The sequence below is a fragment of the Dermacentor silvarum genome, chromosome 8 (genome assembly GCF_013339745.2).
Source record: "Dermacentor silvarum isolate Dsil-2018 chromosome 8, BIME_Dsil_1.4, whole genome shotgun sequence".
Classification (NCBI taxonomy): Eukaryota; Metazoa; Arthropoda; class Arachnida; order Ixodida; family Ixodidae; genus Dermacentor; species Dermacentor silvarum.
This window is the reverse complement of record NC_051161.1, coordinates 128,997,417-129,141,595: the sequence shown is the minus strand read 5'-3', so window position 1 is coordinate 129,141,595 and position 144,179 is coordinate 128,997,417. Positions and strand designations below refer to the sequence as shown.

General features: G+C 46.7%; 4 protein-coding genes across 4 annotated transcripts; 2 read left to right on the top strand and 2 right to left on the bottom strand.

Moving 5' to 3' along the window:
* Positions 1-27,206: 27,206 nt before the first annotated feature.
* Positions 27,207-40,841, bottom strand: LOC125947366 (uncharacterized). Its single transcript, XM_049671935.1, has 5 exons — positions 40,730-40,841; positions 35,517-35,668; positions 32,537-32,604; positions 29,469-29,552; positions 27,207-27,409 (listed from the first exon to the last, which is right to left on the bottom strand). Exons 1-5 carry the CDS (start codon positions 40,823-40,825, stop codon positions 27,276-27,278), a joined length of 534 nt encoding a protein of 177 aa, XP_049527892.1. The 5' UTR covers positions 40,826-40,841; the 3' UTR covers positions 27,207-27,275.
* Positions 40,842-55,196: 14,355 nt separating this feature from the next.
* LOC125947365 (uncharacterized) lies at positions 55,197-79,804 on the bottom strand. The gene is made up of 6 exons (XM_049671934.1): positions 79,539-79,804; positions 72,748-72,899; positions 62,129-62,196; positions 59,492-59,575; positions 57,436-57,588; positions 55,197-55,299 (listed from the first exon to the last, which is right to left on the bottom strand). Exons 1-5 carry the CDS (start codon positions 79,632-79,634, stop codon positions 57,449-57,451), a joined length of 540 nt encoding a protein of 179 aa, XP_049527891.1. The 5' UTR covers positions 79,635-79,804; the 3' UTR covers positions 55,197-55,299; positions 57,436-57,448.
* An 18,703-nt stretch (positions 79,805-98,507) lies between these two features.
* LOC125947521 (uncharacterized) lies at positions 98,508-103,803 on the top strand. Its single transcript, XM_049672413.1, has 4 exons — positions 98,508-98,655; positions 100,080-100,147; positions 101,484-101,564; positions 103,644-103,803. The coding sequence occupies exons 1-4, from the start codon at positions 98,570-98,572 to the stop codon at positions 103,778-103,780; spliced, it is 372 nt and encodes a 123-aa protein (XP_049528370.1). The 5' UTR covers positions 98,508-98,569; the 3' UTR covers positions 103,781-103,803.
* Positions 103,804-119,918: 16,115 nt separating this feature from the next.
* On the top strand, positions 119,919-135,516 carry LOC119462415 (uncharacterized). Its single transcript, XM_037723763.2, has 5 exons — positions 119,919-120,100; positions 126,313-126,464; positions 127,848-127,915; positions 133,587-133,667; positions 135,377-135,516. The coding sequence occupies exons 1-5, from the start codon at positions 119,981-119,983 to the stop codon at positions 135,511-135,513; spliced, it is 558 nt and encodes a 185-aa protein (XP_037579691.2). The 5' UTR covers positions 119,919-119,980; the 3' UTR covers positions 135,514-135,516.
* The last annotated feature ends 8,663 nt before the right edge of the window (positions 135,517-144,179 follow it).

Genomic DNA, 144,179 nt, shown 5'->3' with positions numbered 1-144,179 from the left:
TACGATATGACTGCGCTTTCAGCATGTTCATTTGTCTTGGAACCGTCAGTGTAGAATTCCGTGTAGTCACTGTATTTTTCTTGTAATTCTGAGAAATCTTCCATTATGTGTTCAAGCGGTGTATCTTTTTTCTTGTGACATGTTAGAGTAAAATCGCAAAAATGTGCGGAATTATACCATGGGGGGAGTCTGTTCGGTCTTTCGGCGACTTTGAGAGCCTCGCTCGGAACTTTGTAGCTTTGGCACATATCTTCGAATCGAAGCATAAGTGGTCTCACGCTATGTGGTTAGCATAGTGTGTTCGGCGTGTGGTGTAAGCAGCAAGAGTGTGGCATATATATGATTAGGTAGAGCTGTGATTCTACGCACGTATGAAATTGTAAGCAAGGCTCTTAGGTGCTCCAAACAGGGTTCGTTACTGTCGGCATATAGGCTTTCTACTGGTGAGGTCCTGTACGCACCAGTTGCTAAGCGTAGTCCGTGGTTGTGCGTGGGGTCAAGACGTTTGATGTACGACTGCCTTGCTGACCCATAAACTATGCACCGTAGTCAAGAATGCTCCGCACGACAGAGCGGTAAATACGTAACAGGCATAATCGGTTGGCGCCCCAATGCTTACGCGATAGGACCTTCAGGATGTTAAGTGCTTTGTTTGCCTTAGTTTTTACGCTGTTAATGTGGGCGATGAAGTTTAGTTTACTATCAAAAATGATTCCTAAGAACTTTTGTTCGTGTTTAACTGGTAACGGGTTTTGATTTAATTTGAGAGCTGGGTCAGGGTGTAACCCCCTTTCTTGTGAAAATACCACTGCCACAGTTTTTTGCGTAGAAAACCGAAATACATTTTTATCGGCCCATTGCGTCAACTTGTTAATTGTTATCTGGATTCTTGACTACGCTTGCATTGTTTACGGGTCAGCAAGGCAGTCGTACATGAAACGTTCTGGAAGAAGAGCCGAGCGGAGTAGACGTGCTTCGGATGGGCTCTGTCGACTTTCCTTATTCGTGTAAGAAATTCACATCGGAGGACCGAAGTGTTTGTCGGAAGGCCTTCGTGAAGTCATCCGGAACCCCCATGAGAAGTCTGGAGACCGTGAGTGCATATTATTTTGCGCTTTTGGACTTTGAAGTTCTCCAGGGCAGCGCTGCTGTGTTAAGCCTGACGCCACCGTACGTGGCAGCGCGGAGGTAGGCGAGGCGTTCCGCCGCCTTTGCCGCCGCACGCTCGCTTGCTACGGTTTCTCGACGCTCACTATGGCGCACATCGCTGGATCCCAGCCGGTCGCTTCTACATCTACCGGAGGGAGTGGAGGTGGTGCTGTTATTACAGCCCCACCCGCCCCCGGTGCTATTGTCCAAGCTACCACCGGGCCTTCGTCGCAAGAAACCACAGCCATGGACTTCCAAGACATCTCGGAAGATCGCCATGACGACTCTGCCATTATGGACGAGGGCCTTTTGCAAGGGACGCCATCGGAATGTCCTTATTCCAATTGGTCTTTACACCTCAAGCGAAGAACGAAGAAGAAGCTCGCCAGAGGCGAGCAAGTACGCGTGGCAGGCAGGTTGATCTCTCCGGTATCACCCTCCTCAACCACCGCGTTATCTTCAACATCCTACGCAGCTGCAAGCGCTGGGGCATCAAAGAAGCCTTCATTTTAAGAAAAGGCTACGACTCCCCCCCCCCCCCTACCACGCAGCGACTTCAAAATCATCATCCGGCCCAAGAAAGGCCTTCAGGTGAAGAGCTTCACGAACCACCAAATCTCGAAAGCCGTCTCGGCTGCCTGCGGAGGAAAAGTTGACGATTCGCATTTCCTCGTGCGCTTGAGACCCGGTTCCAACATAATCATTGTTAGTACCCTAGATCAGGAGGTCGCGGATATTGCGCGCAAGATCACGCGGATTGTGTTGGGCGGCAACCTTTACGAAGTCAACTCTTACGTTGCGGCACCGGACGGAGTGGCCCGGGGCGTCATTCATGGAATCGACCCGGATACCCCGCCCGAGGAGCTTATGACCCACCTAAGGGTGAGAATTCAAGGCGTGGAAATCGTGCAAGCCCGCATGCTAGGAAAGACCACGACGGCCGTGATCACGTTCAACTCCCACGTAGTTCCACGACACGTCTACTACTACGGAGGGGAGACCGAGTGCCACCCCTACAAACCCACAAATAAATCTGCTACGTGTGCCAGCGCATGGGACACCGATCGGACGTTTGTCTTACCCCGAACATGAAGATATGTCTCGCTTGCGGGACGCACGACCCCACGGACGACCACGAGTGCTCGCTCAAGTGCGCCGTCTGCGGCGAAGCCCACACCACGGGGTCTTGCGAGTGGGAGCAAAGGCTCAAAAACAACAGCACTACCACCAAAAAGCATTCTCCGCCCGGAAGGTGGACGGATGGCGACGACACTGATGGGGGAAGGCCAAGGTGAAGCCGCCTGCGGTGGTTCAGCTCGGAGTCCTCGGCGAGCCGTTCGAGGTCCCGGGCCCAGTCTAGGTCAAGGTCCCGGTCAAGGTCCCGATCACAGTCCCAGTCCAGGTCCAGGTCGCGATTCCGCTCGGAGTGGCCAAAGCCAGGAGAAAAGCAAGGGCAGCGGCCGCCTTCTACCTCGTCATGCACATCTAAGCAGAAAAACCATTCGGGCAAGAAGAAGCAAGCCAACAGCAAGGTGAGCCGGAATCAGTCTAGTACCTCCTCCGCTCAAAATATCAGTGACAATAGTAAATTCTCCCCAGAATGTACGCGCATCAGGGAAGAAAATAAAAAAACTCAAAGCTCAGGTTAACGACCTAAATCAACGCATGCAACGCTTAGAAGCGATGCTAAGCAAAACAAACAACAACACACAGGCAGGGCCTGCAAAGCGGAACGATAGGCTATCAGCCCGCCATCTCCAGTCCTCCGCACTCAAGAACCACCACGTCCTCTTCGCTCCCCGGTGCTGTCTCGGCAGCAGCAGGCCAGTCAAGTGTAGTCACCCTCGAAAGCATTTCTGCTACGATGCAACAGATGCTTTACCAGATGGGCGAATTAAACAATAAGGTCAAGGAGAACACACTAAACAGTGAAGACCTTGAAAGAAGAATACGCAAGGTTGAGTTTGGCTCGTGCAAGCGGGTTGACGACGAGAACAACAACACACGCATCAAGGCGTACAGGCGCATAAACAATACGGGTGACGTCAGCGACACCGACAACTGCGACGGCGGCGGCATGAACGTCAGCAATGGCTAACACCACACGCAGCGCCCACGAACACCTCGAGATCTGGCAGTGGAATTGTTGCTCTTTCAACAAGAAGGCAAGTTCGCTCCAGCTCTTCATCAAATCACCCATACACCCCGCCCCCCCCCCCGTACGTCATCTGCCTTCAAGAGGTCGGGAACCAGCCCATCAAGCTACGGAGTTACTACGTAATTAAACACGTGGGATCACCAAAGGTTGCGGTTTTAGTTCACAAAACGGTGACGGCCACGGGACAAGATTATCAACATGACATTCATCACGTGCTAGTGGAAGTGCTCCCGCAGAAGAGGGGTAGACGTAGCACTTTCATTTTGAATTTGTACAGTCCGCCGAGGGCTCAAAAGGACGACTTCCGCAACATCATTCACGACAGCGCGAGAGCCGCTGGCTGCAACCAGCTGGCAGTGGTGGGAGATATGAACGCTAGACACACGGCTTGGGGCTACCAACAAGACACGCAGAAGGGGAGGTCGCTCAACGATGCGGTTGACCAAACGGGCCTCGAATTGATAACCAACCTCCTCCAACCAACCCGAGTAGGCAACAGTGTTAGCGGGACACGTTTCCGGACCTGTCATTTGTCAAAAACGTAAGGGAATACTCATGGACGCACCTGGGCGAAACACTGGGCAGCGATCACTACATCCTCAGCATCTCGGCGTCCACCCCGAAACTCAAGAGAACAACTGGAGAAATTAGGCTCACGGACTGGGAGGCGTACAGGCAGTACTCCCCACCTGAAAGCGGTATAACGGACATAGCGGAATGGATGCAGCACCTCCGAGACGCCCACATCCAAACCACCAAAACCATCCAGCGCACGGTCGAGACACCCGAAGTCGACCGCCGGCTCTTACACCTGTGGGAAGCCCGTGAGCGCCTCCTCAAACGGTGGAAGCGACAGCGGTTAAACCGGAAACTTCGACTACGAATCGCGCATATAACAGAAGAAGCCACAGAATACGCGACCGAGCTGACGCAGTAAAATTGGGTCCAGTTTTGCACCTCGCTCAAGGGTACCCTGAGCACGACGAAGACGTGGGCCATCCTGCGTTGCCTGATCGATCCCGACAAGGCCAAATCGACAACCAGTCGGATGCTTCAAGAAATCGCTCACAAATTTCCCGGGAATGACCAGGATCTGATTGACACCCTAAAAACCTGGGTAGCGACCCCATACGACCCTGCCTCCTAAAATACGAAGGGGAACCAAGACCAGAACTGGACGCTCCGATCACGGAGGAAGAGGTGTATGCCGCGGCACGAGCCTCACAGCGCAACACTGCTCCTGGGGCCGACAAAATCACCAATGCCATGATTAGAAACCTGAGCCCGAAGCACATCCTGGACTTCACCGAATACCTAAACGAGGAACTCTGGAGCAAGGGTCATGTACCGAACGAGTGGTAACACGCGGAAGTCGTGACCATTCCCAAACCAGGCAAGAAGCCCGCGATCGACGCCTTACGTCCCATCTCGCTGACTTCGTGCCTCGGCAAGCTGTACGAGAGGGTCATCGGAGCCAGCCTCCAACACTACATAGAGGACGGTGACCTCTTCCCGCACACCATGCTTGGCTTCAGGCCGCGACTATCTGCGCAAGATGCTTTCCTAATCCTGAGGGAAGAAGTTCTCAAGGGCATCCCGAAGGGAGGAGAACACCTCCTGCTCGCACTCGACCTGAAAGGGGCCTTCGATAACATCTCTCACGAGGCCATTCTCAAGGGACTGAACGACGTCAGCTGCGGAGAGCGCATCTTTAATTACGTCAAATCGTTCCTGATGGGCCGGACGGCAACCGTCGGAGTAGGCCAGACTCGATCGGATACGATCGACGTGCCGAACAAGGGAACGCCGCAAGGGGCGATAGTCTCCCCGATTCTCTTCAACATCGCGATGCTAGCACTGACCAAAGAGCTGCACAAGATCCCGGACCTAGGTTACGCCTTATACGCAGACGACATCACGCTCTGGGCCACCACGGGCTCCCTCGCGCAAAAGGAGGCGACCCTTCAGGAGGCCGCGACGGCCGTGGAAAGATTTGCGGCAGCGAGCGGGATGCGTTGCGCGCCCGAGAAGTCCGAGGCGATCCGGGTGCATGGAGGAGGAATCTACAAGTCACCCGGCCCTATCGAACTCTATCTAGAGGACCACAAGATCACGGAAAGCAAAAAGACTAGGATACTGGGTTTTTGGATCCAGAGAAACTTGAAAGCCACCCACACCATCCAAACCCTAAGGTCCACCACCAACCAGATCTCGCGGATTATCAAACGAATAACAAGAAGCCGCAAGAGCATGCGAGAAGAGGACACGCTCCACCTCGTCCAGGCTCTGGTGATCAGCAGAGTAACGTTTAGCATGCCGTATCACTACGACTCGCTAAACAAACGCGACCAAGAGCAAGTCAATGCAATCATCAGAGGCGTGTACAAAACGGCCCTGGCTCTCGCTGTTACCACCTCAAACGAGAAGTTAGCGGCTCTCGGGATCCACAACACCTTCGCTGAGCTGTCGGCCGCGGTTATGGCTTCGCAAAAAGCCAGACTACAGAACACGGCGGCGGGCAGAGCCATCCTCCACCGCACCGGCACGGCAACGGAGCTTCGTGCCCTTGATGGGCAACGATCACTCCCCGCCCGAGGTCAGAAGCAAGATCACGGCGAACCCCATACCAAAGCACATGAGTCATGAACTCCAAGAAGGACGACGCAAGGCGCGGGTCGACAGACAGCGCCGACAATTCATGGGTGACCCGTATACGTAACGTACGTGGACGTGGCGGCGTACCCTGCAGGGGCCTCTTCGTAGTAGCTGCCGTGAACGGGAGAGACAACTCCTTAACCTTCGCGGCCTCCGTCAGGGCAGAGACCCCAGCTGCGGCTGAGACCACAGCCGCGGCGCTAGTAATAAAGCAACATGACAGGGTGGGCAGGGAAGTTCATGTTACCGACTCGCAACAGGCCTGCCGCAACTTTACCAACGGACGAACACCGGTGCTGGCGGCTCAGATTCTAGACCCGAGGCTGCAAAAATCCCATCAAATCACGTGGACGCCGGGTCACGCGGGACTGGAGGGGAACGAAAGGGCGAACGCCTTAGCTCGAGTGCTAATTAACCGAGCGGGGCAAAACCAATCGTCTGATCAATCCCCACCGTTTACCTTTGTGCCCCTGCCATCAAATTACTGCGACCGACTAGAGATCCAGCGACTCAACCGCAGGATTTATCCTCCCCTCACAGAAAGCTCAGCACTGAAAAGGCAATAGCCCTCAGACTTATCCAAACACATTCCCAAACCTACACAGATACAGCAAAATGTACCCACAAACATATCGCGGCATCTGCCCCTGGTGCGGCGACACACGCCCTACGCTCTTTCACATCTCGTGGGGGTGCGGGGGCAAACCTGAACATTTAAAGACGCCTAACACGTCATTTCAGCGGTGGGAGGTACAGCTGACCGGCGATACCCTGGCGGGACATGAAGCTCTCGTCCAGCAAGTACGTCGAGCAGTCATGGCCAGTGGAGTCCTGGAATGGGGACACCACCCACTCATCCTCAAGATCAACTCGATGGTCTAAATAAATGTTTCTCTCTCTCTCTATCTGGATTTGCCTTTTGCATGTAGACATCCCCGAGGCACGGCGTGCAATTTGAAGGTCGTCGACGTATTGAGAGTACATAATGTTGGACGGTATAACTGAATTTATGTAATTCATCTTCACCACGAAAAGAGTAGTGCTTAATACGTAACCCTGTGGTACGTCATTTTCTTGAACAAAGACTCGGGATAGTGTTGCCCCCAGACGGACTTGAAATGTTGGATTTGACAGAAAATCGGCCAATCCGACGGCGAATCCGACGCCGAATGGTAAAGTCGTACTTTACCATTTCTCTGACGGATTTCACTGTAAGAATTTCAATTCAATTCACCCGGAATCACAGGCCGGTTGCCGACGCCGAATTTTCTGCGACACGGGGCCCTAAACGCTATTGCGTTTAAAAAGATTATGGGGATGTATAAATATTGTCGCAACGTCAAGAACAGAGGTCGCACAGCCTTAATCACGAGGGATAGCAGCAGGTCACCTTTTTAATACAGCGCGCTACTGCGACTTCTTCGCCGCGCCTTGATAGAAACGCGCATGCCTGCTCGTATAGTCCTCCTCTTCATCGGAGTACAGGCGCAGCATTTGCGTCCCTCCGAAGGAAGCATCGGTCCGATGCGCATATGAGGGCGGTGTACAAGTGGCACAGAGTAAGACACGCATAACAAAACCACAAAAACAACAGAAAAGAACAAACGAAACTTAGTTCGACAGATACGGCTTCATCCGCACGACATGCACCACTTCGGGGAAGTTCTTGCGGCGACTGCAGCTACTGTCACTGTCAGGAACGACCTCGTAGGTCACGTCGCACAAGCGTCGAATCACTCTGCACGGCCCAAAGTACCGTCTTCGCAGTTTTTCAGAAAGTCCACGACGGCGTATGGGTATTCAAACCCATACTTTATCGTCGGGAGTGTAGAGAACGGACCTGTGTCGAAGATCGTACCCTTTTGCATTTTGGCCTTGCTGATAGCAGATGCGTACGCGGGCAAGCTGTATGGCTTCTTCGGCACGCTGAGTAAATTTGACAACGTCGGTAGGTATGTCGTCACACTCGTGAGGCAGCATGGCATCCAACGTCGTCGTGGCTTCGCGACCGTGGACCAAGCTGAAGGGTGTCATTGGAGTAGTTTCTTGTCGAGCGGTATTGTACGCGAAAGTCACATAAGGCAAAATCTGATCCCAGTTCTTGTGTTCCACGTCGACGTACATGCATAGCATGTCTGCAAGGGTCTTATTAAGCCGCTCGGTTAGTCCGTTGGTCTGGGGATGATATGCGGTTGTTTTCCGGTGGCTTTTACCACTTAGTGTGAGAACCGAGTCAAGAAGTTCTGCAGTGAAGGCAGTTCCCCTATCTGTGATGACTACTTTTGGGGCACCGTGCCGAAGGACAACGTTTTCAATGAAAAAATGAGCCGCTTCGGCTGCTGTGCCCCGCTGCGTAGCTTTAGTCTCTGCGTAGCGCGTCAGGTAATAGGTTGCTACAATGATCCATTTGTTGCCGGCTGTAGACGTTGGAAATGGGCGCAAGAAATCCATTCCAACTTGGGTGAAACGCTGTCCTGGTACCTCGACTGGATGTAAGAGACCTGCAGGTTTGCCGGGAGGTGATTTGCGTCTCTGGCAGTCGGAACATGTTTGTACATGATGTTTCACAGCAGCGGGTAGCTTTGGCCAATAGTTCTTGCGTCGGAGTCGGGACAGTGTTCTCGTGTAGCCTAGATGACCTGAGGTGGCTTCATTGTGGCATGCTGTTAGTATTTCTTTGCGAAGTGGTGCCGGTACGACAAGCAGGTAGGTGTTGCCGCTCGCAGAAAAGTTCTTCTTATAGAGGACATCATTCCGTAGACAAAACGACGGCAGTCCCCTGGCATAGAGTCGCGGGGCGTCTTTACTTCGGCCTTCCAAGAAATTAATGAGTGGGAGTAGTTCTGTGTCGTGGCGCTGCTCCAGTGAAACGGTGACGGCGTCGACGACTCCAAAAAATGCAGCGTCCACGTCCACGTCATCGGTACCTGCGGGCTCGACGGGTGACCGCGAAAGGCAGTCGGCGTCGGTGTGCATTTTCCCAGATTTGTAAATTATGGTCATGTCGAACTCCTGAAGCCTAAGACTCCAGCACGCCAGACGGCCAGATGGATCTTTCAAGTTAGTCAGCCAACAAAGACAATGATGATTCCTGACAACCTTGAATGAACGGCCGTACAAATACGGGCGAAATTTGGTAACCGCCCACACCACGGCGAGGCATTCCTTCTCGGTAGTCGAGTAGTTTTCCTCCGTACGACAGAGAGTTAGGCTGGCGTAAGCGATTACTTTTTCGAAGCCGTCTTGCCACTGCACCAGTACGGCCCCCAGACCAACATTGCTCGCATCGGTGTGAAGTTCTGTAGGGGCTTCCAGGTCAAAGTGCGCAAGAACTGGAGGCGTTTGCAGGCTCTGGCGTAGTTTGTCAAATGCTACTTGCTCATTTTCTTCCCACAGAAAGGGAACATCGTCGCGTGTAAGGCGTGTTAACGGGGCAGCAATACGTGAGAAGTTCGCAATGAACCGCCGGTAATAGGCGCACAGCTCCAAGAAGCGCCTCACTTCCTTCTTGTCGGGCGGTGTGGGTAACTTTGCCACAGCGTCTATTTTGTCTGGGTCAGGTCGTACACCCTCGTAACTGACGACGTGGCCGAGGAAGCACAGTTCACTGAAACCAAAATGACATTTCTCGGGCTTTAACGTCAGGCCAGCTGAGCGTATGGCTTGAACAGTCAGCAACCGGCTTACGTGCTCCTCGAATGTAGCTGAGAACACTATGACGTCGTCTAAATAGACCAAGCAAGTTTGCCACTTCAGGCCAGCAAGCTTGCCACAACGTGTACGGTCTCTATTAAACGCTGAAAAGTGGCTGGCGCTGAGCACAGCCCAAACGGAAGTACTTTAAATTCGTAGTTCAGTCACGAAGGCCGTTTTCCTCACGATCTCTTTCATCGACCTCTATCTGCCAATACCCGCTTCGCAGGTCCACTGATGAAAGATAACGTGCATGCCGCAGCCTGTCCAGCGAATCGTCTATGCGTGGTAGCGGGTTGACGTCTTTATTTGTGACTTGGTTTAATTTGCGGTAATCGATGCAGAAGCGCAAGCTTCCGTCTTTCTTTTTGACCAAGACCACGGGTGACGCCCAGGGGCTGTTCGCAGGCTGTATCACCTCATCCTCGAGCATTTTGGTCACTTGCATTTGAATCTCTTCATGTTGCTTTGAAGCTACACGGTAGGGGTTTTGTCGAATCGGCCTCGTGGTTCCATCCGTGATTATACGGTGCTTGGTCAGTGGTGTTTGTTTACCCTTTGACGTAGTCGAAAAGCAATCTTCGAACTGGTGTATCAGCTCCAAGAGGCGCTGTCTCTCAGTAGGCGACAGGGTGGAGCTGACGTCGAAAGGCAAATGTGTCGAGGCCGGAACGGTCGATTCTTGACGCTGTAAAGCCAAACAGTCGTTTACTTCGGTGACTTCATCGCAGTAGGCAATTGCGGTGCCTTTCTGGACGTGACGGCGTTCGTCGCTGAAGTTCGTGAGAAGGACTTCCGCATGCCCATGAGTCATGTCGAGTAGGCCTCTACCATGGAAGGTTGCGGGAAAGCGAGGCTGTTCAAGAGTCACCTGAGAAAGGCTCGGCGCCGTCTGAGAAGAAGGAAGAGTGGCTGATGGTGTAGGAACTGCCATGCTGGTGGGAGGCCCAACGGGAGGGAATTCCGGGCTCAGGCCGAGCAGGCGCCGACTGAATCGATGGACTGGAGTCGTGACGAGAGGTGGAGCTTCCGGACTGGGTGTACGGGGCCTGATAGGGGTTGAACGCATGAGGTTCTAGGCTCCAGCACCTCCACCAGTGCCGCAACGTCAAAAACAAAGGTCCCACAGCCCTGATCAAGAGGGATAGCAGAAGGTCGCCTTTTTAATACAGCGCGCTACTGCGACTTCTTCTTGTCCGCGCCTTGATAGAAACGCGCATGCCTGCTCGTATAGTCCTCCTCTTCATCGGAGTACAGGCGTGGCAATACTGATGTAATGAAAAACGTGTATGGCACACCTGATTAATTCAAGCGGGCTAGGTGACTTTTGTCACCATCCTGTTTCAAAGGAAATGCCATTATATTGATACGTGCACTTGTTTATCTTTCTCTGGTGGCCGCTTTTCACCGGCTAACAAATATTAAACGTTATCGCTAGGCGCAGGACGTGCCTGCATATATCGGAAGTTTCTCGAACGTTATCGATGCTTCTATGCGTTGTCTGTTATCACCGACGCTTATGTAATCTGATTGTATGAGCGACGCGACTTGCCTAATACTTCCTGGAAGACCCGCGGTCACCAGGGATTACTCTGCAACCTTTGATGACTCATGTATAAAAGCCGACGCGTTTCGCCGCTGATCAGATTTCGACGATCGCCGACTGTGTTCGCCGCTATCGTGGTGCTTCGTGTGCAACTTGCTTTTGTGGGCACAGGGTCGCGCAATAAAGTCCGTTTCGTCATTCATAGTTTTGCGACTGTTTTCTTCCCCGTCACTACTACGTGACATCTGGTGGAGGTGATAGTGCGTTCATGCACCGAACGTCCCCGAAAAGCCGCGATCCAAGCCCGAAACCAGAGGACAATGCCAGCTTCGCCAAGGACCAGCGAGCTAGCCGTAGGCAGCAAGGACGTCTGCCGGAGTACGGACTTCCCGAGAAGACCACAGCGATCAAGACCAAATCAACGACCCCAATGGCAGCCCCAGCGTCCCCCATCCTGCTGCAACAACCTTACATGGACCGTCGGCTGAAGACTCTAAAACCTGGCTGGAGACATGCGAGAGGACCGCGACTTTCAATAAATGGAGCGATGACGACAAGTTGCGCCATGTCTATTTTTCGTTGGATGACACTGCTCGGACCTGGTTTGAGAAGGAGGATGTTCGGCGGCACTGCCTTTGGGCAAGGATTTTGTTTCGGCATAGCGGGTGAGGTAGTCCGTAGCTACGACGATCCAATTATTCCCGGACGTCGACGCCAGAAAAGGTCCCAGTAAGTCCATCCCGATCTGCTGGAACGGTCGGCAAGGTGGGCTACGGGCCTCGCCTCACTGTCGAGGTCGCCCATTACGTAAAGACACGCCGGAACTGTCAGCGACGCAAAACACCGGTGACAAGGCCAGCCTGACTCTTACAGCCGACCGGTGACGTGGGACCTATTTCGTGAGAACTGCGTGAGGAAATTCACGAGTGTGGGAAGGAAAGGAAAGGGCCGAGGTTCTCTTAGAAATCAGAGTGCAATTACCGAACGAGAACATCGCGATCTTCACGGAGGAGATGACTCGTCTCTTCCGCCACACCGACCCCGATATGACGGAAGAAAAGAAAGTTTGCTTCTTGATGCGGGATGTCAAGAGCAACTATTCGCCGGATTAATACGCAACCCGCCCAACTTGCAGACTTTGTTTCGGAGGCCACAACGATCGAGAAGACACTTGAAATGCGCGCCAGGTAATACAACCGCCGTGCGCTGACAAACTTCGCCGAGGCTCAAGGGCTAGGTGCCGACGACCTGCGAGATAAGATCAGAGCGGTCGTATGCGAAGAGCTGCTGAAGTAATGTGCAAGGTCCCAGCCTCAGGTGTCCTCATCACTGACATAGTCAAAGAAGGGATTGAGCAGTCACTGGAAGTGCCAGAAGTTCCGGCATAACTTCAACCACGGCCGGAAGCGATGACGTACGCTGCCGCAGCCCTCCATCACGTTCCCCCTCAGCGCCCGCGCCAGGGCCCCGTAACGCCGCAGTTCCGTCGTCCACCGGCGCCGACGTCGCCAGCACGCCCGCCCGTCGCCCAGCGCAGCTACCCGAGGAACACGGACATTTGGCACACACCAGACAACCCCCCGCTCTGCTATCACTGCTTGTTTCAAGGTAGGTACCACAATAGCTTCCTTCAATGACAGTGGAATGTACTTGTTGCCCAAACGGTGTTGGAAAGGGACAGTGGTACTACTTGTGTGTCAGGATGAAGATGTTTAGTCATTGTGTACATGACTCTACCAAGTCCCGGAGCAGACTTCATATACTTGTTCAAGGAAGGGTGGGCGGCGCTAAATGGTAGGTTATAGGGTTCATTCCGGCTACATTTACGTTTCAGCTCCTAATTTTCTGCTATTGCTTTATGTTTGAGGAATGTCTCTGTATAATTTGCTGAACTGGACAGACGCTGGTAGTGGTCTCCAACAGCGTTAGCCTGGTCTTGAAGATCATCGCCTTGATCGCCTACTTTTATGGCTTCTTTATGCTTTATGGTTTCTTATTATTTTCTTTATTTTTGTTCAAAATGTAGTGATCTGATAAGGTAGCATTTCTGAACCATAGTTTATCCTGGTCCTGTTATTCCTGTAATTGACGCGTCAAAGTGTGTATGACAGTAATTGTTGAGGGTGTCGTAATGCGGGTGAACAGGCATAGTCATTGTTAAGCAAATGATGTGTCTCACAAGCTAAGCTTAGGCTCTTTAAAATATGTATGTTTAGTATGCCCAGTTTGTTCCAGCATTCTTCTTGCTGTATTAGTGGCCACTAACTCACGCTAGCCGCTCTTCATTTCAGCTTTCAGACACACGTCTGCCGCCCTCGCTCAGTTGCACATGACTGAGTTCATAAGCGAGTATGCCGACGAATTGGTTAGCATCAGTTGCTTACGTATGTTTGGAGTTGAGCATTTTGTGACGAGTCACAACGTAAACAAAATGCGAGATGTATTACGTCTTTATTTACAAGCTGCGACAATCTATGGAAAATTTGCCCTCGTGGGTGGATATGTTATCAAAACACCATTTTTGTCCCCCATTTTTTTTTTTTTGCTTTAAACGTGGCTGTGCTCGTGAGTGGGACACCGTTAGCGCACCGTTTTATTACTTTGGGGGTGCAAAAAGGGTATTGTGCGCAAAATGAACACCTTACGGAGATTAGGCTGCTCTGCCACCCTTAACACCATATTGATTTTCAAGCCAGTAAAAAAGCTGCACTAGCTCTTTTTGAAACGTTTGTGCCAGCACGTTGTTCGAGCATGTCAGGTTACAACACTAAGCTATCGATGTCATCCTGCTGTTTCAAGTGCATGGTCAACAAGATATTTCCCATACGCTGTTATATTATTAAAAATCATTGAGCGAAGATTGTTATTATAACCTCATAACTACAAAACTCATTACACACTTTTACTGGAAAATGGGTAATAAGTTGTTCCAAACTCATTTATGTAGTACATCGTGGGCAAATCTGTCAATTTTAGAGCGACAGCTCTAGTACACCATGTCTCGCAAGATCATTCATCGCGTCGCAATGACCTTGAGCCACCGGAGCCACCGCAGCGCAAGTGTGACACGTCTGACGTAACGCCACGTGATCTGCTGCGGAGAGGCGTCGATGCTGCGCACGCTCAGAGCCTCGCCGCTGCGATACCACCTCACAAACGAGAGTTTAACGGCTGCTTCGCCGGCGCTTGGTCGCTCAGTCTCACTTTGGTGGCGCGCTGGCGGGCCGTCTGTGCGTGCACTTCAGCGCAAGCGACACGCTGAATCCAATCATTCAGTAGATATAGCTAAACGGCAGGCTGCGAAATCTCAAGCAAAGCAAGGTTGGCTCCTGAAACACCGGAGAAAAGGAAGGCCAGATTAGCACGTTATGGAGAAGCTTACCAAACACGGAAGCTTGCAATAATGAAACATTGTGTGCGTAGTTTTTGCAAAACCAATCCAAACAGACCAATCGCTCGTGATAAGCAGGTTTACAAGAGTTAAACCTCAGCCAATTTTTTTTTCGTTCATGTCGTAGTTTCTGAATAGAGTCACAGGCCCCGTTCGATTCGTTATATGCTAAATTCGCAGAGCAAGAAGCTACACCTTAGGCATTGAAGACAGTATATCTGTAAGTACTAATGTATTGCAACCATTTTCACATTCGTTCACTAATTTCTACCCTTCACGTTGCAGTTCTCACCTCAATGGTTCTGATGTGCATGTGGTCTGCGGGAGACCATTAAATTTTTGTCATATTATAATTCTTCACAATGTCACAAATTCACATTAAATTTACCTACGGAGTTTATCACGCTGAAATTACTTATAAAACATTTGGTCATATAAAATTGAGGTATGCAAACTGAGCATGGGTTACACATGTTATCAGTATTCTAAAATTGGTTGAGATTAATAACGCTAGCTTTATATTACCCAATTATCTTAGCATTTCTATTGCATCCTATGTGAAAATAAACATTTCTTACATTGCTTGTACAGCACAGAAAAGCATCGCGACTGCCTTTTATTTAAAATTTATGACAGCAGGTGGTGAAATGCGAAGTTCAGAACCACTTTATTCGTCCCGATCAGGAAACCGATAGGAAATTCGCTCTTCCTTTAATAAAACAAGTTCAGAATGGAACTTTTTGTCCACCTCCAGGCCCGTTGCTTTGTCTTTTTGCTGTCTTGTTCAGCTAATAAAGCTATTTTCAGTTCCTCTCCCTGTTGAAATGCGCTCACCAGTACGAAATACACCAGAGCAGGCGCTGCTGTAACCTGCAGCATTCTGCATCTTCGTGAGGTGCGGTTAGGGTGACGACAGCCTTGTTTCCTCACTATCCTCTGCTGAGTGGCAACAAAGAGCGCAGCGACCGGCGCATGTTTCCCTCACTACAGCAACGAAGTGGGCCCTCTATTTTATAAAGGTGGTGCTACTGTTGCATTGAGAAGGGACCTAGAGGCCTGCGAGATGGAGCAGCACGTGCGGTCAGATCGTACATGCCACCAAGCTTCCCCATAGGCAATGGGTACACAAGCAAGGCACGCTGTGCGGAGGTATTTAAGCGCAACCACAGTTTCGAATCGACATTTTTTTCTGTAAAATGTCTGTCCAAGGAAAAAAAATCACAAATTTCTGTGTTCATATTGCAAAAATTTGTGATGTTTATATCGGAATTACAATGTTGTATATGAAAAAATCTTACTTCTGTCGCATCCACGGTCACATGAAACTGCCTAGGTTCTGTTGCTCTATCTGATGGGCTTCGACGCCGCCATTGCCTCTGATTTCCAGAAGTATGGCTTTTTGCGCTAGTTGGTTAGATACATCAGAGTTGAAAGTTAGCGCTCGCCCTGTTCTCTCGTTCTTGTCTGTGTCTTCTAGCGCTAAAACCATCTCTGATGCCTCTGATTTCGCCAGCGTGGTATCTACAAGCGGCTACCTCTGTGCGGTCGTCTACCAGTCATGGATGTCACCTGTTTGCTGGCAGTGAGCAATAATGAGCCCAGAAGGAACCTTAAGCTCAGCGGGCCAGGTTTCCGAGGCCTTCAAGACTCCGCGAAGGAGTGTAGCCGGCTGCTGCGGAAACAGACTTTAGAAGGGTCAAAATTCAGGTGAGACTCAATTCGTGGTTAACGGTTTGCAAAACCGTTAAGCTCAGGGTAGTAGCTATTTGTGCTGGCCGCTGTTGCATTTACGGAAATTGAACTATACTCACGCACGAACATGAGACCCAAGCGGGCACACATTGCGATCTTGGCAATAAATTTGTACTGTTTTAATTTAGTGCTCCATGTGTGTCGGCTTACTGTGGCCTGTGTTATTGCGCTGTTTCATTTCCGTCTCTGAGTTCACTTTACCTGTACAAGGTGCCTTCGTTCTGTCACTGCCATGGCAAATGATTGACGCGGAAATGTTAGTGACTACTATTAGGACGCGCAGAGCCACGCGTGGCCATTGATTGCACCAGTTGCACTGTGATTACACTTGCCGGCACTGCAATTCATCTCTATTCCCAGCTGGATTAGAGGGCGGCAATCTTATTAGGGAAGGCCACTAGTGTTTTTTGCAGAGTCCACGTGTGGACTTAAAAGTCCCATGGTTGGCAATATTCTGTGGGCAGGTTAATTGGCCTAAAAGTTTCTTAGGTTGAACGCAAGGTAAACATTATTACCGAAGCGTTGATTTGTTTTACTTGCTGCACTTGGACTAAGCTTTCTCTGTCATTTTACATGTTTGTGGCATTGTTTCGAAATGCATGTGCATTACGATAAAGCCATGCATAAATATATCTTCACCAAGCAAACAGAGTAATTAATTTGACATCCACCGATTGTTACTGTTTCTGTTCAGCAGTTGGTGATTTTTATTAGCGAATAAACATTGTTACGTTATTTTGTCTGGTTCCTTTAGAGAGGGCAAAAGAGAAACTGTCCTCGTGAGATGTGAACATTCCGAAAAGATCTATTGCATAGTACACTGCCAGAAAACTTCCACCTTTGTTTGGTATCTTGGATGTCAAAATGGCATATGCTTAATCTGCTTCCTCCGTGGTTGATATTGCATTATTTTTCTCTTGTTCTGGTACATATTATGACAGGTGCTGGACAAGGAATTCAACGAATGCATTGATGTCCTTGAAGATAATGCCATAGCGGATAAAGCCTATGTTCGCGTTTTGAAGACACGTGACAGTTTGGTTGAAGAGGTCAGTGGCGCATACACATCCTGGCTATGCACTAAATATACCTCTTTCCTATCTTCTTAACATTTCACTTTTTGCTTTTAGCCCTCTTTATTGTTTGTGTAATCATGCTTTAAAAATAGTCATCAGTTGCCGCATATGCTCATATATATCGGAATAAGAGGTATAGGTGCTCAGCCATGGCTCTAGAGGCGTTTAATCTTTTAATGAAAACAATAATTTCGCTCTGTGCAGCACCATCTCAAGAACATTCTTTCAAAACTATTCATTATAATATACCCTTTTACTTTCATTTTACGTGATTATTTCACATAGAGGTGAAGCGGACTACTTCTGGAATGTGAAAAGAAGAAGAAGAGAAGGAAGAAGAAGAAGAGGGGTCGGCGGAGAATAATATTAAATGGCGGACAACACCCGTCTTACCGAAGTTATGTCTGGTGATTAGCTATTCTACCGGGACCGCTACATATTTTGGCGCAGCCGACAGGAACATGTGGGTTACGTTCTGCATCGACCAGACGTCGCCGCAGCATGTTGTCTTCAAGAGTTACCAAGTGCAAGGTGAGCCATCAACTGACCTTCCACGTCATGTTAGTTCAGCAGACCTCATCGACACAGTTATGAAAGAAGCCTCCATAGGACGCGAGCAACTTCTTCAAATGGAATCGGTGAAGGTGAATCTGTCACTACCGGCACTGAAACAACTGATCCTCGAGCCAATGCGATGTGGACGCTTCACGCAAGGAACCACTGCGGAGAAGGTGAGCATCGTAATGAAAATTATTGAAGAGCAACAGCGACAAATGACGCAACACGGTCAACTAATGAAAACTCTAGTTGAGTCACTCAGCTTAGACAAACCAGTGCAAAAGCTTGTGGAGCCGGACATTTTTGAAGGCAACCACCAAAGTCCTCACCAATGGCTATCCTTTTATGAGTACGCATCGGAAGAGAATAAGTGGATTTCTGATGTTGAAAAAATTAAAAACATGCGACGTTATCTTCATGCCACCGCCAGGAAATGGTATGATTTGCAGCTTCTTGACAAGGCAGCCCCGTGTTGGGAGAAATGGAAAGTGAGTTTCCTGGCTGCTTTCGAAATCAGTGCTGTAAAAAGATGGGATGCTGCTCTAGGTTACCAGTACGCATCAGGATCTCCTCTAGAGTATGTCCTTGAGAAGCGTCGTTTGCTGCATGCCGCTGAACCTAGGCTCGCCTCAACGACAGTTCTTGCCTTCGTTATGCAGGGTCTCTGTTTGGACATTCGAAATGAAGTTCAGATGAAAGCCCCGAAGACCCTAGACGAGCTTTTGCAGTGCCTCCAGAATCTGTTACCAGGACCAGAACTCGAACAGGAAGGCTCAATGTGGAGGAGACAACTGGTTTTTAATAATCAGGACGTGAATAAGTTGAGTCCCCATAAGGAGTGCCTATCCTCGAACAGCTATGCAGGTAACTATATTCACAGTTCGGGCCAATCTGCTGATAATGCCTGGAACAGCGTCGAACACCATTCTATCAGTGCGCAGGATCAAGCACCCTGCCAACTACAAGCAAAACTCGGTGAAAGTCATCGGCACCACCGTAGCGATCACCATGAGACGGTGTACGTAGTGTCGTCAAGTTTACTACAGGTGCCGGTCAAGATAGATGGTGTCGAAATGAAAGCCTTGGTAGACAGTGGAGCTTCAGTATCAATTATGAACAAGAATCGATTGGATATCAGTCGTTTTCACACTGGCAAAGCTGTTCGTGTACAAGGATACGATGGTTCGGTGAGCTTACACAACGAGTGGGCGTCCGTAGTAATTGAATTTCAAGGACATTCAGTCACCAGCCAAGTGTTAGCAATCCCAGATGTTACATATGACTTTCTGCTGTCTCGCCCTGACATGAAGAAACTCAAGATTAATCTTTATTGGGACGACAAAGTGCTCGTTGAAGAAGACTCAACAGTGAAGGCAAATGCTGAGGTACCTAGACCACTACGAGTAATTCAGTGCGATGAAGACATAAGAGCTATGTATCCGGAGCTCGTTTGTGTGGGAAACTACCCGCCAGCGATGAAGTCACATGCGGTTCCATTTGAAATTGCTGATAAAAAGGTGGTACGAAAAGCTCCATACAACATGTCAAGAGAAAAGAAGATATGGCTTAAAAGGAATTGCAAGCAATGTTAGAGGCTAATATTATTCGACCTTCCGTCTCACCGTTTGCCTCACCCATAACAATTGCACCCAAAGAAGATGGCACCTTCCGTCTTTGCACTGATTATAGAGCCCTTAACCAGCAAACGGAACTGATACCTTTCCCAATGCCAAAGATAGATACCATTATTGACGAAACAGGTGGATGCCGCTGGTTTTCTCGTATCGATCTTTGTAAGGGGTTTTGGCAAATTCCGCTTACTGAGGACACAAAGAAGTACACCGCATTTGTTACGCCTTTTGACTTATTTGAGTACAATCGCCTGCCGTTCGGTTGGAAGAACTCTCCGGCTTGGTTTCAAAAGATTATGAATGACATATTGAAACCGCACCTAGGTATTTTTTGTAATGTCTACATAGATGACATCATCGTTTTTTCGAAGACTAAAGAAGAACACGAGAATCATCTCTCTCAAGTCCTGAGTGCCCTCAGCGACGCCCACCTTAAAGTCAACTTCAAGAAAAGCGCATTTTTTCAAGAGAAAGTTGTGTTCCTCGGCAGGGTGTTCGACGGGTCTACTAAAAGCACGAAGCACGACTCCGTTGCGAGAATTTCAAAGTTGGTGAAACCATACGATATCCACTCTCTCCGGGTGTTTCTAGGCCTTGCTGGACCTTTCAGGTCCTTCATCAAAGACTATGCGGTCAAGACCAGGTGTCTTACACGTTTGATGCAAAAGGACGTGCCTTTCCAATGGGATCTGGAGTGTGAAAGGGCCTATGGTGAACTTGTCGAACTGATATCGTCAGATCCCATCCTACGCTTACCAGACTTCTCCTTGCCTTTCGTGCTCAATACTGATGCGTCGCACTACGCAACAGGCGCAGTTCTATATCAGAAGCCACCACGACATTCGGATCATCAAAAGCACTACGTTGTTGGATATTACAGCTATACATTGAAGCCTGCTGAAGTCAATTATACTACCACAGAAAAAGAAGCGCTGGCAGTTTTAAAAGCTGTGCAATATTTTAGAACCTATCTAGAAGGTGCGAAATTCACTATTTTTACCGATCATCAAGCTTTGACTCATCTCCTAAGCATGGCACAACTAAAGGGTCGAATCGCGAGATGGGTTAATTACCTACAACAGTTCGACTTTGACGTATCACATCGGCCTGGCCCACTACTGACAGATGCGGACGCTATGTCTAGATTACTTGTCCACGAGACAAGCGAACATCCTCAAGAAATAAATCACGTAAAGTTGTGGGAAGGCACTGAGGAAATGAAGTTTGTGGACGGAAGATATCACGTGCCATCGACAATGGTTCCCAAGATACTTCAACTATACCATGACAGTCCAGAGTCGGGGGGACATGACGGCTTCTGGCGCACTTACAACAAACTGCTGAAAAGGTTTACTTGGCCAAGTATGAAGGACGACATCAGAAATTACATTCGCACGTGCCACCTATGTCAAGTGAACAAAGTGAAATTCAAGCAGGCGACAGATGTGATGATAACCCCAAAGCATTCAAGCATCCCATTTGAAGTCATTCACTTAGACTTCGCGGAACTTAAAAAGAAGGGAGAAGGCACAAAGAAAACTCAAGCGTTTTTACTCAGTATCGACGAATGCACAAGAATGATCACTGCCAAGGCAGGAAAAGAAGACGCCAACAGTGTTATTGCTCTTCTTCAAGCTCAATGCTTCCAAAATACAAACACGATAGTGTGTGACAATGGCCCGGCCTTTCGGAGCAAAAAGTTAGCCAACTGGACACGAGATCATGGGATAACAGTAAAATTTTGCTCACCCTACCATCCTGCAGCAAACGGCCTTGCTGAACGTGCTATAAAGGACATCAAGCAATTCATGAAGATGTACCCAAAATTCCGAGGTGGCTGGAAGTGCTGCCTGGAGGCTGCTACAAGACACCACAACCGTTCCTATACGAGTGGTTTAGGATGCAGTCCGATCTTTGCCACTTCTGGAATTGTGCCTACTCTTCCTGCGGATTGCGAACTCGGCATCCTGGAGAAGCTTACGCTTAGTGAAGCCAAGAAAAGCGAGAAACAAGAAGACGCCTACAGACAGCGCATGAAGAGGAACTTCGCCAAGAGGCGGAACAGCGACATACCAGATATAGAAGTAGAAGACCACGTCCTAGTCAGGAAAGGAATTGGTAGTACCAACGCTACGTTTTACGGACCCTTCCCCGTGGTTAAAACGGCATCGCAGCACGGTGTATTGAAGACTATTTGGTACCTGGGAGCCACCGGCCAAACAGAGTGCGCCTCAATCGGCAATGTGTTCAAATATTACACCAGGAGGTGTCAACAAAAGAAGCCGGGGAGGGTGAAGCGGACTACTTCTGGAATGTGAAAAGAATAAGAAGAAGAGAAGGAAGAAGAAGAAGAAGAAGAGGGGTCGGCGGAGAATAATATTAAATGGCGGACAACACCCGTCTTACCGAAGTTATGTCTGGTGATTAGTTATTCTACCGGGACCGCTACAAGAGACACTCAGCAACTCGGCTGTCAGGCACTCGGCAAGATTAATACCAGTGCTATAAGTGCCACATTTTGTATTGCAGTGTAGGCTATGAGCCACAGTTGATGCTGCTGATGCTACTTTTAGCTGCCTATCACAATTGATATAAGGTACGAATAATTAACAATCATTACAGCCTCCTTATTTCCCCTTATTTCCCAGCTACCTCCAAGAAGCCCTGTCTTCCACCAGCTGGCCCTATTTTACGCCTGGAAATGTCCATATTTCATTACATCACGTAGTTCTCTGCGGTACTCGACAGCACTTTCATACGCTTGGCACCATTTCGGTGACTCTTAATAGACCAATGGTTATCCGCTGTACGTATTACATGGCATGCCCAATTCTATTGCTAACTTGTACTGCTATCTAGAAAATCAGCAACCTTCGTTTGCTCTCTAATCAACAATGGTGCCTTCCAGTCTATTAAAGTTACGTTTACCATTTAGTTACATCGCTCATTGTGTGGTCTTTAAACTCCTTTTCAAGCTTTTGGGTTGGTCAGCATTTCCACGGATATATGTGGGACTATTACACTTGTGTAAGGTGTTTTTTTCCTGCTCTTGACCAGGTGCGGCCCTTTCTTTGGGGTGTGCTATTCGATAGAATTTTCCTGGCTGCGGTAATCCCTCCGATTCTTTTGTACCAATAGAGTGAACGCTATTCTTGACATCATGCATTTATTCACACACACCTGATTTTCCTTGTGGCCATTCATCCTCACAAATACAACAGGAGCTACTGCCCGGGCTCGCTTCTGTGGCACACTAGGATGCAGGCGTTCTTCGGTTCAGCTATGGGGGTTGGTTATGCCTTTTGCTTTAAGGCTTTTCACAACATTGTCCGAAAACACCACAGGCCGCCATACACAAAACGCTAGAACATACAAGCTGCAGTGACGCTGCCTTTCTTGCTTTGTTTTTTTTTTTTGGCTTTTCATTCTTCGATTTTGGATTCCAACGTGTGGGTACGGCTCTGAGTCTGTTTCCCAGCAAGAAACTGTAAAACTTCAAAACTGACCTGATATCTCGTCATTTGCTACAAACTTTGCACTGTCATTACCCAAGTAACGGCCCTGAATAATTTATTGCATTTATCTAATTAGCAGGAAAATTACACCACTTATCCTGTTTTCACATGTGCACCATTCCCGATAATCTAGTTGGTACAAAGATGAATATTTATCTTGATTGCGTTATTTTTAGAACTTTTTGACAGTCGTTGCAGAGACACCCAGTATAAAACTTGCATAGAAGCTCTTATCTGCATTGTGCTTGTTAGGCCACCTACGTTGCGACAGTTTGCCATCTGCATCCCTCTGCCTGTCTCTTGACTTCTCATATTTCTTGTCGTTGCTTCTACTCGTTTCCTGCAACGCATATCAAAATTAGTTTAAAATGGCTAAATTACAACTCATTTCTAGTACCTTTGTCATGTTACCAATTTTATTGAATCAGCATGAATTTTCCCATATCTTTGTCTGTGTTATTTAGTGACATCTTCACATCAGATTAACCGGCCCCACAGCGGGTAGTTTAGAAAAGCACAACAGGATGGCAAAAACGAAAGGCTGCAAATCTGCACCACAAAGAAAATGTTTGTATCCATGTGAAATTGAACGGCACATTATTTCTTGCTAGAATAATCATTCTAAAAAACAACCTTAAAATTGCTTTGGTTTTTGTTTTTGCTCTTGATTTTCTGTCGTGCATTGCACGAATGGCATGCAACTAGAGCAGCAAGCACATCTCTCGTTTTTGCTCGCTCTGGTGGCGGGCAATTTAGAAGGCAATGCCAATGGAAAAAAATGTCTGTGGCTTAACTCAGTTATGCCTGGGTGTGCGTATCGTGAGGTACAGTTAATCTTACTGTTTAGCTTGGTTCTCTCTACGGTTACATCTTTATCGTTTAGCTTCGTATGCCTGAGTGTTTAGGTTTGGTTGTTACCGCTTGTTAAGTTATGATTACATTAAAGACTAAACATTTATTAAGTGTAACGCATTTATTTTGAACGTCTTCATCTTGTTGTTTCTCCATCGCCACATAAACGGCCCGATGGCCGGTATGGCGGGAGGATAAGGGGTTGTCGTCCAGTGACTTGAACACGTTTCGGGCACTATGCTCATCTGAATCCACTCGCCTGGCCGCTTCGTACTTACGACGCTTCTCGAGGCGTGCAGCTCGTTCTTCATCCGTCCCCTCGACTCGCTGCCTCCTCTTTATTTCGTTCCGATGATGAAGCCTGGCTTCTTCCAGTCTCTCCGACTCACTGTCCATATCTGCTGACGAATCCCACCGAGCCGCTCCTTCTATATGTACGATGCAACGCCGGCTCCTCCTCTGTTGCCGCGCGGTTTCACCGGATTCTGTTTTGACGTCATGCCAGATGCAAGCGGCGAACGCTTGGAACACAACTGTGGCGGCGGCGGCGCGTCGCCGCGCCGTGGTAACTCGAGCAGACGACGCCAGAAGCCGGGCGAGCGGCGCTGTGAGCTGCGGCGGTTGCTAGGCAACGGCTCAGCTCGCGGTGCGGCCACCGGCCACAGCGAAACGGCGAGAATGCGGCCAATGTAGCGCTCGTTACAAAAGCAACATTTCAGTTTTGGCTTGCATTGCTGACGTAGGTCTGGCTGACTACTGATGGATAATAGTGTTGGTGGAATAGGTACTGAAATATTCTCTAGGGTGCTTGGTTATGAGAAGTGCGTGTCCATATCGGATCACGTATATGGTAAATGTTTTCTTGGTATGTCTATACAACATATCTAATTTATTATTTTCGCTCTCGCAACTCTCTATTGATGATTGTTTTACTCTATATCCACAACAGTGACAGTATACCTCTGTATGTGAGGCTTGTTCATCTTTTACTGTTTCTTCATGATTTCAATTTCCTAATTAAGAAAATGAAATGAAAGCAATGGTGCATGGATTCTAATAGATGATCAGCCTAGACCAAAGTGAAGCCTTGGGTGCCAAGAAAAAAAGAGCTGATGCTTCTACTGGATGCAGACAGAAAATTCTGTGGCCCGAGGTCCAAGAAACGCACGTTATAGATGGTTGCTCAATGTGCTGCTTTCAACTTTAAGCGGATCTTGGTGTGAAAATTGCAACTTACACCAGTCGAACTGAGCAATAGCTAGAAGTTCAATCTGGTATAACTTGAAAAAAAAAAACATTAAATTGGTCCTCATTCCTTTAGCACTTCAAGACAGCCCTTTTCAAAATTCGCCATTTGACTGGGGCTGTGCTTTGTTTTCAAGCTGTGTCCAAGAACACCTGGGCGATCTGTGGCTATATTTGTCTTGCTCAGATTGGCCTAGGCTTACAACACTAGAATAAAGGATTTGGTCTACAAATACCATTGTAGTTAAGAAAATATGTAAAAATATCGTCCTGGAAGAGTTGTACGCTTGACTTCTTTCATGATTAATTACTTTAGAAAACTGCAGAAATGTTGCTTGTATACGTAAACAACCTTATTTCCCAGTAGTGTTCCCATGTCCACCTGCTTGGACGTGGGAACAGCCGCCACTGTAGCACAATTGGTAGTTCAATGCACGCCTAATTCGGAGGTTGTGGGTTCGACTACCAACAGGTGAAATTGTTTTATCACCCACTTTCCTATTAGCTTATAATTTGTACGCTTCAATTAAAAACAATAAATAATTTTCTCTATGCTTTCCTTAATCATCTGTTGGCATCATATAAATGCATTGGAAATCACGTATCAACCTCACATGTTTGGTTCTTTAATTCCTTGCTTGTCTCTAAATCAAAATACACTAAGTGTTCAATTTGATATACGCATTCAGATTTCATTTTTGTGGACATCACTCCATAAATTTTCAATAATACTCAGTCATATACCACATATAGTGCTTAGAAGCAACAAAAAGGCGTACATGGAAGTCCTATGAAATCCTGTATGTACAAGATTTCTCCTTACCCATGTATTTAGATAGGAGCTCCCGAGCTAAAGCTTCCTCTCCAGATCAAGAACAGTAAAGGAACTGAGTTTGACCTACTGGTGTATACAGAACGAACAACCAAATTCACATTTTCTTCTTCACCAAATCGTTATACCTGTCATACACTCTTAAAAGCGTTTGTAGCCATTGGGGCTTATATTTTCCGACAACAATAATCATAATCTGCCTTGCTTGCGTTTCCTTTAGTGAAAAATGCACTCGATACATTCCTGTTGAGGATGCTGAGTCACTCTGATAACGCGAATGCCGTTCATTACATGGAAGAACCGGGATTGTAGCGCAAAAAAAGGAAAGGTGCGCGAAACAGATGACGAGTTTTGATCTGTGACAAGACAAGTCCCAAAGGGCGCCAAAGTTTTTTAATTGCATGGGTTGCATGGCCTAGGCAAGCAATAGAGCTTTACGGGTTTACTGTTTCTGGAAGGAGCTACAGGAGAACGGATTCAGTACGCTGAGTGCAAATCTGGCGTTCGCTCACCAAAAATTGCGTATTATTTCTTTCCAGAGTCTCATAGAGTTGAGCTTCTCGACCAAATTAAAAGATGCCTTGAAATATAAAAGGCCCATTCCACAAGCATGGAATAGATAACACCAACAATTAGGCACTTCAAAAACGCGCGAGCTCTTTAACTGCTAGCACTAAATGCGTTTCCATATATTTTAGATTGGGCTGGCCACCTGACTTCTGGACTTGAAGTGACGCACGTGTCATGCACATCGATACTGCTCTTGACGACCGCCGTTAAATAGCTGCAATGCATGTGCGTCTCCATTCAGCGCAATGTAAAAAAAAAGGAGTAAAACATCCACACAATCGAGATCACGCACAGTATATATTAAGAATATTATGATTGCAATATCTAAGTCAAAGCGATATTTCTCCCTTCGAATTTATTTCATTTTTCTCAATCTATAGGCGAGTTTGCAAGCAAAAGCACGTAAAATCAATCTCGCTTCTCACGCTAGCACAGTGATTATCTGTAATGTAACAACCTATCGACCTTTCCAGTGCGACAGACGCATGCACAAAGCGTGGCTAATAAGCACAATACATGAGCTCGAATGAATCTGAAATATATAAGCTCGAGCCTGCTCAAATTTGCCCGTATGACAGGGAACACTCCAGCAAATCTTCATATTATATTTTGCGCTCTGCTATCTAGCCAGTACAGCGTAATTCTCAATCTATCAGTTGGCTATCTCAACCGGGCATAAATCTTGGTTGTATAACGGAATGCCGACGCCACAGATGTCGGCGAACTTGTCCATGCACTCTTGCGGCAACGAGTCCTTACTCAGTTCGGATGACCAAAGGATACACTCTGCAAAAAACAACGGTAACAATATTTCAAAATAATGACTGTAATAACACCACGAATTCTATCTGCATGCTTACTTTAGTCGCTCTAACGAGTAGACATTGCTCCTGTCGAGCATAACATTTTTTGCAATCAGATGTTGATCACGCTACAATTTAAAAGCCTATAACAGGTTTACTTTTTAAGGCGTAAGCCTCGTGCGTCTCATCGTTCAGTCGACCTTCAACGTCCTTGGGTGAAAACCGTGTCGTCGAAGCAAAATCGTACTTGGAAAAATTTATTTCAACAATAGACGGTACGAACACTAAGTCACAATGACGGCACAATTCCACTAACAATATAACATACAAAGTACGGAGCACTGTTTAAATCGCACACGATTACGACTCGGATTGCGCACACTTACTACACTTACCCGGCATCGTGTCTTACCTATATGTAAACACTCACACAGCAATTCTGATGGTGCACGGATCACTGTCGTCATCGTCTTCTATAAGCAAGCAAGCAACGCTCATGCAACAGTTCTGATGGTGCGCGGGTCAAGCAAGCAACGCTCACGCAATAATTTTGATGGTGCGCGGGTCACCGTCGTCATCGTGTTAATTAAGCTACAGTTAATTCAGGTACTCGAACCCACGACCTTCGGTGGGAGTTGAACCTTCGAGCTCATGTGGAAGTCGAGCCCATCACCTTTGGCGTTAAGGCGAAGGTAATTAAGACACAGGTAATTAATATAGGGTTAATTAGAGCACTCGAACCCTCGACCTTCGGTTGGAGTCGAATATCCACGACCTTTGGTGTTAACTAAGGCTAAGTTAATTAAGGTAGCATCAATTAAGGCACTCGAACCCACGACCTTTGGCCGGAAAAAAACAAGTAATAACAAGTGACAACGCATTCAAATGAAGATGTCAAGTAATTTAGTTAATCCCTCTTGAGCGCACATGCTTTCGCCTTCACCCTCTTTGACGTATGTTAAAGACACTGTCAATTTTTTTCTTATGTAGGGACCAGCTCTTAATTATTTGTAGTTCAAAGTTTAGTTGCCCACTTTGAGGACCGACAAAGAAAGCTGAATATGCACCTTGACGAATTCATCCACATGTATCACAAGGCAGCAGTCGGCAACTTATCCCTATCGCAATCTAAAATCTTAGCTTTGAAATACGCGAGAAATACGATTCCTGGCATAGCGTACCTAACGCGAGTAGAAGATTGAGGCCCATTAGAAAACATAGGTTCGCTGCGCTAGAGAGCCGCAAGGCCCCGGTTTTGCGAGGTCAACCGTGTAAGAACTATTGTCCGGGACTCGAGACAACGATTCGATAAATGGGTTTGTCTTCCTCGTCGCCCTGAAGAAGGAAATTATCTTTTCTAAACGTTTGCAGCGTTTGTTCGGCCGCTGTTGATGAGCTTTGATGTTAGCTTTGTGATACTCTAGAAAATGCGCCTCAGCAATTATTAGTCATCGGACATGCCACATGTTATTTTTGATGTGCTGCACATTACTAGTTGTATTTTCCTGAATACTGTGGTTCGGCAGAACGGGTAGGAGGCTAAATATGGAAAATACTTGTTATACAACTGCTTTCCACAAGAAATTAGAAACTTTTATGAAAACATTTTTGAACGACATTGTTTAGACAAATATATTCAGTCCCCTCCCCCCAAGAACCACATAACACCTCAACAATATTTTCTTCGAAGCAGCCTACTAATGGAGCACGTGTACGCTTGTGCCACATTTCCAGCATTCTTACCAGAAAACTGCACGGAGCACGGGGACGATCACGAGTTCAATAAAATTGAGGTAGAAAAACATCCAAAAAGAAAACTTTCCGTTCCCGTCTACGACTCCTTGGAAGACGTACAAAGCTTGGATTACGAGAAAGGACAGGTGTGACGAAAGTTGGGTTTACAATTCTTAAAAAAACTTGGGATCACAATAACCATAAACATCCGTCAGAAGATAATTCTTTCTGAGCCTACGCTACGACTGGCCGCTGACACCGCGCTCAGACGGTGTCAAGGCAGCTGTATCCTTGCAGTTTCTACTCACGGTGGCCATTGTAGGGCATGTCGAGAACCGAACAGTGTTCGTAGTCCGTGTACATAAACTTTCCCTCTTCAGGAGTTGCATCTTCTGCAAATAGTGGGTACAAGTTATTGGAGTTCTATATAAGACGGTTCATCCTTTCATTCATTAGGTTATCTTAGTTGGTAACACATATTTGATGTAGTTAGCGCTGTTAGAAACAAAAACGAACCAGATATTTGATGTAGTTAGCGCTGTTACAAACAATAACACTTCGAAGACACTCGAAAATAGGTACTCTGTACATAAAGTACAAAGTGCCACCTATGCCTGGAAAATGTAACTTGAAAAGAGCCAGAAATTGCATGTGGCAAGCTTCTGTGTGGGTTAGGCGGGTTGAATGGACACTCAATGCACCAAGTGCGCTTTGGAGACACGCCATTCAAAATAATAAAAGGCGAACTATCAGCATAAAGAGAAAAACTGCTTACTTTTTAAGTATCGGTCATAAAAAGAAAAGAGCAAATACTTAGAAAGAAAAAAAATTCAGGAGCCATTCAACTCTGTGAAGGTGGATGACCAGCGAAGCTGTAGCACATCACACGTGGCATATGTATTTACTTCTATTATTTGGCAATGTAGCAATGTTAGCTTTGTGATTACTGTGATATACATTGATTGGTTAGGTTCAACCGTAGATTATTGGGCCAAGGTAAATCTATACACGACCGTCATTGAATAGCTGAATGACTTGGATTGGTGCGGCGCACTTCAAACCAAACTCTTCTAGCACAAATTGAGTCAACGATTCCTGTCTGGTTTTGGAATGTCCTCATTGAAGTCTCCAACGATGATCACAGGGGTAGTGGCATCACGGCTAACCCATGTAAAACGCGTGGTGAGGAACTTCTGGATATCACACTTGGGTGTGCCTGGACATATACACACAGTGAATATCACAATTCAGTATTTCATTTGTTTGGCACATACATAGCCCCAGCTGGTGGCATTGTCTTCTTGCGAGTGGTTGTACTTACATTTTGTTTTTTTGCGTATATGGCAACGCCTCCTGCTCGTGAGTCTTTGTTGTTCACAAACGATTCCAGTATACTCATCGACTTGAAACAATGCATCTTGATGTATTGACCTAATTTATTATTCTGTATTAATAATATTATTAGGGCAGAGTGATTGAAACCTGCTTCACCTCCGCCGCTGGTTGGCCTGGTTTTGCACTAACTCCGGGATCACCCCACGCTCCCCTTTTTTATTGGTGACGCACGAACACGAAAAATACGCGGAACCCTAGCAATATATAACTTCGCTGTAAACCAATTTTTAATACATGTCAGATCTCACGCGTTGTTTCATTCTCCTGATTCGAAGCTTTTCTCTTTTTTTCTGTTTCCGAGGGACACTTCTCTTGTTTAGCGGTAATTTCCTGGAGATGTTTAAACAGGCTTTCACAACGAAACGCCTCGTGCAACTTAAACGTGTCGTTCTCGAAAGCGACAGACACGTCCGATAGAAACTAGAGCATATCGCATACACTACACACCAAACTGAACGCATTCTGCACGAAGTACTCTCTAAGCCCTTGTTTATTGCCATAAATGACACGGTCCAGTTCCACTGCGGGCTCATCATTGCTCATCGACGCCCCCTTTCTTCTCGTTTACGAGCAAGGTTAACCTCACGTTTCAAGGCATTTGTGAGTGCGTATTGTCGCTGATCCGCTTCACACATGGAGGGGGGGGGGGGGGAGGGCACAATATGTTCGGTGCTTGGCGTGGCAACTTGATATTGTTGCACTTCACATGTCCGAATGAGCATGCGCTGCCGTTCAAACCATGTGTCACTGCTTATGGAAGGCGTTCCATCGCCAATAGGTGCTTCTTGCGAGCCCCTCTGTCTTCGAACTCAGTACATTATTCAGGTGCATTTTGCTTGTGTCGGCACTCGCATGTGCTCTTGCTGTATTATGCCCAAATGACTGCTATGTGGTATGACCTATTTTTAACACCTGCTGTTGAAACTGCCGTCCTCCGCACGGAGCGTACTGGGGACTCTGGCTCCGCCGATTTGCTTCTCCCACACTCTTCCAATGCACATTTTGTTTCCTTGTCCCGCAACACCGATCTACTTTCTTAATTAACGTTGCTGTACTGAAAGAACGCAATTAATCAGAAAACGACGTGGAGGCTTCGTAGACGATTATTTTAAGCTAAAAGCGAAATGTCCTTTCGTTAAAGATGTGTATCGTAGCACATACGTGAAGAAAATATGTGAACAATACCCTAAAAACAACAAAAGTCTGATAAAGTGTTTTCTCGCCGAAAGAGTTTCACACGGACAGAGGGAGGGTCACGTACACAGCGCTTATGTGTGTCCATTCCTGCGTCCATCTCAAAAAGACTCCGCGCTAAAGCACTTCATCGAAAACGTCGCAACTACAAGGCAAGAAGTCAGTTAACAACCAAGATCATTCATTCACTTTTTTTTGTAGACACGCGAACAAAGTCGGTCAAATAGTGGCTGCTTGAGTAAAGTTGACTCCGCGATATTCAATCACGTGACACATGCAACAAGTTGCGAACGTTTGGCGCGGCTATCTTCGTGAAATGTAGTCTCTAAATGAATATATTGGCAGGTGTGCTTGACGTACTACGTTATGTGAAAACGAACTGTTCAGTAATCTGTCAAAAGTCCTGGTCATGGTGTTCCTCTTAAACAAGTAAGACCAAGTATATTTTATCAGGAAGCGCCGTTATTTGTACGACTAGTATCTGAAGGTATATTAAAAGAACAGTGAACTAAGTACGTAGATTCTAGAAAACGAGGCGCTCTCAGGAGTGCCGCCCATGAAATTATATTTGCCAATTTTAACGTACGAATGCATTGACAAAATAACAGCAGGATGGAAGAAATGGACAAGAACACATTTTATATATACTTCTGGGTAGCCAGATACACTTGTAGGAATAAACAAAAGCGCCAGGTGCTTTAGTCGTATGAAGGTTGGCCTAGCTTTCGCAGTCTACAGTAACAATCGAACCAAGTCAGCGAAAGCGTATTTTTCGATTTATTCTTACCTGATCCCACCTTGTATGAGAACGTGTCAGGGCTGCTTCCTTGGCTTAAATAAAATGGTATCTCTATTCTGTAATGACATCAACAAGGCGTAGATTTTAGAGAAATCTGAACAAAATACTGGAAGCAATGAGCAATTAATGAATTATAATTGCAAGAAGGGATATTATTCACAGAAAACGCGCTTGTTAGAATCCATGAGAGGGGAAACTATCGTGAAGGGGTAATTGAATGGCTGACAGCTATACGCAATGCGTACAATTCGTGTTAAATTCATTCTATCCAGCGAACAGTTTCTTTCAGCGTTTATGCGCTGCACGTAGCACAACTTTATTATCAATGTGTTTTGTGTATGCACTACACCGTTCACAAGATACGCGGAAATTCGTACACAATTTCAGGCAGAGGCACCCTGTGAGACGTTGACTCAGTGATATCAGGGGGACTAAGGCGATGTTTTATCATTGTCGAGAGAAAAGGTTGAGGATAAGTGTATGCAGAAGACCTTGTAAGAAACCCATTGTCACAATACACAATACAGATCTCTATACTCCGTTTCGTACATCAGGCGCAACGCTGTCAATTCTAGCCCTCTTGCTTGTGCAGCCCGCATTCGTAACAAAAAAAATGCGTTGATTGTGGTGTGCGAAAAATAATGAATGCTTTCCCGACAAACTTCATACATAATACATCTATCATGACGTGAACAAAAAGAAAACGCTCTTTTTGCTGGCGAATCGATCGAAATAGGTAAATTTGCAGTTTGCGTTTGCCATTTTTTTTTCGTGTCATGTTTTCACTGTCCCCGCAATCTTGGCCACCATGTTTACTTTTCCGGCTCCCATTCAGTTTTGAGAAAGATGCGTCCAGCTCAATGGCCACGACCACCTATCCTGTACTCTTTTCGAAGGTTAGTACATCGAAGTTGTCAAGGCCGTATGCTGTATAGAGCACTGCACGGGCTGATTTTTTCAGCCCGGGCCCGCCCGGGGCCCGTTTTTACGTTGGGCTGCCCGCCCGAGCCCGAGCAAAAGTTTTATGGCGCGACCCTGGCCCGGCCCGGGCCCAGAAATAATCTACGTTACCCGCCGGGCCTGGACCGCCACCCCTTTACTTTAGGCCTGAGCCCGGCCCGGCCCGGCGCGAAACCCGCCCGAACACGGCCCGAGACAGAAAAAGACCACCGAGCGGCATTAAAAAAATAAAATAAAGAAGAGAATGAAATAATTTATTCTTAAGGCATAAATACATGCCATATGCAATTATGAACACCATATGAGCGGTGTGAACGCAAATACCCGGCAGCGCCCACAGTAGTACGAATGACCCTGCCAGTCAGTATCGCGAGCAGTTTCCAACGGCGCGACTTTGATGTGGCCACATCCACTTCTATCGCAGCGTCGCCACAGTAATCGATGCTTCGCCTTTATTGTCAAACTGCGACTTTTTTTTGGAAATTTGCAATCCACGGTTTTCGTTTATCGCGTTCAGTTATCGCAGCTCCACGCTGGAGGTCATTTAGGAATTTATGGCTGCCCGTGGTGCTGAAATGCGAACAACGCAGCCTCCGTGAGAGCCGTCAGTAAAAATAACCAGACAACCACAGTGCTTGAATGCAGGAGCAACCGCTGCTGCGTTTGAACGAGGCCGTTAGGCAGCGAACAGGACCCTAGTCGTCCTGAAGGCTTTGAGAACTCGCTTGTACAGCTTAGCTCTTGTGGAAGGATCATTTTCCCGATTGGCTTACATCTGTGAAGAATTTGTTTGTATTCATTGAAAGTACACGAAGGGAGGCTACACAAGAACCCTACTCACCTGCCTACGTATACAACAGAGCGCCTGCGATGAGTTGAAGAATGCTTCGCAAAAGGAGTTCCAGTGTAATACTACACTGAAGACTGCGCGAGCTTGACTTGTATGAACTATACAAGGTAATGGTAACTATTCATGATTATTCATGCTATTCATGATTAAGCACTTGGCAGCGAGTTCTGTTGGGCTGGCTGGTACACCTTCTAAACAACAGCTTGAAAGAGCGCAACAGTGGACACAGCAAATGAGCCACAGCACCCTGTCCTGTTGTTATATTGGTGTGTCCTGTGCTGCTCCATTTAAGGCTGTTGTTTAATAGCGATTAGTTCGCTGTGAGAGCTTAAGCGTGATTAGTGTTTGTTTGCCTGACTTTTAAGGAAAGATGGTTGCTGTAGGAACCTTCGCTAGTGCACCTGAATTTAATAAAACATGTCGCAGTTTCACCCGAAAGGCGAAGCATCAATTGCGATAGCAACTTAGTAGAGAGCTATACGGAGTAAGGATAGTAGTTTTATCAGCTGTATAAACTTGGACATGCAGCAGCACCAGCAACGCGCAGAACTGTTGTCAACGCCATCGCCATTTTGCTCGCGTTCACACCGAACGCGCGCGGCGTTGGTGACTGTTGCCAGGGCCTCTGGGGGCGGCTCGGAGGTTTTCGACCAGATCAGAACGGGAAACTCGTTGAGCAGCGTCGGAAGTCTTTACCACCTTCTCGCCTCGCAACGTTGTTATATAAATACGCATTTGGTGCCGCAGCTAAACGTCGCCTCCCCTCCCTCCCGTCCCCCCACGGCCTTTTGCGCGACGGAAGAAGTCGCGTTTGCTTTATATATATATATATATATATATATATATATATATATATATATAGTGATTCTAAAGGAGGAAAGAGACGCTTAATTCTGCAGCCCTTCAGGGAGCATGGTGCAGAACGCGCGTTTGTTCTCCGCCGTGCGTTCGCTCCCCCTGAAAGCGCGCGTACCTCGCGTCCTTTAACTCGCACATACAGCGTCCGGAGCGCGGCGACGATTTCATCGCCGTTGACGTCATACGGAACCTCACGGCGACGGCGACGCCGACGGCAGAAATCCTCTTTGAGTGTCCGTATAATTGCTATCGCAGTAATATTTTAGTGTATACCTCACGAAGGCCGAATCTGTCACTTACTTTGATTTTCCATGGCGCTCCTTTAGAATCCAGATGTACTTCCCTTGCTTCGCTTTCGCATTCAGCCATATTCTCTTCGCCGTCAAGCATTCATATTCTGAATCATTGTTGCTGTTGGAGATTGCGACTCCACTGGGAAAGTTATTGAAAATCTGGATAAGATGAAACCATATTGAATCGTTCTTATAAACTGTATAACAAGAACAAGGTGAAAGCAGGAGCGAACATTTCGACAATTTGACTTGTCTTTTTCAAGGTAACATATGCTCTCCTCGGCACAGTTTATTTATTCAGGGTGTTTCAGCGAACACTTTCAAAATTTATTTAAGGTTGCCTGTGGCAGATAGCCTAATTCTAGTTAATGAGTTGGTCTACTCGAAGAGGCGGACATTACATGCACAAAAAATTGAAATGCATAATCGACTAATTAACAAAAATTTACTAATTAAGTTTTTATCTAATTGCCTGATGGCCTGTACTGCAATTTACAAATTGTAGCCGTGGAGTTCGCAAGGCGGATCCACTTGGAACGAATTCTCAGGATGACACCAGTTCCGAGATATTAATTCCCGAACTTTGCGGGAAAATGCATTGACGTTTCAGTTAATTTTGTGCTTCAATGCATAACGCGACGTTTTGTTAAGAACCTAACTGGAACGCCAATGCATTTCTCCGCAAAGTTCGGGAATTAATATTTCGAAACTGGTGTCATCCCGAGAATTCGTTCCAAGTGCCTTGCGAACTCCACGGCTACAACTTGTAAATTGCAATATGGGCCATCAGGTAATTAGTTAAAATCTTAATTAGTGAATTTTTGGTAATCATTCAATTATGCATTTCAATTTCTTGTGCAAGTAATGTCCGCCTCTACGAGCAGACCAGGTCATGAACTAGAATTGTGCTATCTGCCACAGGCAACCTTTCAGAATTATTGAAAGTGTTCTCTAAAACACCCTGTATGTACGGTTCTTCTAAAGGGGAGAGAGGGTAAGGCGGGTGGGCGAGGTAACGAGCGAGGATGTGTTAGCAGCGAGGGTGTAGAATTGAAAAGGAAGGTGTGCTACTCAGCGTCGGTGGAAGAATGTGAGGTGCCGCGTGTGTCAGCCAGTTGACGCGTCACTGTAGGTTCCTCTATTTGTGGAAGGGGCCTGGACAACGGGGACGGAAACGGGGGGGGGGGGGGGGGGGTTGCTTCGCAGGAGGTCAGTTAGCGGTCGACTGTCGGAAAGAGAGAGTACAGATAGCGCCCGAAAATACTGCTCGTGGGAAAAAACGTGAAAGTATGTAACGAAAAAAATTAAAGGGATGACTGAAAGAAAAGGGAGGTGGGGAGGTCGGAATATTATTCACAACCCAATCACAAATAAATAACAAAGTAACCCAATGAAAAATATTTGCGTGCTGTTTCCTATAGTTTGAAATTTAGCATAGCGAATATATTCTAAAGCTCCCTTTAAAACGTTTATGCCTATTGGTTGCAATGTCTTCAAGGATGAGGTATGACTCTATTTTCTGTGTCGCGCAGAGCGGAAATTTTACCGTAGGATGTCTGAAGTTCATCAAAGTTATGACCTGGTAGTTTGAAATGCACGGCGGCGGCTTTGGGAAGCTTTTTAGCTGTGTCAGCGCGATGTCCATTTCACCTGACGTTCATTGATTGTCCCGTTTCAGCGATATACGAGTATTGTTTGTTACTGACGGAAGATTCAAGCACATAAATTCCATCGGAACTAGTGCAATTAAATCTAGCTTTCACCTCGTGTGTACAGCTATTTGCGGGGCTCTTAAGTATAACGTCGCTTTGAATGTGCTTGCATGTTTTTCACCTGGGCGAGAACAAGCATTTATTACGGGGAATGATGTTGGCTGACTTTTGCATGCACTAAATGTCTTTGAAGTTTCTGTTGTTCGGACAGCTCACCCTTGATGCCACGGGGAACGCTTTATTCAGACGCTCGTTAGTTGAAAATGTTCGGTGCTATTTTCGTAGGATGTTGTTTATGATTGGAAGGGCGTAAGAATATTTTGTTATAAAGGCTGCTGGTCTCTCACAATCTGGTGTAGGCCGTTCCTTATATAATTCACACTGCCTCTCCAATCTTGAGGCGACGTCATAAGCCCTGTGGAGAGGAATTTCTGGATAGTTTCTTTCCGCTAGCATTGCTTTAAGGTCATTTAGGTGGTGGATATAATCGTTGTCTTCGCCACAGATGCTTCTTATTCGTTTCGCTTGTCCGACAAAGATTCCTCGCTTGCAGTGTTGCGGGTGATGACTCCCGTGGTCTTAATTTTTGCTGGCTATCCGTGGGCTTCCGTTGAAGTATCGTTCTCAGTTTTCCATTTTCGATGTAGACCGTCGTGTCGAGGAAGTTTATTCGACTAAGAGAGTGTGGAGCAGGAAGTTTAATACTCGGGTCAAAGTGGTTAAAATGGCTAATTAGGTCGGTTAGCGCGCTTGTGCCGTGTTTCCACAATATGAATATGTCGTCAACGTAACGCAGGTAGGTGTGGGGTTTTAAAGGGTATGATTTTATCAGGTTTGCTTCAAGCTGTCCCATGAAAATATTGGCATACGTGGGAGCTAATGGTGTTCCCGTGCTTGTGCCAAGAGTTTGCAGGTAGTGAATGGAATCGAATTCGAAATTCTTGAGCATGTGATAACTTAAGCATGTGATAATGTAAACTTCAGGAGCGTGCGCTTGAGGAACGACTGTGAGGGACTTCGATACGTCTTCAATTCGTTCGCTCATGGGTATGTTAATGTAAAGGGCAAAAACATCTGAATATACCAGAACAGAGCGGTGCGAAAGGATTTGGGTGGTGTTAATGCAGTCGATAATTCGAAAGAAGTGGAGCGTGTCGTGAACAAAAGAACGGAGGGTGGTCGGGATGTTTGACAGGTGGTGATTTGAATAATATAAATGACTCGGTAGGTGTGTTGTAATTAGCTTAGTTTTATTTGTTATTCGGTTGTCAATAATATTTCAGCCTGTCCACCTCCCTTTTATTTCATTCATTGTTTCATTCTGTCGTTTACATATTTATGCACTTTCTTCACCACGAGGAATATTTTCTGCCGCCTCTTTTATTTTCTCTGTCAGACAATGATAGTTCACTGACCTCCAGCGACACAGATACATTTGTTCACCATTAAGTTGGAAAAATTTTTGAAGACGCAACCTGAGTAGACAATCGCATATCTCTCCCAAATACGTCAATTCTGCTAACTACGTCATTTGTGAGGAGGCGGCTGAAAACTCGGGGGAGTGGTGCCGCTGCGATCGGTAGCAATGCACATTTTTAAAACCTTATAATAAATTAGACGGTTTACGCGGGGCGCCTAAATGCGTCACTTATTGATCAGAAGGACCCACCCTTATGATTCAGTAGGTTTGTACAAAATTCTCAAAATTGGTTCAGAGTCTCTTTAAAGGTAATCTACAGTCATTTGCAAGAGCCTCATTTATAAGCTGTTATGTAATTTTGCATATAAACCTTCATAGTGTCTGTTCGTAACGAAGCGAAAACCGCATAATAAAACAGGAGTTCCCTGAAAAAATCATCCACGTCTCTCATTAGACGTTGATAAATATTATGCAAATGGAGGTGGGATATATGTCGGTGTTAGCTAAATGCCGTCTTTTTGTTCTAAGTAAGATGTTCGGTTTTCTTCGCGTTTGACTTCACAGTTGGCTTATGCTGTGATCTTTGTAAACAAGTTTAAGGCGACAGATTCTAACACAACCATTGTTGGTTAATGCCTAAAACTCTGTACAGGTTTTCATAGCCTTGATCCACGTACACACCTAATACCGAGATACTGATGACTAAGGCGTACGTTTCGTAGATTTTTCGCAGCGTTTAGCTTCAAGAATGCCTGCAAACGACCAACTTAGAAAGCCATGATATAACTCTTGCGCTGTTTAGTGAGTCAACCTTGCGTACTGATAGCACTGGGCCCTTTATATGCGCAAGCGAGATATTAGCATCCATATCTGAACTATATCTTAGGCCAGCTAATAAGAGAGTGTTTAAAGAGTTCAATAATTTATTTACTTCATATACTACTTCAAGATTTGATGATGCGTGGCCAGCTATTCCGATTCTTCCGCGAATTATTTAGTACAATACAAATATGAAGCGTACAACGAATTGCAACATATAATTTCTGGAATTCTCGATTGTCCCTGTGGCTTACATTGATGCCATTACGCCAGCGAGTCTATGTGTCCCCGCTTTAACATCGTGCGAAATGTGGCTATTTTCTTGGTGCTCTACGCTCATAAAGCTGCTATTCGCCAAACCCAAAATTTAAAAACGTGCTGGTTTCTGTAGTTCTATGTATGCCCTTTTCGTCGTAGCACTACTTGAGATTGCAGTATGAAAGACCAACATAGCCCAAATTACTGCCTTGGTTTTTGTCATATTTGGTGTGCCGATTGTCAGATTTGGGTCACGCGATTACCTTCGTAGCCTTTCATTTCAGAGATATCAGAAATGAGCAATAATTTTCTCCGAAATATAGATAATATTCTTCATTAAGCCATTTTTGTAATCTAAACAATGGATAGTGGCACATTTCACTCCACGTTACAATAGAAGATTCACCTGCCGTAGTACGTTGGCGCATGTGCGGCTGTGCCCGAGGGCGCGGGCCGAGTCCCGGCCGCGGTGGCCGCATTTCGATGAGGGCGAAATGCAACAATGCCCGTGCGCCGTGCATTTGTACTGATTGGTACCGTGGATAAAGAAACCCAGGTGGTCAAAATTAATTAGGATTCCCACCCTTCGGCGTGCCACATAATTGCATTGCGGTTTCGGCACGTAAATCGCCAGCATTTATTTCTTTTACTGCAAGATTCTTAGCAACACATGCAATCTATTAGTAAAGCCATTTCGAAGCAGATTCTTAATTAAAACCTTGCTGGAAATTTAGACATACTGGCCACAATGAAAAAAATGAATGGGCTATGTTCTTTGCAGCACCATGACATGTTCAACAACTAGGATTCGGAGGCATTTCAAAGTGATAACCATTATTGCTCTGTAAGTATTTAGGTCAAACCTTTCATATCCGAAACCCCATAATTAAGTAGAATCCGCATTTGTGCGGCACCACAACGCACCTCACCTTCAAGCGACGCCACCGCACGGTTTCATGGAGAGAAAACATGAGCTCAAAGGATTCAGGGATTTCTTAAAGTTATACTTACCCTGAAGCTGTCTATAACACTGCTTTCGCCCTGTGCAAACAGCACCAATAGCTGTAACGTGGAGAGAACGAGGATCACACAAAAGCTTGGCTGCATATCAGTACAGGCTAGACGTGGCTTCTACGCGATGTCATTTCAACCTACGTTAATTTAACCTTATATGGCGATGTTCGGCGTCCATGACCTCCTCTAATGTGAAGCTCGTGGCGCTCAAGTGAAATACTGAAATGTCACTTCTGCTTTACAGTCATTAGTCCCTGTTTCCGTTGAATGGGTTCCATGCGGTTCAATGTGCCCGTAGCCTTCTTGACATGTAGCATCATCCTCTCGTCATAATGAGGTAGAGGTGAACACACTGCCTGGACTGCCAACGAAAAAGTTTCCTGCAATTTGCGTTTTTTTTTTTTGCCAGCCTTACTGCTGTAAGTTCCGTCATTGTGTGTCCGAAGGTTTCACAGTTATCTATATATATATAAAAAGAAACGCTTCGCTCTTTCTAAATTATTTGCTTATCTTACTGAACTATGCCTTTGTCCGCTACTCTCTGCAACAGTATAAGTGAAGCAGAACAAATGGGGTTAGCATACTTTTCTTATAATCACCCCTCAAATGAAACATCACTGTTTTCTTTTGCTGCGCCGAAAACACACGTACGCCTCGCTGCTAATGGACACAAGTTTGAGAGCCATGAACCTGTCCCTACCATGTGTGTCATTTACAACTTCGTCACAGTGATCGCCACGTGCTTGATACAAGATTCTTACATTTGTTGATGTGAAATAGCGGTTTTCAAACCTTAGCTGGGGCCTGTTTTTAGGTAAAGTTGCTTCTTCCGTCTCCCTAACGAATTCATTAATGCTTATCTCCATCTGTCACTTAGTACCTGCCCGGCGACTCTCTTTACCTCCATGCGATTGCGTCTATAACTAAAGATGTGGTTCAGAGACTGTGAGCATATTCTAGAAACAAGTCATCAAAGAAGTGCCTGTAATGCACCAGAAAGTGTTATCACGTAAGTCTGCATTTTCACTTTTTCTCCCCAGATGGTACCGAAATACAGGGTGTTTCATTTTAGCTGCACCAATTTTTTTTAAATTGCCTCTGGCGGATAGCACAATTATAATCCTTGATCTAAACTACTCGATGAGGTGGCCATTACTTCCACAACAAATCAAAACGCCTAATCAAATAATTATGTTAATTACGCAAATTAACGATTTAATTAATTATTTTACGGCACATCTTTCAATCTACGAATGACAGCCGCATAGTTCGCAAGGCGTATTCACTTGGAACGAATTCTCAGGACTGAACCAGTTTCGAGATATTAATTTTCAACGGGTCCGACGAAATGCATTGGCGTTCCAGTTAAATTTTTGAGGAAAACGCTGTTTTATGCATTGAAGCACAAAAGTAACTGGAACACCAAGGCATTTCGTCGGACAATTTGAAAATTATTACCTCAAAACTGGTTCAGTCCCGAGAATTCCTTCCAAGTGGATACGCCCTGCGAACTCGGCGGCTATAATTCGTAGATTGAAAGATGTGCCATAAAATATTTATTTAAAGTTAATTAGCGTAATTAGCGTAAATAGGCGCTTTGACTTTTCATGCAAGTAATGGCCGCCTGATCAAGTAGTTTATATCAAGGATTATAATTGTTATATCTGCCACAGGCAATTTTGAAAAAATTCGTGTAGCTGAAATGAAACACCATGTATGTCACCGTAGTTACGTACCAGCCGGAGAAAGCTCATCACGCTATATTTGCAATTGCACATGTGATACAAAACAAGAATAATTTATGCCATTCTGCTCCTAAAAATTCCCTGCGCTCCATTTACGACTTACAATCAATTTCGCAAAGCCAGCCTCTCTCTTTCAATCCATTTGCTTTCTAAAGGGAAGGATCGATAAAAGACTCCACAGACACAACGTGGGCGGCCGTGAAAGCACTGTAGTAGAACAAACCTTCGACGAAGCGCACGTCGGCGTCGCTCAACGAAAAGGAAAGTGGTATACGGCGAAAAGCGATTGAACTATAGGAGCTTCTCATAGAAATTTTATCTAAAATCTTTGACTATCACAAACCTACCTATTACCGAAATGCACGTTTCCGTTGTGCTCGTTTTCGTTGCGTTTTCGTTGTGTGAACCATAGAGCACATCTGACATCTCAGGGCTGTGCATTGTTGTCTATGCACTGCATCTCATGGCTGTGCATTAAAACGTATCACTAAATGGAAACTCCAATCCCCCAGTGCGCACCACCGCATATGACCAACGCCCTGCCAGTGTACCACTTGCCGTTGGCCAGCTGGTCTCTGCGCCAGTGCACACAGATCCAATGAATGGCACCTTTCGCAATGGCTAATTGCCCTATTGTAACGTAAGGGATTTTCTATAGTATGTGGATACATCCATTCATTGCGAAGCATTATTTGTCTCATAAAAGTCACATCGCGGTAGGTAAATATGTAGGTAGGAAGGTGATTATAAGTAGGCAGGTTCCCGGCGTGCGTTGTTTCGGGACCCTCGAAAAATATCGTGTCTCACGGTCGGACTCAACTGCGGTCATCTTCCACAAGAGCCTGGTACTCTACCCATTTGGCCGCAAGCGCTTGCAGACCTATCTCGTGGAAACTTCAACTAGCGCTTTGATACCCTTTGCACGTACGTTAGGTCGCACAGCAAGATTTCGCTTTTAAAAGCAGCAATTATCACGCGAATAGTTATCGACCTTACTCCTAACTATCTCATGCGTCACATCGTATCGGTGAAGGATGAAAATAATGGCGAAAGCGTTCCATCTTGCCCCATCGATTGCTTGTGGATGCTAGCGTTTTGTGATGCTTTGACATGATTTAGGATCCCCTTGCCAAGAAACGTCTAAGGTATTTCACTGTCTTCGGCTGCTTAAAGTTGCAAGCGGCACGTTTTCGGCCGTGCACAGAGTGTGCAAGAAGACGCACCGTCGCCGTTAGGAGTCCGTTCTTAGCTGTAACAGTGGTTGTACCAATCGCTAGATGAACCCCCGTCCACACTGCCGTTACTAGATCACTTTGCCAGTTTGCAAACTCCGCAGGGATGCAGCGGCAAAACGTGGCCCCTTTCGGCTCCCGCTCGCGAGGTGGCGCTTCGGATGCCATTGGCCTAGGGTTCCTCGATGCCAGCGCCGCCGTTCAGGGTGGAGACAACCCCGCTGGCGCCGCCATATTGATTCACACGAGCTCAGACTCAGCTACGCTTGCGTTCATAAAATGTTACTCGTGGCGCGCTTCCAAGTGCTTTGCCTTAAGGATTTTTATTGCGATAGCAATTATATGCACACTTCAACCGGATTTCTGCCGTTGGCGTCGCCGTCGTCGTCGCCGTCGCCGTCGCCGTGAGGTTCCCAATAGATAAAATCTTCGCCGCGCGCCATATGCCCGAGCGGAAGCGTGCGGGGACGCGCGCTATCACGGAGAGCGAACGCACTCAAGGCATGTTCACACCCAAAGCGGAGCGTCTAAGCGGCCAAGCGGGTTTTCAACGCGGCGAGTCGTCGAGCGCGCGGGCTTGTTCAGACCACGCGGCTTGCCTGGTTGCCCGCGCCGCCGAGGAGGCGGAGCATCAAGCGCTTTCGCGTACTTTCGCAGGGGACGTGTCGCCATCTCGTGGCGCCGGTCGTCCGCCCGCGCGCAGATCTCGCGCCGAGATACACCAGCGCCACTGTCGTCTGGCTTTCTGATTGGCTGCGGCAAAGCGGGAATTCCGGCGGGGCGGAAAAAATCGGTCCGAGAGCGATCGGGCTCGCCGCCGCGTTTTCCGCCTGGTATACCTGCTCGGCGAGGAGGTTTTCGACGCTTTGCGCGCACCCGCCTGCCCGCTTTGGCGGGTACGCCTTCGGTGTGAACGTGCCTTCAATCTCCCACGCGCAAGCGAGGAAGCGGGAAGCCAGCGCCGGAGGGAGCGGGGGGGGGGGGGGGCACTTCTACTCTGCCAACAACCGCGCTCGTCGCTCGCTTGCACCGTCGCTTATCTCCACACGGCTCTGACCTTTATGCGCCGTGCATTCGGCGCTCAGTTTCCGTTGAAGCAATAGACCACACGTACCTTCGCCCTATGCTGCGGCGTATGCGCTTGCTGCCAGCGTTTTGACAGTCGTTTTCTGCAGTCATTCAGTGTGATCTATTCATGTTTGTTTGTGCGCGCTCACACCACGCTTGCTCAATCAGTTAGTAATAGTCGGGCCACATTTTCCAACGCACGCTACACATGCAATGCTGCCCGGGTCGGCAGTGCAGCGCTACAGGTGTGTCCCTTCGCAAGCGCTGCCCACGGGAAGCGCTTCTCATCAACACCACCGTTTCACACGCGCCTTCTCGTGGTCATCGAGTCTCTCTTCATGTCGGTCTACTTACGCCGCAGCACACCTGCTTACTTAATCAGCTCATGTTTACTACAATTCATATTGCTACCAAAGCCGCTCACCTTACTTCGTATGACATTGCTGTGTTGCTATCGCATTCATTGCTTCGCCCTTAGGGAGAAACTGTGACATTTTTTAACGGTATCGCATCTGCACATCTTTATAACCAATAGCCGTTAACTCGTACAAGGTCGAAGACGTAAATGTATGGCGCCAGGAACATGCCCCAAGTTGCCTAATTCAATCACATTTAATATGCCGTGTGTATGTTTGAAATACGCACTATTTTTATTTTTGCGCTTCGATGCTTGGTATATAAGGTTTGCGACCCCCTGTGTATGGAAGTTTTTCTTTTTCGCTGTTGTATTTTGGTTTACACGTTACGCCTCCTTTACCGTAGCCAGCCACTCGCGCACGGCGGTTAGTTTCCCTTGCGTTGCGCGTGCTCTTCGCGTTCGTTGCAATTATTTGACGATGTCTACACGCAATTTTGCTTTTTTTGCCCACAGAACTGTGTGCTGACAGGTTTAAGCTGGTGTAAAAATAACTGCGATGTGAAAATAAGGTTTAGTTAGTGCTGTAGAGCACTCACTAAACTCAGAAACATGTAACGTAACTTGTCTGTGTCAATCTTGCGTAGCACACACAAGAAACCAAAAGATGCACAAAATACATTTACTTAAGAATGTCTAGTACAGTCCATCATGAAAGAGATATGTACATGAAAAATTATATGTACTGTGTGGCGCCTGAAGGTTGTGTTGAAAGACGAGATAAAAAAAAATTCGCAAGGTAGGCTCGACACACTCAATGTGGGATAGGGAGAGTTTTTTGTAATGTATTCATTACAAGGGGGGGGGGGGATTTCAAGTGAGTACATCTAGAGCACTGCACGGGCCGATTTTTGCGGCCCGGGCCCAATTTTACATTGGGCGGCCCGCCCGAGCCCGATCAAAACATTTATGGCGAGACCCGGGCCCGGCCCGGGCCCGGAAATATTCTAGGTTACCCGCCCGGCCCGGCCCGCCACCCCTTTACCTTAAGCCCGAGCCCGGCCCGAGCCCGACTCGAAACCGGCCCGAACTGGGCCCGAGACCGAAAAATACCTGTTTTTCAGAGTTGAGAAGCCCGAGAATAACTCGCAGAAAGCCCGAGCCCGCGTCAAAAACCCGAGCCCGGCCCGGGCCCGGGTCAAAAAGCACACGCCGTGCCCGAGCCCGGCCCGAGCCCGTGAAAAAACTCCTCTACCCGGCCCGGCCCGGCCCACGGGCCGGGTCGGGCTCGGGCTTTCGGGTAAGCCCGAGCCCGTGCAGTGCTCTAAGTACATGAACCTTATAATCGATAATATAAATCAAAAACAAGAATACAAACAAGAAAATGCAACCGCGGGGAATATTAATCAAGATATCCAGCCAGAATACATCAGCTACCATCGAATACGTCGCATCAGCCAAACACATCCATGGCGAGTACAGAACATTTTTAAATAACCATTAGAACACTGATAACTACATTGAAAAAATAAACAACACTGCATACATATCGCGTACAAAAACCGTAAATGAAACTAAGACAGTCAAATACAGATTAGCAATGTTTTTCACTTCGAAAATATAGTCCATGATGATGTAAGGCTGTTGACTTTAACAGACGGCGCCCATCCTGTCGATTTACCTCGTACTGGTCCTCTTCAAAGTGTTTCTAAGTAAAAGTAAAACAACAAAAGTGATTATTGGTATGAAAAGTTGCCTTGTAAATACAGAGAACCCATTACAGTGCTTAAAAATAAATTTTCGCGGAAGTAATGCTGTATTACCTCGCTTCCCACGTTTCGAAGAAATGCACAGGCTACAACAGACATCATGCCAGAAAGCGCCGAAACATTTTGGTCCCATGATGCCCCTTAACTCTACTACACCTGGGCATACCGTGCACAGGCATTTAAAGACTGTCACAGTACCCACTACGATCGGGAATGAGCAGGAATGACCATCGGCTTACGAGCACCACGCTACAAATATATTCGTCTAAAAATCAGCTATATAACGTAACAACCTGAGATCCGCAAGATTTCTGCTGAGAAATCAGAGAAAATCACAGTGCTTCGCTTGCCATGTAAACAACAGCCGCTCTCCCCAGAAGAAGCACTGCGTTCTTTTGTCCCAAATAACCAGTAGCGAAAAAAGAAACTGAGGGAAAAAAAAGAAACAACAGACACACACGATGTGTGTTTCCCGCGATAAAGTAAAATAGGTGGTTTAAATGACGATTTGTAGCTAATGTAAGACTATTTCGCGGCGTAGCATCTTCGTCAGTCCTTAAAATAAGGGTACTACTCGCATAGACTGCGCCGATCAAAACGGCAAAAGCCTATGCGACGCGCGCTCGCAAACCATAGGCTACTCAGACAGCATCGGTGCAGTGCTTAGTTCGTGAGCGAGGATCAGAGAATACTTTCTTATTTAAATGAAAAACACGGTGCGATAGTCTAAACTTTCTTGACACTTACCTCGCAAATGTAGGAGCTATCCGTTGCCTTCCAGTGATACCGCTTTACTTGGGCTTCCCATCTCTTCCTTCGCTCTGGGTCCCGGGGGAAGCGTAAACAACGAAGCCCTTTACGCGCCGATCCGGTGAACTTGGGAACCCAACAGCCCGTCATTGCGACACGATGCACTTGACAAGCTTGTCATTCATGCGGCTGAACACTGTCCAGCAAGTAGAAGCGTCAGCGAAGCATCCGCGCGCACCGTGTCTCGAACTAAGCACCGGCACCAAGCAATCGCAACCACTCGCTGTGATTCAAGATGGCGTCGCAGCGAGAAAGCGGCGGCGCGGGGGCGGTCAAAGGATGGCACCACCCTGAACGGTGGCGCTGGCATCGAGGCACCCTACATTGGCCTGGTCGCATCATGGTTACGGAGCCTGCGCGCTGCGTTAAACGCAATTTCCGCAGGTAATTTTGTGTAAGGGTAGTTATTTCCTAGATTGTGAGCAAACGTTATTTTGATTGTGCAACGTACGCACTAGAGTATCGTTTCAGTCACTAGAGCGATTCCACACGGCAGAGATGTGACTGAGATGACTCAATCTAGCTAGTGCTATGCGGGACTCTTATCCATTCAGCAGTGAAGATTAATCGGGTTCAGTTCTTTTTAATTCAGTTCTATATAAGATTACGTGCTTACGGTAGGGTCACGGAACATAAGTATCTGATGCCGCCGAAAATATTGAAACCTAGAACCACACGTTTGTTCGAGACACTCAATGCCAGGATACGCGCTTTTTAAAAGCAAGATACCGAAGTACTTCAGTGAAAGCTCGTCGTTTTTAAGGCTATAAAATGCAAAAGACGACGAGAACAACACAAGTCAAATTGAAAACAATTTATTAAGGCGAAAACCGTAGGTGACTCATAGGCCGAAAAATCCCACGTCCGGTGTTACGGCACCTAAATTCATGGTGCCACCAACGAAGGTCGTGGTTTCGAGTGCCTTAGTTAACTCTACCTCAATTAACATAGAGTTAACATCGCAGCTATAAATTTGAGGTGCCGCTGTGGTAGAATTCGTCCGGCAGACTGTGGAACCCCCGTCGTATTGGTGACTTGGCTTCACGGACTTTTGAGAACTCACAACACCACCACCTCACACTTCTCAAAGCGAGACACCTTTACCCATTCGTGGGCTGCATTTCCCTTAGGATTTCGATCAGAGTTCGTTCCTTGCTCCATATAAAACGAATGACACTTTTCTCCGGCGATGGACCCCTGGCAGCCTAGCCCCGGGCACCAACAGCCTTAACCGCTGGACAAATAAAGTTTATTCCTATCCTATCCTCCACTTGACTGCTCGTAAGCAGGGGACGTGTGAAACAACCGCCCTCTTCAACAACTGACAGCAGCGCCGTGCCGCGGAGCTACTGGCAGATAAGGCGGGCCGGTCCAAGAAAGTTGTGCAGCTGGGAATGGATATCTCGACTTCGCATTTAAAGCGGTGTATGCAGATATCAAGCGATTTATCAGGTTTTGCGACATTTAGTAGAGTACGTAAGCGGTATGTTCACCCCCTAGCCTTTCTGGGCCATCATTTTGTGCAAATGTATTTGTCTACGGAAGATCGCACAAATTTCTCTTTCACAGTCTACACTTACACAAGTACTCACTTTCTTCGGTAACTTCCTCTGTTGTTTATGGCGCTTTTTGTTGTATAGTACTGTAAATATGTGAACATGTGGACCTAGCTAGGTGAACACTTATTTCCAGCATTCCGAACGCGCCTCCGCTGCACTTGCTACCCTTAGTATGTCTTCTGCTAGAATATTTGGGGCAACTTTCCTAAGTGGGGTTGGTATAATGATGCGGAATATGTGGCCACGAATGAAGACAATGGATTACGTGACCACGAAAGAGAGCTCAGTTCCGATGCAAGAGAGCTAGAGCCGGATACCTGCAACGAAAGTACAGCTAACCGCTGGTTCAAAACATCAGAGACCTCGACTTTAGGGTGGCCTGCTTTTCTCTACGAACCCTGTGGCCCACGTACCAGTGGTCCTAGCGGCCAGGTACAGCTGTTCGGCTGTCATAGCGGCCTGGTGTCGTCTAGCCTGGCAGCGTATCTCCTGTGATCCGGCACCCTGCCGGCCTGCTGTGTTCAGTGCCCGATGGGCTGGCGAGCTGCTTGCCAGTTGGCTACGACCTGGCGTTCTGCTGTTTGCGTCTCCTTATACGTCACCTCGGTTGAATGACTTGTCGACAAGGGCGATTTCAATTGTGTGTGCAATCGAAATGATCGTACTGGGCCTAGTCTTAGTGATAGGAGTGCTGAAGTGTTGTCTCTTATAGTTGAGAAGGCTGGACTGATTGACACAGGGGCATCGAGTAGCCTACCCTCTTATACACATGCACAAGGAAGTACCCACACACGACTTGATAGCATTTATGTTTCATCGGTTCTTATATCCCCTGAAATGTCCTGTAAATCAGAGCCTGTTTCTTTTTCAGATCACTGCATTGTTACCACGCAGATTGTAAAAAAACATTCGTTCAAATTTCAGACCGAACTGGGCGCTCTGGAAACTTAACTCTTCACTTGTGAATGATGGGGACTTCATTTCTCGTGTGCGGGTGGCACTCAAAACTTGTTTGACTGCTGATATGCCTTTATTTGCCTCTTGGGAGCTTTTCAAACAAGACGTTCGGTCAATCGCGATAGAAATCGGGTCTGTGAGGTCGTTTTATAAAAAATTAGAAGGAAATACTTTACTGAAAAGTCTTCATAATCTCTACAATCTAGAAAGTGAGGCACCTGGCTGTTATGTGGACGAAAATACTAAAGCTAAATGTGCACTTCAGGAATATAACGCAATACACTACAGAGGTGCCCGTGTTCGATCGCGTAATAATCGTACTTTACATTCTGAGGAACCCACACGTCAAACTTTACTTGATGAATACCCAATACAAAAAGCAGGCTAATACCAGATATTTATTCGATCGGGTCTCTGGTCTCTAATACAAAGGAAATAATGTCGGAATTTGAGCTTTACTACACAACATTGTTTAACGTCCCTTCTGATAAACAAAATGATAATGTGGCAAGACGCTTTGTGTCCTTTGTAACCCCTTTAACAGAATAAGAGTGTTCTGTCATTAGTGGTTCTTTCACTCAACAAGAAATAGAATTAGCTATTGACCAATTACCGATATCAAAGACGCCGGGTCCGGATAGCATTTCAGGCGAGTTTTATTAAGCCTTTCAATTCCTACTTTCTCCCGTGTTACTCAAGATTTTCAAACTTGCTTTTCATCCGGATACTCTTCCTCAGTCATTCACTAGAAGCCACACAGTGTTCATTCCAAAATACACCAACAGAGAGAAACTGCGATCTGTTGAAGGCTACAGACCTATTACACTGTCTAATGTAGACTATAAAATTTTTGCAAAAGTATTATCAAACAAACTACAATTTGTAATGTCGATTCTTATTGGTTCTCACCGAACCTGTGGCCTGAAAGGCCGCTCAATACAAACAAACATACACATCGCCCATACTAGTATTGGAAAATTGTTCCAGTTCTTATGATCAGCTAGCAATGCTACAAGTAGACTTAGCTAAGGCTTTTGATAGGGTTCTTCATTCTTTTCTCTTTTCTCGAGCATGCTAACGTCGGCTCCGTTATATTTAAAGGTGTGAAATTGTGCTATAATGATTGTTCAACTCGCTTGGTTTTCAATGGTCACCTGTCCAAGCCTGTGTCAATTCATTCCTCTGTGAAGCAAGGTTGTCCCTTGTCGCCATTGCTTTTAGCCCTTTACTTGGAACCACTGTGTTTAAACGTTATTCACTCTACCAATATTCATGATTTCAGAGTTTTTGGAACAGAGGTGAAAGTGCTGGCATATGCAGACGACCTCGCTTTATTTTGCACGGACAAGCCCAGTATCACAACTGTGGTGTCTAAGATAGAGGAATTTGGCGCAATTTCTGGTGCACGAATGAACTGTGCTAAAAGGTTGGGGCTTTGGTTTGGCTCATGGATCTTTAAACCGACATATTTTGCTGGTATTGAGTGGACTTGTCAACGACCAAAACACCTGGGCGTTCCATTGGATGCATATAAGTCAAGTGCACATTACTGGAGAGAACGTGTACCAACCCTAAGACGCTATGCGCAAACATTCGTTCCACATAATCTCTCAGTCTCTGGCAGAGCTAGAGCGCGCAATTTATTTTTGGCAACAAAACTGTTCTATGTGCTGCAAATACTTTATTGTTCCAGGGTTTACATACAGCAGTTTCACACCGTATATTTGCAACCTTTATTTGGTCATCATCTTATGAGCCAATGAGGCGAGACAATATTTTCAGACCGGTTAGTGCAGGCGGTCTTGGCCTAGTTCACCTTTATGTTAGACAATTAGTGTCTCGTTTCATCTTTTTTCGAGACTGTTCTTACCCATTACTTCGGGCATTCTTGCAATTCAATCTCGTCAACGTTTTACCAAATTTAATAATTTCGACAAATTTTGCTTCACATCCATATTTGCAGGCATTCATGCGTGAAGTGCCTCACAATGCGTTTTCTTGCAGTGAGGTTCTCAAATGAGTACTTATTCTCTATCTCAAGGAAAAATCTGCATAAAGATCTAATTGATATGCTTTTTAAACCTCCGTTATACCGATCGCTGTACATCGGCTTACCTGAAGATGACGTCCTTACACGGGTCTGTAAAATGCCTATTCCTCCACACACTAAAACATTCTTCTTGAAAGTGCACACTGAAACGTTACCTGTTAAAACCTGGGTAAATAGGGAAGGAATATTTGTATCTTCGATAAACTGTCGTCTCTGTAATATACCGGAAACTATAGAACATTACTTTATTGATTGCAAGGATGCCATATTGTTTGGGACGTTCTCCAAAGGACTTTAAAAAAGGATATTGATATAAATGCTTATACAATACGATATCTGATACCACCTCAATGTGACGATGTGCCTTTTGATGTGCTCCTGCTTATCGCGTTGCACAGTTTATAGAAAATTCGCATGCTAGACCGGAATGCAGAACCAATTGTATCTTCGAAGTCACATTTCATTCGGATGATTTCACAGCTGAAAGACTTTTATGATCAGAGAGACTCCCAACCAGACTGGTATCCATTGTTGATGAAGTGCATCCTTTTGCCTCCCTTTTAGAGAACTCTTACTGTAATAATTATACTGTGAAGTGTTTGTTTTGTGCTTGTAGACGTGGCTAAGACTATTTTGGCTGCGATGAAAATATCTTACGTGTTCGTAATAAATACCATGAAAAAAAATGGCTGTTTAGCCTAGTGGTTACGAAACTCGCCTTGGGACCAGGAGTACGCGGGCTCGAATCCCGCCTCGGCTAAAACGTTTATTTTATTTTCTTTCTTGGTAGTTTCTTGATACGCACCACAAATTACGGCTGGCTTCAACAGCTTCGCTGTTAATAAGGTGTTCGGTGATGTGTGTAGAAACCCACCGTGGTTGCTGAGTGGCTATGGGTGTTGGGTTGCTAAGCACGCGGTTGCGGCATCAAATCCCGGCAACGGCGGCCGCATTTAGCTGGGGGCGAAATGCGAAAACACTCGTGTACTTAGATTTAGGTTCACGTTTAAGAGCCCCAGGAAGTCAAAATTGTTTCGGAGTATCAGGCTACGGCGTGCCTGATACTCAGATCGTGCTTTTGGCCCGTAACACCCCATAATTTATTGTGTGTAGAAAACCCTTTCGCCCCTGTAAATATTAATGTATATATGTATATCTTTACATTATCTTTGTAATAATGTATATATGTATATCTATCTTGATTTTGTGGTATAGCCATATGTTTAAAAAATTGTCCCGCACAGGAAGTATATAGATGATGCGTTTGCTTTGTTCAGGGTAGCACATTTAGGAAATCTGGAAGTTTATATAACTAGAGATAACACATTGTACCATATTAAATTTATTACGGTAATTGAAGCTAATTTTTTGTAGAAGTGCACACAAGGTGAACTGTTTGTAGCAAAACTGATTGTGTTTTTTCGCGACAGTTTTTTTTTTCTTTTTACGTGCACATCTTCAATGTAAATTTTACTTGTCCAGAAAAACGACTAAGAAACATAATTATTACTCCACACTCATCTCAGGGTGGCCACTAGAATTTTGATAAAAATAAGAAAAGTGACTGTTTCAGTCGGAAAGGATCAAATCCACGAGGGTTGATAGCTAGTGTGGCGCAGGTTACACCCGTATCGTCCGCATTTCCTTTCGTGTCGGTGTGTTCAATGTAAGCGGGTTGCGCTCCTGTCGTCCGTGCCTTCTGTGTTTATCGGGCGTCTCGCGAAGATTCCTCCTAAAAAAACATGTCTCTGCAGCGTGCATGTGTCCTATGTGGTGTGTGGCGGAAATGTGCGGTGGTGTTCGATGTGTTTGCAGCCGTATTGGTGGCTTATAGTCATTTGCTCTAGTGCCGTTTCTATGATGTAAGCCATACGTGAACGGAAAAAAATGCGCTGTTTTTCATATAGACAAGTAGATACGATCTGTGTGTATGCACTGTCCAGTGTGGATGTGGTCGTTATTTATATGCAGCTGGTATCATGGGGCGTGTGCCAATTCATGATGGCGACTGCTTAATGTTTCAACTTTTAGGGGCATGTGGCGTGCAAGCAGTCGCAAGGTCTTGCGCATTTGGTGCGGAAGGGAATACTTTTATGCGTAACTTTGTCTACTATAGGTAAACTGCTGCAACAATTGGCCTTTTCGTCATGTGAATGCTTCTGCCATTTAATTAATATAATTTGTAGCAGTTCTTATCTGTGGAGAAGCACAATACACATAATTTAACATGGTGTTCCTTAGAAAATATTAATTACTGCATAACCACTATACAGCTCCATACCTCACTGTATGATAAAGATGAGTGTTCAGTTGAAAATAAAAATATCTTATAATTGCATGTACGTACACAAGCGAAATGCTACAGCAGACTGGCATCACATTAATGTCAATATTCGAGACATCCGGCAACGTTCTGGGAACGTGCTGTTTTGTAACGTTGCTTCATTGATAGCATTTACACGTTAAATTGATGTTTACATGCAAGGTTGACACAACGTGGGTGTCGGGATGTTGCTCTGACATTTATTTTTGACATCACATGAACGTACGGCTGGCAACGCACATTCAACATTGAGGTTAGCTGTTTAACGTTGCCTGACATTTGTTACAAGCAGGCCACGTTTACACAACGTTCTGTGTTGCTTGGGTAGATAGGCGTCTAAAGATTTGTGACCTGCCTGAAAAGGGACCTTGATATTTTGACGTGTACAACATTGTTACCACGGCCGCACTTTGTAATTGCCTCGGTAAAACTCAAGACGTACTACAAGAAGTACTCTGCGTGGAAGGTAAACCTATGCAGTATGCTTACAACATTACCTGGGTGACAATTCCCGCAAGTATTTTGTTACCATGTTGGTTTTTATGTATCATGGAGTCAGACTCACGAAAATGTTTTTTTTTTATTTTTTGACAAACCAGCGTTCTTGACCACCGTGCACTCGTGATCCCAAATTCTCCAGTGCTTCCAAGTTCCCATTCGAACCGTTTACGTACAGCGGGTGAGGCTTTATACACTCCTCTGAAAAGAGTTAATAGAAAAGGAGACAACATAGAGATAATATATTTACCAAAGAACAATGTTGCAGCAGCATTAGCGAAATTTGTATGGTATACAATTGAACTATTGACTCTAAGCATGTACGTAACAGTTCCACGTAACACGAACGAATTTTTTGAAATGCAATGGTACACCTTAAACGAAAGACAACAAACATATCTTGCTCTTAGTCATCTTTAGTTATTCAAACTAATATTTTAGTTCGATTTGTTAGCTAGTTACGTTCATTAGGCGGAAGGTAAATAGCAGTCCTGTGGCACAACTCATGTTTGAAATGTTTAGAGCGTGCTGAGAAATACCCTAAGTTGTTTCTTTGACGTCATCCTTGACCTGGTTTTTGTCTCAGGGCTCATAAACAATCCCCTCAACCACGAAAAATATGACGTAGCGGTCCTCACGTGCCCTCGCACGCCAGCGCTTTCAGCTATGTTTCAAAAGAACGAAGCCTGCACACTCATCGCAATATAAAAATTGAGCGGCAATAGCGTCGAGCGTAGATCAGCAAATTAGTTTTGAAAATTGAAATCCGGCACACTCCTTCATAATAATTAAGAATTAGGTGGACGCTAACAGGTAGCCCGAAAGCCTTGTTTGCTTTTTTTTTCTCTCTCACTTTTTTGTTGGACTAGTCCGCGGGCTTTGTTCTTCCTAAAGATGACTGGAAACGCTGGCATCCAGACGCGCGAAAGAACCGTGACGTCATTTTTCTTTTCATAGTTTGTGAGTTTTTCGAAGAGCACCAAAAATGAGGCACATGAAAGTTAACAAACATCCATTCATTGGGTGTTTCCACAAATGCGTTAACTAATCAGCCTACTATACACCTCTTGAAATGCTTAAAGAAATCTTTAAAATATTCCTAAATGAATCTGCTCCAACTAGGCTGACTCGCGGTTATACTTCTAGAAAGACTCTGAGTAGCATAAGACGACTACAAACATAACACCGTTCGTCCCTTTCGTCTAAGGTGTACCATTCTAATTTTAAAGTTTGGTGTTAAATACGTAGAATACCTGGTATAACGAGACATTGGTAGCGTCTTGCAATTTATCAATTCGCATTACACGGGGATCAAAGCTGATTACGTACAGGCCCGTTCTCAGTTTTCTGTCATTTCAGACTACTGCATTGCTCGATTTTTCACAATGCTGAGGGGCACTTAACGTAAATTTTATTACAGATTATTGCAAAAATGTGGCCTTTCCTATATCCAACAGCTTCGAGGAAAAAAAATGTTCCGCATAAGCCACTCTTAAAAGCCAACTGCAAGAAAACATTGTACCGCGTAAAAACGCCTAGTTTGAGCTAACGCAGTTATAGAGGAGCCTGCGTGAAAAATTTGGCACTTCGAATGCCCAGGGCAAGCGTCACTAAAAGTGAGCGTCGGCGTTCCCGGCGTAACCGAGCGTACGAGCACAGTGAAAGATGAGAGCGAACGCGGCGCGCAGCGAGGTATGAAAAAAGCCGCGATAGCGAGTAGGTACGAGGAGGAAAGCGGGGAGGAGGGTGCAGTGGAGGAACCATGAGGCGAAAAGCGGAGGAGGTTGTGGCGAAAGCGCGAGAACAAAAGCGCACTGCGGCGACCACGGATACGAGATGGCGCCAGAGTAGCGGGCGTCGTCTGGAACCTCTGTCGGCGGCCGTTCCTGCGAATCGCACCCACGCGTCGCCCGCGCGCTGTCTCCTTGCGCTGGATCTCGCGATCTCCTGATTATCGAGGCAGTCGCGCCACACTTCGCCCCGCTTGCAGCGTGCCGCACAAGACCGATTGTCCGCGCCAGCCAATATATCACGAAATGAAACCACGTATTCAGCTGCGCTCAAATTTCGCATTAGGGAGTATCGTAGTCGTTGGTGTACTTCGTTTGATACTGAAAATAAAGAAAGAACACTGCCGTTACCGCTCGCCGGAGGTGAAACGTGACCTAACGCGCTGCTCCTTGGCTTGATCTCCGAGATTTCAAGTACGCACCTGCACAAACTCTGAGGCACACCTGCGCAAACTATGATTGCGACAACGGAAGTGACAGTCCTTCTTGGCTATCGGTCCGCATTGCCGCAGCTGTGATGGTTATAGACAAAATAATAGACACTCACTTTGAAGCTTGCATCACCAGTTGGCGACCTCACTGTCCGCACATAGGTCCTTGGTGTACACAGGTATTCCTACGCCGCAATTTTTTTCGAACTGGTCGAGGCATTCTTGAGGAAGCGAATCTTTGCTGGTTTCTGTTGCCCACAATATGCACCCTGAAACAATACATTAAAAATTGTCTTAGCTTGCCCAGTATATGTGAAGTGCATCTGCACAAAAACTTTCCAGATCGTGACATGGGGTCATTAATGGCGTAGAAACAAAAAGTGACTACGCACACTGGCGAAAACATATAGCGATATGTTCCCCTTCATAATTTGTGCAATCTTACTGATTTCACATGAATTCTGTTAATGTCAATACGACAGTGACAATCATGGCTATGTCGACGTTCGTACATGACCGCTTCCATCTGCAATCAAGATCGGTACAGAGCCTTCATTAACCTTACTTGTGACTGTCTAGCGGCACAGGAATGGGTCGCTGGCTGTTTTGTCGTGACTGTACGGCTAAACGGCAAATGAAACATCCTACATCTTACATCAAGACCCATAACACATCATCCAAGAGTATTTTGTTATCTTTGACCAAATTGTTTGACACTCCATCCTGGCGATCATGCACTCAGTCATACATGTCCATAAGGTAAGTTAGCCAATATTACATTAATTCTAAACGGGGTCTGTCGTGCCTTGAGCGTCTTTTCTATAAATTTGTCTGTCACTTCCACACCGCATTCCGCGCTAAGAGCCAGCTGTTACATTGTGTTGGAATAGGGAACAACAGTGAACCTCTGCTTTTTAGTATAGCCACCTGCTGGACCCTGACGCTCGTTTTATCCGCTATCTTCGCTGGTATTTTTGTTAAATGTGCATTGGTGTCTACAAACTACTCTGTCATGTCAGACTAGGTAATTCTACCAGAGTTCTCGATTACTGGGTGGGAGCCCGTACATGTCACCTGTGCACGTCCACTGCACACAATGTGCGCACGAGCATTGCCTCTAGGGAGAAGTAGAAGAACCCGTACGGTAAGCATGTTCTTATTACTGTGATTTAATAGTATTAAAAATACGAGCATAAACGTTAGGAAAATAGCTGCCACTTCTATGGAAATGCATTCTTTTAACTGCGATTTTATATCCCTCGATTCTGCATTTGCACAGGAATAACATTTTTGCATACTCACTATTTTTATTTCCTTTTTATCTCTAGTATTAATGCATATTCGCATACGCGTACCAGCTATACAATGCCTTCACATTTAAACGGACCCAAATTTTCGCGGAAACGCTATGTTAGGCACGCCAGATCTACTCGCAGAGCCGGTTTGTGCGCTTCGATAGAATTAATTTTCGCCAAGAATTTTTCACCAAGCACACAATAACAAAAACGTTGTGATTATTTCGATGTCATCAGGATAATTGCTTATGTTTAAATCTAATCTTGCCGCTCCAAGTGGCGGCTTGCGGCACCGTGCGTGTATTCGCGGGCTTCTTTTGCGCTCGGCAACGCCCTTCCATGTAGCACGTATTGAGCAACAGAAAGTTGTATCGGGAGTTTTTCATGTTGCTCTACAATTTTCTAATTCACGCATTTCATCTATTTTTAATATTAGAGAAGCTGATTAATTATTAATAAAGACTAATTATATAATTAGGCGGAAGCAAGCATTGCCTTGCTATCCGTCTCCGTGGCATTTGCATATTTTTAAATCTTGGTGCATGATGGTTGGGACGCCCTTTATAGACCTTGTAAATAGAATTCCATATAGACCCTGTATATATATTTAATGACGGCGCTGTGGGATCAATAGTTTAGAGTAGCGCTTCCTCCTTGTGCAACTTTTTTATTTCGCATTGGGTGTGAGTCCTTGCGCATACTATACTATGAATTAGGTTTTGTGCAGGGCACCACAGTAGAAACAGACCGAAATATCAACGCAATAATAAAAGCTGAGAATCAACCGCCGACACTCTTGAAGGACCTAAGATTTGTTAAACACATACCGAAATCTCTCGAGTGAGAAAATAGCCACGTAGTCGTAGTCTATACTCACGAGGTGATTGGTGAGACATATCTATGACGGCGCAGGTCTTGTAGTCGCTATAGTAAAGCTTCCCTACTACTGGTGGGGCGTCATCTGTCAAAATAATAAAAAAGACGTGTGACTCTGTACTTGGTCTAGAAAGAGAGCTTCGTCCACAGCCATAAAATCAGCGCATCATGAAAACTATAATTGCAGATGAATCCCGAGAAATTATATCCTGTAATATAGTGGACTTTGTCGTTACAAAAAACTTTGGAGGACGCTTAAGCTTCGCTTTTAAGAGTGAAACGCAATAGCATTCACAGATCCCTCAATGCTTGTCAGGCTTCCCGGTACTGCAGCTTTCTTTTTTCTCCACCTTCGCCTCTGCGCGCCGTTTCCGTTTTACGCTGCCGAAGAGGCGAGCGCCATCTGGACGGGATTTTCGCAAGTAACATACCCGAGCGCGCCGCTGTTGTTATGGTAGAAATGCTGGAAAAGGGGTTTGTGATTGAGTTTCCCCGTAACAGAATTATGTTTTCTCGTACATTCGAATTACAATCTGACGCTGTCATGTCTGTGCGTTGTATTTAAGTTAAAAAGTTTGATTTTTCGTAAGAGCTACAGAACAAGTTAAGGACCGCACAAAGAACGATGGGGCGAAAAATGTTTGGCCCAACGTTAAGAGACAGGAAGAGAGCGGTGTGGATAAGAGAACAAACGGGGATAGCCGATATTCTAGTTGACATTAAGCGGAAAAAGTGGAGCTGGGCAGGCCATTTAACACGTAGGATGGATAACCGGTGGACCATTAGAGTTACAGAATGGATACCAAGAGAAGGGAAGCGCAGTCGAGGACGGCCGACAACTAGGTGGGGTGATGAAGTTAGGAAATTTGCAGGCGCAAGTTGGAATCAGCTAGCGCAACAGAAGGGTGATTCGACATTACAGGGAGAGGCCTTCGTCCTGCAGTGGACACAAATATAGGCTGATGACGATGATGAGGATGATGCTATTGGCTGGCGCTGGCAATCTGTCTCATGCGGCACGTTGCACACGGAGCGAAGTGTGGCGCGACTGCCTCGCTAATGTTAAAGCCCGTGACAAAAATCACCGCCCCTTCCACTCTGTGAAGATGGTCGAACAGCGAAGCTGTGTTAGTTACACCGATAGTTACGAGGGCTACATGTGCATGTGTTGCACGTGATGTAATTGCGTGAACACAAGTAAACACAGATCCACAAGATGAAGTTATATTGAAACGTTGCGAGGCGAGAAGAGGCAGCGACTTTCGACGCTACTCATTGAGTGCCCAGTTCTCTCGTCGAAACTTGCCGAGCCGCTGCCGGAGGCATCGGCTGCAGTCACGGACACCGCGCGTTCGGTGCGAGCGCGCACGGTCGGCGTCGGCAGCAGCTCTGCGCGTTGTGCATTATCCGAAAGGGCGTGCCGCACAGAAACACCTTCTCTTATCGCCTCTCCTCCTCACGCCCCGCGTGGCGTCTCATTGGTCTCCTCTGCCCTCAGCACGCCTCTCCTCCTCTGCTGGTCCCGTGACATGCGTGACGCTGGACAGACGGCGACGGGTCGACTTCGAACAGCTCCGCTTCCTCTCCTAGCAGCTGCAGGAGCGCCTCTTTGGTGTCCGCAAGGAAACTACGGACACGAGAGCCACGAGCATGGCCGGGCTCGACTGGCACGCGCTCGCTAGCGAAGGAGCTGCGTCTTCGGCACCCATGGTTGCCTCGGTGCGCGTGCTGCGTTGCATCTAGGGAGCTCTAGTTGCATCAAGTAAACAACGCAAAAGCGAGTGGACGTTTAAGATGGTGCTTGCTCGACCTTCTAAAGAACATAGTGTGTCACGTTTGAACACCTGCGATTTCTCTGCGCACGGCTGGGCTCGACTGGCGCGCGCGCTCGCTCGCGCAAGATGAGCCCGGCCGTGCTCCGCGTCGGATGTCCGTTGCCACTGCAGTGGCGCTGCCTTCAGCAGCGTCATAAAGCGCGTCTGCATGCAAATGCACTCGCGTCCGGCACTACGTGCTTGCGGGGATGGTTTCTCCCAGTACAAGCATTTCGCTGCCTTAAATATTCTACGAAGAACTTCCATGACGTGGTGTACCGTTAAAATAGTGAACAAGTGGTAACCGCACCATCGTCAGAAACCTGGCTGTTTAATGCCCCTGAAAAACAAAAGCTGGTTTCGTTTTCAGGGAGGCAGCCCTTACCTTCCTGATAACGAAACCAACTTTTTTTTTTTTCAGGAGCATCATTAAAGCCTATGGCGACACCACGGGCGTCACCTTCGTCGACGCAACTGAATATCAAGACGGGCACCGCTTCGCCGCGGCTACCACAGTAGGCGGCTCGCTCAAACACGCCGCCAGCATCGTAACCCAAAACGCCGAGACGGCCGACGAAGTGGCCATCGCCCTGGCCACCCTTGATCCGGACTGCCACACCATGGTGAGCGATTCCCGCACGGCAATCAGTAATTACATCAAAGGTCGTATTTCAAAACAAGCGCTACACATCCTAAACCAAGCCCCTCACTCACTTGACAAGCAAATCACTCTCGTCTGGTTCCCAGCGCACGCTGGCGACGTACCTCTGCACCTCACCAACCTCAACGAGGTCGCTCACTCTAGAACAAGCAACGTTCCTTACCTGAGCCCTCCATGAACAGGAATGTGTCAGGGCTGTTTCCTTCGGCTGCGTAGAAGGCAATTGTTTTTCTGCAACATATAAGTGGTAGTTGAAAAATAATGATAAATCCAAATGATGAATTTTTCATTGTCGCTATTACCTGCTAATTATTTAAAATATGGCTGCTGCTAACAGAATTTATTGCTGGAGTTTTCGGAGCAAAGCTGCTTACGTAGAGTTTGCAGAAAGAAGGCAACCACAAATGAACGACGTAAACGCGACTAGCGTTCGTGCTGCTCGTCACGTATTGCTGCAGTTGCTTTCATTTCTTCTGCGTCAATCACTACGACCGCAATTTCAGACTTGTCATACCAATTATGAAGATTTGCTTCCTGTTCCAAGGTGACCGAGTGCTTTTTCCACGAGATTAGCCACGTGGCGTCGTAAAAGAGTATTTATGAGGGGGATGGAGCTCGTCATACGTATCCCACCTTTGCAGCCATCTTTGTTTGTGTTTTTATGCAATAGCATTGGCAGTGTTAAAAAAGAGAAACGTGTATTTGTGTGAAGTTCCGGAAGCCGGTCATATGGTACAAATATGTATTTTATATATAGTGCAATGGAGAGTTCATGGACCACCATCAGTTACAATTCACTCCCAGAAGAGGCGGGACGTGGGTCGGGTGATCCCCTGAACATCACTTTGCAATGTGGTGAACGCTGTTTAAATCATGCACCCGGGACCTTACTTCGGTGCTCTTAATGCTATCTAATTGCGCTCGTATGTACCGCCTAATTATTTTTACAGCAAAGCTCTCTATGCCTAGGGTCCCGTGAAATTGTCATGTCAGCGAGCAAAAACTCCGGTCTCCTGGGCCAATCCCTGAGATTGTGCAGAAAGGGTCCAAGCGCAATGATGGCATGTACCCCTGTGGACTCCGGGTGGTGGACTCCTGAACCTGTAACACGCCCTTGGACTACAGTTGTCACACCTGGGACCCAAAGAAGTCCCAGGCACAAGGTTCCCACGCATTTTGGGCCGACCCGCGTCGGTCATGTCTGCGTTCGCGTCGCCCTCTCTTTGTCGACGTTACAAGAGCTGGCATATCTAGTTTCCTTTCCTTCCGCTCTCCCGTGGTGGCGCTGCCGTCGTAACGTCACTAAAGCCCCTTGATGTTAGAAAGTAGCGACACTCTCCCCCGCGCGCGCGCTTTCCTCCTCAATTCTCCACGGATTTCTCCCCCTAACCGGGCCGGCGCGGCGCTGAACCCTCCAGTGGCTCACTGCAGCCGCATTAGAATCAATGCGACCGCTTGTTTATTCGGCCCTTTGAAGCCTTGTATGGGAATTTATCCCTTGTGAAACTGTCATGACGAAAGTACGCTTCCGATAGAACTTCGTGCCATTTTTTTAGGACGCTTCGATAAATACAAGCGGAAGCGCTCCGAAAAAATGAGTACCAAGCAGTGGCTGAGCTGTTTACCTCTACGTCGCCACTTGGGTTGTCCGTAACGCGGAGGTGTATTGGGTGCATACAATATAAGCAGCGTAAAGTATAAACGAGAATTTGGTTCACAATCTTAGCTCTTAAAAGGCTCAGAGAAGGTGACCAAGAACAAGTGTGATAGTTTACTTAAAGTGAATTCGCCAAAATGAGTGGGCCAAAAGCCTTTGTACCAATGCCACTGTGCGAAATACGTGCTGTGTTTGCGAAACAGCCAACATAGAACTTTACACACGCGCCTGTATTCCGTCACTATGAAACGACGAGAAATTACATTCCATCACCTCTGGGAGTAACCTAAGTCTCTGTCTCAAAAAAAAAAGGCTGATTGCTTAGACGGAAACTGCTGAGACTGGCACTTGATAATTAACTTACAGACTTCAAGATGTCAAGTTTATCAGAATTGAGGGAGATTATCAGAAGCGCGTGGCTTGTACTTAATGAGCATGCGCGAATAATACATAATACCAATTACCTACTTATATATTGCGGTTCATGCCTTCGCAACATAAAGTACATAAAGAAAAAAAAATGCTCGCAGTATTGAAACTTTGCAAAGATACAATAAGCACGCAATAAGAGTAAAATAGTTCCTTGGCTTCACAAGTATCAGGCGCAAGGATCACACGCACACACACACACTCGCGCGCACACACATACATGCACACACATACATGCACACACATACACGCACACACACACGCACACAACTACAAAATATGAGTTACAGGCATTAACTCTCAAAATACATACATTTGAAAACTAACGCACGCACGAAAACACAAAAAGCTTTGTCACGGCTCGAAGAGTCAACGAAAATTTCAGCCGACTCACTTAAAAAAAAGTATAAGCACAGTTATCGGTGCTCTGTATTAAACTGAACGAAGAGTCCGGCTATGCGAAGAGCATTAAAATCTTCATGCAACTTCATCCACAAGTATGAGGAAAGCTGCAACATTCACCTCGCAAAGAACGGCGTGCTTGGAAGGGGCGAAATCCCTTCTCCCGATGTTATGAAGCCACTTCTTCCGACTCACGACATTCCGTTCACCTCGGGGGATATAAAATAAGGCTTGCCCTTTCTCTGACCTGCTGCTGCATTGAAACGCGCAGCAGCAAGGCATTTTCACGGAGAACGAATCTCACATTCCTACGAACAGATGGAAAAAATGTGGTTGATCCCTCTTATATAGGAATCGGTATAGAACACGAAAGTGAAACGTGTCTTCACAGAAGTAGTGTAATGTTTATTGCACATTGATATATAATGTCTATTGGTGTTTTGTGGCTAAAGCGCCCTTAGGCGTTGATGCACCCACGCTGACGCCTGGTGGCACGTCTCCTCCATCACGACTACCAACGTCGATGACCATGAGCAACCGTCGTGCATATGGAAGCTGCACTACGCTGCACACGCTAGCACAACGCGAAAGACGAAGCACGTAACTGACACACTAATACAACGCGCAAGACAAAGCACGTAACTGAATCGTCACTGAGTCAAATCAGCGCGTACAGCGCGTCGTAATTGCAGCCTCCGCGATCAACTTCAGAAACATTTTCAGAGCTAATTGCGGAGGCCACGCTCCGCTGTGCTGAGTACGGTGAACGCCACCTAGGTGGCGTTGGTAGTGCTTCTTGATGCCAGCGTCCCTTCGAATGCTGGCATCGAGGCGTCGTAGTGCTGAGACCACCGAAGCGTTCACTGTCGGTGCGCGTAAGGCCGGAATACATGGAGCGAATAACCGGCGTCCGAGCGAAGGACTTCGTCGGGCGGCGAACGTCCGACGGCCGGCGTCAAGAAATTTGCCGTCCGCAGCCGATCTGCCTGTCCAAACATTTTCGTCGGGCGAACGCCGCCGCCGGAAGCGTCTAGCGCGCAGCGGTGGACGACAGCCAATCAGGAGGCACTAGTTCCGGTCGCAATGCATGCTGGTGTTTCGCGCGCGCGCGCCTTTTCGCGTCGTCTGCAATCGCGTTGGTGTTGCCGTGTCTGCATGTCTCTGCACCGATTGAGTAGTTCCTAGTATGATCTCTCAGGAATCGCGTTGTATTTGTACATCCCATATCCGCTGATCTGCGAGGAAACAGACAAGCAGTGCAAGCTCTCTACAACCACCTTCAACAGAAATCTTCTGATCTCAGAGGCCACATGCTGTCGTCATGCCTATCTCCCGACTTCACCGATAGATGGCGCTGGCATCGGATATTTCTTTCGCTAGGCTTAGACGCGTTCGAAACGAGAAGCGATCTCGAAAACTACTCAAGGTTATCCATAATACTCTGTCGTCGAAGCGGCCTGAGACTAAGCGAAAGCCGTTTACGCAGTCATTTGCTTCCAACTAAGTGAATTCTACAAGTACAACGCCAAATTCAGTTCGAAGCGGGCGGCCGGGACCGCCGCCAACACGGCGGCCAACGCGCGGCGGCGTTCGCCGCATGTATTGCAACACAGCAAACATCCTGCGTCGTGTCGCCGCGTCGTTACTCGACGCGTGAAGTTCGTCGAGAAAGTTCGCTCCATGTATCCCGGGCTTTAGTGTCATAATGCAGTACTTCTCTTTTCTGCTCGTAGGCGACGGCACCGCCCCGAGCAAGAGCGCGGGTACACGGAGGAGTGTTAGATATATAAGGCGCGTCTGTGTAGCTCTCTGCAAATGCGTTTGTGGCGCAATGGGTTAAACGCTCGGCGATCTCTCGCCGCGGACCGAGAGGTCGTGGGTTCGATTTCCAAATTTTGCATGTTTGTGGAACTTTTTCTTCTGGTTTCTTTCTGTGTATTATGTTCTATGACGTATTTCCGTGACGGAAATACGTCAGTGAAGTCTTGGTGGACCCAGGCATAAAACACTTTCGTGTTAAAACTTGCGAAACACACGTTCGGAGCGGCAGGGCGACCACCACTTGGACTGCTCATGGCGAGCGGGAGAAATTGAAGGCGCGTGAAAGCAAGTTTCGCGCCGTTTTCGTGACGTCAGGGTCACCTGACGGGGTAGTCTCCAGCGCCGCAGCCATTCATCGTGGCGGATGCGCTGCCTCCGCGAAAGAGGGGGAGAAAAAGAGGAGGTTGACCGCGCCGGCGAGGGCGTTGCGGCGTAGATCAAAGCGTGTCGCTACTTTCTAACATCAAGGGGTTTTAAACGTCACGCTTTGTCTAGTATCCTCCAGCTCCTCGGAGCGGCGGTCCCGGCGTGCACGCAAATGTATATGAACCACCCGAAATGCAAGTTTCCGTTCTTTTGGCGTTTTATGCACGATCTTCATCGATGGTGTTTGCATTCCTACGGCAACGATTGCACTCTCGTTTCTATTCCTGCCGTCGGTCTTCGTACGTGTGTTCAACGCGATCAACGAGTTGTGGAGTTGGTCGCTTTATCACTGGAACGAAACCAATTGGTGAGCTCATCTCGTAGCGAGTCTAAAATAATGGACCAATCTAAGTGCAAAGAATATGTGAAAGCAAGTATGCTGCAAACAGGAAGGCGGGGGAAGTTTGATGAGAGAAATATCCATTTTCCGGGTAAGAATAAACATTTCTTAAATTTCATTGCTCCATTTCTCGCAGATTTAGCGCTTTAATAATGATAATGGTATTATAAACACTAATGATAATGCTAGTGCTATGATGATGAGAATATTATACTTGAGGTTTTTGGTGCAACTGCCGTTTTGACTATGTATGCACGTTGACCGCATAAAGCAATACAATAATAAACGACAATAGTAATTATAATACTAATATTAATCGATATAAAAATAAGAAGAAGGCATCTGGCTTAAATTGTTTATTAGAAGATTTCATTTTGCAACACAGGGCATTTTGTAGTAACGGACTAATGTTTTAGCATGATGAAAGATTTCGAAGCTAATAGTTTGATAAACCTCCAGTACTTCTCTTTCAGTGCTAAAACATTACCGCTAAGGTGTCGCGAGTAAATTGGTAAAGCTGTCATGATAAAGACTGTTATGTTTTATTTATTGGAGAGGTGGAAGAATTAGTACTTCTTTTGCCATACCCATCGACGGACAAGATTTCTCTTATGTCAGGGCACCTAGATTCTTAGGGGACCATGACCTCTCTTGGAGTCCCCAGGTGGCCTACTTAAAAAAGCGCCAGACAGTGATCTCTCACTTGTTCAAATGTTTTGGAGAAAAATCCTGGAGTACTTCAAGACACGTGATGATGCAACTGTAAGGGAGCTGTTTCTAGAATATTTGAGGTACAGCTTGCCAGTGATGACCAATACCTGCAGGACTAAGATCCGTACAATCCAAAGTGCTCTGGCCTAGGCGTTTAGAGTTAGTCTAGGGTTGCCACGATGCCCGTCAACCGCAGACACTATTACATTTGCGCATGACTACCCAGCCACGATTGACATTGTTAGGGAAGCGTTCAGAGCCCACGTCCAGAACTTTGCTCGCGCCCCACTCCATTATCTCACCTCACTGCTAGGCGTCTGACCACGCACTACTCTCAGAGGATAGTGTTTTCTCGTGTGCACCTTCCATCCGATTACAGAGCTGCACCGAGAATTTCTTTTTTTACGTCTTGGTGCTTGTCTCAGCACACTTTCAACTGACAGTACCAGGAGTTCGGACGAACGCACAACACTCTTCACCAGCTCTCAAGCAACAGTTTGTTGCTTTTGCTGTACAACGAATACAACGATCATAGCCATCTGTGCACTGATGGTTCAAACACCGTGTACATGTCTGCATGATTCGTGAATTTTTCTGCAAATAAGACCACCGTAAAGTTCAAAACATGTCACCAGACGATATCGACAGCCGCGGAGCTTGCTCCTCCTCTTCGTAGCGCACTTCACATAATTTGTGAGGAATCAGCTCAAAAATGTGTGATTTAATCACTCCGAGGCAGTTCTAGATTGCTTGCTTTTCGCCATGAGCCGTTCATCTTGCGAACAAGTAGTTCTAGAATACGAGAGCTCTTCATTGCCTTATCCCGCAAGGACATGATGTCACATTTCAGTGGCTCCCAAGCCAATATGACATAATGGGCAACGAATATGCCCATGAAACTGCTCGATCTGCTCATGAAGGTGGTGTGTATGAACTAATCCCACTGTCAAGAATAGATGCAGCGGAGAAACTTTGAGTGCCTGTAGAATGATGCCACACAATCGCTGTGGAACACACCTAGTTTCCCGCGTACACGTCAGCATCGATTTGACCCCCGTGTTCAACTTCGGGCTCCACCTTTGCTGTTCCGATCCGACACAAACAGCACTTTCCCTGCATAACAGTACTTTACGTGTGGCTTGGCGTCGCCTTTAGAAATGTAATTGCTTTCCGTTCTAAAAGGGAAAGTAGTACTGCGTGTGACCATTGCGGCAGCGCGGTAACATCGAAGACGCTCTTTATCGTTGTCCCCAATACAGCGCACACATGCAATAACTCGCGACTGCGTTTGCTCCTCTTGACAACTACCCGCTTTCAGAGCAGACATTCTTGAAACACCTGCCTATACAGTCGTCACAGTATAAGTCAGTTAAGGCACTCTTGAAGTTTTTTGCGTTCGAGTTGCCTGTCACAGAGACTATAGTCCTAACGAACGTTCTCCACGCGCTTTGTTTTTTTGACAGCGGGGTTGTTTAAGCCGGGCGTAAAGGCCGTTTCACATGGCGCGATTGGGGCGAAAAAAAAAATGGTTCTGTCGCGCACGTCGCAGAGCGATTTTCGCTGACAGCTTTCACATGCGTCTTTGACCGCGCGACTTCCGTCACAGCGACGCCCAAGGTTGCTTCCTGTACACAAAGTATCCATGCCGGCATCGTTAAATAAAAACAACATGGAAACTAGTTAAATATTACAATTTCATATTATTTTTTTGAAAATAAAATAGTACACAATTTTTCAGCCTTTAAACGCGTTGAGATTTGCGATCGCTTAGTCCGCAGTTGCGGCGAGTGAAAATGCTGCAGAAACCGCATAAGCGTGCGCCATGGCGGGGTGGGTTTGTTTTGTACACTCTAGTTGTGTTGTTGCGCTACGATTGAAGCCACAACTCTTTTCCTAGAGGAGTATTTGCTTCTCCAAAAGAAGAAGCTACTATTAAGTGTGCAAGTGCCTGGCACAATTTGTAGCAATCAAGACGTTGAAGACTGCGACGATCATGAGAGTACGTGCCGTATGTTGAAGGCAGCGTCAGCTCCCGACCTGGATAGCATGCAGCTTCTCCTTTTAAATGAATTGTGCGAGCTGGAGAAAACAAAAATTAATGATGAAGCTCCTGAGCCACAGGCGCTGGTGGGTACGCTCTGTTAAAACATCATTGAAACTGGTGCGCGACATTGCTCCGCTGAGCTTCCAACACGCCGTAAAACAGGAACGCACCTATTTTGACAGCGCTTGCTGTTACGTCACGTTGCTCCGCCCACATCGCGCCGATCGCTGCGACTCAGCGACGGAAATTCCAACATGTTGGAATCCCGTCGCGGAGAGCCCGAGCCCGCGACGTCGCGGCGGTCGCTGAGCGACGGAATTCGCTCTGTCGCTGTGTGAAAATCGCGCCATGTGAAACGGCCTTAAGTCGTGGGTCGTGTACAGAAAATGTGGGCCGATCCTGGCGGTACTGCAGAAATGGTCCAAGCGCAATGACACATACACCTGTGAACTAGCGAACCTGAAACTGGCTAAGTCTAGCTAAGCATGGTTGGGACTACTTAAGCTTAAGCAGTCATCGATAGACAATCAATATTCAATCGATAATCGATCAATAATTAATTAATTCCGAAAAATGAGGTGAGGACGTGGGAAGCTTAAGATGGAAATAATGGAGGAGTAACAAAGCAAAGGCACGAAAAAATTAGCATAGCTTGCACTGGAGGCGCAATGCTTTAGACACAGCGTGGCTGCTGGGCACCTACCTAGTCCGGTCTTTTGGGCTAGGCTAAGCACTACCAAGTCATCCCCGACATTTTCCGGGATAGGCTAAGCACTACCAATTCATCCCCGACATTTTCCGGGATAGGCTAAGCACTACCAATTCATCCCCGACATTTTCCGGAATATATTGAGTATTGATCGATTATTGATTAGCTATTGATTGGCTATCGATTGGCTATCGCAAGGTATTGGCCTGACTATACAGATCTTGGCAAGTTACAATGTTGTCGCCAATTAGATAGCGAGGTAGCCTTGGCGAATTAGAATATGTAGAAAGTGGCATTGCCTAGCCCAAATGCGTGGCCAATACCTTGCGATAGCCAATCTATAGCCAATCAATAGATAGTCGATAATGGACAAATTATCAATAGATTCCGAAAATGCTGGGGATGACTTGGTAGTGTTTAGTCTAGCCCAAATACGGGGCCAATATCTTGCGATAGCCAATCGATAGCCAATCAATAGCTAATCAATAATCGATCAATACTCAATATATTCCGGAAAATGTCGGGGATGAATTGGTAGTGCTTAGCCTAGCCCGTAAAATGTCGGGGATGATTGGTAGTGCTTAGCCTAGCCCAAAAGACCGGAATAGGTAGGTGCCCAGCAGCTCCGCTGTGTCTAAAGCATTGCGCCTCCAGTGCAAGCTATGCTAATTTTTTCGTGCCTTTGCTTTGTTGCTCCTCCATTACTTCCATCTTTAACTACCCGTTAGTCTTCCTCCAGTGCAGGGTAGCAAACAAGAATCTCTTCGGATTAACCTTGTTGCCTTTTCCTCCCCATTTATTCCTTTCTCTCCACTCAGTCTAACATGCCCAGTGACGTAACTTGATCCAATGATTAGTTTCCAACCCCCTTCCCTCCTCTCAGCAGCCCGATACTCTAGCCAATAGAGCATGGACCCAGTGACTCTAGTTAGCGGGATAACAGTTAGATACATACATAGATATATACAGGAATAGATACCGAAAAGTGTTAAGTGTCGTTCTTGATCAAACAGGAACAGAGAGCAAAAAACACACGTGAGCATAACGTCATCCGTTATGTAGGTAGCCGAGTCATCATGAAAGTGCTCATTTGCCAAAGCAAAATTTTGTTTTACTGAGCACGCATTATTCCTTCTAATTGTTTTGCACTTGCACTTGAGTGTCACACATGCGGTGAATGTTTTTTTTTTTTTTAGAAATGAACTTGTTAATGATTTGTTAACCCAGGACAAAAAAAAGCTTTCTTTATGGCACGGGAAACAATTTCGCGAGCCTTGCGAAACTTCCAGCAAGTAGCCATCATGGCTGCGTACAGCTTACACAATTGCTTATCAAGTACTTATCCTTTTCGCTAGTACACAAATGATACGTTCGATTTGGCGCTGCCGTGGGCCAATGCTAAACTGCAGTTTTCGGCCTTCAGCAAGGTCGGTAAGGCACAAGATGTACGGAGAGGATGCTGGAGATTAACCGCGCTTAAAATAGCGTAAAAGCTGGAAGGAAAGGCAGCTTATCTTTTATTCAGCAATCTATAAAATGGACAAGCCGAATCGTATACCAAGTGCGAACATGATATTCACAAAATGTCAGCATAACATAATCTCCTTCTGCACGATAATTGTTTACATATACATGCATCGTCTCACGCGTACATTGTTTTACTTTATGCCGATGATTGTGTTTTCCTGACTATATAGATCTTGTCAAGTTGCAATGTTGTCGCCAATTAGATAGCGAGGTAGCCTTGACGAATTAGAATATGCAAGAGAAGCGAATGGAAGTGGACAAATTCTAGAATGTGTGATGTTGTATGCAAAAACAGCAAAATTATATAACCTATGGGGTTAGATTTGATGTCTGACGACTGTCCTCACCGCTAGCATTGTGATTTGAGCGTTCCTTCCTTTTCCCACCCGGAAAACTGACACTTCTGGCAGTGCGTCTTTGTTTGCCGTCACTACAACGTGAGAAGATTCCCAATGCCAAATCGCGGCTAGGCAAGACATATTGCGCGATAAACAGACTCATTCAATATACCTCGACAGAAGTCAATAAGATCGTTGGGACGTGTTGCGACATAACTAGTTTTTATATAATGATGTTGAAATACAGCTTGTATCGCGGGTGGACAATATGCAGATTGGTGTTATGCACTTGGCTAATTTGTTCCAGCTAAACGACAAGACTTTTCAAAAAAATTATATGGAAGTTTTTACGTGGTTTATGCGCCTAAAGCAACTTACCTTGGAGTTCCCTTGGGACCCTTCAGCAGCCAAACGTATTCAACCTTCTTGGAGTCCATATCTAACCAGGCTCTTTTTGCCGTCACACATTCAAAAATGGTGTCATTGTCGTTGTCAGTGATCGCAACACCAAATGGAAAGTTTTCGAAGACCTGTAGCAATAAAAAGAAATAGGTCGACATGTTAAATTTTCAAATGATTTGTTGTCTGTGTCGGCAAAATTTATTTACTTCTGATTAAAACTGCTCTCCATCAAGCTCGTACTTCTTTGATTTCGCTTCATAGGCAACGAAACCAGAAGGCTCTGTAAGCTGTTTAGACACCGCCAAACAAGGGGCTCCCTTAGTTCTTAGCTTATGGCTCTTTCCTTCGCAACTACGACCGCCGATCAGAACTCAGAACTGGGTATTTTTGTCCATGCGCCAATTTCATTGGGTTGAAGACTACTGCTGTTGACATTGTCATATTCTGTCATTTCAACTTCAGCTTCGTCATAGCACGAAGACAAAGAAAACCTTTGTCTACAAATGCCCTCACCGGTGTTGGGAAGTTACCACTCCGGAATTGAAATGACTCCGGAATCATTCCACATTTTCGCGACCCCGGAATGGAATCGCGACAACGCTTTGAGGAATGGAATTAAGCGCATCTTGCCCGGAATGGAATGGAAATGGAATTTCTGCTTTTCCCAAAAATAGCGCGCCGCCTACCCACTGTTTTTTGCCAAAATATGCCGAAGAACCAACGAGCCTACGTTCAAACATTAGTAAGTCAGAGCGTCGAATTTAACCATAAAGCAGCATTTTTAAAATGGCTTGGCTGATTACAAGCACGGTACATTTATGAGCAACGCGCCTACTACAATTCTGTCCTTATACACTGAGTTGCTCCGTAGTTTGTCTCGATTCTTCGCGTAACCGCGCTTCTGTGGCGCTGGTATCCGTCGTGCGTAACTACGGCGGCGGCATTCTCCACCCTCCCCCTTACGCCTTGCGATTCCGTTTTACCTCGGCGGCGCCTTCGCCCCGGCCGCCTGCTGTCTCCCCACCCTTCACTTCTTTGTTTTTTACGCGACAGCGTTAAGGGCCCCGTGTCGCAGAAAATCCGGCGTCGGTGTGGATGTCGGCGTCCGTGGCGGAGAAAATCATCCCCAACCACCTCCACCGCATGGCCCTCTGCGTGGTGCAAGGTTTTGCTGAACAAAAATTGAATTTCTCACACTGAAATCCGTCAGCAAAATCTTAAAGTACGACTTAGCCATGACCTACAGACATGGTGGCGTCGGTTTGTAATTTTAATGTACGAGAAAACATAATTCAGTTGCGAGGAAACTCAAACACAAACCCTTTTTCCGCCATTTCCACCATACCAACATCGGCGCGCTCGGGTAGGGTATTTGCGAAAATGCTATCCAGATGGCGCTCGCATCCTCGGCCGGTTTAAAGTTAAAGGAAACATCAACAAATCAGCCGTACAGATAAGCAAGAGACGATTAGAGTACTGGTAGAAAAAAACAGGGAAAAGATGGATACGACCTGACCTTTAATATCATAGGTAGCCCTACAAGGTAAAATTTTGAAAATAAAAAAGAATAATGAGAGGTATACGAAAATGCTAGATAAAGAACATGTATAGTATACCTGATTAAATCAAGCAGGCTAGGTTTGTCGCAGCCCCGTTAAAAAAATCTCACAGTTTCGCCCTAAGGGCGAAGCAATGAATGCGATAGCAACACAGCAATGTCATACGAAGTAAGGTGAGCGGCTTTGGTAGCAATATGAATTGTAGTAAACATGAGCTGATTAAGTAAGCAGGTGTGCTGCGGCGTAAGTAGACCGACATGAAGAGAGACTCGATGACCACGAGAAGGCACGTGTGAAACGGTGGTGTTGATGAGAAGCGCTTCCCATGGCAGCGCGTGCGAAGGGTCACACCTGTAGCGCTGCACTGCCGATCCGGGCAGCATTGCATGTGTAGCGTGCGTTGGAAAATGTGGCCCGACTATTACTAACTGAATGAACAAGCGTAGTGTGAGCGCGCACAAACAAACACGAATAGATCACACTGAATGACTGCAGACAACGACTGTCAAAACGCTGGCAGCAAGCATACGCCGCAGCAACGGGCGAAGGTACGTGCGGTCTATCGCTTCAACGGAAACTGAGCGGCGAATGCACGGCGCATAAAGGTCAGAGCCATGTGGAGATAAGCGACGGTGCGAGCGAGCGACGAGCGCGGTTGTTGGCAGAGGAGAAGTGCGCCCCCCCCCCCCCCCCCGCTCCCTCCGGCGCTGGCTTCCCGCTTCCTTGCTTTCGCGTGGGAGATTTAGTGCGTTCGCTCTCCGTGATAGCGCGCGTCCCCGCACGCTTCCGCTCGGGCATACTGCGCGCGGCGCAGATTTTATCTATAGGGAACCTCACGGCGACGGTGACGACGACGGCGACGGCAACGGCAACGGCGACGCCAACGGCAGAAATCCGGTTGAAGTGTCCATATAATTGCTATCGCAATGAAAAATGTCACAGTTTCGCCCTAAGGGCGAAGCAATGAATGCGATAGCAACACAGCAATGTCATACGAAGTAAGGTGAGCGGCTTTGGTAGCAATATGAATTGTAGTAAACATGAGCTGATTAAGTAAGCAGGTGTGCGGCGGCGTAAGTAGACCGACATGAGAGACTCGATGACCACGAGAAGGCGCGTGTGAAACGGTGGTGTTGATGAGAAGCGCTTACCGTGGGCAGCGCGTGCGAAGGGACACACCTGTAGTGCTGCACTGCCGATCTGGGCAGCATTGCATGTGTAGCGTGCGTTGTAAAATGTAGCCCGACTATTACTAACTGAATGAACAAGCGTGGTGTGAGCGCGCACAAACAAACACGAATAGATCACACTGAATGACTGCAGCCAACGACTGTCAGAACGCTGGCACGCCGTGCAGCGGGCGAAGGTACGTGCGGTCTATCGCTTCAACGGAAACTGAGCGGCGAATGCACGGCGCATAAAGGTCAGAGCCGTGTGGAGATAAGAGACTGTGCGGGCGAGCGAACGACGAGCGCGGCTGTTGGCAGACTAAAAGTGCGCCCCCTCCCCTCCCCCCCCCCGCGCTCCCTCCGGCGCTGGCTTCGCGCTTCCTTGCTTGCGCGTGGGTGATTGAGTGCGTTCGCTCTCCGTGATAGCGCGCGTCCCCGCACGCTTCCTCTCGGGCATACGGCGCGCGGCGAAGATTTTATCTATAGGGAACCTCACGGCGACGGCGACGACGACGGCGACGGCGACGGCAGAAATCCGGTTGAAGTGTCCATATAATTGCTATCGCAATAAAAGGGGATGCCAATAAATCTTCATCATCATCATCATCATCATCGGTGAAATTACGATTTCGCCTGCCTACAGCATTTTGGACACGCGCGCGCGTCGGGGCAATAGCAAACATTTTATACAATTATAAAGAAAAGGTGCTAGGGCGTTCACATTTTAATATAACACGACTTATATTGCCTCTGGAAAAAACGGCCTCCCAGCAATGCATTTCTGTTTAAAAGTGAAGCCGACTTTAAGGGGATCGGAATAAGCTTGGTCTTTGTAAGTTGGCTTTCCCATGTTCTATGTTGCAGTGAAGCCCACTGAAAGAAAAATGCGATGCGAACGGCACCCAATAACATTGTCGCGTTCCAATCTTAACGGCAAAGCGTAAGCGTCCTCCAATTTTCGCTTTCGTCGCCGTCGGCGACTCGGGCGCATATTCGAAAAAGCGCATCTCTAAGTTGTGATGCATATTGACGCTGGCGCGATCCTTGTGTTCACTGCAAGCTTTCGCGTACCAGCTTGAGCACCGTCTCACATCGTACTCGTTTGACATGCGTGAGCGGTTACGAGCAGTGCGGCCCAGTGTTCCGTATTTGATGCAAAGGCACGACAAGGTGCTCGAGGGGCGCACTGTTCCAACTAATACCAGCAGATTTTGAGGGTTCTGTTCCCCTATAACGAAATCTTAGTTTCCTTCATATTCACGACCACTCCAGACGCGTGCCAAAACTGCTTAGTAAATATAAGGTGTTCTTGAAAACCACTTTTGCCAGCATAAAAATGCACTATGTCGTCATTTAAGCATTAACACATTTAAGCTTAAACAACACTGAAACATCACAAGCCGTTAAAACATGCTGATGATGCAAATACTATAGGCGGCGGGAGAACTGCCCCTATGGGAATTTGTAGCGTGGTTGTACTGCACGAGATGTGTCACCAAGCTACTATCCCTCGACCTTGGTAACGTGTTTGGCGTATTTTTGCATTTCTTAACGCGTCTAAATGACATCAGCTTTATGGTGCGTTCATCAGTAACTCGATAACACTATCAATATGCCTTTCGTACGTTAAGGAATTACAGGAATGGAATTCAACTGTCCGCCCATTCTCGGAGTGGGAATGGGCTAAGTTTTTTCATTCCGAGGAATTGAAAGGAATGGAATTGCGGCAAATTCCAATTCTCGGGAATGGAATTGGAATAGAATGGGGGCGCCCATTCCGCAACACTAGCCCGCACATTCCTCGCGTCAAAACAAGCTAAGCCCCATCAATCCGGCAATAAGTCCGGAATTTTGATATAGACAGTGGTTCCACTAAGTGCATGTTTGCCCTGCGAAATATAAAAGGTAATCGCATTATAGTACCGGTACTGTAGTCTTATATGGTAGCCTCTCAGGTACTTCTAATGCACAAGTACGTGCTAACCGAACATCGTATGGCAATTTACCGCTTCATAACAGAGGTGGAGCAGGTACATGGAATGTACACGCAAGGCGGGAAATACAAACGCTGGCAAAACGTGGCAATGTAGCAAAATAAGTATTCACAACATAACTTCCCTATCGTGCACCACCGCTAGAATTTGAACTCACGATACTGCAACAATCTGTATGTGGGAGCCTAGGCGTAGAAATCGTGGCACTATCACTCAGCCATTTACCCAAGGTGTCGCGCTACATGCAGACTCTATGAGCGGCGGCATCAGCTTATCTATTCGTAAAACACAACAGGCAATATTGCAACCGACGAAAATTATGTTGCGACCAGCACACAAAGACTGTTCTTGAGATAATGTTGCATTGTGGTGTACGTCTTTTTTGTCGTCATTATAGTAAATGAAGTGTCGATGTCACAGACGAGGCATACATGACAATGATGAAGATGGAACCCGAAAGCGTAGCAAATACTGACCATTGAGGATACGCGAGAATTAGGAAGATTGGCTGGAAATCAATAGAAAGCTTTAGCGTGCCCGGTTTTCCAGTATACGCAACGGCACTTACCTAATACCGGACGCTCATAGCGACATTTTGTGACTCTTCGCCTTACTACACTGCCCTTAAGAAATGCTTTTCTCTTCCTTGAGAGTTCTCGCGAAAAAAAAAAGCATTTTGAAAAGCAACTTTTTCAAGATTAAGCCACCGCCGAGAAATTACGCCGCCAGGGAAGTAGAATACACTTGGGTACTGCAATAATAGTTCTGTGTTTGTCTGGCTATGCTGTGCGTTTACAGGTACTGCCACCAACCCGCCCGCTCACGTGAACGTCTCCGGTAACCCGGTAATCCGCAAACGGTAAGAAACTTGCATACCAGCTAATGCCCTCTGATGTTGAAAGTATCCACGGAGTCGCTGCCGATAGTAATGTCGCATACTGGCACTTGCTTCTGTTCTAACTGTCAGTTTAGCCGCCTCAGAAAAAATTCGCACTTACGTGATGTTAGACTTTAGAAGGATCGAAATGGAGGCAAGTACAATCACATTCTTTTTTAAATCAAAACGTCATGAGAAAGCACATGGGAAGAAGGCTGACAATTGCGATGGTCCGTGTTTCTTGGGCTTCGAAATGTATCTATTTTCTGGGCGTTGGTTATAAAGTTGACGCTTGTTTTTTTTTTTGCAGTTTGCTCTAAACAATTTATCAGTTATTCAGGTTGGTAAATACAGTGGACGTGTGACAAACGTAGAGATTATTCGTACAAGCGCAGCGTTGTTGCAGTGTGCACATCCATTCTTTTCCGTGAGTCTTGCAAGATTTAGATCTACTCTAGGCACCGTCAGGCTAAGAGAACTACCCTCGCATTCGTATTTTAAACCTTATTGCTCTGGAGAGTGAAGTATAGCTGATGGTCACTGCTTGATAACGACTCGTAATTTACGAACATGTATTTCGACGCTCGCGCTCGTCTGAAGGCTTATACTCGTTAGCACCGATCATGAATAATATATATTGGGCAATCTTTAATAAAAGCGTGAAACTACAATAAATACAAGCTTTTGTTGTAAGCATTTCTTGTGCGTTCGAAATAATTTCGTATCAAATAAGCGAGGCCGCATTTTGCTATATTAGTACTTGGAGAATTTGATAAAAAAACTTTTGAGCCGGCAATTACGAGTGGTATATCTAAGCATTTGATAAAGTGGTTTCCAAAATAACCTGTAAATGCTCTGGATAACTTCTTTGATTGTTTGGGAGGAGAGATTTCGTTCTCCACACTTATTGCGCCTAACAAAGCTCACGAACATTTCCTTTAGTGCGTGCCTGGCACTATACATGACGCAAGCACGCGACAATACCTCATGCAAGCAAATAAAGGACCGCGTACATTAGATGCTTTAAAGTGAACTTAATGCCCCTTCCATGTCATTGCTTCCAGCTACTACAGCCACAAGTCAAAGCTACAATGCACTTTGTGAACGCCATTTAAAGGCTTAGTTCTACGCAGAGTGACAATTATATGCTGTTGAAATAGTTACGCACCTTGAAACTATCGAGTACATCATTGTTTTCCTGAGATGCCACGAGCGAGAACACCTGGAAGGCGACGACTACGACGAGAAAGCAGGCACGATACATAATGCGCAAGTAGACTAGCACTCCTCAAGCCACCGTGAATCGATCAGTTCGCTTTATATTCGTTTCCTAAACGACTGGAGAACACACTGTGATCGCTGGAGAGGAGCGTGTCACCAGACGGTTGCACACGTGCTGGGTATGACTCAAGCACAATTACTGAAATTCAGTAAATGAACCTATTTTCCTGTCTGTTCTGAAAACAAAAAAAAAGAGTTGAGGCAACATGAAGTGACAAGCTGCGGTAAAAATACGAGTTTTGTCTGAGCTATGTCAGTGATATTCGTTTAAGTAGAACACGCAGGAAAAACAACTCGGGTCTTTGAATTATGGCTCATGTGGCTACACATTCAACCTGAGCAGCCGAGCCAAGTAACGAAATCAATTTCAAATGTCGGTGAACCCACTGTGGTACATTATCGGCACATGTAATCTGATGGCGGGATGGCTCAGCACAAGTAGGTATTACCCGATTTATATTTAGCTTTGCTATAATACATTTTCAGCGCAGTTGTGTGGAAATGACATCTGGAACTACTTCGTAGCAGCAGCTGCGGCATTTAGTAATAGAGACGACGCTCTCATAATTACCTACGCAACAAGCTACAGCCGCTGATTGTTTTTGAGCGAACAAGCAGATGCTGCTTGTCGAGGGGCATGCCTGTATCGCTATGTACATCGTGATTATCCGTCGTTGCGGCTTTACCAAAGCAGCATTTACAAATTTGCATATAAAGCTAGAATGTGCGTGCTATAATTATTTAGCTGCTGCCTGTAGCGACCAGTATTAGTATCTGCCATGGCCAGGGTCGCGGGCACTTTGTTGAACGTAGGCTTACGATTGCGACAGTGTGAAAAAAGTAGTACACGTTCCCTCAAGAGTGAATGAATGAACGAATAAACGTTATTGTACGAAGAGTAGTTGGTGTGGTTATTCTCGGGTGGAGCCCTCTTGTAGAGCCCCACTGGCCGCGGCGGCTCGCCGGGCCAGGTCCACGATCGCCAGTTGGCTTCCCAGTGCCAGCTCGGGAAGCCGTGCCTCCAAAGACCACGTTGTGAGTGTCTGAGATGAGCTCACCAGCCTGGATACTGCCTCGGCTGGGCGTTCAGTACACTGGTATGTAATGTGTGGCTTTGTGGTTGTTGCTCTGGAACCATTGCGTGCAACCTTGATATGTGCGGGTAAGTGTTGGTTTGAAGTCCCTCAAGAGAATGACCGCAAAACGAAGGGATCGCAATCTTCTATGCTGTCACAAATTGTAGTCGCCGTACGAGACTGAGCGTCAAATAGCTATTTGGAGCCGTGCTCCCACCGCTTTCTAGCATCGGCCCAAGAAAAACGATACCCTAGATTGTACGGTGAAGCACACACAAGGAAACACACATGCAGGCCATGATGTACCATTGAGCTCCTTTTGATGAAAAGGCGGAAAGGAAAGAGTACTCTTAGGATTACAAGGTCGCAGCGCTGTCACAGCTGAAGAAACATTTATTGCGGCTGAACCACACGCATTCAATAGGAAAGCACACCCACAACCACACAGACGCGCACACGCACAAAATAATATACATGGAACGTGCCAACATCTCGCGCAGGAGAACTAGTAATGGCGTCGATGATAAACGCCGCCTAAATTCACCCCTCATTTATGCACAGTTTAGATAAGATATCTTTTTTTCATCAAAGCAATCGAATACTGACGTCACAATTATGTTCACCTGATTTGGTAATGGAAAATTCATTCCATGAAATTGTACAGAACTCTCCCAGGACAGGCAGTAAAAGCGTAATTAGGTGCATGCGCCTCTTTACAGGCACCCCAGGTGTTTTATTTATTTTTTGCAATATACACTAAAGTACCTGCCAGTCAGTCCAAGATACACTTTGTCACAAGACAACGTAATGAGATTTATAACATGTGTCACTGATGACACAAAGGTAATTGTGTGTTCCAAAGGCACTCACCATTCGCCGACCCCTGATGAACTACGTATCTTATATGAAGAGCAAAACAAATATTGGCTTCAGCAGAAATAAAATATCATTCGTAACGTTTGTTTCGCATTACAGTTGTTTGTCCTGTAGAGAAGTGTACTTCGGACAGACTGGCACATTTATGTTGGAACAGACACGTGGTTTCGGAGAAATAATAATATGTACTCTTAACTAGGCCTGTACTGCATGTACATGAGGCATTCTCTATACATTTTAAGGAATGAATATTTCGCTCGAAAATGAGCGTTATGTAACTCGTCGGAATATAGGATTATGGGGACTTTCCAAATTAATGCGTCAGGGGACCAGCTTATGAGCCATCCATTTATTACACAAAGGGAAACAGGTTTCATCACTAAGCTTTTTGGGACTGCGTTGGAAATGCTACTCGAGTGTATCATGGGTGCCTTTCTTTGTTGATGCCCATGCGAGGTGCCAGTACGTGCCATGTGCATTGTCACTGTGTCTCTGTATATGCATCTTTGCATTCTATCTTACATGAAGGCTCTTGCTTGCGCACATATAAATGTTTCTGCAATCTAATGGCACTGGCTTGCTGTATTCGCCTATAGTATTCATTTGTTACTCCTTTTTGAAAGCAATCCGCTTCGACTTGTCAACTTTGCAGTCGTCCTATGTATTGAGAACTACAGCCGTCCATGTGTGCCGCTGCAATAACCAGCGAATTACGACTCTATTTCAGTGTTTGAGTAAACCTGGCTATCTTTTAGGTTCGAAAAATTTATTCACATATTGCTTGTGTTGTCTGTTTGCTTGTATGCATTTGGGCACTCAGACAATGTTAATCTCGTTTCACTTAAGCTTCAATAGGTCGAACATATTTTCAAGAGCTTTTCACTTACTAAGTCAAACCTATGCGGAACCAACATCTTTTGAGTGTCGGCTCTCACGCTCGAGCTTCTTGCCAATGGTATAAATATCACTCCTAACTATGCTTCAGTTAAGTTCACCGAAGTAAGCGGAAGACCCTGTTTTCGTTCCTCATAAGCTCAGCCTATCATGTAAAACAATTTCGCAAACATATTCCACTTAGTAGTCCCTGCGTGGAAAGGGATTTAGAATGTAGCACGTGACATATGATTAAGAGCAAATATAGCGCCATGACGTCCAAACGTCCACTGGGTGAGGACAGTCATTGAAAACTACAGTGAACCAAGAAGCACTAAAGCAGCCCTTCAAAATCTAGAAAAAAAAACAACTCAATGATTGCTAAACCTCTGAGGGTGGATGGCTACGTCTGACATCTAAATTATGGGGGGTTCTACGTGCAAAAATTTGAAGGACGATTAAGCTTCGACTTTTAGGGTGGAACGCGATGGCATTCAAAGATCCTTGACTGCTTCTCATGCTTCCCGGCAACTACAGCTTATGTAACAGTAATGTTTACCGGGAAACGCTGGCGGCGAACGCTGTGCACAAAGGCGAGCATTCTAGTAGGAATGCTGCTTCTTGCACGGGCCGATCGCGGAGGTAGTGCACAGCCGCGCCAATAAAATGACATAATTATTAAATTTCTGTTATTGCTTCCGCACTTCTATAATTCTAAATCTGAGAAGACTTAACATAAGGGACATGCGCTGTCGGTGTTTTGTTTCAGTACATTTGTTTGCAGGCTGTCATTCTCAAAATTCCGAGGAAGAACATTGTCAAGAATGTAAGACAAGGCATGAGCAACTTTATTGATATATAGGCAATATAACCCGCATTTACAGCATGTCATATAGGAAGGCATGACATATAGGTATAACTAAATATATACCGAAAGTATCGCTCGTGGAATCTCTGCCGAAGCCGACATTGGATTTTCTGCGACACGGGGCCCTTAACGCTGTCGTGTTAAAACAAAATATCCTGGTGGGACATACCGTCGACCTAAATCTGAGTACACGAACGTTTCTGCATTTCGCCCTCATCCCATTGCAGCCGCCACAGCCGGAATCAAACCCGGAACCTCGAGCTCAGCGGCACAACTTCATAGCCGCTAAGCTACGGATGTGGATAAGAGTACGTCTGACTGCTCATACACACAGGTAAGTTAACAAAACTATTTTTTGAATTGTCAGCACGCTACCAGCTTGAGATATGCGCCTACCACATATTCAGGATTGCGTTTTTTCGTGGTGCGTCGTTAGACAAAACAGCAACAATAGATTGTGGTACAAAACGTAGGCGCGCCAGTGAAATACTGTGAAATACGACAGTTTTGTGCTACGTGCTCGGGCTCGCCACATTTTACCGCTTCCTACCCGTTTCCGTAGCATTCTCATTTTGCCGAACAAAGCGCCCATGCTGCTAAGATTATGCTAGCAATTCGGGGAGGCACGGATCCTCTTGTTTACCCTGAACATGCGTATTCGGGCTGATGTTTGCAGTGGTGACGTATTGGATGCAAAATTTTCATCAACTAATGTTCTGTCCCGTGAGATGTAGTCGCAGTTCAATCGCACGACCATAATTGATATCGTTGCTCACTGATTTGGAACCGCATTTAGGCCTCGCCTTCACGACCATATGACGTGACATTAACAACGACGTCATGGAACAGCTTCTTTCCTAGAAATAAGCGAGGACGCAACATGCTCGTTGAAGTCGCCATACTAGACAGCGTCATTTTTACTTGATGGACGTAGCTAGAATGTGGATCAGAAACCACAGGAACAAGCTTCGCGGAATAATACGGTCCAATTCGCTAATGAGAGTTCTGCATGGATGAGCGCTTGCCTGATTCGGCGCAGCGCCATGACGAAAACTTTACATTCTACAATGAATATATTGCAAGCCTTTACCGGCATATCAACGCCGCCTGGTCCGAGGTTGACAAACACAGACATACAGCGAAAGATATCAAAAATCTCGCCTTTGACATTCTCATAGGGAAAGAATGCTGGATCACCCGTAATCGAGAGTAGCTGTAAACATTAAATGGCTACCGATAAAGCAGATTCGTTGGAGATGATACTAGTCACAATCATTAATAGGTGTAGTGCATGTTCGCAACAGCACACCCCAGCACGTCATAACGTGCACTGGTTCATATGGGCGCAATAGTTCCTATCGCAGACACAACCCCATTGCAAGTCTCGTCTCGGCCAAACCGCCATCCGCGGCCCGTCGGGCGCTGCCGGCTTGGAGACGCAGTGTGGCGCCATTTCTCGAGCCGGTGCAAAACCCACGCTGCGGAACTCACGGAGTGCTGGTGTTGAAAACAGCACAGACAACCCTTTCTCAGCACGAAAAGATGACAGTTAAGTGTCTGGTGAGCTGTATCTGCCTTTTGAAGGTCGTTATTGGAAATGACAAATAAAACTTCAGCCTACTAGAAGTTACAGCTTCAGTGATATTGTGAACAAACATTAGGAAGAACTCGGAAGCAATATTTTTGTAACTTGCTTCGGCAGTAAGTAGCGTATGTAATGCAGTTCTCTATAAAGAGTAGAGGAGAGACTGCATTTTCTTAACTTTTGACTGGGTGCCCGGATGATCGTGTTTTGTTCTCGCAACGATGCCCGGATGTTCTCGTTTGAGTGCCCAGATAACAGCTCTGGCTTTTGGGTCAAGGGCGCTTGAACAATTCCTTGTTGCTACACGAAACTACATTAAATTGGGGTGAACAGATCGTGCCCAACCCGAGGTCTCATTACGATGCGCGCCGTAATGTCAAGATGCGCACCGTAATGTCATTACGATGCGCACCGTCAAGATAAATTTTGTCAGCCTAGGATTCTTTAACTTGCACCTAAATATGAGTACATTCCGCCACCACCTGAAGGCGTCGCCGATCGGACACGATGGAACCCACGACCTCCAGCTTTGAAGAGCAGCGCCCTATCCACTAAGCTACCGCGGCATGTGTTCCTGCAGATGAAGCGGCTTGCTTGAGGGAAAATCGCACGGCAATTGTCCCGTTGGCGCTGCATTCCAGAGCCGGCGATAACCCTTACACCCTAGCTTCGACGGGCCATAGGAAAGCACCTTACCCAAGCGCTGCCCACCAGAAGCCACATACCTTCCACCTCTGACCCACACTGAAGTCGCAACAAGGCTTCAAGCATAGACATCATGGTTCGCTGCCGAGCACCAAACACCTTCTACATTGCGAGGCCACCTGTGTGCCCGGACCACCCACTAACTTTTCTGCAACCTCCAGGACCCCCTGTGAACTCATTGTAAATAACCAAGATCGAAACCATGCCTGCCCAGATCTTCGTTTTCAATGCAAACGCAAGCTGAGAGATTGCGTTTCCCGCCGGTGACACCAGATTAATTTTAATGGACGGTTTCTTGGCGGTCTTACTTTCTCCATTGGTTTCACTTCTCTCTGTGTGTGTTTACATGGGCTTTTCAGCTTGAACTTTTTTCCCAAGTTTTTTTTTTCATTAGACTGCATGTTTCTTGTCTTTCCAATGTGCCCTGTACCTTTCCCGAGCCGCAACAACGCCTTTGTGGATGTTGTTGCGGCTCGGGGCAGCTTGTTGACCGGGAATCCTCCAGCCATAGGGAGGAGTATGTCCGGGAGTAGGAAAGAAATAAAGAGTTTATTTTGCATTATTGACAATGGCATCTGATATGGAAGCCCACTCCACGTGGGATCACTTTGAATGTCAAAGCTCACTACATGCCTGAGCACACAGCAGGACATGTCAGGACACACTCTGCACCAAAGGTCTCCGCTTATATAAAACAGACGTCTTCTCTAGATGACTCGACAAGGGAATCTGATCACTGCATCACGGCCAGTCACGATCGTCAAATCGTTCGCAATATCCCACCCGTGGTGTCGCACCATTCTGCCGGACTCCGCCTCCAAAGTTGCGCGACCGCTCCTGCATACGATGCAACCGTGTGGCAATCCCGTAGCCGAGGTCAACGCCATTCCCACGGTAGTTCGCGATGTTGACCCCTTTCATCAATTAGCGGGCTTTTCCTGACAGTCCGCTTGTCAGGGCCAGGATCAGCTACAGTGGTCTGTGCGGTAGTTATCACTTCCACCAAGGGTGGGGGAGGGGGAGGTTGGTGTCACCTAGATGTGACCTGCTTTGTTTGCGCGTCGCAGTCTATGTCGGGCCCGGTCGTCGTCTGGTCGCGCGCTGATGGACGGACTGCCTCGTGGGAAACGTCCAAGAAATGTTCTTTCCCGTGTTGTGACGTAACAGACTCCTCAGCCTCCGGGAGATACGACCTGAGGGTGACCAGCTGTTAGGTTGCCCGAATCGTCGGTGGTCAGTCCCGACCTCGGGTTTTGTTCTTGCAATGATGACCGATGACACACAGCAGCCTGAGGTCCCAGCATTCGCTTTGTTGTGGATTTCTCCCTGGGAACAGAAGCACACACACGAGCACAGGGCACGAGAAAGAGCAGTGCTCGCACCGAGAGCAATCGGGTCTACAGAACTAGTCAACACTCCTGCCCTTATCTAATAAAAGCACGAAAGCAGCCGTCAAATCACCAAACCTTTGCTGAAGCCCACAATTTGAAGATAAGACCACAATACACAACATTCTAGCAACGTCTGATATGGAAGAGTCATTTCCAGCGACAAAGCACCACACGAAACGCAAGCGCCCGAAATGCGCTTAAACGGGCCAGGCTGCATGCTACCAGAGTTGGCACGAGGGGGTCGAGTGGAGCGGAAGTGCTTCACATGGGCTGCTGCTTTTATCGCGAGTTATTGCGGGTGACCTTAACCAAACTTCACGTTTTGTGTCATTAAACTCAACAAGGCAAGCGGCATCCAAATATACCAGAATTACAGTGGTGAGTCGATTGGTAACCTTGACACAACGAGCAACGAGCACCTCGACATATTCGAACACCGTTCTCCGACCGCCGCACGCGCCCCAGGAGCGGGCCTGCGTGGCCTCGCGAGCATCGAGAATGGCAAGGGAAACGAGCGGCAATGCTCACGAAATGCAAATAGAGAACAATAGCCAAGACTCGACAGCGGTAGAGAGCAACATGGGATTCGATTAGAACAGCGGCAAGACGTTGAGCCAAGCTGGCTCATGGTTCCAAGGAATCAAGGCAGGGAAAAAGAAGAAGGCGCCGAAGGAGGACCGCATACAAGAGAAAGGACAGCAAGATAACCCCCTGAACCCGCAAGGAGGACAGAACGCGAGGAGCAACCCGAAAATGGAAGCAAGCATGCAAGCCAACAGCAACCAGCAACGGCAGCAAGGTCAGGGAAGCTGAATCAACGGCAAGCCACCGCCGCGATGAGCGATGCCGCCGCTGCCACACAATGACTAAGTGTGGTGTACCGACCAAGAACCGGCTTGAAGCTGTCCAGCTGGCCGGACGAGAAGATCAACGAGGGACTCGCAAGGGCAAGTGTCTCGCGAGCATCAAAGATTTTTGCGCGAACGTAATCATCCAAACGTAGTGGAAGCAGAACCTAATAATAGCCAGCACCGCAGACGAGGACTATGCACTCAAGCTCGGTTCCATCAACAGCATCGAACTAGGGGTGGCCACATACGAAATGATGCCCTACATCAAACCACTCCCAGGAACAGTAGTGGAGTCGTGGACGGTACTGACTGCGTGTACGACGCAGAAACCACTTGCAGGACTTCTCGCACCCAACAACTGTGGCATCCTGTACACGAGGATGCTCGGCAAATCCACTTCAGCAGCTATCACCTTTGAAGGTCCGCATGTCCCTTTCTATGAGGTGGCCAGCTCGTACACACGTTGCCGCCCATAATGCAGATCGGTGCAGTATTGCAAGACTTGCGGAGAAATCGGCCACCGGCAGGACGTATACCCCAACCCAGGCAAACATATCTGCAACCGGTGCGGGGTGCAGAACCCAGCAGCAGACCACGATTGCCAATTGCAGAGCAAAGTATGCGGACTACCTCAAGAGACGGCAAGCAAGGAGTGCGGCAAAAGACTCAAGCCAAGACCCCCACCCCTGTACGTGAGGGAGAGAAGTAAATCAAGAGGCCGACAGCCATCTATAACAAGGGACACAAGGGCAAGCTCCTCGGAATATGAAACAAATAAGCCACAGCAAGAACAGCAGAAGATCAGCTGGGCGGCAGTGATAGCCAGTTCCAAGTCGAAGACCAACCCGTTTCCCTCACTGCCGACACAAGAGGGAAACTGTAGATACGAGGAAACCATCTCGTCCCTCAAAAGGCTAAACCCCGACCTGATGAAGCGGAATCAAGGGCTCATGAAGCGTCTAGAAGAGCAAGAAAGACGTGAGGAGGAAAGGGACAGAAGAGCTCAGGCCAGGGAACAAGCCCTTGTGAAGAAGCTACAACAACTGATTGACCAATTGCAGAAACAGCACGAACCGACCACAACACCAACGCCGCCGACGGAACATACTGCCCCGATAGAGGACCTCGAATCGGGAATAGAGTACAAGATGAACAAGGCCCGAACCAACGACAAAGCCGAACTGAGAAATGAGCTCCAAGCCGAACTGGCTCAGGCCGTCGACACCATAAGCAAATCTGTGGCAGCCACCGTAGAAGCAGCCGTACAAATGCTCCGCCAGGAGATCACCCAGGTGGGCAACGGGCTCAGCCAACGCATCTCCGTCTTAGAAAAGGACAAAGAGCAGGCAAGAAAAAAATAAAATACCCCACCAGAGAAGCCCTGATGAACGAGACTCCGGGAAGCCAAGCTGGCGAGTAAGATAGCAAGCAAGAAAGAAGCGGCTCAAACCCTCAAAATTTGGTAGTGGATTTGCAGAGGAATAAATCGGAAACGGCAAAATTTACTTCACCTGGGCACCCTACACCAACCTGACGACGTCAGGTTGGTGTAGGGTGCAACCTGCCCAAAGAAGGACCCAGGACCGCCGTCCTGATTAAGAAACATCAAGCGACGCAGCAGCACCAAATCAACCACAGAATCAAACACACTTTCATTGAGCTGTTTCCTTACAAGAAAACCCTGCAGAGCCTGTACATCCTGAGTGTGTACAGTCCTCCGCGCGACACCCTCAAGGACTTGGCCAAGTTCGTGAGATAAGTAAGGAAAGCCACCAAGGGTCAAAAGCACCTCGTGTTGCACGACTTTAACGCTCCACACGTGGCTTCGGGCTACCGACCAACCAACAAGAAGGGTATGGACGTACACACTGTGGCACAACACCATCAACTGACGTCAATCAAATCAAATAAAATCAATTTATTCTCCAGTTGTGGACCGATCCCCAAATACCAACTAGAGTCGGCAACAGTGTCTCCAGAGACACCAGCCCAGGCCTGACCTTCTCCACTGGCCTAATTCAAGTCGAATGGTCGAGACTGGACGAGACTCTGGGCAGCGACCATCACATCATGCAGACCGAAATCACGCACCACAAAACCCCCGTGAGGGTAGGTCAGGGCAACATTATGGACTTTCCCGCTTTCCGGAAAGATGAACACCCCAGAAGCCTAGAGGACATTGAGGAGTGGACCAAGAACGTGGTGGAATTGGTTACCCAAGTACACAAAGACCAACTCACTGCGGACAATCCCGAAGTCGACCCACACCTACTTCATCACTGGGAGGCCAGGAAATGACTTTTGAAGATATAGAAGAAGCAGAAGAGAAACCGCCAACTCAAGATCCGCATTGCTGCAGTCTCGCGGAAGGCGGGGGAGCATGCTGAAAAACTCGGACGCCAGAACTGGAATCAAGTGTGCGACCAGTTACAGGCAACCCTAAGCAACCGAAAGACCTGGGCCATTCTAAAGACCCTTCTGGCCAAGACGGAATCAAAAATTGTTACGGGGCAACACATACAAAGCCTTATGCACAACCTCCATGGCACCGAGGAAGAAGTGCTCGAAGCCATAACGGGGAAATACCTCGGAGACGCGCAACAACGGAAGGCGCAGCCCGTCATTCACGGGCTGAGAGAGTACCAGGGGGAACCAAATCCGGATCTAGACTAACCTTTTACCTAGTCAGAGATTGTGGCAGCCTTATGAAATCTCATGAGAAACACGACGCCCAGCAGAGATAGAACTGACAAAACCCTCTGTAACGTGGACGACGGGCAACGGAGAGTTTACTAATGCATATAAATGAAAGCTGGGAGACCGGCAGTATACCGGCTTCCTGGAAGCACGTGGACGTAACAATGATCCCGAAACCCGGCAAGCCCATCAAACTACAGAACCTGCGCCCGATCTCTCTCACGTCATGAGCGGGAAAACTCTTCGAGCACATGGTCCACAATCGACTCTCGCCCTACCTGGAAGAAGGGGGGCTACCTGCCGAACACTATGTTCGGTTTCCAGCCCAACTTCTCCACCCAGGACATTCTACTTCAGCTAAAAGAAGAAGTCATAGACGGCCTCAGCTAACGCCACAAGAGTGCCAACCTGGCACTCGACGTGAAGGGAGCCTTCGAGAACGTCTCACACGAAGCAGTGCTAAACAGCCTACAACATACCAACTGCGCATGGCGGACATACAAATAGGGCCGGGACTTCCCGACGGGTAGAACGGCGACCATAGGCCTGGGGAACCTCATGACAGAGCAGTTCCAGATACCGCAGAAAGGAACCCCCCAGGGGTCGGTAATCTCCCAGTTGCTGTTCAATATAGCGATGAGGGGATTGCCGAACCTCTTGGAGAAGGTCAGGGGTATCCGTCACGCAATGTATGCAGATGACCTGACCATGTGAACGTGCACGGGATCAGCAGGCGAACAACAAGACGCCCTACAGGAAGCCATCGACAGGACGGAACATTATCTACACCGCTGCGGTCTTTCATGCGCGCCGGAAAAGTCGGAGCTCCTGATCCTCTAAAAGAGGACAACAGGGTGAACTCCGCAGGAGACACCAGACGCAATGTTGACCCTACATGGAGTTAACATACCCAAGGTGGACGTACTCCGCATTCTGGGCCTCACATTGCAGAAAGACGGTGCCGGTATCGCCGCCATTAAAAAGCTGCAAGCGACAGTTACCCAAGTCGCGCAATTGGTGCGAAGAGTGACTAACCGAAAGCACGGCCTGGAAGAGCAGGACACAATCAGATTAATACAAGCCCTGATAATCAGCAGAGTCACTTACGGCACCTCGTACCTGGGTCTCAAGAACAGCGAGAGGGACAAATTGAACATACTAATACGAAAAACCTACAAGCTGGCACTGGGGCTTCCACCGACGACGTCGACGGAGAAGCTACTCAGCCTGGGCCTCCACAATACTTGGGAGCAACTAGTAGAGGCCCACAAGACGAACAAGATAAAGCGACTTAAGCTCACCAGCACGGGCAGGGACGCGTTAATAAGACTGGGCTACTAAGTCCAAAATGAGTCCACAAAACAGTGGGTTCCTCTACCCCTGAGGGAGAAGGTCACGGTGGCCAGCATCCCGAGAAACATGCACCCTGAATACAACAAAGAAAGGAGGCGAGCGAGAGTGCAAGCTCTACGTAAGGCCTACGAAGGGCCAAAACAAGAAGTCAGACACACCGACACGGCAAAGTACAAGAACAGAGTGGCCCACGCTATCAGCGTGATCAACGGCCAAGGACAAGAGGTAGCATCGGCCTCGGTAAGCACTCCAGATATCGACTGCGCGGAAGAAACATCGATAGCCCTTGCGGCCACTACAGGCGAGCGAGAGGAAGATCACATCACAGTCATCACGGACTCACAAACAGCGTGTACAAATTACCAAAAGGGCCGCATTTCCAAACAAGCCCTGAGCATCCTCGAAAAACTAGACAATTTTCAAGGACTGTACGTTGTCTGGGCCCCGGGTCACGAGTCCCTGGCGGGTAACGTAGAGGCTAACGCCGCTGCCCGAGATCACATTCTCCGGGCTATCCCACCGTGTTCACGAGCACCGTTATACCAACATGATAGCGTCCCAAAAAGATACGCCGATATCCTGAGTCAATACAGACTGGGTAGGAGGATCTTCCCACACCCGCATCCTCAAGGTGACAAGAGAAGAGGCGGTGATGTTCCTCAAACTACAGACCGGTACATTCCCGCACGGCACCCTGCTGCACGCCATGTATCCTACGAGCTATACTCACAAATGCGCCTTCTGCTCTGCGCCCAATACCCTCTACCACATGGTATGGGAATGCCAAGTAAACCCATCGACACCACCCATCACTGGATCAACCGTCGGGCAGTGGGATGCCCAGCTGACAAGCCCGAGCCATAAAGACCCGCTTCGCCTGGTGTGCAGGACCAAGGTATCGGCTCAGGCCCACGGCATCCTGGACTAGGGACGCCACCCACCTGGCACGATTTTACCGTCTGCTCAATTCTGTAAATAAAGTTTATTCCTCCTTTCGATCATATGCTCTGGCTGTGCCCGTCCAACGCGGGCTCTGATCTTCACGACAAGTCCAAGTGGGACGCCCTACTGCAAAGCGTGGACTTTACGCATCAACGACAGGCCGTCCAGAGGGCCCGCGACGTCGCCGAGAGTCACCAGCTCCCGGTTCCGTCATGGGCGGAGCCACCAACTTGATTGGGGTGCCTTCGGCTCCCCCAATCTTTTTCCTCAGGACCTTTTAATAAAGTTCTTGTCAACTGTCAACTGTCCTCCTCCTCCTGCATGCTACCGGGTAAACAAGTGAATGATGGACACCAAACTCAATTGCAGAACAACAAAATTTGAAGCAGCATCAAACCTGAATGGGTGAAGGTGTAATCTAATCGCTCAAACAAATCTACGTTGTCATTGTTCTTGCGTTTCAGACCACTGTACTATGCATTTTCGTACCATTTCTTAGTGCAGTTACGATAATCTGTTATCCTAATAATATAAACAGACAACATATTTGAATATTATGTTCAGATAATATGAAATAATATGAATAATATATTATTCGGAATGTTATCTGAATAATGTATTCAGATAAAATTTTGCGCTACACAATACGCATTAAGTTAACAGGAACCCAGGCTACCGAACTTGTAAACATTGCGGGGCTTATCTACTAAATAAGCACACCTTGAGGGAGTACCCTGCCAACTCCAATTACCGAAAAGAAATACTTTGCCGTTAAAGTAATACTAAAAGAGGTTAACAGTTCTCGCTGAGGTCAAAGCTGAGGTCAAAGCTTCGACAAGGGGCGTTGTATTCCTCTTCTGATAAGACAAGTCGACTCGTCGACATGTCGGTTCCAACGACATTTCTTTTTCGATCACTGATAGTATCCTAATTGTGATAAGCGCTAGGACTCCTGATTTTTGCTCATGGGAGAAATAGTTCGAAATTTCAGAGTGAAAGGGTTTGCTTGTTTGAATTTAGCATCCTAAAGTATCGTCAAGACTATGAGCTACTCCTACTGGAGCTTTTTTTTAAGCACACCGAAACTTCCTGCGCTATCGAATTATTAGTGAACTTCCATTCAAGTGCGTTCGAGATGGAAATCAAACATATGCCTTAGTGCTTAGTAGCAGAATAACGAGTCACCGAGCCGGTCTGAGACGTAGAATGAAAAGGAAAAAAGTGCATGTTCAGACGGACTGCACTATATGTGTGCGACGAGCTTTGAATGAGACTCATCGAAACGCAGGATGTGTCAGTGTAGTCCGTAGGGTGGACAATGAGACGTGCTTACAGTTACTGGTACCTGGCCGAGCTGAATGGGAGAAATGTTTTTTTAAATCCTCGCAGAACGATTATTATGGGCGTCCTTCTTTATTTTTTCTAGCGGACATCATTAACGTATACAACGCAAATTAAGGCTTGAAATTGTAATTTTGCAAAGAAAACTAGTCCTTTTTAAAAGACATATCTACCTTTTGTGACGGATACTGTGATAGTTGCATTTAAGCCGTAGGGCAAGCTCGTCAGTAAAGATGCTCAGATTTGCGTCTTCATTGCAGCCGAAAGAAAATCCAGTTTGTTGTTTTATGAAGTAAAATAATACGCGTATTCTATTACGCAGGTTCTTGTGATAAAACATGAATGTAGATTATGCGAGCCAATAGGCGCCGTCTCCGTGTCCTATCCTGGAGCTCACAACTAAATGAAAAAATTGTCTTACAAAATGGACCTGAGAGAATTTTACGAAAGCCGGAAGCATTTACTGTACATGTGTTCAGAGTTCATCACGGCCAGTGGACAGCCGCTTCACACTGAGGCTTGGACAGCTGCACTTATGAAGTTGGCGTGCTCGTGCGTGAAATTGAGTGCTCATGCTCCTCCCAACTTGTGTTACTTTTGTTTCTATGACGTATCCATATTCCGATATAGCGTAAAAACGAGCCGCAGCTGCTGCTGTCAGTACCGCGCTCTTGTTTAATGAAATTAAAGAAACATTGATGTGCTGTTTGTAGCAAATGTCACGGCGTAGTTCTAATGCCTAAGGTATCCTACATTGATGAAAAACGGTCACCATCGCCCCGAGTAGCTAATCATTTCACATAAATCGGCATGTGTGATTGCCGTATTCAGCGGGAGTGTAGAAATCCCGTCCACAGACTTCTGGGCCGTACCAGTACATTCTGATGACCGCAGAAAAAGAAATTTTCGTTTCAAAACATAAAGGGAAAATACGCGCCACGCCAACGCAATAAATTGGATCCGCACTGCCGCGAAAGTACAGAAATATAGGTTCCGGAATTGAACGCAGACTACCATCTTCCTTCTAAGGCTGGCAAAGCCTAGGTGGAGACAATGCCTCGAACGTTTTTGATCATTCTAGTTTCCGTCTCGTGGCCTGCACTAGTTCTGACCAAACTAGGAGCGCCTGGTGGTAGCCAGAAGTTGACACACGACACCGCAGATACACTGAAGGTACCGTGCGCATACGGTAAATCCTGATGGATTTGCTTTTTCGTCGTAGATTACACTACTCAAAAAGAAGTTGGCTAAGAATCTTAAGAATACGTTTACTGTGATGCAGTTAGCAAATTTATGACATTCATAGCACCAATATCTCTCTATGTCACTAAACAACGCCTGAGCTGGGGTAGGGGAAGCATTCTGTTTTTCATTTCAACTGTCGGGCGAAATCAAAAGAAAACCAGTGTTCATAAATTCGCTAAACCTAATAAGTGCGCCCAGCAGTGTAAAAAAATACCCATATGCCAGCTCTCTCTAAACTATCGAACCCATCAAACAAAAAGTGGTAGATGTAAATGAACTATATTTGCTTCTCAATTTTACAGTCTCCAATGTTCATCAATTCAGTATTTCAGCGATTAATACGATATTTCAATGATTGGATTCGTGTTGAAAAAAAATTCTGATTATTAGGGAATAAAAGTGCAACATTTTTTGGTAAACAGTTCAATAATAGCAACAGTGCACGCGATATAACATTTTTTTGTCATGAAGAGGGAATGACACCGGATACGCTTTATATAATCAAACATGTTGGAGTGAATTCATACCAGCGCTAAACATCAGCCAAATACTATCACGCACGGGCCTGATGCTGTAATAATTTTCTATATTCTTTGGCCGGAATGGGCACCAATCGTGCGTTATAGATCTTGAAAATACATAGGCTTTGCATTTATTCAAGGTAGTCTGTGTTTCTTAAAACATAACCGAAGAAGTCTATGCATTTCAAGTCACATAAAACAAGGGATATAGTATGTGACTTTATTTGAACACACGTTGCCTTGAAGGAATATGATTGTCGCAAGTCGAAGTTGTCAGCTGGGTTATTACCATGTTATTTGTGCGATCTGTGTTTTTGCTGCCTTCATCCGTGTAATAAAATAATAACCTAAGCAAAGCGAACGTATTAAATAGATGCCGTCTTTAATGACAGCTGGAAATGTTTGCCTAGCTAGTGACCTGGTATTACCTTCGAGTTGCATTCTTTGAATACCTGAAATACTTACGGATCTATCTGGTTAACGTCTTTTCGATTTGGCAAAGTATTGCCTGTCTTGTAGCCTAGTAGCCATAATGCAGAGTTGACTGCCACTAGTTTGTTATAAAAATTGTACCAAACATGGAGCTGTATGAGGTAACACCATTCCATTCGGATTTTATTCCAGTCTCCTGATGTCAAATTTACGTACCCGTCGAAGCAAGGATCGCGCGGTGCCCCTCAGAGTTGTTTGAACAGCCCAATCAAACGCTCCCTTCAATTATCAGAGGTCACTTTTATTTACGTTAAAAGCGAATAGCATTGCACACCTTGACAGGTTTTTCTTATCTCTTTGGCTGACAAGACACGAAGAGCGCGCAGAAGTTGGGAGGGTTTCGGTGGGTCCGAGCTAACGTGCTCAGTGGAAGTAGATAACCAGATGAGGAGGGCAGTGCCGGCGTCTATGATTTGTCCGCTTCACCTTGCTGAGCTTGCGGTGGCCGGTCGAAAATTGCCGTTGGTGGATAATGGAATGCTAAAAATGCCGTTAAAAAGAATCCTTCAACGAAGAAGAGTTGGTAGAGTGATGTCGTATAGGGGCCGAAAGATCTCGACGACGTTATACTGCCAGGTCATTTTTAACAGTGTAGCTGTTTAAGCATCCCGAAAACATCCCGAGCAGCAGAAAATGAGAGAAGTATTATTTATTTAGTTAGGACGCAGAAAGTGTATCGGGAATAGGCACATGAGAGGTTATATTTTATAGAATACTTTTAGAATACTTTTAAGCCTAACCGCGACGAGGACCTCGTCGCGAAGCCCAACACCATAAACACTAAGCAACCACGGCGCGTCCGCCTGGTACCTAATTGTGGCCTGTCAGTGTGACTGAAATGTTACAGCTAACTTCTTTATTAATGTACGTAATTCCAGAAATTCAAACATCGCTTAAGCCCAACGAAGGCACTATACTTTTGTAAAGCTATATTTGCCTACAAGGTAGTAGGTTAGTCCAAAAGGCTTCCAAAGCTGAATGAAGCTGAATGACATTTATACGGAAAGCTTTTGCTACTGGTTAGATAACCGTGACTTGCTTGCGTCTTCGGATTTCCTTTAATTAGCTTATTTTCGCCTGCCGCCGACCGCCACAAGGGCATCTAGCACACAAGCGTTTTATTTTTGATGCGATAGTGGCAAATGGCTCATTCAGCGAAAAAGCCGGCGTACGGTGTCTGTAGCAGCCTAAACTCGCATTGGCTGCGACGACACCGCTCGAGCACGCCTCGACAGAGCAGGGCGGGCGAAACGGCTCACAAAGCGCGCCAGGTGTTGCGTGAGGGGAGATGGCATCGCCACAACGCTACGTAACCCTCCAGTAGCGCACCCAGGATCTCTGCCAGGGGGGGTTGAAAGTTTGCCAATACCATCGAAACAGCACTAATTTCTATTTCTTCACGGGAAGTTGTCAAAAAATGCGCTTTTTGCGAGTGTGCAGACGATTGCGCATCTTACATCTTAGTTGCAGTACTTAAATGCGTAAGGAAAGAAAAGGGGTTAAACAAAGGGAGGGGAGGGGGGGCTAAGTCGGCCTCAGGAGGGGGTTACAACCCCCGACTACCCCCCCCCCCCCCACCGTCGGTACGCCACTGTAACCCTCTCTCTGGCTCTCGGAAGCCTTTGTTATCGGCGCATTCCTTGTCCGCGCAAGCTCTCGCCTGCGTTTTATCTGCCGCCTCGGTAAGGCCTAATCAAAACGTGCCAATCGGGCCAACGCACTCGCTTGCCCGCGAGGAGACCATAACTCGAGGGACCGCTCAGCGGCGTTCAATTGGATATTAATGCTTTGCCTCTCACAACTCACAAGAAATACTTATGCGTCCTCGGATTTTTTGAAATATATATCCGGACACTGTCGTATTTATTTAGAGAGTGGTGCCTTTGCATGAAAATTTTGCAGGATGGCCTGAGAACTTACCATACAGCCTTAGCACTTGCAACTGCAACTAGCTGTGTGATTTTCCGTAGCCAGTGCGCTGGTTAAGCAGCTTTCCTCATTTCATGTAGTAATCCTGATTACTTTCTTTACCGCAGGTGTTTGAGAGCTTTCCGCACGTTGTATCTCTCTCGGATTCAAACAATGATTCCATATTTGAGTGCATGGAGGCAAAAAGAACGGAGTTCGATCCTGTCGCAAAGACCGCAACGTTCGTATGGACATTCCGGCCTCCAGGGTCTTCAAACAAGTATAAAAATCTCGAATTCTCTTTTCATCACGTAGATATGAGCCGGCTCCCAGGAGCAGCTTCATCAGGCAGTAAGCCGAGAAATATGAAGGATTAAGAAATAAGAAAGCACAATATCACTTCACAAATTAAACAGGAAGCAGCCTCATGAATCCATTTATAGAGGTGTACAGTTTGTGTATGTGAGCTCTATTTATATTTGGTCAGCTGCGCATAGAAGTTGGGCGATGCCATGCCACTGGTACCGGGAGAATCTGGTAGTGATCGTGGTTATTTTTCTTTCAACCTTTGTGGCTCGAATGTGGTTTCCAAGAAAAACTACAGGAAAATACAGCCAAGTCTGTTAGGTTGAAGTAAATTTTTTTTTAAATCCCTGCATGAGTAAATTTAGGCACAAGGCGCATTGTCTCGCACTATTTTTGAGTACATATCACCGGGCCATCGATAAAGAGTTAACTTGAAGAGCAAGGAAATGGGATGACGAACAGCGACAGGTTTGAATTTACAAGACGACGTGAACGGAGACTAGCAGCGGTTTCCGAAATGAATCGGCCATTGGCCTAAACAATGTCAGTGCATGTCCTGAGGCATTCCTCCACATTTTCATCCTAATCGCAATTCCTTCACAGTAAACTACAAATAAGCTACATGGAGGTAGCTTCCGTAGCAAGAGTAGCTATATAGCGCAAATCTTTATCACTAGTGGTTAATTTCTGTACTCTTACAATATGCGCCCAAGATACGCTGTAGCTTACTTTACACATTTTCTTACTTAACATTGACAGCCTATTCCAAGCTCCTAATGTATTGTGCTCCTGTTATGTTAGAATTAAATTTTTATTAGCATCGCATATTAGAAGTAAGAACATATGCTCGATATTCTTGTTAGCATTGGTTACAAAATAAATAAAATGAATATAGAGGGCATCGGACCTCCAAAGCCCTGAGAAGACACCACACGCTGTTATACGCAAATTGGGAGGTGCGTGTTTTACTTAGGTTTACTTCCTTAGATCTATATTTACACATGTACTCTCGCTTTCAGCATACCAGCAAACGCCATTCGTAAATATGGCATCCAATTTTCCGCACATGGCGCCATATTTGATTGATTGATTTCACTGATCCTTCATGGCGTCTAACGTCAAAAAGCAGCACTGCGGCTATAAGAGACGCTTTAGTGGAGGGCGCCGCAATAATTTTGATCGCGTGTAGTTTCTTATTGAGTACGTAAATCTCATTATACGATATTTGTGACACTTCGCGTCCTGGGTTGCATCGCAAAGCATGCAATAGGAGGAGCTTGAGGACTTAAACACGCGATTGCTGGTCGTCTACTGTTTGATTTGGTGTGTGTGTGTTAGCAGAAGAGGGCTAAGAGGGCACATAAATAAAATGATGGATCTTGTGCCTTATGTTTTCAGGCTAGATGTTCCATTCCCTCAAAGAGTTGGAAACGAACCTGGAACAATTCAATTTTGGTCTCCTCAAGGTACGAATGGTAGTACTGTTTCCACATTTTTCCACAACTTACCGTGAAGGTACTTTTACCCTGACTTATTTATTCACGGATACTAGGAAGTCTTCTGCCAGGCAACAAGTAAATAACCCCCCTTTTGATGCACATTAAAAAATGTTTCTAAAACAATACCGCTCCAACGGATTGGCCTATGCCTGATGATCAATAATAAGTGTTGAGTGTCGACCGAGCACACTTTGTAGGCACAATAATTGTCCCAAAATGACCTATTATTTGTCACAGAGAGTTTTAAATAGTATGTTTTTATTTTGCACACATTGTTAAGTGTAAAAAAACCTCATCCGGCCCAGAAGTTTCATTGTGAAAGCAGAGATGCAAGAATCTATTAAGCCGTAAAAAAATTTGCAAAGAAATTGAAAAGGATGAATCGGCATTGACAAACACAGCTGTCGATGTAGCCATACGACAAACCGACTCTATTACGTTACAATATATATATATATATATATATATATATATATATATATATATCCGAAAAAAGCGATTCTGGGTGCGGGTAACTATTCTGATGAAGGCCGGACCCCGGCCGACACATTAATAAACCGCTTCATACGCGCGTCTACTTCACTGTATATATATATATATATGTATATATATATATATATATATATATATATATATAAGGTGTTTCAGCGAACACTTTCAAAAATTATTAAAGGTGGCCTGTGGCAGATAGCTCAATTCTAGTTCATGAGCTGGTCAACACGAAGAGGCGGACATTACTTGCACAAGAAATTGAAATGCATAATCGAATAATTAACAGAAATTCACCAATTACCTTTTAAATAATTACCTGATGGCCAATATTGCAATTTACAAATTGTAGCCGTGGAGTTCGCAAGGCGGATCCACTTGGAACAAATTCTCGGGATGACACTTGTTTCGAGATCATAATTCGCGAACTTTGCGGAGAAATGCATTGGCGTTCCAGTTAGGTTCTTAACAAAACGTCGCTTTTTGCATTGAAGCACAAAATTAACTGGAACGCCCATGCATTTCTAACAGCCTCCTAACATTTCTAACATTTCCTCATTTCTAACAGCCTCCTAACATAAGCTGGGGGTAACCGCAGATCGGATTGAATGGTCGTTCGTTGTCTTGTAGTGGAGATAAAATACGATGAAGATTATCGGTTACCAGTCTTACACAGGAGACCTAACTTATGTGATATTGTATTGCTAAAAAAGATCTAAGATATGGTAACGTTGACAAAAAATGGAATAGTCGTGCAAGACTGTAATCACGCATGTTCCTCGTTGATGATGTAGAGTTCCTAACACTATTTCAGATCCCACACCAAGAGAAGGAAGGCTCTACTACACAGACTACGACACTTGTGCTATTCTAGACTTTGAAATCCTCGGACATCGTAAGTGTTGTGATGCAAGTTTGGGAAATAGACTCTCTTTCAAAGCAAAGCGTGTTTTTTGTCTACCTCCCCTGGGTCTGGTGTTTCATTGCGTGGTTGTTCGCCGAGTGAACTGGGCTCTTCCCTAAGAGTTTGTAATCAAAGGTGGTCACTTGGTGTGCCGGTTCTGATACATGTGGGCAGCATGTGTGCTCACGAATGTTCTATAAGGAAGCTTTATTCAGCCACCGCCTTGAAACTTGCGGTGTCGTCATGTGTCCCAGCAAACACTCTAGGTGGATCCCGCCGACAGTGTAATCGACATTGGTCTGATCCCAAAGACATTGTAATCAAACGCTGCGACTTCGCGAACCGATACTGGCACCAATGTTAAATGGGCACCCTCGCTAACGGTTTAACGTGGGCGGAAACGCGGGCCGATCTTTCAGGCAGGGTAACCAAAAGAGTGGGTGAGGCATTCCTGAAAATGTTCTTACTGGGCTTTATGTGTATCATGTGTACCGAGTTTCTTTGCCTCTTTCTCCGCGTTTGCCTTCGGTGTCTTGGACAGCGGACGTGGTGGTGGGTTCTTTCACAGCTGAGGAAGGTAGATGGAGAACGCGAAGAACAGCTTCGACGTAAGCTTGGACAATTGCTGGTTGGAAAGTTACCAGCGGCGCGAAAAGAAAACGCGAACAGAGGGGAAAAGAAAGAGACGACACATGCACTGCTGAATGAGCTTACGCTATACTCGGTAAGCAGCGTTCCCGACGCAACCCCTAACACCGTTTGAGTCGCGGTTATGCGAACCGGTGAAGACGCTATTTCTGCGAGGCTTTACTCCTTTGCGTTATGGGACCCTGTTTTAATGGTGACTATTTTTTGTTCAAATATAGTTAAGTGGAAGAACAAAGTTTGATTTGTCTCGCAATTGAAAGAGCAGAAAGCCAGCAGACCAATAAATGAACAAAATGGCTGCCATGTAAAGATCAGTACAGTCGATGACAACTAGTTATTAAATTTAGACAGTGTGGCGGCAAGTGCAGGTACATCCTAGCGTGGGTCTTCGGAAGACTCGGTGAATTGGGATTCCTGGAAGAGGCCTTCGTCCTACGGTGGAAATTAAAGTGGGATGATGATGATGTCGATGATGGTCATCACCTTCAGCACGGTATGCACCCGATATAGGAACACATACAGGAACGGAGGCTGCGGAGCAAACGCGTTGTGCGTTAGAATTTCACAGCAAAGCTTTTATAGGCTAGGTTCCCGGAGATCGCGTCCGTGTACACCGGATGAAGAGGCGTCTCGTTCACTTGGTTTCTCGGTATATACCAAAATTGGCATGGAAGGGTACGAATGTATGACTAATATGACTGATAGGTCATCTCAAATAAATAACATCACATGTTCGTCAGTTACGTCACGATTAATGCTAATAAAATCACGTGTGGCGCATACTGGCATACATGTGAGTATGAGCCAGGTACAAGAAAGAAAGAGAGAAAGAAGGAAGGAAGGCAGGAAGGAAGGAAGGAATGAAAGAAATAAAGAAAGAGAGAAAGAAAGAGAGGACGAAAGAAAGTAAGTAAGAACGAAATCTCGTGTGGCTAACGTGTGTCAAATCAGGCAAACAGCCCGCTTCTGCGTAAACCGTTACTTTAGCGCCTGCCGCAGAATCTGGGGGTCGCCTTGGCTACCACAGAAGAAGACGTGTCCCTCGACGCGGCTATGATCCGCCGAGAGCAGGAGTGGGAGAGATCTCACAGGATCCTGACGCTGCCGTGCAGAGTGCTGCGGCTACAAAAGCTGTGGCTCATACGCAGGTCTATGACGATGAGGTGGACTTGGCTCAGCAAACGCACTACTTGACCATCGCGCCGGCCGAAATCAAGAGGCCGGTGTCCTCGCTCTTTGACTACCATGCGGAAGACGCTCAATATAGTCAATAATGGTAATATATAAATTCACTATAGCAATATTCACTACAGCAGACCCACCAGAGTCACAGCTTCACTGCCTTCCATCTTAACAGTAGTGTAAGGATTCTGAAATTTTTTTCTGGATTTCACTGATGTCGCTTACCTTTTCGACGTGCAGAATGCTCGCTATGGGTCCGGACAGATACCATTCAGTCCTTGCCACAGGAGTGCATCGACCAATTCGAAGACACTTGTGGCGTGGTGGTTCCCAAGCAACGTAGAGAGCTTTGCGGCGACAGTGATATCAACTTTTGATGATAAACATCAGCGCGCACCAAGTTGGCGAAACCATACGAGCGACTGCAGGATATTTTCCAATTAAGTTGAACAATAAATACTGATGTTTGAGGTTTTTAAGACAACCGCAAATGTCGAGTGTAAAACATTTTTGGGGTGACCACTCAAACGTGCGAGATTGGTAAGGTTAGAGTTCTTGAAAAAAGAATACGTGCCTATAATTATTATCCTGCCAGTTATTTTTTGTGAAATAGCCTGTATACTTCCTATCTTCACTTGCTCTATATTTTTATGTTCTGTCTGTTGCCGGCACAATAACTGTGCATCATTGTTGACTTTTGTGGCCTTGTAATAAAAAAAAGCTAATTTCCCTCAAACAAACATCATGGGCACCAGGTCCTTTATAGTATTTGAAGAAACAAATAAAACAAAATGGTACTCAGAAATCCTACGCAGAGTGGGGCATGCACTCAAGCACGGTAGTCATAGGAAACATTGGCAGAAAACAGAAAGAACTATTTAGGACCCTCCCATGTTATGTTATACAAAGTATCCCAGGGCAGGTTTCGTACTTGGCTGCATTTTTCTTATAAGCCTATGGCGAATGCTGTTCCGTTTATTTTAGGCAGTAATATTTAACGGTGAAGTTTGCTTTTAAATTGTCGTACTTTTCTCACCAAATTAGTCAGGGTTGTTTAAAAGAACACGTAAGTGTGCCACTAAAATCACTAGTGCTAGTGCAAGTTCGTATCTCTGTTGCACACGTATGCCATTGAGAAAAGTGGTTTTGCTCACGAATCACTCATTGAGGTACAAGTAACTGAGAAACGGGCACTTTCAAGGGGGTGATACTGCATTATACCTTCGTGGAGCACTGTGCTAATGCTCTCAGCAACTAGGGATCGGGCCTATGGCTGTCAAGCAACACACCAGATTGACAACAATAAGACGTCAATGTTTTTTTAATCTAGCACCCGAAATGACATCGAGATTACAGGTGAATCAACCTATTACCGTCAACAACTTCTCTACGTTTGCTCCTTTGTACCAGAGGAAGGCCGTTTCAAGTTGAACTTCCATGAAACATGATGGTCATTCATATCCATAAACATTCTGTACAGAGAAATGTTGCACAATGTGTCAATTTATATTGGAAGAAAAAGAGTGCAAGATACTAAGCCCATACCTATGTAGGAATGATGATTGCAGACTAATCAAGATACCTTGGCCGGCAAGGATAAGTAGAAGTAAAGAAATCTTAGATAAGCTGTAAAGCAATGTGCGACGCCTGAACGCGACGTACACACAATCAGTGGAGGGCCGAAACGACACTGGCAGAGTGCTGGCAACAGAGGCTACAACGTGTCCATACCCCGACGCCATCGTCATCGCACAACCAATATCAGCAAGGAAGTTCTTCAAGAGACGGGACACTGGCTGTTACGGTGCATTTGCTTAGTAGCCAATGCTTCGAAAATTAAGTAAATTAGATGGTAATCATGGGAAACGCGAGATGTGAGATGAGCAAACGCGAAAAAAGTACCCGATTCCCGCCGGGATCAAACCCGCGCCCGCTGCGTGGGAGTCGGATACTCTACTACTGAGCCACGCAAGCGCTTGCTATCGGGGCGCGGAAAATACCCATATATAAGGCAAGAACGCAGGGGGAGACGACTCGAGCCTCCGCCAATATGGTGGCGCCATCTAGGTAAGATGCCTGCAAACGCAGCGTCCGCAGGCGCAGACAACGATATGCGATTCAGACGAGGTGCGCAATCAATGCGCTCCCGAGCTGCCGAGCCTCCGCCAGTATGGTGGCGCCATCTAGTTAAGGTGCTTGCAAAGGCGGTGCGCCCGACATGTAAGTTGTAGTTGTAAGGCTTGATCAGGCTCAGCATACTGCTGTGCAGAGAGCATTACAAGCCGCAGCTCGCAGTCGGCGCCGGGCGGACAGTTCAGATCGTTCTCGTCAAAACGAGGCGAACAGACTGCCGCGAAGACCCTGTTGTGCGTAGTGCCCAAATTGGAGCTACTCTTGAGCCGCTCCGCCAGCTTACGCTGTGACTGTGCTGCGTGTGACGCGCAGGCCTGTAACTTTTTATTTTGCGCTTCATCGCTGCATGTAACGACAGTGAACCCTGAGCAAGAGGAGGCAGTGCTGCTAGGCCTGTTGGCAAGCACTTTCCTGGCGATGCATGAGGTCGCAGAAGCATTCGCCGAAGAGAGGAGGTTCGTCCTGCTCTCCAAAAGTGCGAAAAGCTTGGTCACGCTACCAAACTACTACCCTTTCTGCGAGATCGCGACGTGGAGTACTACCGAGAGTAAGTTGATATGTATTGTTATTAGTGGCAACAATTAATTACGGGAAATAGGATCCTCGATGTGGTGTTGTGCTATACGTTATGTATTTTGCATTCGTAAGTACCTAAGGATACCTCCACGTACTTGCGACACGCTCGTGCATCTTGTCGGACCCCATATTCGGACGAAAGCCACTAAGTTCCGGAAAGCAATCTGCCCCGAGAACCGGCTTGCGCAAACTGTCAGGTAAGATGTCAAAAACACACGTGCATGTAACTGTCGAGGACGTTTCATGTTGTCTGTGAAATGAAACATAAAAAGCGTTTATGTCAGATTTTCGCGCGGTATCAGTGAACCTGCCGCACTATCAGCTTGGAAATGCGTTACCTAACGGAAATTTGGCTGGTGCAGTGAACGGATTTTAAGGGTGATAGGTAATTTCATACCTGTCAGTTAAGTTGAGCAGGTAATGTTGTTATTGTAAAGTTGTTATTGACTTCCTTTAAGCATGCATATTTTCCCATTTAGTTAATCTTGCACCCCTATGGGAATGTGCACACTCTCTGAATTTGTTTATATATTTATTTTGTACATGTTCTTGTTTGCAGGGGAAACGATCCGCTCATGTTGTTTCAGTTTCCTAAATGGACGCTGGACAGCCTGTGTCATTGTGTCGTCGGTGTGCCAGGTGCTGTGGGATGTCATTGGACCTTTATATCCATCAAGTGCAGATTAGATCTGCACTTGACTGTCCATCAAGTGCAGATGAGTGGCTACAGGTAAACACCATGTAATAAACACGTCTTTGATAAACCTGTTTTAATTGTGATTGCACCTACACAACTTATATGTCATATCTGCAATGGTCGTTCTCATCGATGTGCCTATTGCTCACAGAATAGCGATATGCATTAATTCTCACCTCATCTACGCTCATCTCTCAGATTGCAAGCGACTTCGAGGAGCGGTGGAACATGCCCCACTGTGTGGGCGCCATTGATGGAAAACGTGTTGTCATCGAATGCCCCTCAAAATCAGGAAGTGAGGACTACAACTGCAAATATTGTTTCAATAAATCACTGCTTGCTATCGCGGTGCCTGCTACAGGTACATGCTCATAATTGATGCATTACTGGTGCTAACATTAATCATGGTCGGCAGCATGCAGTACAATTACGTTCAGTCTGAGGTACTAATCAACAGCGTACTGAGCATTGCGTTTCAGTAAAAGGCGTTTACTTATATTATGTACACCCATGAGCAAAAGTATACGGACCACTGGGTCGCCGAAAAAACTGAATCTCTTCGTAACTGACAAGCATAAACTGGAATTGATGGCTACAGTGAAAAGTTCGCCATGCCAAGTTTAGAATGCAGTCCTCAATTTCAAGTTGCGTTCACATGCGCAGGGGAAAAAAACGGCTTTGTCGCGCAACCCCTGGTTCGTATACTTTTGCTCACTGGTGTACGTTAAAGAGCCCCAGCTAGGTCAACATTAGTCCGGAGTCCCCCATTATGGCGTGCCTTGTAATCATATTGTGGTTTTGGCACGTAAAACCCCAGAAATTTTAATTATTTCAGCAAAAGGTAGTAAGTATTCGTATGTCAAATTACTGGAAATGTGTAAAGCTTCTGAAAAAAAAAAGACAGCTTATTTTAATGCAGGCTTTCAAGTTGCATCCTTGATGCTTGTTTATGTAGTTTTTTTTGTAAGGCACTACTTTGGAGTCAAGCAAACAGGTAGATGGGGTGTTTACAGAGAAGTGTTTTTGTTACCTTCAAATTTCTGTACGTAGAAATAAGACACCACGGGAGTGACTCACATGGTGGAGTGTTCTGCCGAAGTAGGCTACAAGAGGCCATTCTTTCAAACAAGCAAGGATTTTCCCCTGATGCACCGCTTGGCAACGTTGGCAATATTCCCTTCTACTTGGTGCGAGATGAAGCGTTTCCCTTGAAGACCTACTTGATGCGGCCATGTCCCCAGAAAGCCAGTTTAACCTTTTCATGTTTTTGCCTACTGCGCTGCATTGTTTTAATGCTACTTAAAGCTGTTTAATTACCGAATTCACAGAAAAACAAACTAATTAGAACGCATTGTTATTGCGTTTCATGCTAAACACACAATGACTACGTCCATTGACTGCTTATTGAATGGTAATACGTCAAAAAGGGTATTGAGTTTCAGATGATCACATAGTTCTTGAAGATGCAATTTCGTCAACATATTTGTCCTGCTAGAACGGCATTACCCCTTAGTGGACATGGATTACACTAGCTGTGCACATATCGGTCTAGAAACTTACAACGTCCTTGGCGGGTGTTACCATAATTGTAGTTTTTTCGTTATAGGCGCCTGAACCACTTTGTTGACATATATGTAAACTTCTGTTTGGAAGTCTGTTTCTTTGTTTCTTTCCCGAGGAAGCATTTTCTTGATACACTAGCAAGACAACGGTAGAGAAGCAAGCCACGATGCGCATGCTGCTCTTGCACATTATCTTGTCGCTTGGGCATTGTCACAGATGTTACAGGAAAAGTTGTTTTGCGGCTAAAAATGTGCATAACTTGTCGTGCAGGTCTTCACCCATTTTTGTCTGCTTGCACGGATAAGGAGCAATTACAAGGTGATCAAGGCGATTCTGCATTGACAAGTCACTTCGCTGAGGCCCATAGCGAAATTATATTTAACTACCATCTCAGCAGAGCCCGTCGGGTCATAGAGAATGCCTTCGGCATAATGGCACAAAAGTGGCGCATCCTGCGCCTACCGCTCAAAGCTAAGGACGACAACGCGAGAAGAATTATCTCTGCTTGCGTAGTTCTGCACAACTTTCTGTTCAAGGAGTCCCCCACTTCCCGGTCTGCATACTACCCTCCTGGAACAGCTGACCACCTAGACTGGCAGGAAAACATCACTGAAGGCAGCTGGATGGCCGAGGACAGCAGCAATTCTTCACTGCCACCTCTGCGTAGCCCAGGCTGTCACTCAACCAGTTAATAAAGCTTTAGTGTGGCACATTTATTATATTTATGGGTCCTGAAACGTATAAAACACCGGTTAGCATTTGTCGAAAGTTATGTAAGCAAAATTAGCGACACATTCATCGCGTGTTGATGATTAGCAAAACAAACTCAAATAACAATGGTTCTTGTGATGCATGCGTAAGTGTGGGTCTGTTGAAACGTTGATACGATAATCGTATTAAATGCAATCTGCCAATATGAACTGTGAATTGTAAATTTTGTGAGGGCATCAGTAGACACAAAGTGTCAGTCTCATTCCAATTAACAATGCCAATTCACACCACAACACAGTGCGTCTTGTAATCACTGCAAACGAGTTGCAACTTAATAGCAACTTCCGCTGTCTCTATTATCCTGGCTGCAAGTTCCTTGCAATGGCTATCAAGAAGTCACGCTTCACGTGTAGGTGTACAGAGTAGTTGTGGTGCAATGTACATATTCCAAGTGCACACTTAGTACTTTGCTGCAAGTCTTGATATCAATAGCATTATTTGCACAAAGGCAACCTATTGAATATTGGAACACCAAAATAGGGGATTTTCCTTGGTTCTGCTCACCCTATTGGGGGAGAGAAGCAAGGGAAAAAAACTTGACACAGAGCATGCAAACTCATTCCTGTGCGCAGGGCGCTTTCTTGAGCGAAAGTTCCAGTGCTCCGAACCCTTCGAGGGCAGCGACTATCAGACGAGCACTGCTTCGCTGCAGAGCTGCGGCATATGAGAGCAAGGGCGCTGTGGCATCGTAGTAGCAGCGTTCTTCTATAGTTTTCATGTGGTCTTGAATCTTCCGCATAACGCTGTGGGAGAGCTTCATATAGCGCCCGCAATGGATGCACCACAGCGCTGGCGCAAGTAGTAGGTGGACTGGAGCACATGCAGAAACTGGATTTACACTCGCAATTGCGCAAAGGTCGACTGCCTGTGTCGGCGTGTATATGTTGTCGACACAACGTGCCAATCGGCGGTCTGTTTCTGTAGGCCATCAAACGCGAACAATTTCGAAACAACTTCAACGCCTTGTTACGACGCCTCTTGCTGCTGCTAGAAACGGGTACACATGACTTTACGGTAGTCGGTGCGTTGCCTCGCGCTTGCCGAAGTGCAGCCGCCGTGCGCTCACAGTGCACCAAAAATGCAGCCATCCGTTAAAAAATTGTCGCAGTTTCACCCGAAAGGCGAAGCATCAATTGCCATGGCAACATAGTAGAGAGCTATACGGAGTAAGGATAATAGTTTTATCAGTTGTATAAACTTGGACATGCAACAGCACCAGCAACGCGCAGAACTGGTGTCGACGCCGTTGCCGTTTTGCCTGCGTTCGCACCGAACGCGCGCGGCGTTGGTGACTGTTGCCAGGACCTCTGGGGGCGGCTCGCAGGTTTTCGACGAAATCAGAACGGGAAACTCGTCCAGCAGCGTCGGAAGTCTTTACCACCTTCTCGCCTCGCAACGTTGTTATATAAATACGCATTTGGTGCCGCAGCTAAACGTCGCCTCCCGTCCCCCTACCGCCTTTTGCGCGACGGAAGGTTATTGGTGATATATATGGTGATTGTAAAGGAGGAAAGAGACGCTTAATTCTGCCGCCCTTCAGGGAGCACGGCGCAGAACGCGCGTTTGTTCTCCGGCGTGCGTTCGCTCCCCGTGAAAGCGCGCGTCCCTCGCGTCCTTTCACTCGCACATACAGCATAGAGAAAGAAAAACTTTTTTTCTTTCTCTATGCATACAGCGTCCGGCGCACGGCGGCGATTTCATCGCCGTTGACGTCATACGGAACCTCAAGGCGACGGCGACGCCGGCGGCAGAAATCCTATTTGAGTGTCCATATAATTGCTATCGCAATAAAATATGTTAAATAAACACGGCGTATCGGAACAGTCGCGTCTTCCGAGGTGAATTTCGATGCTTTCCGCATTTTTGAAGCGAAAGCTTCATTACGCTACATCGGGCAGCCGTCGGCGACTCAGCAGTTTTCACCTTGCAATCTAGAGACCAAACCACAAGGAGCGTTTATTGGCACGCGAGGGAGCGAATGCCGGGCGCGTCGGAGCGCATCGGCCGCGCGTCCGGTTACGTTAGCGGCGCAAGTCGAACCATCGGTCGAACTATAGCCGCTGTTGTTCTCGCCAACGTGACATAACGTGTGCGCGCGTTCACGCTACGTCAGATTATATTTAGGCCTTTACGGAGCCCTGAAAGGAGACATTGCCGCCGTTGCCCGAGTAGAGTTGGGCCCGGCTGCGAGCTGCAACCAAGTCTCAGTACTTCACTGATCACCGCATTATCTTCATAGGCATAAAAAATGATGACTTGGCAATGCGCCTACTACTTTCGAAAGAATGTTGGGCAACGCTTTGCGTGGCCTGGATGTGATACTGAGCATAAACACTGTATTCATTGCAAACATAGATGTATATCATTGCGAAACCACACCTCGGCCACAGCTCGACAATGGGCCCAGCCAGGGCGGTGAAGCTTTCGCTATCAACAAGGGTTAACTAAAGCTAAACCATACCAATTTTTTCATATTTATGTTCAGTATCACTTCCAGGCCGCGCAAAACGTTGTCCAACATTCTTTCGAAAGTAGCAGGCGCATTGCCAAGTCCGAAAGGCATGACGGTGAATTCATATTGTAACGGATGGGATGGATTTATTTACAAGAATGAAGGATGGTAAGCGTAGCGCAAGGGACAGGACGGTCATCCAAGCCCAACAGGCAGCGGCCAGCTCCTCGCGCACACTTCTACTTCCTCTTCCTTCGGCTGCGCCGTGCATCGTGACAATATAAACCATCTGGCATAACCAAGGCAGTTTTTTGGGCGGCCTTCGACATTGGGGCCTGCCAGTAGCCTGACCGCAAGTTTAATGAAGAGAACTGGGCTCCTTGTAAGCAGTCCAGAGCATCATCAGTGCGTGCCAGTGGGCAAACATCTTTCAACGTGATCCTGTTTAAGCACCGAAAATCTACACAGAAGCGTATGCAACCATCTTTCTTTGTGACCAGTACCACGGGAGAAGCCCATGGACTCTGAGAAGGCTTAATCACGCCTTGATGGATCCTGTCGTCGACCTGTTCTTCGATGACGCGGCGTTCCGTAGCAGATACGCGATACGGACGCTGGCGCAGCAAAGAGTGGGAGCCAGTCTCGATGTGGTGTTCGACTGTTGATGTGCGGCCTAAGAAGGCTTGTGCGAAGTCGATAGAAGTGCGGAAGTGCTGCAGAACGGTAAGAAGCTGGGATCGCTGCGAAGGCATGAGATCATCGACGATGAATTAGTGGAAGACATTCGTAGAGGTTAGGTTAGTATCAAAGAGGGCACTGAGGTCAAGGACGGCCGTCGAGGACGCCTCGTCGGGGACGGAGATAATCTGCACAGAATCGACGGTCTCGACGCGGCCATGGCATTCGTGTCGAAGCAAAGGTAGCGGGAATGAAAGCGGACTATAAACGGGCATTCTGCTGAAACCGGTGGCGAGGCCAAAAGCAGCAAAAGGCAGAGGAAGGGCTTTTCGGGCTACGAAGAGGTCGGACGGCGTGCCGGAGACCGTTTCATCGGATATAGCAACACATGACACTTGAACGAGTGCTGACCAGCACGGCAATATATTGGTGTCTTCCTTGGCAAGTTTAGCGGAATAATGAGCATCAGTGAAGTAGAGGTCACTGATTTGGGTGAACTCAACCTCAGCGCGACCGCAATCAATTACAGCGTTGCGGCAAGAGAGAAAATCCCACTCTAGAATAATGATGTGGGAGCACGATGACAGAACTACAATCTCTATAGTGTACATAACGTCTTGAATCATCACATGATCTGTACACGCTGCGGTTGGTTCGATGGGTCCAGCACTTGCCGTCCGAAGTGACAATCCAGAAAGAGGCGTTGTGACCTTACGAAGTGATGGCAAAATCTGGCATTGATAACAGAAACAGCTGCGCCGGTATTAACAAGAGTGACTGTTGTGACAACTTCGACAAACACGTCAATAACATTAGAAGGTAAAGAACGAGGACTAGGGCATTTCGAAACTTGCGCAGTTCTTGCCTCGGGAACTGCGTCGTTTTGTTTCCCTCGTCGTTAGATACGGGCCACCGACGCATCGGTGAAAGCGATCCGCGACGCGGGGATGGCGAGCTGCGATAGTCGAAGCCAGGCCGATCAGTAGGAGTACAAGTTGGCGGTGGGTCAGATGGTGCACTCGACCGGGTAACGAGGCGCCCGTAGATCATTGCCGATTGTTTTCACACGGCGGCAGAACTTTCCAACGTGTCCAGGATACCTGCATGCAAAGCACACATATAGGTCGATCGTCGGGCGTGCGCCACGGGTTGGTAACAGGAGGGCCCGTCCGGAAAACGGGAGAATTAAAGAGGATGGCGAACGGGCTGGTGAGAAAGTGATATCGGCTCGTAGCGTGGCCTGGCAGCTACCGCAGCATAAGTGTGCGGAGCGGTCGCAAGCGGCTTGCTGGGGGGCAACCAGCAGTGCGTCAGCGACTTCTCCTTAAATGACGTTGCGCAGAGTGGATGGCAAAGGACTGGCAGGCACCTGGGTGAAGGGTACCAGGGACAGCTGTCGTGCGACTTCTTCGCGGACAAAGGCCTTTATATACGTGATGAGCGACGCTTAGTCGGAACCAATGACCAGGCTGCCGGTCACAAAAGAGCGCGTAATCCAAGCGCGCGTCGCGTGTCACGCAAGCCAGCGAAAGAACACGCCGGCCGCGCGGCAACTTCAACAGAGGTTCAACAGAGGGGGAGAGCGCATACGCCTCAAGCAACAACGCTAACAACGGCACCGAAACGTCTGGAAGAGACTCGACGAAGCGGCGTTAACCGGAGAGAGAAAGAGAGAGAGAGCACACGCACACGCCGAGACACCTTCTCACCCGGCGAGTCGAGAGAGATAACTACAGAGTGAGGGCGCGCCAACAGCATGAGTCATCATCACCCCCCCTTGACAAAGCTCCGACAGCAGCGGTCAAAGGTACGAGAAAAGAGTAGAAGCTTCCCAGGCTTTGGCCATGCTACGAGATCACGACTCCGATAGCAAATTTCGAGAACGTCTGTAGAAGCTATATAACCACCGTGCGAGAATCAGAGTGAGAAATTCAGGAATTCAGGGAGTTCGAGAGTTCAGTCCGCACCGGTGAAGTGATGTAACGTGAAGACCGAGCGTCTGCGGAAAAAGGGGATTCCCCGGCAAGCTAGTCGACGGGTTCATCGAGCGTCTGCATTTCCGGAAGAAGTTCTTTCTTCGAGATTTGCTCCGAGTTACGCCGAGATCATCCGACTTCAAGACCAACACTGGTGAATACGATTGGACACTTAGTGTTTCTTTTTTATTTTGTACTTTACGTGTTGGACTCTTAGTGCTTGTCGTTAATTATTTTCCTGTGTTTTGTGAATACCCATCTGATTTGTAATGTGTTGTGTCTAGCCTAAGTGTGCAAGTGTGTGTGTAACTGCCTTGTGTGAAGAATATATTTTGTTGTGTTTTGACAACTCTGGGCTCTGACTCGGTCTTTGGACAGCAACCGGCGTTCGCTGGCGCACCAGAGGGCCCATTCTTAATTGTCCTTGCTTTCGTGCGATTATTTTCGGAAGCTGATAATTCGGCTTTGGAATTTGGTCCGGCGTCTGCGCCTCGTTCACCGGGGTCTGTGACACTGCCGATCAACGCATCAGTTATAGGAGGAGGCTTCGTCAAAGCTTACTACTCGCGTAGCTCGTCGTAGCTCTGACAGAGGGTAATAACGTGGGCGACATTGTTCGGGTTCTTCGCCAGTAGCATTTGGAATGCATAGTCATCAATGCCTTTCATGATGTGCTTAATTCGGCCCGCTTCCGACATGGTGGCATTGAAGCGTTTAGACAGATCGACAACGTCCTCAATGTAACTGGTGAATGTTTCACCCGTGTCCTGTGCGCGTGTCCGCAAACACTGCTCGGCTCGGAATTTGCGGACGGCGGGGCGGTTAAATACTTCGGTAAATGCTGTCTGAACGTAGACCACATTCGGAAATCTGCCTCACGGTTCATGAACCAGAGGTTGGCCACACTTTCGAGATAGAAAACGACGTTGTTTAGCTTGGTCGTGTCGTCCCATTTGTTATGAGCGTTTACCCGCTCGTAAGACGCAAGCCAATTTTCAACGTCGCTGTCGTGCGTCCCGCTGAATATGGTAGGAGCCCGCTGGCGTATAGTGCCAGGGCAGAGAATGGGTGGTGACGGGAGTGACTGTTGGTCGGTGTCTGGCATGGTGGAAGGTAGCGTCCGGGAATACGCTACCTTCCACTTGAAGGGTACCCAGCACGTCCACCAATTATAAAGAAGCGTTATTCGACGAAGGGCAGATGACGGGTAGTGCTTCACCGAGCACAGTCTCAAAGCTAAAGCCTCTGTGGCACGCGATACTGTTGGCAAACCTGCTGCTTATGTCCCGGCTTTCTTATTCATTAAAATATATACATACTGTATACAGAGTGTTTCACTTTAGCTGCACCAAATTTTAAAAAATTGCCTGTGGAAGATAGCACAATTATAATCTTTGACCTAAACTACTCGATGAGGCGGCCGTTACTTCCACGAGAAATCAAAACGCCTCACTGAATAATTAACCTAATTACGCTAATTATCTTTTTATTTAATTATTTTATGGCAGATCTTTCAATCTACGAATTAGAGCCGCTGAGTTCACAAGGCGTATCCACTTGGAGCGAATTCTCAGGACTGAACCAGTTTCGAGATATGAATTTTCAAAGTGTCCGACGAAATGCATGGGCGTTCCAGTTAACTTTTTGAGGAAAACGCTGTTTTATGCATTGAAGGACTTTGAAAATTAATATCTCGAAACTGGTTCAGTCCTGAGAATTCGTTCCAAGTGAATACGCCTTGCGAACTCAGCAGCTGTAATTCGTAGATTGAAAGATGTGCCGTAAAATAATTAACTAGAATGATAATTAGCGTAATTATGTTAAATATTCAATTCGGCGTTTTGGTTTCTCGTGGAAGTAATGACCGCCTCATCGAGTGGTATAGATCAAGGATTATAATTGTGCTATCTGTCACAGGCAATATTTATAAATTTAGGGCAACTCAAATTAAACACCCTGTATACAGGGTGTCCCAGCTATCACGCAGCACGATTTAAAAAAAAAACACCACATATCCACGGGGTGAATGATGATGAGTGGGCGAAGCTCCGGAGGGAATCATCGGTAAACCGTGAATCTTCCGTGTAATTCGCCCAGTCTCGCCGCACTAAATCGAACGATTGACTTCCACCAATGACACGCGTCATATGTGACGTCATTCCTATTTTATAACAGCGCCCTTCATTATAATAGCACCATCTCCCGCTAAAGGGGACGCTAGCACAAACGCGTTAGTAACGTGCAGTACTCTCTAGTAAGGCGGAGAGGCCACAGCGTCTTACACCAGCTTCTTACACGGGCCGTAACGCGCGAGCACAAACGCGTTAGAAACGCGCAGTCTTTCATTAATGTTGGGTATTTATTGTCAACGTGGTGCGTGTGCCCATGTGCGCTTCGTGGCGTAATGGTTAGCGCCGCGCGTTCGGAAGCGAGGGGTCCCTGGTTCGATTCCGCGCTACGGACATAACTTTCGGAATTTTTTTAGGGGCGAAGCTTCTTAGGGTGTGGGTCTGTCCCTCCTCTGTAGTATGTAGTAGTAGTTGTCGTAGTAGTAGTCGTCGTCGTAGTAGGTAGCCACGTCTACTTTTATGAAAAAAAAATTCCGAAAGTTTTGTCCATCTATGCATAGCGCGGAATCAAACCAGGGACCCCTCGCTTCCGAACGCGCAGCGCTAACCACTACGCCACGAAGCGCACATGGACACCCGCACCACGATGACAATAAATACCCAACATTAACGAAAGACTGCGCGTTTCTAACGCGTTTGTGCTAGCGCGTTACGGCCCGTTTAAGAAGCTGGTGTAAGACGCTGTGGCCTCTCCGCCTTACCCCCGTATTCATAAACGCTCATGGCGTCGGCAAACGCGGTGCACGTTCCGGCATGTGTAAACGGCTGCGTAAGACGCTGTGGCCTCTCCCCCTTACTAGAGAGTACTGCACGTTTCTAACGCGTTTGTGCTAGCGTCCCCGTAAGCGGGAGATGGTGCAATTATAATGAAGGGCGCTGTTATAAAATAGGAATGACGTCACATATGGCGCGTGTCATTGGTGGAAGTCAATCGTTCGATTTAGTGCGGCGAGACTAGGCGAATTACACGGAAGATTCACGGTTTACCGATGATTCCCTCCGGAGCTTCGCCCACTCATCATCATTCACCCCGTAGATATGCGGTGTTTTTTTTTTCATAAAAGTAGACGTGGCTTCCTACTAGGACGACGACGACTACTACTACTACATACTACAGAGGAGGGACAGACCCACACCCTAAGAAGCTTCGCCCCTAAAAAAAAGAGGAACTGTGTTATGTGAAGCAAACCTAGTGCGTATTGTTTCCAATAGAGTGGAGTAGCCGCCTGTAAATGTTTCGCTACTGAGATTTAATTAGGTAATTGTAATTAATTATCTAATTCGAGAAGTACTGTCCAAATTATCAAAGTGTCAATAAGAAATTTGTAGAGCAACATGAAAAACTCCCGATACAGCTTTCTGTGGCTCAATACGTGGTACATAAAAGTGTTTTTTCGAGCGTGAAAGAAGCCCGCGAATGCACGCAAAGTTCCTCGAGCGGCCAGTCGCGCGGCAATTCTGCGTGTATTCGCGGGCTTCTTTCACACTCGGAAAAACATGTTTATGTAGCATGTATTGAGCAACAGAAAGCTGTATCGCGAATTTTTCATGTTGTTCTACAATTTTCTCATTGACATTTTGATAATTTGGACAATACTTCTCAAAATAGATAATTAATTACAATTATCTAAATAAATCTCCGTAACAAAAACTTACTGGCGGCTAGTCCACTGTACTGGGAACAAAACGCACTAAGTTTGCTTCGCGTAACGTTGTTACTCTTTTTTTAAATCGTGCTGCGTGACAGCTGGGACACCCTGTATAATGGAAGCAGGATTCTGACGCGGAAGACCAGCTGTGGAAAAAAATGAGGCTGGAACGGTATCCCAACTGTTGGAGCGACTATGTATAAAGTAATTACATACGTACAGAATGTCACCGCAAGAAGAAGCTCAATGTGTATAACAAATGCTTTGCTGAAAAAAAATGTACATGGGCTACGTTACCATAGACTGGGTGTTTGCGTTATTTGGCATGCCTTACGAGTCTCTTAGGCATCTTTTACTTCGACAGCAGTCATGTGCGCGAAACTGGCTTTGCCTTGTCCGTTCGTTCCATCCGTTCTGTTACTTTGAAGACGACCGTTGTCATCATGGACGACACACAACGATATTTTTTTCGTCGTCAGGCCACTTCGATATCTCTATTTTCGTCATTGTCACCTCGAAAAGAAAAATGAAACTTGTACACAGCTTCCTCCTCTCAGATTGGAACCCGTCATATTGAAGCAATGAACATTTTGGAGTTAGCGTGCTAACCCAATAGCTACCATCAGACAAATTGTTGCACTGAACGTTTCCACCGAACTTTGTCAGACATGTTTTATACGTACATAGGCCCAGGCCACTTCATCAGGATGACTCGTTATCGTGATCTAAACACTCTCGTCCTGTTATGAGTGTCTCTTCGTCACCGTTTTTTTCTGCGCCTTAATACTTATGCCAGGTTGTCATACCAAGTAGCTGAAACAAAAACTATGCCACGTCATTGTTCCTTTCGGTTCCTTCACACCTTCTGCGGTTGAGCGTCACCACAGATTATAACCTCTTCTTCCACGTGCATTGCAGTGCTGCCTCCTCTTTCTTTGACAGCACTTTCCTTACTTCTCCAATGCCTCCCACCGCATCTCGTCCACACCACTGGGTTTCCAGAGTGGCCTACTCTCGCCTACATGCACACGTCAACACTGGAGCAGTACAGGCCGACAGAACGCGCAGCCATGACGAGCGAAGCCGACTTGCTGTATTGCGCCCTGGCAGCAAATTTCGTGACAAATTTCTGTCTTGATTTATTGGCAATTACATCAGCAGGGACGAAATTTCCGCCGTCAGCTACCGCGTCATCCCCGCCCTCACTGCTGCTCATTGCCGTAGGCGGAGCACAAAAATAGTGCGTGTCTTCCGCCTCAAGCCTTACCACTATCACTTCTATAGTGCTTAAGCCCCTGGAAGGCGGGAGAAAGAGTGCGAGCGCCAAGCGTCAACTTCATCGTTTTTATATGTACATAATCTTAATCGGCGCCTTTCAACTGCCTCTTCGCTCTTGCGTTTTGAAAATCAAGCGTTGGAACGTAATCCGTCTCCTAATATATTATTATCGGAAAAACAGAATATGCATACAAACAACTCACCCCCCCCCCATTCTCACTATTTTCACGCTTATGTGCACTGGCAATACGTCATTTTGTAGTTACGCACCGCGTTGGCGCCAGTATGAAATGGATAGGATGCCTAAAACGAAGTCTGTTTAATTAAAACTGCCATGCCAAAAAATGGATCATCACAATATATACATTTCTATAATGGATGCAAGATTTTGCCGCGGACACCTGCTGTGGCAAAAAATGAGGCTGCAACATTATTCCAGCTGTTGGAGCGGCTATGTATAAAGTAATTACATGCGTATAGAATGTCGCTGAGTGAAGAAGCATGCCAGTCAGTAAGCGAGCATGCAAAACCAAAAAAGGTCATTCGAGCGGTTTCTGCGAACTCGTTACGCAATGAAGAACTGTGTGCTCATTTTTGCACTAAAAAAAGTCAGCTAAGCCATTTATAAGCTGGACCCACATAGTGCTCCAAGGTCCACATCACCGGATACCGAAAATGGGAAGAGTCTTGTGGCTCGCATTGGCTTCGCTTTCTTGGGCTTTAACGGTGCTGGCGAAACTCGGCCCCCCTGGTGGACCTCAGAAGCTGACGCACGAAATAGCCGATACCTTGGAGGTATGTGAACAACGCATATATGCTGTGCGAATGCTTGATTTAACGTGCATCAGTGAAACGTAACTAAACGGGGCAGGCCAGTGTACTCTATGCTACTGCATTAATTGCAACAAGTTCGTGACACGATTGTTTCTCTATTTACCTAACTGGTCATTCTTGTGAAATATTTCGTAATCATATCATGTGTAATCTCGAGCACCATATATCGGAAAAAGAATGCGGCATACATGAGGAATCACTGGAACGCCGAGGGTTTGTTTCTGTAGTAGCGTAATCGCAAAGCAACAGCAAAGTGCGAAAAGCAAAGTTATCAAAAAATTTCGTGTATCGTATGGGTCCTACCATCGCACCCCATCGTAACAGTTTTGGTGGAGGTGCTGGGTAAAACAACGGCGGCCCCGAAGAACGCAACAAACCGACCGCTGAGGCGCAATCCGTGGAGCTTCGACGAAGTCGCCGAATTGCTGGTCTGCCACCAGAGATGGCTTCTGACGGCGACAATCCGCCACCTTCTACCAGCGTTCAATGGCAGCCCTACATCGAGCCACACGTCTTCGCTGGAAAAGACGGAGAAGACGTGGACGGATGGCTTAGCTTCTACCAACGAGCAAGTCGGTTCAACGGCTGGAATGCCACCGCCCAGCTTAACAACGTCGCCTTCTTTCTCAAGTGAACAGCGTCTGTGTGGCTTGAAAACCATGAAGGAAGCTCGACAACTTGAGAGAAGTTCGTTGACGAAATCAAGAAGTGTTTCGGAGATCCGGCAGCTAAAAGAAGCGTGCAGAGCAAACGCTAATTCAGCGAGCTCAAGTCCCCGGCGAAACGTGCACTGCGTACATCGAGGAAGTGCTTAAGTTGTGCAAGGCCCTGGACCCTCAGATGTCAGAAGAGGACAAAGTTGGTCATCTGCTGAAAGGGATCGCTGAGGACGTGTGCCAGTTCCTGATAGGAAAAGACCATCTGGAATCCGTAAGGGACGTCGTTCTGCACTGCCGCACATTTGAAGCGCTCAAAGCTCGGCGTATCACACCGAAGTTCGGCCGCCTGGCCAACGTGACTAACGTCGCCAGTGTTGACGTGGTTCCAGCTCCATCCGACCTCGCCTCAATGATTCGGCAAGTGGTGCGCGAAGAGCTTGACCGACGCCAGGCGGTTTCCTTCTCGACTCGTCGGGTTCGAGAGCCTTTCTCTTCCGGCGACTTCCGTGCGACGTCCATTACCGCCACCTCCGTAGATGCCTACAACTTCGCGCCTCGTCCAGGAGTGTCAAACCATACTACGAACGCGCATCCCAGTTACCAGTTCCACAACGGTTTTTCACGCCGACCGCCTGCAATTCCTCAAGAGTGGGACGGCCAAGCCAGTTATCCTCCTACTGACAATTTCAGTGCGTCCCGTGAACGCCTCATCTGCTTCCAATGCGGCATTCGCGGTCACGTCGCCCGATTTTGTCCTCACCGCCGTCGCACGTCACCACCGTCCTATGAACGACCGCGTACTTTTTATCGGCGGGGCAACCGGCAAGGTGACGAGACACGTTGGTCCTCTAATTCTGATAGCAGGACGCTCTCTCATGCGAATTACCGTAGCGACTCACCAGCTTCTGTGCGGAGCTTGACGCCGCCGCCTTCACGCCAGCGCAGGTCTCCATCTCCGCGACGGCGTCTTACGTCACCGCCGCCGGGAAACTAGGCGGTGCGACCAATGGAGGTGCGGTCGCCAGTCGTCTTCAGCTACATGCCCCTATGCCTCCGCCAGTCGCCATGTGTCATAACAAGATTCGTGTTTTAGTGGACAATGTTACTACTTTGGCCTTAGTGACACTGGAGCGAGTGTCTCTGTTATCAGCCAAGATTTCAAAACCCGACTAGGCCGTAAAGTGATGTTTCGCTGGGACACCTCTAATACATTTCGTGCTGTGAGTGGCGAGTTGCTCCGACCTATTGGTGTGTGCACCGCGAACGTTTATTTCTCCGATAACGTGTATCACGCCGAATTCGCAGTGCTTGCTAAATCCACTCACGACGTAATTCTTGGCCTCGATTTCCTACAACAGTGCGGTGCCACTGTTGACTGCGGTACCGGCGAGCTTTTCCTCTCCCCTCTTGCGGACCAACCTGCTACATGTTCATGCACTCTCGCCGTCATTGAAGATGCTGTCTTACCAGCACGTTCCTTATCCAGAGTACGAGTTGCTGCTTGCGGTGTCGACGCCGATACATTTGATGCAATTGTTGAGCCTGTGCCTTCGATGGTTGTGAAGAAAAGTGTGCTCGTACCTCGAAGCGTCCTCTCTGTGGCCTGCGGAAAAACTACACCATGGGTGTCAAATTTAGCCTCCCAGTCTGTTGTGCTACCCAGTGGTATCCGACTTGCTTCTTTTGAAGTGGATACCTGTCTCAGCATAGGCGCTTTAACTGATGACACGTTCCATGAATCCCGAGAGCACGGGGCTGAAGACTCGTTGCCGTTTCTAAATATGATCAACAAGTCATTGTCGTCAGAGAAGCGTCAAGCCCTGGTCAGCGTCCTTAGCAAGCATGCGTCATTGTTGGATTTCGCGCAGAACGCTAACAAAGTTAGCGTTCCAACTACGCGGGCTGGCCACAGGATCGACACGGGGCCCGCGCATCCCATAAGGCAGAAGCCTTACCGCATGTCCGCGTCAGAGCGCAAGATCATCGCTCAACAGGTCGACGACGTGCTAGCCAAGGGCGTCATACAAGCTTCCTCTAGCCTTTGGGCTGCGCCGGTCATCCTCGTGAAAAAGAAAGATGGGTCCTGGAGGTTTTGTGTCGACTACCGGCGTCTCAATTCTGTGACGAAAAAGTATGTGTATCCACTTCCCCGGATCGATGACGTTATCGACTGCCTTCATTCCGCATCCTGCTTTTCATCTGTAGACCTCAGATCGGGCTACTGGCAGATACCCATGCATTCAACTGACGAAGAGAAAAGCGCTTTTGTGACCCCAGACGGCTTGTATGAATTCAGCGTCATGCCGTTTGGTTTGTGCAACGCGCCTGCAACATTTGAAAGGTTTATGGACACGGTACTGCGCAGCTTTAAATGGGAGATCTGATTATGTTATCTTGACGACGTCGTCATTTTTGGCCGCACATTTGCAGAGCACAACCATCGACTGGACATTGTTCTGACGTGCCTTGAACAAGCTGCCCTTACCCTCAACTCAAAGAAATGTCACTTTGGCCAACGAGAGGTGCTAGTACTTGGACATCTAGTGGACAAGCAGGGGGTGCGACCAGACCCACAGAAGGTCGCTGCAGTTAGCTGCTTTAAACAGCCGCAGTCACAACGCGAGCTTAGGAGCTTCTTGGGTCTTTGCTCGTATTTCCGACGTTTTGTGCCCAATTCTGCCGATACTGCCTACCCTCTGACTTCATTGCTGCGCAAGGATAACCCTTTCACCTGGACAGCAGATTGCGATTCCTCGTTTCGTCAACTGAAGTTCCTGCTCTCTTCCGGACCCATACTTCGCCATTTTGACCCCTCTGCCTCAACAGAATTGCACACCGACGCGAGTGGAATCGGCCTCAGCGCCGTTCCTCGTCCAGCGTTTTGGTGACGCCGAGCATGCCATTGCCTACGCCAGCCGTTCGTTGAGCAAGGCCGAACAGAATTACACCGTCACTGAGCAAGAGTGCCTCGCTGTTGTCTTTGCAGTCCAGAATTTCTGGCCATATCTCTACGGGCGCCGCTTTACGATCGTTACTGATCACCATTCACTATGTTGGTTGGTTGGTCTCCGCGACCCGTCTGGCCGCCTTGCTCCATGGGCGCTACGTTTGCAGGAATTTGACTTTGCAGTCCGTTTCAAGAGTGGCCGGCATCATGCGGACGCCGACTGTCTTTCGAGGCTCCCTCTACCGACAAGTGAATGTGACGCCGACAATTTCGATGAGTTTCTGGCCGCCATCGACGACATTCTTTTTTCCCTATCTGGCCACCTTCCGGTAAGAGCAGCGTAACGACCGCAGCCTGGATGGCCTCTTCGCCTCAGCTGCTCAGCCAACAGGTAACAGTGGCTTCGTCATCCAAGATGGCCTGCTGTACAAGAAGAATTACGCGGCTGAGGGTGCCCGTCTCCTCTTAGTGGTCCCTAAGAATTTGAGAAACCACGTACTCCGTGCTATGCACGACGACTCCACCGCTGGACACCTGGGTTTCACCAGAACATACCACCGCATTCAGGGTCGATTCTATTGGATTGGTATGCGACGCGATATAGAAAAGTATGTGGCCAGTTGTAACAAGTGCTAGCAATTCAAGCGCCCTAATACTGCGCCGGTCGGACTCCTTCACCTTGTACCGTCACCATCATCTCCTTTCGAAATGGGTGGAGTGGATCTTCTCGGCCCATTCCCGCGCTCACCCAACGACAACCGTTGGATTATAGTCTGCGTCGACCACCTGACGCGTTATGCTGAAACCGCAGCGATGCCAACGGCCACGGCTCTTGATGTTTCGAGCTTCCTCCTGTCCTCTGTTATACTCCGTCATGGACCACCTCGTGTTATTGTGAGCGATCGCGGTCGCCAGTTTGCGGCCGACGTAGTCGAAGAGCTGTTGCGTTTCTGTGCTTGCCAGTTTCGCCACGCGACCCCGTATCATCCGCAGACAAATGGTGTCGTCGAGCGCACTAACAGAACTCTGACCAACATGCTCTAGATGTACATGGATTCCAGGCGGAAAAATTGAGGTGACATCTTGCCTTTTATCACATACGCTTACAACACCGCAAAGCATGAAACAACAGGCTACAGCCCTTTCTATCTTCTTTATGCTAGACCACCCCGCAACTTCCTTGACACCATTCTACCTTTTACTCCTCATGCGGACTCTTCTGTTGCCCAGACTCTCTGCCGCGCTGAGGAAGCAGGCCGCATAGCTCAGCTCCGTACGTTGGCATCCCAGGATCACTCCAAGATCCGCTATGATGCACGACATAACAATGTGTCATACGACAAAGGGGACACTGTATGGCTTTGGACACCACTTCGCAAGCGCGGTCTGTGCCAGAAGTTTCTGGCTCGTTACACCGGGCCTTTCGTCATCACCGATCGCCTCAGTGATGTGACCTACTCGATTGCTCGCCTCGTGTCCAATGGCTACCGGTCTAAGATGACGCAGCTTGTTCACGTCGCTCGCCTTAAACGCTGTCATCCACGGGACTCAGAGTGAACGTAACAGTTACTCGCCCAGCGGGCTTCGTCTGTGAAGGGAGGAATGTTACGCTAAAGCTACGGAAGGACGGAAGAAGAAGAGAACGAAGTGCGCTTGTCTTTGGAGCGGCTCGGTGTCGGCGCGGCAACCCTTTGCCCCTTTTCATCGATTCATATTTAAATAAACGCACCCCATCGTAACAATATCGTCATTCCCATGGTTTCTGATATAAAACATTGATCAAGCTCGTGATTATACCAATCGGTTTGAACAGGAATGGTGCTAAATTTAGAAAACCAGTGATTATTTAGGAGCGCGAAAGAAAAAAAAATCATGACAGTTGCTTTTCTTTATTGTTTTAAGAAGTTTATGCATACAATTCTGTTAAAATGCGTAACTACGCCTTGCAAAATGCGGCTCTCAAAGGATGATTGTTTGTGCACTGCATCGATCTGGCGGTAGAAGCAAGTACAAGCGAAGCACGTAACTTATATTGATGGGAACGTTTATATTCTAATTTATAGAACGTTTTCCCCAAAGTGTGTTTTCTGGGCACATTTCCGACATTCTGGTACGCCTCATCCGCTCAATTACATCAGGAGGCTACACAAACGAATAAACGTCTGTGGAAAATAGCAGTGTTCTGCAATGCTCCACGGGCCGTTTTAAATGCTCAATACATTTCTTTGCGTACTTTTCAGTTCTGTTCCCTATGCTAATATGACCCCAGTGAACAAATTGCTTTTTATTGTCCGCTCCCAGCTGGCGGCTACTGGAGTCACTTGCCTCGAATGTTTAAATTCAAGATCTTGACCTAACATTTGTGTTCTTGCGCAAAGGAATGCTCACTTGCTGTACAAAATTCTACATTTCAATGTTGTTTGAAAGTATAAAGTTGACTTCACGAACTATTTGCCGAAACTGATTATTGTCCGCCTGCACCTCACATTAAAATACCGGCCTAATTACTATTCTTGTGTAGTTAACCATGTGCTCGTAATATGTTCAATCATTTTCCCTAATTGCAGGTGTTTCGAAGCTTTCCGTATGTTGTGTCTATCACGGACTCGAACAATGACACTATATTTGAATGCATGGAAGCAAACAGAACCGAGTTTGACCCCGTGGCAATGACAGCGACTTTTGTCTGGATATTTCGTGCGCCGGGGTCTTCTAATAGGTACGAAATATCTGCGTAGTTTGTTTCGCACGTAAAAGCAATTATACTCTCGCAAATGACAGAGAAAAGACGCAAGCGAAAAGGTCTTCTTAATGTATATATGTTTCAAAATTCCGTCTACTTGAATCGGCTTACAAGCAGTCTGACATGTTCGTAGGCTTGATATTGTACAGAGGGTAGTGAATGTTAATTTCTGTCATGCATATGTTCCGATGCGTGCATTTGCGATGAGGTGCACTTGGGAAGACTCAACAGAGAAGAGCAGGAAAAACGAAGTGTACTGCGAGGTAAGGTGGCGTTTCTAGAGAAGACACGAGCTACCCTTAAAATCGACGCTTAGGCCTGATTCATGCCGCGGTCTTACGCTCCGTCCCGTCATCTTAACGGCACCGGCGTCCGTCAGGGGAGAGCATTCGCCCCCCCCCCCCCCCCCCCCCCCCGGTTTTTCCTTAAGGACGGGAAGCCGGCGACGTTGGAAAGTTTCGCCGGTATCACCAGCGCCACGCTTTTTGCGAGAAATGGGTAAAGAAGCGTGCTGCCCAGATGGTAACTGGTGCCATGACGGTGACGGGATGGGGTGAATGATGGATGATCAATTCTGCGCTATTACGTGCCAAAACCACGATTTCACTGCGAGGCATGTAATAGTGGGGGAGTCCCGATTAAGTTTGACCACCAGAGGATCTTTAACGTGCCCCCAATTCACGGGACACATGCGTTTTTGCATTTCACCCCCATCGAAATGCGGCTGCCGCGGCCGGTATTTGATCCGGCGACCCCATGCTTGGCACCGCAACAACATATAGCGCTAAGCCACCGCGGCGGGTGACGGGACGGGATGAACGATGGTTGTGTGAATCGGGCTTTGGAATAAAGCATGTAAACGCCAAATAATTAGAAGAAATTAGTGCTTATTTCGGCTTTGTTGTAGTATGCAGAGTTGATGACAGAACCGTCTTATTATAACACCGATAAAGCGAGCTTGACGCTTCTATGGTTTAAGATTATGCTCGGTATGCATCGCGTACATTGTGCGAATAAATATACTTTTATTGATCAAACCTATGCGATCTTTCTATTTTACTAAATCTGTGTAGTATCCTCTCCCCCATTACCCGCCACCCGAAAGCTTCCTCAGGTCAATGTGTTGAGCCTAGAGAAACATCCCCTTGAGGTCAGTTAAAGCGGGGGAAGACTCCGAAAGAAGTATCGAGACTTGCGATGCCAGTCATTTCATTGCTCACTGTTCATTTTCATTTATTTATCTAATTATGTAAATAAACAGCCAAATAATACTACTGCATAGCTCACCTGACCATGTCAAAATATATAATGAATGATTGCACACGCTGTAGCAACAACTTATATGATCTATGATTACAGAATAGAGATCCCAGTGCCTCAAAAAGTGGGACAAGAACCAGGAACAGTAGAATTCCTGGACCCTCAAGGTATGCAATATATTTGCGCTTAACAAGTCAATGGCGTTTTCCATCAGTGCAGCTCGGTAAATGAAGTACGAAATGACACCTTATTTCATCAAGAGCTGCAAAGTCAACTGCTCTACAGGGTGTTTCACTTAACTTGGGCCAAACTTTAAAAATATGCAAATGCTACGTAGCTGGACAGAACCAAGTTACTGCTGTTTGCCGCTGCTTATAGATACCCAGATTATTTCATCCCCCCGAATCAGATAATTACTGTTCAATAATTATTCGACTTCTCAATTATTATAATTACACGAAAGCTGTCAATGAGAGAATTGTAGAGCAACATGAAAAACTCCAGATGCAGATTTGTCTTGCTTAATACGTGCTGCATGAAATCTGTTTCCGAGAGTGATAGAAGCCCGCGAATACACACGCAAACTGTCTAGAGCGGGCCATTCACGCGGCAATCTTACGTGTATTCGCAGGCTTATTTCACGTTCGAAAAAAAAACACTTATGTAGCACGTATAGAGCAGCAGAAAGCTGTATCGCGAGTGTTTCATGTTGCTCAACAATTTTCTCATTGACACTTTTCATCTAGTTATAATAATTGAGAAGTTCATTATTTAATGAATACTAATTATCTATTGAGGAGGGATGCAAAATTTATCTGGGTATCTATAGCAAAGGCAAAGAGCACTAACTTGGTTCTGTCCAGCTACGTAGCATTTGCATATCTTTAAAGTTCAGCCCAAGTTCAGTGAAACAATGTATATTGAAGTTCCTTCTTACAGCGTTTGCTATTAACTATTCTACGCAGGAATTAACAGTTTAAGAACTCAATCAAATTACACATTATGGACAGTGTACTTTGCATTGGAGCTGCAATCAATGCGCAGCGTATTTTTTTAATTGTCAAATTACATTTTTCCGGCTTCATATGCATTCCTATCTTAATGTGGGAGACACTCGCTCGCGCCAAGAGCCCAGACACTTCGTCGTCTTTCTCACGGCGGCTAGAGCACTGCAAGGGCTCGGGCTTACCCGAAAGCCCGAGCCCGGCCCGGTCCGTGGGCCGGGCCGGGCTGGGTAGAACAGTTTTTTCACGGGTTCGGGCCGGGATCGGGTTTTTTGACGCGGGCCCGGGCCGGGCTCGGGCTTTCTGGTGGTGTGCATGTAACGTGCAGCGAGTTATTCTCGGGCGTCTCAACTCTGAAAAACATTATTTTTCGGTCTCGGGCCGGGTTCGGGCCGGTTTCGAGTCGGGTTCTGGCCGGGCTCGGGCCTAAGGTAAAGGGGTGGCGGGCCGGGCTGGGCGGGTAACGGAGATTATTTCCGGGCCCGGGCCGGGCCCGGGATGAAAAAATCGGACCGTGCAGTGCTCTAGTCTAGCCTACCATGAGCCAGTGCTATACAAATAATACACCAGTCAAGCCCTCGACACGTCGTTCTGAAGCAAAGCTGATTTGTTGCGTAATAGTGTTACGTGTGGAAAGAAACAGACAAAAGAGACTATTTACACTGCATTTACAGTACAGCCAGACCGCAAGATAGACACTCGCTCGCGCCAAGAGCCCAGACACTTCGTCGTCTTTCTCACGGCGGCTCGTCTCTTGAGCATCTGTCGATGGTATCGTAATACTGCGCCCCCGGTGGCAAAATCGCCGCCCCGGTGCTGTTAAGTATGCAAGGCGCGTGGAGAGTTGTAGGGCTTGTGGCTGGAGACGTGGACAATGTCACTGGTTGTAACAGCAGAGGACGTAGTGGGAGCGGTAAAAATGATTTCATAGGTGACATCAGTCACCTGGCGGAGCACGCGATATGGGCCTGTGTAACAGGAGAGTAGTTTTTTTTTTCGAAAGGTCAACTTTACGACATGGTATCCAAAGCAACATGTTGGTGCCGGGCGAAAAATGGACTTCATGTTGACGGAGGTCACAGTGGTGCTTCTGTTTGTCTTGAGACTCTTGCAGACGAGCTCGTGCAAATTGGCGAGCATGGTCAGGACGGGTGATTACATCACGGGCATAAGCACAAGTTGAAGCTGCGATGGACTGAAGCGCAGTGTCGATTGGTAGCGTTTGGTCACGGCCATACAAACATGAAAATGTCCAACTCAAGAGATCAGATAGAATTCGCTGAACTGTCAAAACTGATCAACAAGAAGAAAGTAAAGGATATTCGAAATTATAACGTGGGAAAGATTGAGGAAGCCGTAAAATATGGACGCAGCATTAAGTCAGTAAGAAGAAAGCTTGGCATAGGACAAGGCAAGATGTATGCACTGAAAGATAAGCATGGAAATATCATCAGCAATTTCGATGACATAGTAAAGCAGCGGAAGAATTCTATACTGACCTGTACAGTTCCCAGAACAGTCAAGCTACTTTCATTCGAAATAGTGATAAACCGCATACAGAGGCTCCTTCTATAACTAGCGATGAAGTTAGAAAGGCCTTGAAAGACATGACCAGGGGAAAAGCTGTTGTAGAAGATGGAATAACAGTCGATTTAATCAAGGATGGAGGAGATATCATGCTTGAAAAGCTTGCGGCCCTTTATACACAAGGCCTCACAACTTCAAGTATACCAGAGAGCTGGAAGAACGCCAACATTATACTAATCCATAAGAAGGGAGACATTAAAGAATTAAAGAATTAGAGACCCATTAGCTTGCTTTCAGTATTGTATAAAATATTCACCAAGAAAATTTCTAATCGAATCAGGGCAACACTTGACTTCAGCCAACCAAGAGAACAGGCTGGTTTCAGGAAGGGATATTCTACGATGGATCATGTCCATTTCATCAATCAGGTAATCGAGAAATCTGCGGAGTACAATCAACCTCTCTATATGGCTTTCATAGATTACGAAAAGGCATTTGATTCAGTAGAGACACCAGCAGTCATAGAGGCATTGCGTAATCAAGGAGCGCAGGATGCATACGTGAATATCTTAGCAAACATCTACAAGGATTCCACAGCTACCTTGATTCTCCACAAGAAAAGTAGAAAGATACCTATCAAGAAAGGGGTCAGGCAAGGAGACACAATCTCTCCAATGCTATTCACTGCATGCTTAGAAGAAGTATTCAAGCTCTTAGACTGGGAAGGCTTAGGAGTGAGGATCAACGGCGAATATCTCAGCAACCTTCGGTTTGCAGATGACATTGTCCTATTCAGCAACAATGGAGACGAATTACAGCAAATGATTGAGGACCTTAATCGAGAAAGTGTAAGAATTGGGTTGAAGATAAATATGCAGAAGACAAAGATATTGTTCAATAGCCTGGAAAGAGAACAAGAATTCAGGATGGCCAGTCAGCCTCTAGAATCTGTAAAGGCGTACGTTTACCTAGGTCAATTACTCACAGGGGACCCTGATCACGAGAAAGAAATTTAAAGAAGAATAAAATTGGGTTGCAGTGCATATGGCAGGCATTGCCAAATCCTGACTGGGAGCTTACCACTGTCGCTGAAAAGAAAAGTGTACAATCATTGCATTCTACCTGTGCTAACATATGGGGCAGAAACTTGGAGGTTAACAAAGAAGCTCGAGAACAAGTTAAGGACCGCACAAAGAGCGATGGAACGAAAAATGTTAGGCGTAACATTAAGAGACAGGAAGAGAGAGATGTGGATCAGAGAACAAACGGGGATAGCCGATATTCTAGTTGACATTAAGCGGAAGAAATGGAGCTGGGCAGGTCATGTAGTGCATAGGATGGATAACCGGCGGACCATTAGGGTTACAGAATGGATACCAAGAGAAGGGAAGTGCAGTCGAGGTCGGCAGAAAACCAGATGGGATGATGAAGTTACGAAATTTGCAGGCGCAAGTTGAAATAGGCTAGTGCAAGACAGGGGTAATTGGAGATCGCAGGGAGAGGCCTTCGTCCTGCAGTGGACATAAACTTTAGGCTGATGATGATGATGGTGATGATGATGATGATGATACAAGTTGCAGAACGGGGAATAGCCCGCAGTTTCGAGACGGGGAGAGTTGTAAGCAAAGGTAATGTAAGGTAGAGCAAGGTAGCAGTCACGCGGGTCGGTTGAAGCGTATTTCGATTGCATGTGTGTAAGGGTACGGTTGAATCACTCAGTGAAGCTGTTAGTTTGTGGATGGGGTAGGAAGTAGTAAGTTTATGTTGTATAGAGCAGACACACTGACTTTTGAAAAAAAAACGTACGGCCACCGTATCTTGGTTCTTGACGCAGAGTGCTATGCATCAAAAGTGATATCGTGTAGGAGGAAGTCCGCAACATCAGTTGCGCAACTGGTCGGAAGAGCTCGTGTACCGGGTCGCATAGTCCACAGCGCACCGGGTCGTACCACATGGCGTACCACATGGCGTACCGGGTCGCATAGTCCACAGCGACGGAAACTCACTTGTTCCCTGATGTAGATTCCGGAAAGGGCCCGAGAAGGTTTAATCCGACAAGATCGAAGGGCTCGGCCGGCATATCGTGTGGCTGCAGATAACCAGGGGATAGCTGGGATGGCTTTACGCACCGTTGGCATAGGTCACAAGCAGTGACGCAACCTCGTACGGAACAGGCAAGGGCCAGCAAGAAAAAATGACGGCGTACTCGATGGTAGGTTCGAGATGCACGGAGGTGTCCCACCGCTGGTGTGTCGTTTACCGGAGAAACTTGAAGGACACAGTACAAGTAAGAAGAGTCACAAAAAAGATCCATGCACAGAACGTAGCACACGGCACACAGAGGTACAATAATTTGCAAAATGTTGCAGCAATGAAGAAAATATTACAATAAATATTGTTTTAAAACAGTGAAACTCTACAATTAGTCTGCATTCGATGAGATCTCGTGACTCCCAGAACTATACGGAATCTTTGTCGTCTCTTGTGTAATAATGCACGCTATCCCGCGTGTTATTGGACACCTTTAATCAAGCTCGCTTTTAGATCCGGTACAAATGGTACCGACGCCTTGTTTGCTTATTTTTTACGCGCACTGCTTTGCACATGCTTTTCTAGTTTTGGAAGAAGTATGATCCCCTGTAAGCAGAATCAAGCTAATGGAAACCACACAGACGACAAACCACTCTCTCACTTAGAGCATTACAGGGTAATAACAACCATGTGAAAACACGTAAACCCTGATACAGAAACTTCAAAGCTATCTTAATTCAATAAATATAGAAATAACGCAAAAAAACCTCTTAAACCGTTTCGAATGTCTGCCTAAAACATAAGTTCTCTAATAAAAATATTCTGAAGTAACAATCATCCCAAAAGAAACTTCTCCCAAAATAAAACAATCATCCCAAAAGAAAGGGACCCTTTTTGGATATATAAGAAGAAGCGTTTGAGCAAAGTATGAAATGATTAGCCTGTTTAGCAACGCTCTAGAGATACGTGCACTTATGTATTGTGAAGAAAGGGTTTCACTATGTATCATGAACAGAGTTTAATTGCTGGGTCACAGGCACTCGACTTTCGTGCAACCATTGGGTAATCATTAGTAGAAAATAAAATGTACGGGTTGAAATAGCGGCTACATAACGTTTACTCCACAAATAAAAAGACATACTTGAAGAATGCGATATTGTTTTCTAAAGAGGTGGCAGAAAGGATGTTTTTCTAGGTGAAAATGAGACGAAGGTACATTACACGTCCACGTACTCAACCTCGCAATCAACTACGTCACATTTGTCCAATCTTTCAGATGGAACGCCAAGGGAAGGAAAGATATATTACACAGATTATGACACCTGTGCCATTCTTGATTTTGAAATTCTTGGACATCGTAAGTGGTCACATTTTAAAAGAGAAAAAGAAAGTCGCGCGTTCTTTTTCTTTCTTTGCATGTGTGTGGTAGAGGTATTACAAGGAAACACCCGTTAGCTTACTTTTAAAGATCTAGGTTCTGGCACACGAACTAATATAACCGTCCGTTCCAAATGCTGTTGCCCATCTAATGACGTCTTGCAATGTATACTGAAGTATATTGATGTATACTGATGTACACTGTATACTGTATACAGTATGCTAATGTATACTGTAGACTGTATGCAGTATTCTGTATACTGATGTATGTGTACTGCTGTATACTGTATACAATGTGTACTAATAGTATACTGAAGCTTTTTCACGCAAGCATTGATCGATCGGGAGAACAAAATGAAAAACGTTGTGGAAGTAAATGCTACAAAACGTGAAGTCGGCAAACAAATCGAAAACACTTTAAGACGACGTTACATTAATAGCACTTGTCCTCACCTCCGTGCAACGGCGGAAATTGTCAGCCTGAAGAAACAGTGCATCAGCTGCGCGTTTGAAAAAGGACTCCTGGACAACTGACTCGAACAGGACACGCGTGCAGAAAGAGGGGCAAGAGAAACACGCATCTGTCCTGTTCTTTCTTATGCACAGTTGTTTGATCTGTCCTTCGCCTATATTTAGTTACACAGATCATAAACTAGAACTGCCACGTTAAAAAATAGGTTCCATGCGCATATGATGGCACATCACATAGAAGGAGGTCCCGCCTGCGGTTTGTAACCACAGGACCTCCTTCTGCATATTCAGTTGAATTGTATTACCTTATTGTTGCATTAATAAAGATTGATAGATTGATTGACACGGTTATATTTTTAATAACAAATCAGAAGCCAATGAACATAGAAAAATGCTGGGTAGAAAGAACTATTCACAGAGAAGTAATCTAAAGGACTGAAATTGCAAAGCGTTGATCAATAGATCAGGGTGGGTGGCTCTTCAACAGCCTTGTTTTGAGAATACAATCGTTTCACTCACCAGGATTGCAGCTTACTAACCTTTCCATGGCGATACAAAACGCATGAAAGCTGTGTACTTGAAGTAGATTGCACCCGCCGTGATAGTTTAGGTGCTGTGGCGTTGCGCTTCTGAACTTAAGTTCTTGGATGGGATACCCGCTGCAGCGGTCGCATTTGGTTAGGGGCAAAATGCACAACCGCTCGCGTACTTATATTTAGGCCCACGTTGTAAAAACCTACGTGGTCAAAATGATTCCGGAGTCGTACAATACGTCGTGCCTCATAATCAGATAGCTGGCACGTAATACCGCATAACGTACTTTATTTTAACATGAAATTGGCTTTGACCGGTGGAAGTTGTTCAGAGTAGCGATTAGGTGAACCTGAGATCACAGTTCATACACGAGCGCCGGTCTCCCATTCTTATCGATTCATCACTGGTTCAGTTTACAATAATGCTGAACACAGGCATTTGCGTCACCTGATAATTGCTGGAACTTCGAATTGTTCGAATGCATCTGTAGTACAAGCCTAGTGCTGAACTGGTTAAACTGAACCAAATGTCATGATTTTCTACATGTGCTTTAACATTCTGGCCACTTAATTATTTGAGCAATGATCCTACGCACTTTTTGGGCTGCTTCGGACTGACGCGAAACCTCTGATTTCTTTAACATTCAGCAACTTTATCCTTTTCACCGGTTTCCCCTGCGTCTAGAATGTGCCCTCTGGGTTCCGAGAGACGTCGTTTACTCCGTGCCACAAGAATGCATCGAGCAATTTGAAGACACATGCGGCGTGCTGGTTCCTGAGCGCCGCAGAGAACTTTGTGCTGACAGCGATATCAACATTTAATCATAGAGGACAGCGAGAATCAGCAATAGAATAGCAGCAAAAATAAAGAAAAACTACAAGCAAAAAAAAACTGTTTACTGTATTTTGAAGAGTTCACGAGCATCAACTACATGCACGGCTGGTATTCAGATTGTCATTGGAATTGGACTATTTGGTCACTTACGTTTAAGCGAAGACTGTCTTTCATGTGCAATAATCATCTTGTCAACATCTCAAAAGTTATACAAAAACCGAGCCCGTGCAGTGCTCTAGTCCACGGCGCTAGCAGCACGAAGCCATAGTCAGTTTCAAGATAACAATCATGACTTTATTTTTATTGCAGAAGAGACAACAGTGATCACAGAAGATGGTCCTGAATAATATGATATGTTGTAAATTTCCGCATGACATCAGATTCTTACAAGTGCGCTCTGCCTCTCGCTCGCAAATCTCTATAGCTCTGGAGTGCAAATATGAGCAGACAGTTATCTCCTTTTTCTAGTGAAAGTTAAACAAGTAATGGTTTTCGCTGTTACACCTTTGCCTTCACCTACGGTGCTGATGTAATAAATTATTTAGCGATGGCAATGGAACAGCCGAACGTAGTCAGTCTACTGAAATTTTGAATAAATGAGCAGTGAATTTCTCCAGATTGTAGCTCCAAGAGAGTAGAGTAGGTTTCTGTTCACGTGCGATAGTATTACTTTACTCATACTGGACACGACGATATAGGCTTCGATATTGCCTTTTTTATTATAGCGTAAGCTGTTATGGGCTCATTGCAATAGCCGTTTCGGTTGGCGATGGTGTCCGCCGCCGCTGCCGCCAATGTACGGTGTCCGTCGCAGTTATCGCCTAGCGCGAGAACTTACGAGATGTCCCAGCCATGCCGCGTATCGTCGATATGCGCTCACTTTGTATTGCAGTTACATATTGTGACGCATATAAAGCCACACTTAGCCAAGTGATTCGCAGTTTTCATTTTTCGTGCATGCGCACGGTTAAATTGCACATTTGGACGACGCATCCGTTGAAAGGAAGAAAAATGCCGCGTCTATAGCGCGCCAAGGACAGTGATGAAAAGAAGACATCGCCATTTAGAAGAAGCATAGCGAACAAGAAGTAGCGCGCGGCATTCAACACCCTGTTCTCGTTACTGTTATTTACCACCGGGTTCGTGGCCTATCCCCCACAGTCGGTTTGTGCGATTAATTGAGGCTTCATTATCATCATCTTGTTACTGTTCCTGCGGACTGAGTGCTTCGGACTCTCAAATTTCCACTTGCATCGTATCGTGACGCGCATCAAGGGATGTGACAGGTGCGCCGCGTAGTCTCGTTACCTGTGTTAAGTTCGCAACGCGTTATGGCGCATCCTCGCAAGGTACGAACCGCTTCTGAAGAAGCGACTCGTAGAGCTACGCGCGCGGCTGCAACCAGGCGACGTCGGGCGCAGTAGACCGCGGTGCAGAGATCAGTACAAGCCACAGGTCGCCGTCGACTCCGTGCGGACAGTTTAGTTCATCCTCGAGAAAAAGACGCAATAACACTCCGCCGCGAAGAATCGCTACTGCGTGCTGCCGAAAATGCGGACCGCTGGGTACGACGCCGAGAGCCTGAAGTGCGTGCTGCCGAAATCCAGGCACGACAGCTTCTACGCGAGGAACCTCAGGCGCGGTCAGAAGAAAATGCGGCCCGGCAGCTTCGCCGGGAAGATCCTCACGAGTAGAGCCACTTCACTTGATAGCCATTACATGAACAACGCTGAATACGACTTCTCGTTTTACCAAGCCGCCGCAAACCCGGTCGAAAACTGCTTGACGAATTGCATAGACTCAAATAACATAGCCTTGACACAATCATGCAACATCGCTTTCCACTGCTCGATTTGCCAACTACTCTGCCAATGTACGTTCTCTGGCTGCACACTGGCTTGACGTTACGCACTAATCTTAATGCGAGTTTCCCTACACTGCTTCTCCGAGACCTGAGGTCGTCCACATAACACCACCGGCTACAGATGTGTCGTGTTAGCAATTAGAACTATGCAGCGGGATTCGGATGTGGCAATATACGAACGAGGAAATAAGTGTGTGCCATTGGAACTCGTATAGGAGCACCGGCCGTAGACTTTGCCGACGTGTGCGCGGTTCGTAACTCCAAGGGTAATGCGGTTGCCTCAGTGTATGTGTCGCCAGGTGCTCGACATATGAAGATTTCCAACTTCTTTGCATATAACTTCGTTGCTCAACCCGATGAGACCCAAATTGTTACGTGTGATTTCAACGTAAACACGAAAGATCCCCACAACGCCTGGTTCGTACAGTGTGTGCAGTGTGTGCTCTGAAAACTGTAGTAACCTCATTTACTCTTTTTGTTATATACACCTAAAGGTGGTCAGCATAATCATTGGCTATTAAATGACAGCCCAATAACACACCTCAAATCTATCTCTACGCTTTCATGAATGTCATAGCTAGGCATCCGATGGTTCATAAAAAAAGAAGAACTAAGATAATTTTAAAGAGGCGTTCCAGAAATTCCTGTCTGAATTGCTTTAGGAAAAACAAAACTGTAATCATATTGTGTTCTGCGTACATGTACTTTGTTTTTCACTGCTACATACAGTTCTTTCCAAATGCTTGCTGCCCCGTAAAGGGAAGCCTCGGCCTCGAGGTATTAGTTGAATGACAAACTCGCTAAGCAATAGGACCCACGTGGTAAGAATGTCACTTGACATAAAAATAGCTATGAGGTAATTAAAAAGAACACCTGAAAACATAGTGGGCTACAGCGACTAACATTCCTTACACGTCGTGATCAAGTGGTCATCATCATCATCACTATCAGCCTGTATTTATGTCCACTGCAGGACGAAGGCCTCTCTCTGCGATCTCCAATTACGCCTGTCAAAATAGCACTCCTACATTCACACTTTCAAAAAGAAATGCCGACTGCAACGCCTGTCAGACCGAACAAGTGGTAACCTTAGGCTAAATTTCAATTTGTGTCACAACCTAGATAGGCCATGTTTATGTCATTACTTTGTGGATTTCGCTTAGTATAACAGAAAAATGTCAGCTTCACGCAGCGTGGAATGTCCTACGCCCGTGTGCCCTTGACAATCAGGATCTTATATTTAGCAGCGGCTATTTGCGGACGGCAATGTCCGCAAATAGTCGTTGCCATCCGCAAGAACAGATATGTCCTGCGATGCGCGATAGTGAAGCAAAGGTCAAAATATAGTGCTCTTACATTTACACTCTCAAGAAAGAATGCTGACTGACTGCAACGCCTGTCTGACCGACTGGAGGTAAACATAACAGAGCGAATATATATATACATATATATATATATATGTATATATATATATATATATATATATATATATATACAAAATGCAACTGCGTATTGTTTGAGAAGTACATCAACAATTATAACGTTGCGGCAACCATAGATATTTCGATCTTAAATTCATACACACACACGCGCGCATATTATATATATATATATATATATATATATAATATGCGTGTGTGTGTTACCCTGAATAAGGGAAAAACCAAGGGGCCCGATTTTCATTGCTCACAACCATATAAAGTCAACCGATAAGGAAATCTAGGAAAGTGCACGGGGAATTATTTGTTGGTTTAAATAAATATTAGAAATTATGAGGTAAATAAAACGGGAGGACAAATAAAGTCGCGGACCAACGCGGCACACCTAGCACAGTCTCATCGTAAGGTGGAGGTGCGCCTCCATAGGAGCTCTATGTTCGGCAGCACGCACAAGACGGTTCGTACCTTGCGAGGCGGCGTTATAAGGGGTACCGAACACAGGTACCGGATTACGCGGCGCACATGTCACGTCCGTTCAGCCTTTGTACTATGCGATGGTGTTTACGATGGTGGTGATCATGGTCATTTATTTGCATCCTCTTTATAACGAGGCGATGACAAATAGTCACCTAGCCTGCTAGCGTTGACCAGAGCCGCTATTCTGGACATCCCGTCATTTTCTTCGAGGAGTGACGTAGGCGCGGCGCTTACAAAACGGCGCTGATGGTCCCGATTTGCTTTCGTAACGTGACGCAAGTTTGACGTTTCGCCTAAGAAACTGTAATGTAGGCATTGAACCTAACGTTCTTGATAAAGCAAAACAGTTTTCCTCCCCAGTAAAAATAAAGCAGCTAGCTCAAAGCGCACGATTATTCCATCAAAATCGTTTCTCGCTTCCGTCGTCTGAATGCACACAAGCTGTCGTCTGTTTAATTAGCTAGGATGCGTGTCCTCGGGAAACAGAATAACTCATCGTTTATCGGCGCCCACGTGCTTGTTTTCTACCTTGAGATAACATACTCTACCTACCAGAGATGATGAGCGCACGCTCTAGGCCGCGTTATCGCTATCTCGTGAACGCAAAGGACTAGAAGCGGCGGTATATCATCGATAGCCTTGCGCGCGCCAAAGGTATCCGCTTGCGCGACACCAGCGCCGGCACTTGTTCACTTCGCTGCTTACTCGCACCGCGAGAGGAAAGTTCAAGGCGCAGTCTGGCGTACATTTCTTTTTATAAATTAAAAAGGAGGCGTTGTCATACCCCTTGATGACGCGAGAAGTCACTAATATTGATTACGATACAAACGCTGAAGTGAAAAGTGCAAAAAGTCGCAGAAAGTTCGCTACTTTCAACCAATATTATTTCAAATAAACGTGTTTTAATAAAAATAATGCTTCAGAACTCAAATGACAACACCACCCGAGAGCGATGCAAATGCTACGAGTACGCGTTGTGAACAAAAGATTTTCATGGCCCCAAATGACAGTGAAAATGCGGCGATACGCATGCCTCTCGACTGCCATTGCATATGGCCACTCATTACCATAATTCGCGCAGCTCGTCGCAGCATAAATTATGGCGGAAGATCGCTGCAATGGCGGCCCAGTGCAACGTTTAATTCTTTCTCCTCAGGACCTCAATAAAGTTCGTACTCACTCACTCACTCACTCACTCACTCACTCACTCACTCACTCACTCACTCACTCACTCACTCACTCACTCACTCACTCAATCACTCACTCACTCAATCACTCACTCAATCACTCACGTAACGTCAAATTGACGTTTACAAAACGACCCTTCCGGTGACGCTCTTCGCGGGGTATTCCTTAGCCAATCAACAAGCTGACATGCCAGCTATCTTGCAACGCCACCACATATTCGCGATATAGCAGATGCATTGCACGGGCTTCTGCACACTACCGTCCACTTTCTTTTTAAAGCGCCAAAGTCGCCATATAGGTGCCAAGGACCACAAAAAAGTATCAGTCAATAAAGTTTGCTGGTCCACGTCACGTATCGTCATCCTGATGAAAACGCAAAATTGCATTTTGCAATACTTCCGCTTCCCGGCACAAATTTCAAAGCACGTGTCCTCTGGACAGCCAATGAGACAGCCAATATGGCGGATAATGGCGGCCGGGCAGCCACCATGCGTGTCGAGAATAGAGCCTCAGGTCCATCTACATGCAACATGCAGCTTCTACATGCAACTGCTAAATGTTGAGGCACTTGGTGGAATACAGCGCAACTGCGACGCTGCGGAGCGCGCATGTCAGCATGTGACAAATGGCACGATATGATGCTAATGATGACGATGATATGATGCTAACGATGATCCCCTTAGAAACGGGGTGGTGACAGCCATCTAGCCTGCTTGATTTAGTCAGGTATGCTATACATTTTTTCATACCAGTATTTTTGTATACTTCTTCTTAATCTTCTTTTCTTCCTCAAACCTTCTCTATCTACCTCGTACCGTTACCTATATATATGAACTGCTAACATAGAGTGCCACCTGGTGTATTAATAGGCAACTGCAATGCGAAGTGTGCGCGTATCCATATAGTGTCGATATATATTGTGCGCGTATCTATATAGAGTGTCCATTTAATTGCTATCGCAATAAAATATGGCTTAGCTTGAATATGCGGAGCGAACGGCCACCCTACATGCCACGTGTTGAATTTCGTCATGATCACACGCACACAGTTCTACGAAAGAGACGTGATTCGCCGTCTCCAAAAGAAAGAAAAAGTGTCTTCGCAAATAAAAATGTCGTCTTCTGTATGCATTCCTTCCATGTTTAACAGAAAACGTGATGGCATTCAATTATTGTTGGTGTGCTCAGAAATAAATGTTTTCAAAGGGAACCTGCAAAATGTTCTCGTCGGTGATGTGCTTCACGTGTCTTCGTGTCTATGGTCTCAATAAAGAACGCTACATCGCTTTCTCTCACTTTCCTTTTGTTACTTCTTTTGTGTTTCAGTGCATAAAACGAGGTTTGCTAAGAATGATAACGCATTCTCCGCAAAGTTCGGCAATTAATATCTCGAAACCCGTGTTATCCTGAGAATTCGTTCCAAGTGGATCCAACTTGCGAACTCCACAGCTAGAATTTGTAAATTGCTATATGGGCCACGAGGTAATTAATTATAACTTAATTATTGAATATTTGCTAACTAGTCGATTACGCATTTCAGTTTTTTGCGCAAGTAATGTACCTCTTCGAGTAGACCAGCATTAACTAGAATTGTACTATCCACCGTAGGCATCCTTTAGAATTTCTTGAAAGTGTTCGCTGAAACACCCTCTATTTTGCAGCCTCCACAGAATTAAAATTTTATTAACACAAAAAAAAGGTTATCGTCTTTGTATGATGCTGAAATCGCAGCTCAGTTAACGCCTCTCTTGATTTCGCTAAAAATTGATCGTCGGCCGCTGCCGTAGTCCAAGGTCAAGTGTAAGAGAGCGTTGGCCGTATGTGGGAATGGCGGAGTTGTTCATCACTTGGAGTGGGCAGGTCTGTTCGTGTCGACGGCGATCTGCACAGCAGGCCGGTATGATACTAACCTGGGCTCCTGTGTCGACGAGGAAGCAAGCGCCAGTCATCTTATCGGAAACATAGAAAAGGCGGCATGACTTTCGACCAGCACCACTTGCCGCCGTCAGTGGCCGGTCGTCGCATTTCCCGACCAGGAACACGGGCGAGTGCACTTGCGAGCAGAGGCCCCAAATCGGCGGTGGTACCACCACATGGTCGAGGACGAGCCGTCCCGTGGCGCGTCGGTTGTCTGAAGTCCCAGAGAGCGTGGAGACGTCGAGGAGCGACTGTGGAACTGGAACCTGGATGCCGATCGGCGATGCGCAGGTACGAAGTCATCGAGACGTCTGACAAGGGCGTCCAAACGGTTGCCGATGCTCGCGAGCGCGGGGTCTGCAGCGGTGGTCGGTGGCGACGTGGTCACGGCGTTGAGGCTATGTGCCCGCGAGTAGTCTGCTATTCGATCAGCCATTTCGGCGAGCGTGTCTACTGGGACATCTCCTGCAGCGACAAGGACCGGGACCATGCTCTGCGGTAAGCGCTCGAGGAACAACTCTCGCAAGAGCTTCTCCTCTTGAGGGGCGGAGATCCCGCCAATGAGCTGGCGCATGCATCGCAGGAGCTGGGATGGGCGACGGTCACCCAGCTCTGTGGCCGTGAGGAGCTGTTGGAGTCTGCTGTGTTCAGACTCGGGCTGGCGGGAAATGATAGCTTCCTTCAACGTGTCGTTGGGATGACTCGGGTGCGGCGAAGCTAAAATATCTGCGAAGTCTTCGGCTACGTCCGGAGGTAAGGAGGACACCAGATGCCAGTACCTGGTCTGTTGGCTGGTGATTTGCCGTAGACGGAAGTACGCCTCGACCTGCAGTAACCATGTGCAGGGGTTGTTTGGCCAAAATGGTGGCAGGTTGACGTGTTGGATCGCAGCCACCGCAGCACTGCTAGGTCTGGCGTCTTCTTGGGCGTCAGGACCGGTAGGCTGGGTGGAAGAGCCGGCGGGATCCATGCGGGATGGTTGGGGTTGCGTGTTCATTATTGGGTCACCATTAACTGTCCGAGCTAACACGAGAAAGATCCAGCCCTGACAGCGTCGAGTTTTCGAACAGATTTTTTTATACTCGCTCTGCACCTGCTGCGCGGTCGAATGCCAACTTCGTCCTTGACGGGCGCCGCATGCTAAGGCGCTACAGTCCTATTGCTCTTGCCAGCTGCATAGGCAAGGTTATGGAAGGGATGGTCCTTGCACGTCTGGAATGGTATCTCGAGCGTTACAATATCTACCCCGCTTCCACGGCAGGCTTTCGTCGGGGTCCATCTTCAAATGACAGCGTCATTGACCACACAACGTTTGTGCACCAGGAGAAAACCTGTAAGCGCATATCAGTTGTGCTCTTTCTCGACGTGAAAGGCGCGTATGACAACGTTCCACATGATGCCATCGTCACCTCCCTGGAGACTATTGGAATCGGCGGCCGCATGCTTCGTTGGTTATCCGACTACATAACTCGCCGGTCGTTTTTTTTTTGTGCAAACAGAAGATGGTCCCACAGCTGAACATTACACGTAATGCGGTGTGCCTCAGGGCGGAGTATTGAGTCCGACGTTGTTCAATGTTACACTCATTGGACTAGCTGACGTTTTACCTAAGACAATCTGCCTCGCGATATACGCAGCTGACATCTGCCTTCGGACTCCTGCAGTTACTCGGCTTCAGGTGCGTGCGCGTTTGCAACGGGCAGCAACCTTGATAACAGCATAACTTCAAGCACAAGGCTTGACTTTATCAAGCGAGGAATGTGCGTTGG

Bases quoted from the DNA above. Each gene is read 5' to 3' on its own strand.
- LOC125947366 (XM_049671935.1), bottom strand. From the start codon at position 40,825: ATGCAGCCAAGCTTTTGTGTGATCCTCGTTCTCTCCACGTTACAGCTA. The intron at 35,669-40,729 runs GTAAGTATAACT...CATCTTATCCAG, and splicing joins GTGTTATAGACAGCTTCAGG to ATTTTCAATAACTTTCCCAG. The intron at 29,553-32,536 runs GTAAGAATAAAT...CACTATTTGCAG, and splicing joins CTCATACAAGGTGGGATCAG to AAGATGCAACTCCTGAAGAG.
- LOC125947365 (XM_049671934.1), bottom strand. From the start codon at position 79,634: ATGTATCGTGCCTGCTTTCTCGTCGTAGTCGTCGCCTTCCAGGTGTTC. The intron at 59,576-62,128 runs GTAAGGAACGTT...TTATTTTGACAG, and splicing joins CCTGTTCATGGAGGGCTCAG to ATGACGCCCCACCAGTAGTA. The intron at 57,589-59,491 runs GTGAGTATAGAC...GTATTGTTTCAG, and splicing joins TATGTCTCACCAATCACCTC to GGTGCATATTGTGGGCAACA.
- LOC125947521 (XM_049672413.1), top strand. From the start codon at position 98,570: ATGGAGGCAAAAAGAACGGAGTTCGATCCTGTCGCAAAGACCGCAACG. The intron at 98,656-100,079 runs GTATAAAAATCT...TTATGTTTTCAG, and splicing joins CCTCCAGGGTCTTCAAACAA to GCTAGATGTTCCATTCCCTC. The intron at 100,148-101,483 runs GTACGAATGGTA...ACACTATTTCAG, and splicing joins TCAATTTTGGTCTCCTCAAG to ATCCCACACCAAGAGAAGGA.
- LOC119462415 (XM_037723763.2), top strand. From the start codon at position 119,981: ATGGGAAGAGTCTTGTGGCTCGCATTGGCTTCGCTTTCTTGGGCTTTA. The intron at 120,101-126,312 runs GTATGTGAACAA...CCCTAATTGCAG, and splicing joins AAATAGCCGATACCTTGGAG to GTGTTTCGAAGCTTTCCGTA. The intron at 126,465-127,847 runs GTACGAAATATC...CTATGATTACAG, and splicing joins GCGCCGGGGTCTTCTAATAG to AATAGAGATCCCAGTGCCTC.